This window comes from Lepidochelys kempii, chromosome 27 (genome assembly GCF_965140285.1).
Source record: "Lepidochelys kempii isolate rLepKem1 chromosome 27, rLepKem1.hap1, whole genome shotgun sequence".
Taxonomy (NCBI): domain Eukaryota; kingdom Metazoa; phylum Chordata; order Testudines; family Cheloniidae; genus Lepidochelys; species Lepidochelys kempii.
In genome coordinates this window covers 4,663,965-4,795,153 of record NC_136406.1, presented here as the reverse complement: position 1 = coordinate 4,795,153, position 131,189 = coordinate 4,663,965, and the positions used below count along the sequence as shown (strand labels likewise).

The 131,189-nt window shown below is 53.1% G+C and overlaps 4 protein-coding genes across 9 annotated transcripts; 2 read left to right on the top strand and 2 right to left on the bottom strand.

Annotated features, from left to right (window-relative positions):
* Nucleotides 1-12,067: 12,067 nt before the first annotated feature.
* HIGD1B (HIG1 hypoxia inducible domain family member 1B) lies at nucleotides 12,068-15,652 on the top strand. Of its 2 annotated transcripts, none has more exons than XM_073326085.1 (4): nucleotides 12,068-12,145; nucleotides 13,473-13,576; nucleotides 14,142-14,276; nucleotides 15,449-15,652. In XM_073326085.1, exons 2-4 carry the CDS (start codon nucleotides 13,480-13,482, stop codon nucleotides 15,511-15,513), a joined length of 297 nt encoding a protein of 98 aa, XP_073182186.1. In that variant the 5' UTR covers nucleotides 12,068-12,145; nucleotides 13,473-13,479; the 3' UTR covers nucleotides 15,514-15,652. The 2 variants fall into 2 exon arrangements, with proteins under 2 accessions (XP_073182186.1, XP_073182185.1); XM_073326084.1 differs by lacking the exon at nucleotides 12,068-12,145 and adding an exon at nucleotides 12,541-12,622.
* Nucleotides 15,653-18,061: 2,409 nt separating this feature from the next.
* Nucleotides 18,062-55,372, bottom strand: EFTUD2 (elongation factor Tu GTP binding domain containing 2). Of its 2 annotated transcripts, XM_073326246.2 has the most exons (28): nucleotides 55,272-55,372; nucleotides 52,249-52,357; nucleotides 50,413-50,578; nucleotides 49,915-49,993; nucleotides 45,438-45,513; nucleotides 41,090-41,155; nucleotides 40,774-40,809; nucleotides 39,193-39,283; nucleotides 37,597-37,679; nucleotides 36,921-37,087; nucleotides 35,768-35,892; nucleotides 34,149-34,212; nucleotides 33,406-33,496; nucleotides 32,742-32,877; nucleotides 31,873-32,000; nucleotides 30,334-30,527; nucleotides 29,220-29,331; nucleotides 28,718-28,858; nucleotides 28,036-28,137; nucleotides 26,305-26,387; nucleotides 25,453-25,539; nucleotides 24,105-24,231; nucleotides 23,483-23,570; nucleotides 21,870-21,988; nucleotides 21,143-21,237; nucleotides 20,589-20,742; nucleotides 19,115-19,222; nucleotides 18,062-18,838 (listed from the first exon to the last, which is right to left on the bottom strand). In XM_073326246.2, exons 2-28 carry the CDS (start codon nucleotides 52,351-52,353, stop codon nucleotides 18,743-18,745), a joined length of 2,919 nt encoding a protein of 972 aa, XP_073182347.1. In that variant the 5' UTR covers nucleotides 52,354-52,357; nucleotides 55,272-55,372; the 3' UTR covers nucleotides 18,062-18,742. The 2 variants fall into 2 exon arrangements, with proteins under 2 accessions (XP_073182347.1, XP_073182346.1); XM_073326245.2 differs by lacking the exons at nucleotides 45,438-45,513; nucleotides 49,915-49,993; nucleotides 50,413-50,578; nucleotides 52,249-52,357; nucleotides 55,272-55,372 and adding an exon at nucleotides 42,187-42,350.
* Nucleotides 55,373-55,455: 83 nt separating this feature from the next.
* On the top strand, nucleotides 55,456-81,815 carry LOC140904047 (Ig-like V-type domain-containing protein FAM187A). Of its 4 annotated transcripts, none has more exons than XM_073326250.2 (5): nucleotides 55,456-55,568; nucleotides 58,542-58,693; nucleotides 73,690-73,822; nucleotides 75,260-75,362; nucleotides 80,369-81,815. In XM_073326250.2, exons 2-5 carry the CDS (start codon nucleotides 58,551-58,553, stop codon nucleotides 81,691-81,693), a joined length of 1,704 nt encoding a protein of 567 aa, XP_073182351.1. In that variant the 5' UTR covers nucleotides 55,456-55,568; nucleotides 58,542-58,550; the 3' UTR covers nucleotides 81,694-81,815. The 4 variants fall into 4 exon arrangements, with proteins under 4 accessions (XP_073182351.1, XP_073182348.1, XP_073182349.1 ...); XM_073326247.1 differs by lacking the exon at nucleotides 55,456-55,568 and adding an exon at nucleotides 55,575-55,994; XM_073326248.1 differs by lacking the exons at nucleotides 55,456-55,568; nucleotides 58,542-58,693 and having other exon boundaries at nucleotides 73,735-73,822; nucleotides 80,343-81,815.
* Nucleotides 81,816-86,771: 4,956 nt separating this feature from the next.
* GFAP (glial fibrillary acidic protein) lies at nucleotides 86,772-115,518 on the bottom strand. The gene is made up of 9 exons (XM_073326252.2): nucleotides 114,985-115,518; nucleotides 107,833-107,893; nucleotides 103,094-103,189; nucleotides 101,283-101,444; nucleotides 100,483-100,608; nucleotides 99,128-99,348; nucleotides 98,360-98,403; nucleotides 96,390-96,475; nucleotides 86,772-90,420 (listed from the first exon to the last, which is right to left on the bottom strand). Exons 1-9 carry the CDS (start codon nucleotides 115,497-115,499, stop codon nucleotides 90,385-90,387), a joined length of 1,347 nt encoding a protein of 448 aa, XP_073182353.1. The 5' UTR covers nucleotides 115,500-115,518; the 3' UTR covers nucleotides 86,772-90,384.
* Nucleotides 115,519-131,189: the final 15,671 nt, after the last annotated feature.

The following is a 131,189-nucleotide window of genomic DNA, read 5'->3' as shown; positions in this document are numbered from 1 at the left end:
GCAGTGCCGGCCACCATGACACAGGCTGAAGCAACGCGGTCTCTTTGTTTACTTCCTCCACTGTGATTTCCTCGCGGTCTATATATAGCTCAGGGCCACAGCTTGCACGGCCAGCTCCAGACTGCCATCAGATCTGCTTCCATTGCTCCAGCCAGGCTGCAGGCGCAGGGTCAGCCAGGAACCCTCCCGGCTGACAGCATGGCCTGGAGAGCCAGTGGTTAAATAAAACAAAAGCAAAAGGAAATCGATTAAATCCTTGCGGGGGGCAGGTTTGGTGAGGGGACATGGGCAATGCTCCTCACCTGTGTGTGTCTGCGCCGGGGTGGCCTGGAACTCAGGGCCCACAGCACGGCTTCCTCCGACAGGCATCATGGCAGGACTTACCGGTGTCTCCATTGTCTAATTTTGTGCATCTTCTCTTCTCTTCTCTTCTCCTGCTCTGCGTTGCTGGAGGGGGATTCTAAAACAAGCCAAATCTCCGCTGTCACACACGCTCCACCCGGGGGTGCTTCCCTGCCGTGATCACAAGGCTCCAGCTGTTAGCTGCTGCAGAGCTGAGTGCAGTGAGGCGAGGAAGTGGGAGAGACGTGTGAGGGCCCTGGCCTCTCCCGACTCTTCTTTCCTCTTTGCAGGTGATGGCCATCCACGTGCCCCTTGCCCACAGGCCAGAGAGAAAATCCCCAGGATGCCGCCTGCTCTCCACAGGCCCCGCCCCGGCCCAGCTGCTGATCACATCTCAGGGTCTCTTGCTTTTGTGTGTCACTGGCTGACAGTGAGAGACTGACAGATGCTCCAAAGTTGTAGCCACAGCATCTTGCGCAACGTGGCTGAGTGGAAACATGGGGCGGCAGAGACAAGACAGGGATGCCAGGGCCTTGTGGTTTTCCGGGGGAAGGTTTCCGTGGAGGCCACAAGGAAGCTCTGATCAAGAGCAATGTGCACTCAAGGGCTGGCACCCTCAGCCCTTAAAGGAAATCTCCTGTCTCTGTGGGTGGGGGCCCTGAGCAGAGCCCCCTGCAGCCCTTCCCCGCAGCAGTGCCAGGCTCTGGCCACACCCCAGGCGCTGGCTCTGAGGGGAAGGGACATCACGTTGGGCCCTGGCAGATGTGCCTTTGTGGAGCTGAAGGTGGCACAGTGTGCTAGACTCCCACCGCCTTGCAAAGAGCCTCGCTCCCTGGACTCTGGAAGTCATAATTCTCCTCCCCACAGCCCCACAGGAAGGCCAAGGCTGTGAGGTTCCTGGGACGGCCTCCCTGCTTCCTCACACAAAGCTTGGGCGACCTCACGGCTTCCTGGTGGGCTGGCAGATGTGGGCAGAGTCCCTGGCGTGATGACCCAGGAACAGCAGAACCTGCGTTTATTACTGGCAGAGGGACAGAGCCAGCTCCCCGCATGGGGCTGACGCCAAAACACTGTCCCTGTCTCTGAGCAGGAAGCATCCCCTCCCCTGCTTCCTCTCAGGGCACGGCCGGGGGCCCTGCCCTTCCCCTCCAGGAAGACCCAGCCAGTGCAGTGACTCGATCACGATGCTGCCCCCTCCATCCAGGAACCTCCACGGCCCTTGGAAGCCCTGATGCCCTGAGGCTCACGCCCTGTGTAGTAGGTCCCATCCCCACTGGGCAGGTGGGTCACAGAGGGACCTGCTCAGTCACACAGGAGGGGGGAACAGAACCCAAGTCTAGCCCTCTGCCTTGGCCAGGAGACCATCCTTGCAGCTGCTGAGCCTGTGGCCCCGTCTCAGCTCTGCCCTGGAACCGGACTGGGGTAAAATGTTACCCCCCCCTTGGCTTCAGCCACGGCCTTGGCCCGGCCTCTCCCTTTCTCTCCATCCGCCCCGTGGCTGTGTCCCCGTTACTCTGCGCACTCTCCACAGCATCCTGATGAGTGCTGGCCAAGTGCCGGCCCTGCCTTCCTTCGAACCCCGCCCCAGCCGGACGATCCCAGGCCCCGCGGGGCTTCTTCCCAAGCGTACGGCGTGGTAGGGCCCGCACACTGTGACCATCTGGGGACGGGAATCTGTGGGCCAGGCACATTTGGTCCATGGCCCAGCACCATTCGCCCTACTCCTGCCTAGGGTTGGCAACTTTCCAATCGCACAAAACTGAACACCCCAGCCCCGCCCCTGCCCCGAGGCCCTGCCCCTTCCCACCCCTTCCCCAATGTACCGCCCCCCGCTCACTACATTCCCCCTCCCTCAGTGGTTCGCTTTCCCCCACCCTCACTCACTTTCACTGGGCTGGGGCAGGGAGTTGGGGTGCCGGAGAGGGTGAGGGCTCCAGCTGGGGGTGCGGGCCCTGGGGTGGGGCTGGGGATGAGGGGTTTGGGGTGCAGGAGGGGGCTCCAGGCTGGGGGGTGGGGCCATGGGATTCGGAGTGCAGGAGGGGGCTGCGGGTTGAGGCGGGGGTTGGGGTGCAGGAGGCAGTACAGGCCCTGGGGTGGGGCTGGGGATGAGGGGTTTGGGGTGCAGGAGGGGGCTGCGGGTTTGGAGGGGGGCTCAGGGTTGGGGTGCAGGCTTACCTCAGGCAGCTCCTAGTCAGCAGTGTTGCAGGACTACGGCAGGCTAGTCCCTACCTGTCCTGGCACCGCACTGTGCCCTGGAAGTGGCTGGCAGGTCTGGCTCTTAGGCGGGGGGAACGGGACAGGAGGCGCCATGTACTGCTCTCACCCACGGGCTCCGCCCCATCTCCCATTGGCTGCGGTTCCTGGCCAATGGGAGTGTGGAGCTGGTGCTTGGGGTGAGGGCAGCGCGCGGAGACCCGTGGTCCCCCCGCCTAGGAGCCAGATCTGCTGGATGCTTCCCGGGCGCAGCACTAGCCTGCCTTAGCTCTGCAGCACTGCTGACTGGTCTTTTAATGGCCCGGTTGGTGGTGCTGCCAGGAGCTGCCAGGGTCGCTTTTCGACCGGATGTTGCAGTTGAAAATCAGACACCTGGCGACCCTATTCCTGCCCTGGGATAACGCAGATGGGCTGAGCGTGGGGCTGTAGCAGCCCAGATCCTGGGCCCCAAAGCATTCTGCCTGCCCTGGGCAGAGCTGAGATCAGCCAGTAGGAGTGCAAGTCAGGAGAGCTGGGCTCTGCACTGACTTACTGCATGACCTTGAAAAACAACGGCCCCCGTCATATTCAAGGTGAATATTCATTAGCAGAGCCCCAAGTCAAATGCTGGAAACGGCACCATTAACAGGGAGGGTGACTAACTGCTGGACCAAACACCAAGGGAGTCTTCAGAGCCAGGCCGGAGGCTTTCGGGAAGATGCTTTGGCCAAACAAGCTACTGGACTCAGTACTGGGGTGACGGGGGGAAACTCTGAATTGCGATTTACCAGAGTTCCGACCAGGTGATCTAATGGGTCCGTCCGGCCTTAAACTCTGTGAATCTACAGCGTGGTGACTGCACTGTCCAACCGAGCAATCCTGGTGCCCTCAGCAAGTTCTTACACGCACAAGAGGGAAGGCTGGTCGGGTGACGGGTTCTCGATTCTCGAACCTCCACTTGGACAAACTCTGATCAGCACGCGTGGTTGTGCAGACACCTGGGCTGCAAGCGGGTGCTCACAGTGGCTTAGATGCCACCTTCTTCTTTCTGCTCACAAACCCACCCTGAGCTTTGCAGGTGGCTCTCTTCTTCGTAGCTATTTGCTGGCTGGTGTCAAGCCGCTCCCATCCCTGGAGCTGTTCAGTTGGCTCTTTGCGGTGTGTCATTCGTCACTTGGTATCACGTCTGCTTTCTGACTGGGTGGATGGAACTTTTTAAAGCAGGAGAATAGCCACCAATGACCATTCTTCTTCACCCCCCAAATTCCCGTCTCCACTCAAAGGGGAGTGTCAGAACAATGTACGGCCATTCCCCCTTGAGATGTTTGCAAGGCCGGGTCCCCAGGGGCACGGCTGTGGGTCAGGATCCAAGCAGGTATTGCCAAAGAATCTTGCACAAATCCACTAGCACTAGCTAGCGTCAAGGACATAGGTTCTGTGTTCAAGGTGCATTCACGCTCTGCGTTGGGAGGAGGAATACAAAGCCCCAGCACTCCGCTCCTGTTAACTTCAGAGTCCCAGTTGCCTCATTAGCGCCTTGTCGGGCTCGCTTTGGGGAAGCTGGAGGGCTTTCAAGTTTCCTCCGCGCCTTCTCTTTTTATTCAGAGCATCTCCCCGCTCCGAGGGTGGTTTATTTGCAGTGATGAATGCAGCTGGCAGGCCGAATGACACAAATGCTCGTTGGACCTTGTTAGTGACAAGTCACCAGTTTGGGTTTCTTTGAGACTAACAATGGCTCTGCGTCCTAGGGTTTGACCTCCGCTCTCCTTTCCCGTCCCAGCGATGCCACATCCTAACCAGACTTGGCAGCTAATATTAAGGCTTCCTGACACCCAGTTAACTTCCAAAGCCTTGCTCCTCTCTTTGCATTGCATTGTATTGCGGGCTCAGCACTGGGGGAAGCTCAAAGTCTCTCTGGAAAAAGGGCAGAGTATCTGGGGCCAGGTGTGAACTCCCAGCACCCTTCAGCACAAGGCTCGTCAGAGCCATCCCAGTCTGGCTCCAGTCAGCGAGGAAGGGGGTGGGCACCGCAGGGACCTGCATTGTCAGAGTGGCCCTGGGTTTGGTCACAGAACCACTTGCAGAGTTGCAAAGGCTCATTAAAGCCATTGTCATTCACTTCCTCAGACTAGACAAAACTCCCTGGACCTCAGGGAGTCAGGCACAGATCCCCAATGGGAGTTAGGTTCCTAAATACCTTCGGGCTCGGGCACCAACTCCCATGGGTTCAGAATGGCTAGCTTCCGTCAGCCCTTTGAAAATGGCAGTCTCCATGCTAATGGTGCCAAGCTCTTCATCCGACCCCTCCCACCTGGAATGAGGGCAAAGCACAGGCCTGTGAGTCAAGAGATGGGTAGCTCTGTCCCTGATGCTTCCCAAGTCTCTGCCCTGCTCCGTGCCTCAGTTTCCCCATCTGTCAAATGTCAATCACCATATTGCTCTTCTCCCCCCGGGGGGGCTGTGAGGTTTATTTCATTCTTGTATGTGAACTGCTTTCAGATCCGCACGCCCAAGACAAGTTGTATTGTTGTTATTATATCTCCCCCGTGCACTGTCCTCCCCGACACCAGTCTTTGAGGGATACAGCCAGCCCCAGCTGTCACCAGCAGATACATCCAGCTGTCACAGGAATCCAGCACCTGGGCACTTGTTCTGAGAGAGCAGGCATGGCCCCACTGGGCCCCTCGGCTCCGGCACCCCTGCACGGAGCCTCTCGGTGGACTCCACCCAGACCCAGCAGATGAGACGCTCCAGTGCCTCTTCCAAAACTTGCTTTTGCCCCTCTCCAGCCCATCGATGGGAGGGTCTCCCAAGTGCTTTCCAAAGCTGCCAGCCCCTGTGGGAGGCGTTTCTCCGTCTCTGGGCTCCCGTAGCGGCTCAGTGCACACAGGAGCCAAGGCTGAGGTTTCCCAAAGTGGCGAATCATTTTTGGGCTCCAAACGCAGACTCTTCTAAAGGGGCAAGTCAGTTTCCTAGGCCCAAGTAAGTGGCCACGCTGGAGGCCAGGTGTTGCAGTGTAGGGGTGGGGGCAAGAAACTCCCTCCCATCAGTATATGGCGCCCCCTTCAGTCTGCTTCCCGACATTGCTCTTTAGCCAAGCTAGCATTTCCTGGCCTTGTCCAGCTGAGCTGAGGAGTGGTATGGGGGTGGGGAGGGAGCAGGGAGCGAATTCCCCCTTGTGGGGAGCAGGCAGGGATGGTGTTTGAAGCTGCTCTGGGAGCAGGGAGGGAGACGGAGTCCCAGGATAAGGGTTAGTGGGATAAACACAAGGGGCCGTGCCCCGCCCCACCTGGCTAGCTCCCCCGGAGACACAGGCAGGGCAGAAACCAGGCAGTGTGGACAGGCTCCATTCGGGAAGTGGGAGGAATGGGGCTGTACAAAGCAAGTGTTACAACTGGAGGGAGGCTGGCTCAGTGGTCAGGGCTCTAGCCTGGGACTTGGGATAGCTGGGCTCAGTTCTCTGCTCTGCCACAGCCTGTGTGACCGTGGGCAAGTCAGTCAGTGCCTCAGTTTCCCATCTGAGGAGAAAGATGCTCTTGTTCTCCCATCCTGTGGAGCCCTGCGGGGCTGGGACCATTTCTTACTCTGTGTCCATGCAGCACCTAGCTGAGGAGGGCCCTGAACTGGGGCAGGGCCTCTCGCTGCTTCAAGTAAATAAGGACAATACTTCTCAATCGATCCCATTAAATGTTCCACTCCAGCCGGTGTCTCAGTGGCCCTTCACCTGCGTCTCCGTGGAGGGCTGGGAAGCCCTGATGTGCCCTGCCCTGGCACCCTGACGGAATGCGCTCGTTAACCTGGCTGCAAGCCGCCCGCCAACTGCAGTTGAGAGGCCTGCACAGCGTCTGTCCGAACCAGCCCCGCCACCCGGAGACCCAGCTGAGCCTGCAAACAAAGCTCCAGTTCCTTCCCGCTGCTTTCCCAGAGCCCGGCCAGCTGGTAGACAAAGGACACACGGGGGGCACTTACCAGACTGGTTTGCCATGCTTCAAAGGAAACGACAGGACCCCCCAGCAAAACAGTGTGAGGTCCTGGATGCATGAAAAGCCAATTAGCTTAATGAAGTGAACCATTACAAGCTCCCGAGCTGCCTCTCCAGCAGGAGAGTGAATTTGTGTGGGGGGGTGGAGGGTGAGAAAACCTGGATTTGTGCTGGAAATGGCCCACCTGATGATCACTTTAGATAAGCTATTACCAGCAGGACAGTGGGGTGGGAGGAGGTATTGTTTCATATTCTCTCTGTATATATAAAGTCTGCTGCAGTTTCCACGATATGCATCTGATGAAGTGAGCTGTAGCTCACAAAAGCTTATGCTCTAATAAATTGGTTAGTCTCTAAGGTGCCACAAGTCCTCCTTTTCTTTTTTCTCCCCACGCTCTGGCCCAGATACTCTCCTGCCCAAGCCTCAGCAGAGACGCTGCGTGGCCAGCCCTGGGCCGCTCGGTAGCGCACCCTCTCTTGCTGGGAAGGAGCAGGGGGACAGACGGCTGCGGACCAAGGAATCCACCTTTACAAATGCACTAACTGGCCCTCATGTGCCGGCGGCAGAGCGTGGGAGAGCCCCCCGCTCCCCTCCCCCGCCTCAGCCAGGGAGGCATGTGGGGGAAGCTGGCCCTCCTGCTGCCTGAGCTTTCCTGCTCTGTGGGTAAATAGGGGCTGCCAGGCCAGCACCATTTGCTAGTAGCTGAAGCAGCTTCAGGGAGGGAAGAGCTCGCTTTGGAGTGAGCCCAGCATTCCCCAGGCGGGTCAGTTGCCAGAAGGGGACCAGGAGAATAGCTCCAAACCATCCCAGGCCAGGGGCCTGCTTAGACAGCCCCACACGGCCCTGGCCACGCTGCCAGAGCGGTGCAGCTCCTGCTAGTCTCCTTGCTCTGGAGAGTGCCAGGCCCTGACCTGCCGGCTTTCCTGCAGCACCAGAGCCCACAGCAGCAGGGTGAGCTTGGCTCCCATTTTACACGTCCCCTTCCCTGCAGGGTGGGCCCCAGAGCTCACCCCCCGCCCCCGGCTGCTGGTCCCAGAATGGGAGCGTCCCCCTGGGGTTGTTATTTCGATGGGGACAGCTAGCGTGGCCGATCAGCCAGCCTGGGACCGCGTGTGGTCCGGGCTGCTGCCAGGGGCCCATGAGCAGGGTCCGTCCCCCGCCCAGGAGCTCTCCGCAGGAGGGAAGCAGCTGGGTGTTGGTGCCAGGAAAAGAGTGTGACAGCGGACGCGTGTGTCTGGGGAGGAGGGGGGCGTTGCCAGTGCAGGCTGCAGGGGTTGCCCTGACGGGTTCCTGCCCCCAGGCCGCTCAGAGGCAGCCTGACAGAGCCAAAGTGGCGGCGTGGCTGGAAGCAGCTCTGGGCTCCAGCGAGAGGAAGCAGCAGGGCCGTGCCGCCCTCCCTCCTGACCCCGCTGATGCACCCTGGGGGCACGTGGGAGCTCACACAGCCAGCTTGGGAAAGGGCTGTTTATCTCTCTCCCTTTCACCCCTGGAATTCACAGGGGCTGGGGCCCGGCTCCAGCCCTTTGATCTAAGGAGGGGTCAGTGTTTTCCACTCGAGCTCCCCGCAGTGAGGGAGGGAACAGGATGTTGGTGGCTGCAGCTGGGCCACCAGGCTCTGACCCGGGTCCCTCTGTAAACATCCCTCATGAGAAACAATCCCGTCCCCAGCCTGGTGGGAACGGGTGGGACACGTCTGTCGCACTCTCCCTCTGCTGGAACCTCCCTCCCCGCTGGCCCCGGCTCAGAGGCTGGCTCATGGCGCCTCACTTCTCATCCCTGTGAGTCCAGAGTAACTCAACTGACTTTGCTGGCTGAAATCAGTGGGCCAGATACCACGGTGACAGGGGCTAGAATAAGATCTCAAGAAGCAGTATAGCCCAGCACACAGACCTGGGACGCAGAAGACCTGGGGTTTATTCCTAGCTCTAGCTTGCTGGGTGACCTTGAACAAGTCATTTCCCTGCTCCGTGCCTCAGTTCCCCCAGTTAGAATGGGGACAGGACACCGACACTGACCTCCTTTGCACGGCTCTCTGAGATCCTCAGGGCAGCTCGAAGGGGAACTGCCTGATCTTGCCTATACTGGAGAATTCCTAAGGAACTGTGGAAGGGCACAGATCGGAGCCTCTGCCCTGTCGCTCCCCGTCACTCTGGCAAGACGGCCACATGCCCCGGAAGCAAGGAGCACATGGCAAACCTAATGGGGCTCTGAGCTCGGCACCCTGGGGAACATGTGCTGACAAGTTCGCCACCTTTGGCTGCATGCGGAACTGGGTCCTTAGTGCTGCACGGCAGGGTTGAGGGGCTGTTGCACCCCAGCTGGGGCTGCCCTCCCCCACCTCCCAGCTGGTTTATTACTGGTGGGGGATAAATCGCTGCAGCTGGGAAGCAGCAGCCAGGGTGCCAGTGTCCCAGGTGGGCACTCTGCTGCTAAGCCAAGGCAGGGGCTTGCCCCAGTGCATCCCAGTTTATCCCCTCTCACATTTCTGACACCCTCTCCCTCAACCATGGGCAAGCAGATATTGCCTGCCTCTCGCAGGGGGCTGTGGGAGCTGCACATGGGGCGATGGATCCGGGCTAGCAGGGGTCCCACGGGGTAGGGGGACTCAGCACATCCTGGGGGGCAGGCAGAACTAGATTAAGAGAGAGGGAAATGGGGCGGAAGAGCAGGGAAAGCTGCCTGGCTCCGAGATCCACTGGGACAGAATCCTTTCCCCGGGGAAGTGCTGGGAGCCCCAGCAGGATGGGGACTGGCTGCTCCCCAGATCTTCTCGGGCAGCTTAGCCCACTGATCAGGGTGTGTCACTGTCTGCCACAGCGGAGGTTAGCAACACCCTGGCCTCGGGCACGCCAGCTGTAGAGACTCCGGTGTTGAGCCCTGGATGGCCCCAGTGCAATCCCTTGTGTCTTGGTCAAGACGGCGATGGACTGGGCACTGGGCGACCAAGCTCAGGCCTTGGGCCTCCTCCGAGACCCCGCGTCCTCTAAAAGCTTGTCTGCTGCTTCAAAGGGCTGCTCCTAACCCACAAAGCCCTATGAACTGGCAACACCCTTTGCGTTGCCCACGTTCTGAAGCGATCCAGGGACCTGGCTTCCTCCCCACTCACCCCTCCCCCAAGCTGTGTGTCACCTGCAGAGTTTCCCGGAGATGATTTCTGATTTGCGTCTAGGTTATTAATCAAACTGTGAAATAGTGAAGGGCCAAGAGCCACTCCCTGCAGGACTCCACTGGAAACACACCTGCTCAATGATGATTCCCTGTAAACAGTTATATTTAGTCAGTTTTTAATCCATGTAATGTGGGCCAGGTTCATTTTATATTCTAGTTTTTTAATCAAAATATTGTGCAGTATCGACTCAAATGCCTTGCAGAAGTCTAATTATATTATACCTTTGTCAACCAAACATGGAATATCATCAAAAAGAGATATCAAGTTAGTTTGTCATGATCTATTTTCCACAAACCCATGTTGATTGATATTAATTATGTTACGCTCCTTTAATTCTTTATTAACTGACGAGTGGATCAGCTGTTCCATTATTTTGCCCGGGATTGATTTCAGGCTAACAGGCTGGTAACTACCCACATTGTTCCATTTCCCTTCTTAAATATTGGCACAACATTAGCTTTCTTCCAGTCCTCTGGATTTTCCCTAGTGTTCCAAAAGTTCTGGAAAAATCAACTTTAACATTCCAGATTGCTCCTCAGCTAGCTCTTTTTAAACTCTTGGTTGTAAGTTCTCCGAACCTACTGATTTAACAATCTCCAACTTTAGTAGCTGCTGTTTAACATCCTCCTGAGTTACTGTTGGAATGGAAAGTATTTCTTCATCATCTTATGATATACCTACATCATCTGTCTTTTTCCCAAATACAGAAGAGGAATATTTATTGAACACTTCTGCTTTGTCTGCAATTCTACCATTTCCATTTAGTAATGGACCAATACCATTTCTAGGATTCCTTTGGTTCCTAATATACTTAAAACCCCCTCTACTTATTGCCCTTAACTGTGCCGGCCATAGATGCCTCCTTGTGTCCTTTTGCTTCTCTTATCAATTTTCTATAATTCCTAGCTTCTAATTTATATTCATTGCTATCAACTGCCCCCTTTTTCCATTTGGTATCTATTGTTTTGGTTTTTTATATATATCTGCTTTTGCTTCAAATTAATGGCTTGAGACCTGGTTTATCAGAGATTGCCTTACACTTCATGATCATCCAAGACAGCTATTCTCCACATTAATGATGCAGCTGGACAGACCAGGCATGGACCACTCTCTGCAGCAGCCTTCCATTTATCAGCTCCATAGGGTGATGGAAGGTCTATGCCAAATCTATAAAGCCCTTGGAAAGAAAAGATGCTCTTGTGGCTAAAGCCCCTGCTAACGTGGAAGAGAAGCCCTGGAAAGCCTCTGCCATAGATTTCATAGAGAGCCCATACACCATTTGCTGCAGAATGGCTGCGCGGGAGCAGCACGCAGGCAATGCTCCATGGTGATGTTCTCTAGACTGGTCTAAATCCAGCAGAGAATGTGACAATTCGGAAGCCCTGCCTCCCAGCCTGAAGTTACTGATTTTCACAACGCACCGGTGCTGAAGCCTCTTCCCCAGGCTCACTGGGACACGGCCAGTGAGCAACATCAAACAATGCCATGGGCATGTTGGTGACACCGCCCACAAGAGGATCTCCAAGCATTTTACCAATGTCTGGTCACTTGGCTGCACAGCCCCCATGTCGGCAGATATTAGTGTCCTCGGTTTACACATGTTCAAACTGAGGCCCCAGGAGGGGAAATACTTGCCCAATGAATCAGTGCCAGACCTGGTGCAGAACCCAGGAGTCCTGACTCCCAGCCCCTGCTGTCTCTCCTAAGCAGACAACCCGGCCTTCCTCGTGTGGGGCGGGGGAGGCCGCTGGGCTCTTCCCTCCGTACTAACATTAGTGTGTGGGGTTGTGTAATTCCTGCCACCAGCCTGCCACTGCCCAGCACCACCTGCCCCCAGGGGATCTTCTAGCCCCACCACTTCCCCCATCCCTCAGGCATGAGGGGCCGGGCACGGCCGGGTGTCACTGCCTACCCATGGGGGGCCATGTAAGGGGGTCCAGGGGACGGGAGTCCCGTGGTTAACGGGGCTGGCAGCAAAGGCAGGGCAGGGAGCTCAAAGGCTTGTTAGCGGGAGGAAGGCAGAGCCCATCCTGGGGCGAGGGTGGGGAGTCTGGGGGCTGTGAGCTACGACTGCAGGGGTGGCTGGCAGACAGGGAGGGACAGGAGGCTGGTGGACACCCTGAGGTGCTGGTGGAGCTGGGACTTTTCCCGCCTGTTTCTCGTGGCTCAGGGAATCCTGGGCAAAGCTGGAGGCCTGGGTGCTCAGCCAGTGGGTGCGGTCTTGATTTCACCAGAGACCCTTTCCTCTGGGAGAGGAGCTGGAGTCCAGCAGACAAAGGGTTAAGGTCCCTGGAACTGGTGCCAAGTTACCAGCCCCCTCTCTGCTCTCTCCCCCTCCCCAGCCAGTGACTTTGCTGTAACCCTAACGTGAGGGGCTGGGAAATGTCCCTGGTGCGGACGGGGAGAGGAGATCCAGCCCGGGCAGCCTGCAGACCTAGCCCAGCAACACTGAGAGCAGGTAAGTGCCAGCAGGCCCCTGGCACATGGCTCTGGGTCCTTTGGATGGGGCCCGGTGAGTGCTGGACAGTGCCCAGGAGCCAGCAGCCTTGCCAGGGGCTCGGCACCCTGGCTGCCTGCGCAAGGAGGGAGGTTCAGTGTCTCAGGTCACGGCGCTTCGCTCGGCTCTCTGCTGGGTTGGGCCTGCAGCTTTCTCGGCCGCTTGGCAGAGCTGTTGGCGCTGGGCAAGCAGCCCAGGGATGAGGGGTTTGGAAATATCCCTCACTGGGAAGCCAGGCCATGCCATACTGGTGCCCAGCGGCCCTTGGCAGGTAATGGCTACAGAGCTGCTGAGCATTAGCAGCATGAAAGCTGCTCCAGCCCCATCCGCTGCGCACCTGGGCACGGACCAGGGGATGGCGGCTCCTGTACAGAGGGAGGCAGGTTCTCGAGCAGAGGGAAGTCAGGACCCCACCCCCTCAGAGGATACCAGCTACAGGTATTTTACTGCACCCCTGGGACCCTGACGCTTGCTCCCCACCGTGAACTCAGCCTGCCCTGCTTTAGGACAAACGTGGCCCTTCATGGTGTCATGCTCACAGGCCCGTCACTGACCGTAGCTACAGCTTATCCCTGGCCTGTGGCACACGAGCGCCATCCCGGTTACCTGGGAATTGTCCCGCTGGCTCAGGGGCTGACAGTGGCCTCGGGTTGGGGCTGGCACCGGGCAGGCCCCAGGCACAGCCTGGCCTTGGGCTGGCTGGTGCGAATGCCGCGTCCCCTGCGCTGCAGACCCAGTCGCACCCGTCCACGATGCCCAAAGCCCAGCAGAACGATGCAGGGGTGAGGCACTGGAGCCCTGCTGGCATCTCAGATGCTTGCTGCAGCCGCACGAGCCCATCGCTGGGGGCAGCAGGGCACAGCACGGACCGCGTGGGTTCTGTTCTGGGAACCTCCCCCCGCCCCAGGGGGAACAAGTGGCCAGCAGTGGCCCAGCCATTCACATGCCTTAGCTGGGCAGCCCCTGGACAGGCCCCAGGGAGGCAGGATTCCTGGGTTCTGCCCCTGGCCCTGCCACCGATTTGCTCTGTGACCATGGGTAACAGACACCCGCCCCTCTCCGGGCCCCAGGTGTAAAGTGGGGAGAGGGAGGAGGCGTGGGTTGTTCCTGTGGTAAGACACTAGGAAGCACAAGGAAGTTGTGATAGTGAAAAGCCCTGGCTGGGGGCACCAGGCAGACCCCAGGGTACAGCTCGTGGGGTGGGGTGGGGGCAAAGGGGACACTGGAGGAGGGGAGTCACTGACTGCTGGGGTTGCAAAGCTGGCTCACGGAGCCTGTTTGGCTGCAGGGGCAGGATGGTTATGGATGAAAGCCAGTGGGTCCCTGAGCGCGAAGGCACCGTCTCCACCAAGCTCCTGCAGAAGGCGGGTGCGGCCCCATTCGTGCCTGCTGGTGAGTGGGGGCGAAGGGGTGCTGCTGGGAGGGCAGCGTGCCCCGGGACCCAGCGAGGGGACGGCCTCAGGAGCTGCTCCCTGGAGGCTGGGTGGGGATGGACGGGGGTGGCAGGACCGGAATAGCAGGGCTGCGGCAGGTCAGATGGGAGCTGCGGGAGCTTTCATAGCATCTGCCCCACAAGCTGCGTGGCCACGAGAGGTGTGAAAAACCCTTCCCCAGCCGAGCCAGGGCAGCTCCTGGCTTCCCACAATCGCTGGGTGCAGAGCGCTGGCTGGCATGTGAAATGGACCCATCCTCCGAGCCCAAGGGAGGGGAAGAGCTAGTAACTACCGGGCCCATGTGCTGACCGGCCCCTGCAGGGGGAACCGTAGCATGGACGGTGCTACGGGCGGGGGCTGCCGACGGGAGCAGGGTAGCACAGAAGCCGGGAAGAACCAAACACACCAAAAGTACCAGGGAGGCCCTTGGCCAGCAGCTCACGCCGCAGCATCAGCCTCCTCAACGCCAGCTGTGTGCCCCGGAGAGCCTCCCAGTGACCCAGCTGCCATGTGCTCTCCCACAGGCATTGGGGGCTTTGCCCTTGTGGTCGCTTATGGCCTCTACAGACTGAAGGCCAGAGGAAAGATGAAGATGTCTGTGCACCTGATCCACACCCGCATGGCTGCCCAAGCCTGCGTGGTTGGAGCCATCACGCTGGGTAAGTGAGGGCTGGGGTATGCTGGGGCCAAGGTGTACATGGGCTGTAGCCTAGGCAAGCTGGGACCACAGACGGGGGCTGCATTCTGCTAGGCACCAAAACCCCCGCCAGGGTGGTGGATTCTGCAGCCGCTGGATGGTGCGTTGGCATTGGCCACCTCTTCTTGGGGCCGCGGCCTGAGTCACGCAGAGGAAAGGGGGGGGGTCACTCAATCGGAGGGGTTCACTTGAAATTGGTGCCAGATAGAAGGGACTCCTTTGTCACACACAGAATTGGGCCATGAAGTCCAAGGTCCCTGCCCTCACGTACAAAGGGAGAAGCTTTGTCCACACCCAGGGCTGCTGCTGAATATCACCTTGGGCACCTGAATCACCCATACAGTAACGGGGCTGCTTCTGCAAGCGGCGTCCCCTTTCCTCCACCCTGCTGGAGAAACCTGCCTTCCTCCCCTTCCCCACCATGGCTTGAGACAACGCAGCCCCTCTCTGCCAAGATGTGTGGAGGGGCCAGCAGGCAGGGGGGCCAGGCAGCTGGGGAACATCAGCCGGGCGAGGACAGCTGTGCGGAAAGCTGATGGGCCCCAGTGAGCTCTCTGGAGCGCGCAGTTAGCAGCTTCCAGCAGGCCGAGTGCGTCAGCCCAGGTGCAGGGCCGAGGCCACAGCCGCTTGGAAAAGCTCTCCTGATGCTAGGGCCCTGCCCCCTGGCCAGACTCCAGCTCGGCGATCCTGTAGCAGTTCGCTGGGCCTGAGTCTCGTTTATACTGCAAGCCCTTGCAGCGAGACTTGGGCAATGTGATTTGGGGGCCGGAAGGGAGTGTTGTGCCCATCCGGTCTGCCCTCCTGCATGGCCCAAGCCGGAGCGTTTCAGCCAGTGCCTCCTGCAGCGAGGCCAACTGGGGGCAGGTTTTAGAGACACCTGCGTGAGGCAAATCGCCCGCAGCCTGGGGGTAGCTGCGTTGGTGGCCAAGGGCCCTCGTGGTTCACACTTTACAAACTTCTGTTCCCAGTTGCCCCTACGGGTTCAGCTGCCAGCTCCTCGGGAGTGGGTGAAGTGACCCACAGCGCTCCAGAACAGACAACGCTCTAGAAATACAAGTTATTTGTGTGGCATGTTCCTGGTGCCACTGTCCCTTTCCCTTTCGGGCCTGCACGATGTCACGGTCTCTCTTGCAGGAGCAACCTACACGGTGTACAAAGACTACCTGCTGAAACGGGCTGCAGACAGAGCCCAGAAATAGCCCAGAGGAAGCTGCAGCGTCCGAGGGCCACAGCACAGCGATCTTCCCTTGGCGGAACCTAGGTCCCTGCAGCCCCGCGCTCCCTGGGGCTGCTGTTGTGTATGGAACCAATCCTGCTTTCACGGTTTATAAAGTTACAGGTAACGGGAGGCTCAGCCCCGTTCTTGGAACACACTTTCTGAGCTGGTCAGTAAGGCAGGCAGGCAGTGCAGGGCTCCAGGGGGCAGGACGCCTGGGTTCTAGTCCCAGCTTGGAGGGAGAGCAGCGTGGCAGCTAGGCAGAGGGGGGGGGCGAGGGCTCAGACTGCTGCATGATGGATGAATGGTGCTAAGGTGAAGGGAGAAATGATGCCCGTGTGGCGAAGGCCGGGGCCTGCGCTCCATGCCCTGCTCTACACCTGGGTGGCCTGGCACTAGTGTCTCTGAGCTGCAGTTCCCAGAGCCGGATTAACCTTTTGTGGGCCCCCATGGGGGCAATGGAGCAGGGTGCAGTGGGGTCAGTCCCTGGAGCGAGGGGCTGGCCAGGGGCATGGCATGGCAGGGATGGCTACGCTCCGCCCAGCCCAGTGCAGGGAACTATCTACAAACTGGCACCCACAGCTCTTCCCCACCCCCTCACAGCCCAGCACCCACTGCCCCCCAGACACCCCTTTCCCCATACCCTGCCTCCCGGCTGCACTCACTGGCTCTGCTGGGAGGTGACCGTCTGACGGGCTGAGCCGACAACACAGCCAGGGCTGGTCCTGGGGCGGGGAATTGCTCCAGCCCCTCGGGAGTGGTGCAATCAGCCAGGCCAGGGCCCACTTGCCTGGAGGGGCCCAGTCAAGCCCTCCCCCACCCAGCTGGCTGAGACTGGCCATGCTTCTGCACCAGTCCCAGGTGGCTCAGCTCCCGGGAGACAGGCGCAGAAACGGACTGCAGACAGAGCCCAGAAATACCATGGGTGGTGGGAAGCATAGACTGCCCGGAGCTGCACTGGGGTCTGGCCGGGGGGCAGGGCCAGGGGATGAAGAGGAACAAGTGGTGGGTGGGATGGGGTGGGGCAGGGAGGCTGGCAGGGTCTCAGCGCACAGGGCAAGCAGAGCAGGCTGGGGCCCCTTCTGAGCATGGGCCCGGCTCCATAGCGCCATTGTAAACCTGGCACGGGCAGTTCCCCCAGCTCTGAAACAGGGTAACCACCCCATCTCCTCTCCCTTGCCCCGGTTGTGGTCTGGGGCGGAGCTGTGCCAACAAAGGACTGCCGCAGGGCTGGGAGAGGTGCATGGCAGGGTCCTGGGCCAGAGCCACGCCATGGGACTGAGATCTCCATGGAGAGAGAACAGGGCTCAGGGCCCCCACAGGCTTGTTACCAACATGCACTGAAGCCAGGCCAAACTGGTCTCCTTGGAGCTGAGCCCCCTCATCCAGCCCTAGGTAGCCATAAGACAGAGACCTGCTCTGTTAGGCAGCCCTGCTCCCCGCTGCTAGCATAGAGCCAAGGGCCATGCTCACAGCCTGGCACAGGACACAGGTGCCTGCCCAGAGGACAGGAGCTCAGTGCTGCCGCCGGGGGCCTGACATCCCAAGGACTTTCCACCTTGCCTCAGCTCAGGCCAGCAAGACCCACATGAGTGAATAAAGCAGGTGCTCAGCTCCGGCTGGCTCCAGAAAGCCCTGGGAGCTGCAGACAGGGATGAGGATGGGACTCTGGAGGGGCCATGGCTAGGGCCAGCCCAGCAGGAGGTCGGGGCTCCAATATGAACGGACCCAGGGAAGTGCAGTCACATGGAGCTGGAAAGAGACCAGGGACCAGCACAGCATTTGCTCCACGAGACCAAACCCAGCAAGTTGGAGGGTGAACAGAGGCAGCCTCAAGCAAAGGCCCCAGGGTATGCGGAGAAGAGGTATGGCCTGAGCAGGGGCAGGGCCGGCTTCCCAACACTGACCTGGGGGGGCAGCACTAGGGCTGAGGGGAAACCGTCAGTGTCCACCATGGGCCATTCAGGGACTGGCCTCTTCAGAGACTGACAGGAGATGGGACCATTACTGTGCCCCTGCCTGCTAGCCCGGAGAGAGTGCGGGCTGGCTGGAAGCAGGAGACTGGAGTGTGATCTGGGGGAAGGCCTGTGACCGAAGGGGAAGGGGACATTATGATTTGCAGAGCTACGTTGGAAGGCAAACACGAGAGCACAGGCCCTGCACAGTACGTATGAGGCAACAGCCACAGGGCTGCCGAGAGAGTCTTAAGCCTAGCGCACCGGCGATCCCCCAGCCCATGAGCCACAAGCTGCAGAGATGGGAGCAGCGACCCTGCCAAGCCATGGCGGTGATTGACACTAGCGCATCCTGCTTGTTGGAGAATCCACAGGGGGGCTGCACTGAAACCTGCTGAACCCAGCACACACCTCCCCCCAGAGGCAGATGGGCCAGAGGACGGGTGCAGCTCACAGTACAGAAGCAAGGGTCAGTGGGTCCTTGCTCCTGTGCTGGCTACTGGCTCCAGTATGTGGGCTCTGAGCCAAGCATCTCTCCCCTCTGGGCAATGAGACCCCCCGGGACAGAGACACACGCCAGGGGAGAGGGGTTTTATTCAGTCTTTACAAAGCTCAAAAATAAACTTGTACAAAATAGAAATAAAAATCCAGACTGTCAGGAGGTCCAGACTCCCGCCACCCGTTCCCTGCAAGGTCACTAACAACCCCCCAGACACAGGCCATCCCCCTTCCTGGGCACCCCAGGAGAGGCTCTGTCTCCCCCCACCACGAGAAGCCTACGCACGTCACTGGCTGCAGGAGCTTGGCGGCAGCTCCCAGCTTTATCAGAGGCAGAGGGCTGAACCCAGCATGAAACCCCTGCACGAAACTTCAGTTTGTCCCTAACGCCATGTTCACTAGGGGAACACGAGTGTGGATTAACCCCTTTGGGCCTGGAACTGCCACGCACAGCTATAAAATTCATTTGTACACAGCAATGGAAGTGACAGGCTGCAGGGGACCAAGAGTGATATCAGCCATGTCCATATTCTGTCCGTCTCGAGTGCAGACTCCTGGCCTAGGGAGGCACTGAACACACACAGCCTGTAAGGTCGTAGGTAAGGGTACTTCTGAGGCCTTAGCAGAAGTGCCCAGCACATGCAGTACCAGGGCAGCCGGACTGCGAGGGAGGAGATGTTTGCAGGACGACGAGGAGGGGGAAAGAGCTGGGCCGGCAGACACTGGAGCAGTCTCTGGTTAGCCTCTGCAGCAACATGGTCACATGGGGTAGTTCAGAACAACATCCTGCTTGGCCAGCTCCAGCAACATAGGGTCGTCGAAGAACTTGCTGATGCTCACGTCCTCGCTCAGGCCCTGTGGAAGGAGAAGCAGCAGCGTGAGCTGGAGAGGTAAGAGCCAGCAGAGCTCCCAGAGAGCTGAGCAGCCCACCCTGGTGCGTTCAAAGCCCTGCTGAAAGACCCTGGGAAACAGCGCAGCCATTCCAGCAGCAGTGCAAGGGATGGCTCCATGCATAGGGCAGCATACGGAGTCCAAAGCACAGCTGTGGTGCGAGGGGCATGCTGGGCCCTGTGAACTGTGCAGATAGGGGAGAAGAGTCAGCAGAGTAGGCGAGGCTGCTGCGGGCCTTACCTTTCTGCGCCTGGTCTTGATCATGAACTCTCTGGCCAGGTGAGGTGCTGGCTGGGGCTCCAAGGGCCGGATGACGATACTCTTGTCCAAGGGGTCTCCAGGCACTATCTGAAACACAGGCCAGGAAGTCAGCATGGGAGAGAAGAGCCCCTGAAGGATCCTGAGAGCAACCCTCAACTAGAGCAAACTGGGTGAAAGCCTAGTAAATCCGAGTCCTGGTGACTGCAGTCACTGCCGCTGACAGCCAGTCTGCCTGTTCTCCGTGTGGGGCTAGGCAACTTAATCTTCCACAGCACCACTAACTGTGCCTATGAGTATGACAGCAACACGGCTGCAGGCCTGCTCAGTTATTGCCACCAACAGTCCCTGAAGGGTTAATCTCGGCTATAGTCAACCTCTTTCGGTTGGAGCATTGCCACAGTGACAGTCAGTGGAGAAGAGGTGTTTGCAGAATGCACTAAGCTGCGTATTGGTTCCCAAGTGTCACAATGAGCTTTAGGAAGGTATACACGGGCCGATTTGTTGCTGATTTAGTTGGGGTTGGTCCAGCTTTGAGCAGGGGGTTGGACTAGACGACCTCCTGAGGTCCCTTCCAACCCTGATATTCTATGATTCAGTCAAAACCAGGAAGGGTTTTGTTTTCTGAAACCCAAGGTGCGTAACCTGTCTCACAAGCGTGGAGGCCAGCTCCTGAGCCTAGGCCCCAGGACCTTCCGTAACGTGCATGCCAACCATCAAAGGAATTTACTCATCATTGCGGAGATACGGCTGCCTGCTGGCAGCTCCCATTTGAATGGAGGTGCTGGCTCAGGGTTCATTCTAATGGGAATTTCCAAGCTAAGGAGTTAACAGTCCAGCCTAGGAGTCTAATGTCTGAGGTGCCCGTTAGGAGGGAACTATTGCCTGCTCCTGCTGAGGGGGGACTTGCAGCCCCAGTGTTTTAGGCATCTCTACCGTGCCAGTACGGTCTGGGGCCCACAGCTCAGCCGGCACTTTCCCAGAGTAGAGAGGCACTGAAACAAGTTCTTTAATAGTTAACCGCTGAGGCGGAGCCTGTGCGCTCAAGGGCTAGTGCCCTGCACTGCAGAAACCGGGATCCCAGTTCCTGGCCCTGGTTTCTTGCTCCCTGAGTTGAAGGGCTGGGAGTGGCACTGAGGCAGCTTCCTGTGTCACCAGTGAAGGACCCATTAGTGCCCATTAAGCAGCGGTGAAAGGGATCCCATCCAGATCACATCATCCAGGGGGAAGCTGCAATATGGAGCCTCCTGGCCTAAGGCCTGGGACTGGTCATCTGGCTAGCAGCAGTAAATGTACAGCTAACATACAAAACGGGAAGGGAGCAGAGGCTCCTCCCAACCCCCGAGGGCCTGCAGTCATCCGTTCCCTTTGCTCGTGGTGCACAGCGAGGCTGGTGGGGCACAGGCCTTGAACACAAAATGCCCCCCCACATGGCTCAGATGGTGCAGGCACTCACCTGCCAATGGTGGAAGACGGAGAGAGAGAAAGCTTGTCCCTGCGTGTGAGTCCTCAAGTCAGTCTCAAACCCAAACGAGTCAATGGCTGGGATAAAGGCTTTGATGGTGTAAAGCGGGGACCCTGGGATTGGAGCGTCCTGAGTCACATGACCTCTGGCGAAGAGTCACAAAGAATTAACCTCCCACATCTGCCTTTGAGGCATCATCTGTTAAAACATCCCACTGACATTACCTCTGTTCACCCCTCCACTGTGAGCACTGCAGGAGAGAACCACATACACAAAGGACTGAATCTGATCTCGAGCACCCCCCTCTGGCTGAAGTGGGGGCTCCCCGAGACACCCTCGCCCCTGCATCAGGGGCAGTTGAGATCCGCCAGAGAAGGTTTCATGCAATGCCACTGGAAAATGAACACTGTGACTGCACATACTGCAACTCTGATTTCCTCACGTGGCCTGCCACCCCAAAGGGACATCGCTTCTGGGCAGAGTCGCCACCTCGCACACACATCCACGAGGGCATCCCGTGGAGCCATGGGCTCCCTGCAGCTTACCTCCGCCGGGCCAGCACAGTGTACACTGCAGACACACAATCAGCAGGGGCCTGGACCTCCACAAAGTAGTACGGTTCCATCAGCCGAGGAGTGGCCTGGGAAAAGGAATGGGAAATAAGAAGCCAGGCACACACCAAGCCCAGGCCCCAGGTGTTCCTATAGGCCAGGAGGGAGCACACATGTGTGAACTGGAGATGGACAGCACTGTGGGCACATACGGGAAGGACCAAGAGTTACTAGCGGAGGGATCCTGACCCCGCTGGCCAGGCTCCTGACCTGCTGAACGCCTTGCAGCGGATAAACAGAACCTCGTGGAGCTGCTGCAGGTGTCTGGTCTGTTCTACAACCATCCCAGAGCAAACCCACAGAGGGAGGATCTCATCTTGGCTCAAAGCATCCAGGCTGCTCCCTCCCGGTCTCAGCAGGCCAAACACAGTAATGGACCTGGAGATGGAGCAGATTCGTGCAGGTTCCCAAGCAGACTGGGTTTACTCTGTAGCACAGGAATGACACTGTTATCGCTGCGCCTGCCTCTTCCTCTGGGGACTGGGAAGATTAATTGATGAATGAGTTGATTTAGGCTGAAAACGTCTCAGGGCAGGAATTCACCACGCACCTCCGCGGTCCTTACCACCCACCCACACAAACCCCACAGTTCCACACTGCCCCTGAAGGAGACAGAAGCTGTGTTAGGCCCTGGCCTCACCATGCCCAGCACAGGCCTTACCATGAGGAAGGCGGAGTACACAACCCTCCTTGCTGTTGGGATAATTTGCCCTCCTCCCCGGTGCAGCGGCTCCTGAGCGATCACAGCGTCCAGGATCTTAAACTTCACATTGCGGATCACTGAGCATGGGAAGGAAGAGAGCAGGGAGTGACTGACGCCGTGGCTGGAGGAAGTCCCATTAAGAGCGGAAGGCTAACCCTTCCGCAAAGACCAGCCCAAACCGCACATTCTCAGGGATCATCACGCCCAGCGCAGACACATAGCTTGGGTGCACAGGAACAGGGGAAAGGCCAGTAGGGACCACTGTGATCATCTAGTCTGACTTCCTGTGTAACACAGGCCACAGAACATCTCTGCATTAATTCCTGTTTGAACTAGAGCGCATGTTTTAGGAAAACAGCCAATCTTGGTTTAAAAGTATCCAGTGATGAAGAATCCATTATTTCTAGTGTAAATTTGTCTAGCTTTAACTTCTAGCCATTGGATCTTGTTACACCTTTGTCTGATGGACTGATAATGCACTCTTCAAAGTTTTGTTCCCCATGTAGGTACTTACAGATAAGGCTGCAAGTCTGTCAGAGAGGTCACAGATTCTGTGACTTTCCGTGACGTCTGCAGTGGCCATTGCTGGCCACCCCCCAGCAGCCACAGGCGTTTGGGTGGGGGATTCAGGGCTGGGGCGCAGGAGGGGGTGAGGGTTCTGGATGGTGCTTACCTCAGGGCGGTTTCCCGGAAGCAGCGTAATCCCTCCGCTCCTAGGGGAGGCACGGCCAGGGGGCTCTGCACGCTGGCTCTGCTTGCAGGCACTGCACCTGCAGTTCCCATTGGCCGCAATTCCCGGCCAATGGGAGCTGCAGAGCTGGTGCTCGGGGAGGAGGCAGTGTGCAGAGACGCATGGCTGCGCTTCTGCCTAGGAATGTTGTTGTTTCCGGGAAGGCATGGAGCTGGGTAGGGAGCCTGCCAGCCCCGTCACCCAGCACCAGCATGGGTCCCAGGCCACATGCCGCTCCCACTCCCCTCCCCCCGAGCACCCGTGGTACCGCCCTGGGCCACCCCCCTCCCCAAGATTTAGTCAGGGGTATATAGTACAAATCATGGGCCGTGAATTTTTGTTTACTACCAGTGACCTGTCCATGACTTTTACTAAAATACCTATGACTAAAACATAGCCTTACTTATAGACTGTGATCAAGTCATCCCTTAACCTTTTCCTTGGCCAGCTCTTTTAAAACTCTTGGAGGCAAGTTCTTTGGATCTGCTGATTTAAAAATGTCTAGCTCTAGTAGCTGCTGTTTAACATCCTCCTTACTGTTGGAATGGAAAGTATTTCAGCAGCATATGACATCTGATTTTTCCCCAAACCCAAAACAGATATATTTATTGAATATTTCTGTCTTTTCTGCATTGCTAGACATCTAGTCCAACCTCCTGTATAACAGGCCACAGAGTTCACCCAGCAAGTCCTGTTTAGACAGCAACACACCTGGTGGTTAAACCAGAGCAGACCTTTTGCCCTGGGGCATATTATAGACAGATAATTTGGCTGCCAAAGGGGAGGAGAATTAATTCTTCTTGTTTTATTATTTGCATCTGCCTCAAGTTCTCTTACTTACACTCATCACAGAGGGGCCCTTCCCTTGTGCCCCATTGGAACCCCTGCACGATGCTGTCCTTCACAGAGCCCAGCAGGGCCTTATCCACCTACACAGAAACAGACACATTACAGATCAGCACTGCTGCATCCAGCTGCAGCAAGGGAAAGAGGGACCATTCTCAAGAGTGAATTCTTAGAGTAGCAGCATTGCTTTGCACTTCTAAGGGCACTCCAATCACGATGCAGATATTCTCTTCCTTTGACAGAGGGGTAACAATAAGGCAAAGAGCTCAGAGTCAACATTTCAAAATTTGGCACCTCGATCCATTAATCAAAGTGGCTTGACTTATGCGGGAGCTAAGCAACTCTGGATCACAGGGCACTTAAGCCACAAGTGGCTGGGCCCAAAGTCAAGGCAAGTCAGTGACAAAGCTGGGACTAGCCCATAGATGCCCTGTTAGCCCCCTGTTCTAACCAGTAAGACAGCACTCTTGCAAAATTACAGCTCCAGACCCCTCCTGCCAATGCCTGGGGAAAACATGTTGCCTCTGAACTACAGGGTAGACAAAGTTGCCCAAGTCCCTCCAGTGTGACTGCGCTCCTCACATCTAACTTCTTTCCCCAGGGCTGTGGTTCCTCACCTCCGAGGGCAGCGTGTCATCTACTAGAATGTTTGGGCCAGTAGCGTCTGGCCCAAAGGCCCAGATGGAACGGGCAGCCAGCAAATCCCAGTCATACTTGGTCTGGAAGAACTCGCCCAGCTTCTTCCTGATGGGAAGGGAACAAACAGGGAAAACGTTGGACAGCCCAGATCCTGACTCACTGGGTAGAGACATGCAGGCACATAGCTCATCCTCCTCTTACGGCGCGTCTACATTACACAGTTAGGTCGACATAAGGCAGCTGCAGCCTTCCTTCCACCGATGTACGTGCTCTGCTACACCGACATCATAACTCCACCTCCATAAGAGGCGAAAGGCTTATGTTGGTGTAGTTAACGCGACACAGTGTCTGTGTAGACAGGGTATCCCTTACATTGGCTGTCTTGTCAACTTCACTGAACTGTGAAATTGACAAGAAAGCCCCCACTCCTCTGGAGAGATGGGAGGCTGGACCCTGCTCCTTGCTGAGAGCCGGGGCAGCTTTGGACCCCAGTCCTAGCTGGGAGCCTGGGTGAGAAGTTGGGGCAGCCCCTGCCCACTCCTTGCATGGAGCCTGGCAGCCTTGTCAATTTCACAGCTGGGCGAGCCATGAAATTGACAAGGCTGCCCAGATCACAGCAGGGGGCGGGGCCGAGAAGGGGGGGCAGCTGGACCCCACTGTCCAGTGGGGAGGAGCCCCAGGCAGCTTCTCCCAGCTCCTGGAGGGGAACGGGTGGAGGGGGTGAAGAAGCCTCGACCGTTTCCCCCTGCTCCCAACCGGGAACGGGTAGGGGAGAAGCCCTGGGTGGCTTCCTTCACTTCCAGTAGGGAACGGGGGTGGGGTAGGGTATGAAGCCCCTGCTCCTGGTGGGGAACAAGGGTGGGCAGCTTTCCCCACTCCCTGAGAGGAACGGAGAGCGGGGGTAGCCCACCAGGAGTCTGGGAGCCTGTGGGGAAGCCAGGCTCCTGGCAGGGAGCTGCTAGCAGAGCTAAGAGACCGGGCTCTCAGCTCCCCAGACTGCCCCTTTTAGGTTGGTGGAAGCGCTCCTGGTGAGGCCACGCACCACTGACCCAAGGAGAATAGTGTGGCACGTGCCACCACAGTAATTACTGCGGTGGCTGTAAGTTGACCTAATGTAGGTTGACTTAGGTTTGTCCAGTGACATAGCCTTAGCCTCAGGGTGACCCACAGGCTGTATTAGGGCTGCTCATGGACTGGCAGGGTAGCACCGTCCCTATTAGGTTCCTCTTCCTATACACTGATGTTGTGTGACTTCCAGAGCTGTACATTTCCCTCCAGTTCTTCTACACACACCCACAAAGCCTCTGCTCTCCAAATTAGGCAGACCTGTTCCAGGTGATCTGGACCACCTCATTCTCAATGTCCTCCGCGAGTCCCTTCTCCAGCGGCTCAGCAATCATTGTGATCTTGTTCCTGTGCAGAGAGAGACGATGCCAATCAGCTAGTCACAGAGATGGGAGCTTTCCCAGAGGGCAAGCTGCACAGTTAGCGGCAACAGACTGACGTGAAAGGGGATGAGGAACCCAGAGAAAGTTACAGTGGAAAAATACGTTTCCCCTCTTGTTCTGTGGGAAACCACTGTGTTTTTACAACAGCTGCGTGCACAGTACAACACCTGGAACGTGGCTAGGGAGACAGAGCTAGCCGCACATGTGTCAGTTTACTGCCTGTTTATATTTCCAGGACTGACTCGCTCACAGCTCTTGGAAAGTCAGGAGACCCAGAGTTCTGCCATGGGAATGGCAGAACCGGGAGCTCAGCAGTCAGAAGGTTTGCAGATGATGATGTGCAGTGGAATCTGATTAGAATGAGCCCTGGACACTGGGAAGCAGCCCTTTTAACCAGCACATATCAAAACAGAAATTCCAGTTCACAGAAACTCCTGTTAGGTCCCTTCCTGAGGCCGGTGTAGGAGTGTGCCCTCTTGTACACTACAGAGTGCTGGAAACAGGGGTTGCCAGATCAGATCACATGCAAGGTACATCTAGCCCAGTACCCTACCTCCAACAGCTGCCAGTGCCAGGTGCTGCAGAGGAAAGTGCTGGTGTGGTATAATGTGGTTAGGAGGATGGGGGAAGGGACACAACAGAGACTGGCTTCAGTCCAGGGGAAGGGGTTCCCACTGTCTCCCATGGGGACACCATTTCAGAGTTGGACTATTGGGTCACTAAGCCATACTTCTTATTGGGTGTCTCGGCAAAACACTTCAGGGAGGAAGTTTCCACAACAGTCTCACAGAACGTCACAACCGGATCAGCAACCTTTAAAAAGAACAACAGCAGCAGTTTGTGCCTTTTCTTTGAACTTTTCAACTTCACAAACACACTTTACACAGGGACTGTCTGAAACCTTTTAACCCTCCCATTGTCCCCAGCAATGCCTGAGATCACTATAATCAAAAGCAACGCGAGAAATATTAGCTGCTTGTTTTGCTCAGTATTCCCTTTGGGCAACTGGCAGCACTGGGTGTCGAGTCAGTGTCCCCACTCCTCTCAGCTGGTTAGGCTGCCCTGGACAGTTGTGGGTCTTTCACAGCAGCAAGGGAGAGAAAAACATTGAAAAACCAAGGAAGTGTGACTGTGAGGCCACAAGGGGCTCTGGGCAGGGGTAGCTCTGAAAACAGTTCTCAGGGTTTGAAATTGACTGGATTTCAACTTGACAGTGTCCCTTTAAGGCACCTGGATCCAGGAGACTGACTCCCTAGGTTATACTCTGAGCCCCATGCACTCGGCAGCACCGTGGGACTGAATTCTTCAGCAAATATCCCTAATGTGAATGTACTGCAGTACCATGAAATACTCTTCATTCCCACTCCTGCCCCCAAACACCTGCCCCCAACAGGGCCTCAGGGCTGAAAGTGCTCAGTGACCTACTATGCAGTGGGGATTGTTTCCAACAATGGCTATTTCTGACAATGGATTTTTTCTCTGTGGGTCTCAGTTGTCATGGTGTCATCTGGACAGCCTGGCTCAGAACGGCCTTTCCCCCATGTATGTCAGAGGAAAGGGGAGCTTGTAGTGAGCTTCGGCGGTTCATGTCAGTTCTCAGGCCTTGGCTGCTGGCTGTTCCACAGGCAGCATAACTACCCAGCCGACACTTCTGGCTCTGCAGCTCCCACTCCCTGCTGCCCGGCTCCACGGAACAGAAGCTCGAGAGCTGCAGTAAGTCTCGGCAGGAAACAAAACGCCAGGTGCCTGCATCTGGCGAAACAGTAACTTCTGCAGCAAAAATGCTGGATTCTATGGCATCTTGGAAAAACCAAACAGCAAAGCTCAGGAACTGTGGTGATGACAGGATCAGGCTGTTCACTCCTCTCTGAGCCAGCCACTGAGGCTCTCTGCAGTCAGACCTGCACTGGTTACACTCCGTCCAGGTTTTCAAAGTTATCTTTGCAGCCATAAGGGCTAGAAGCTCAATTTTAAAAACATGAAGCTGAGATTCTGAGGCATGACTCTGTGCCAAGGGACGCGCAGGGCCTGGAGGGATGTATTTGCTTTCTTTGATATTAAGAAATAAAGGGAAACTTCTCCCCATGTCCTGAAACCCCGGAAAGGGAATAACAATTCTTCGCCCTTCTCTAGTGCCTGTCATGTGAGGATCTCAGACATCCCAAATCTCACCCCTCCTGCGAGGTACGGAAGTATGTTTCACAGAGGGATAAAGTGAAGCCTACAGAAGGTAAGTGGCTCGTCCAAGGTCACGCAGCAAGTCAGTGGCAGAGGTACGAATAGCACCGTGCTCTGTCTCAGCAGACAGCAGTCTCTCTACACCTCAGGAGCTGCAGTCATGAGACCTGCTGGAGCAATGGGCTGGGGGCAGCAGCTGATTGCCACACTCTCAAGGGGGAGGAAGTCCTGTTTTATTTACCCCCAGTAACGACCACAGGAAAGGTTCATTTTGCTTCCTCACCTTGATATCAATCTCTGAATACATCTTCCGTAAGTCATGCATCACACAGTCCAGGTACAGCTCCCCCGTCCCCAGGATCACGTGCTCCCCAGACTCTTCCACCTGAAACAGATGGCCCAAGCTACAGCACAGCATTCCTTCTGACCTAGCCCCTTCCAGCTTTGTCCACAAGGCCAAGGGAAACTTATTACAGTCAGAGAACCAAGAGGGAAAGGTCCCGGCTCCTGAGTCTAATCAACAAGGCAAGTGGGGCCAACTCCTGGCTTGCTGAGAAGGAAGAGCAGCCCGAGCCCTAGGTTCCCAGCATGGGACACTGCAGGACGTGCTGCAGAGCCGTTTGGCTGTGAGGGAGCACACAGTTACTCTGCTTCCAGCCTCTTCTTGCTGGAGATACAGGCTCTGTGGGAAACTTGTACCTTCATCTGGCCTAGCCCCCGCAGCAAAAGATGCTCTAGGGAATGACGTAGGGTTCAGCCCTTGGAGAATCATGGTCGGCTAGTCCATGCAGACTAATAGCAAGTGAGTTTCAGGGGAGAGAATGGCAAAGTCAAAAATGGGCTGGTTTTGACCATTTAAAGCGTTAAGTGAAGACAGCACAAGGGGGCCCAAAGAGCAGGGCAGGGCAGGGCCTAGGAGCAGCCTAACCAGGGGCACCTGGATCAGCCTCGCCTCAGCGACACACCTTGGTGGTGAGCGATGGGTAACTCTTGTTAACTTTCCGCAGGCCATCCAGCATTTTAGGGAGCTCCGAAGGGTTGACTGGCTCCACGGCTATTTTGATGACAGACGTGGTGTTGAACTTTAATGGACGGAAGATCTGAGCCTGAAACCAAATCAGAACCATCAGTAAGATTCTGGTGACAAGGGAAATCTCTACTTCGTAGGACAACCATCCCTTGGAGCCTGGAGTCAGCCACAGTACATGCCCATGTCATTGCTGGGCAGCACCATGGAGCAAGTGCAGGCTAGTAGGAGGCCACCTGCATTCATAGTGAGTGTTCTTGTATTGACAGACACAGCCAGGCACCCTGAAAACTGGTAATCCACAACGGGGCTGCCTTGCTCATGGGAGAAAGTAACATTCTGGTTGGAGGAAGTCACTGCCCCCAACCTGACCATCCTAGACAGCCAGCAGACTCCTTGACGCTCCCCTACTGGGAAGGATGCTGAGTCACGCACAGTACCTCCTCATTGCCTCTAGGCTCTGTGATGGTTGCAGTCTTCACAATTGGCTGGTCCACCCCCTCTATTAGGATCCAGTTGCCGGCAGGGACCCGGTTCACCTCTATATGGTATCTGACATACAGAACAGGATAGCACACCCATTAGTCACTGCTGTCCCCATGCTGTCTTCTGTTCATCCACCTTCTCGCCCCCTGGTTCTCAGACATACATGTCTGCACCTTCTTCCATGCTGCCTGTTCCCTGTGGAACAACGCCCCTGTGCTGAGCAGAAGATTGGCTGCCCTCTTCTTCTGCAAACCTCTCTTCTGCTGCAACTCCAAGCATGCAGACAATGCTGATAGGGCTCCAACAAGGTTCTAGATCGGTGGTTATGTCTAGGGCCGGATTAACCTAGGCAAACATATACTTCTCCTGGCTCGGAGGGGACGGAAAGGGCTGGAGAGCGAGCGTGCCTCACACTCACCTTGCGGAGGCAGCTCCTGTCCTGCAGGGGGCTGGGCCTGGCTCCCTGCTTCAGGTGTCACAATGTGGTGTACGGGGGTCACAGCACCACTCAGGTTTGGCCAGCCCTTCAAACCTGAGCGATGCGGTGACCAGTGCTGGGCCCAGCCCCACAAGATAGGACCCCCCTACATGCTCGGTCTCCAACCCTCCCGCACCCCACCAGGGCCGCCCCTCTGCACTTGGCCAGGATTAGTGTTGTGATGCTAGGGTGGAAGGTGCATATCTGTGATGATGGTAGCATGCAGTTGGCAGGTCACTTAGTAAAAAGTTTGGGACCCACTGGTCTATCAGATAATGGTAAAAGAGAATGCAAACGCATCTATAGCTGTACTGATCATATCCCTCTCTGCACCCTTTGAATGTCACTTATCCTCTCCCATTGTAAGATCTTTGGGGCTCACCGGGTATTTTGGCTCAATTTCGTAAACTCAATGTAGCCTCAATCCAGTTGGTCAACCTGGGACTTTTCACCACACTAAATGCACCCCTCCCCGCCTCCAAAACCCTGAGCTTTTCTCCCTCACACTGCAGCATCAAGAACAGCAGCAATGAGTGGGGACTCCTCTCCCAGACTGCCGAGGTTTGTCCTCTTCACTGATACCCTGGTACCTTGCCACTGAGATCCAGAGCCGTCCCACAGTGCAGATCTGGGAATCCTCTTCATCCTCCAACGTGTAGTTTTCTCCCAGTACCTTCACGGGCTGCCCTGCATGGATGGTCCCACTCAGCACCCTGCCAAAGGCGTGGAACTGAACCCCATCGTCTGTGCTGTACATTTTCGTGGTGTGACACATTAGTGGACCCTTGCCCCCAAAAAAGAAATCAAAGTAAGTCACTCCCAAGACACGAACTCATAAAGCAGCTATTAGACCCACGTGGGATTATCAGGAACTCTGTCTGAAAATCCACAAGGAACAGTTTTCGGGTCCTCAATTTTCTTCCTCTGCCTGGAATTCCCTCCCCATTGGCCAGATCCCTGGAAAGAGCATGGTTAAGTGCATTTCTCAAATGAACACTGCGGCAAATTGCTGCTTTCCTCACGTAAACACCACCACGTAAGCCTGTAACAGTGCTACCTCACAATATGATCCCAGAGATTGCAAACTGAGAAGTTTGGGCCAGGCCTCTACCTGGATGCACCACTTTAGAAAGGGGGCTTGGAGAGAAGAATGCCATTGCTGAACTGCCAAGTCACTCCTTAGCCTAAGACCCAGTGCTAGAATTTCTGTGCTGCTGGAGGTCCCATATTTCAGATGAGACACAAAACCCAGGTCGTGCCCAGGTCCCTTGACGGTTAGCACTGGTAAATCTGCTTGGGTAATTAATTTTTGCTAAAAGCGGCAAAGAGTCCTGTGGCACCTTATAGACTAACAGACGTATTAGAGCATAAGCTTTTGTGGGTGAATCCCCACTTCATCACATGCATCCGACAAAGGGGGTATTCACCCATGAAAGCTTATGCTCCAATACGTCTGTTAGTCTATCAGGTGCCACAGGACTCCTTGCCGCTTTTACAGATCCAGACTAACACAGCTACCCCCTCTGATAATTTTCGCTAGTTACACAGACCTTAAATGGGGCAAGGCACTCTCTTTCTCAACAGTTTGAAGGTGATGCTCTACTATTTACAGGTCAATTCTTCACTTCCTAAGCTGCTGTCTAGCATTGGTGGGACTGTTAAACAGCTGCCGAGTGCCACCCCAGAGGAAGCTACATTTGAAGAAGTGATCCCTTTAAGTACAAAAGACACTGTAAAGGCAGAAACTCTGCTCAGACTAGCTCAGACCAATTTTTCAGGTCAGACTTTCATGCAGAGATCTACCTTCATCTAAAATGGAAAATAATTGTCCACAAAAGGCCCCGAACATCCCACCATCACAGTGCAGTTCCCAACTGTTGGGAAGTTCAGTCCTGATCTCTGTCTTTCCCTGCACATTCTCCAATAACCCTCTCTCTCTACGGCTGCCCTGGCAGGCTTCTGAATTTCTCAGAGCGGAGAGATTTGCTTCAGTAGCAGATAAGAGATTGTGAAATGCTGCTGGATGCCTCTCTAGGAGGAGGCTGCCTTGGTGACCGCAGGAAAGGAGGACTTCTCTTCTACCCCATGCTGCTTTTAGAGAGGTAATGGTAAGTGAAAGGGGTCCTTACATCAGGGTCACACTCGCTCATGGCCTCCCCCAGGTCTGAGTCGACGCCGCCGGTGTAGGTGTGCTCGATTTTGGTCTTGGCTCCCACCTTTGGGGAGGGAATATGCTGCACACACATGTCCACGAAGCCTAGGAGAGCAGAGCTTCATGAGAATGCTGCTAAGTGGAGGAATCCAGAGTACAGCATTGAGGGGGCTTGAATAAAACACGACATCTTTAACCCAGAGGACTAGTCAGTCTACAGTCCTGGGTGACAACTCACTTGGGAGCGGACAGCTTATACTGGAACTGCCAACAGAGGACACTGTGCTGCTGGCGAAGGATCAGTGAACCCCCACAGGACGCCAGCCTACTGGTTTTAGGCTGCACATTGGGGCGTTCAGGGGCAGCCTTTCAGGAGAACATGCTGAAGGCAGAGTTGAGGGCATGTGTGCGCAAATGAATTATTTTCAGGGAGTTCCTGGCATACTGAACCCAGTGCAAATCAATGTCATGTATAACGTGTGGCCTGGAAACTATACTAGAGCTTCTGGGCACCTACGTCTCACTTCCTCCAACTCAGTCAACTGAGTTTAGGTGCAAAGGCCAAGACCGTTAAAAGCCAGGAACCTACAATTTGTCTCTAAATCCAAATGTAGGCACCAAAATAAGCAGCCTGACTCGTGGAGCAATGGGCACCACCAGCACCAGCTGAGAAGTGAGGGGAACCTGCAACATGGGGACATCACCACTGAAAACAGAGCCCTAATGCTCTGCCCGCAGCAGGTTAAACTGGCAGCCGAGGCATCCAGCTACTGGCCCAGAGTGCTGGCAGAGCACTGCACAGCTACAGGAGCCCAGCAGCTAGGGCAGGGGAGAAACAGGACCTACCTGTGAACTCCCCAAAGAACTTCTTGCAGACAAGCCTTAGCAGGGGTCGAATGTTTAGCTTCAGCTCCTCTTTGGTCAGGTGGATGCCCAGCTCATCCAGAGTGCGGGGGAGAGTGGTGTCCACATCACCAACCACCTGTGGGATGGCACACATCACTGCCACAGTTACTGAGAGATTCACTGCCATTGACTCCCGTGTGCAGACAACGGTACATCTGAGCCATTCAAATGGCGATGGGACAGGACATCAGTGTGAAAGGACTAGGGGGCCTGCAGGCTAACATCGGGCCTTTTACCCTGGGAGAGCTGGGTTCAGATCAGTTTAGTTCCTGCAGTGAAACTGGTTGGGTAATTTAAAGTTAGTACTTGGTGGCCACTGGGACACATCCCAGATCCAACGCACCTGGTGCAGGTCCTGCTGAGGAGAGCACCATGAACAGAGGGCGTATTTGGAACGAGGAGCAGAACAGGTGCCGGAAGAGAAGGGGCTGCCCCTCAGACACAAACATTTGTGATTGTGGAATTTTCCTAACAGGACAGCAGACAGATTTCATGTGTAGCGCCATCTAGTGTTCAGTCTTTAAACACTCAGCAACAGATACTACAGGCTTCCATCACTTGGCACTGCACTCACGTCAAAGGGAAGGGGAAAGAAAGCATGTACCTGAGCCAGGATCTTGTACAGGGGTTCTAGGACAAACTCCACAAAGCTCCGCTGGGAACTGCTGGTCGGGGCCTTTTTAGTGAACTTTCGTCTGTGCAGGAAAGCCAAGAGGAAAGATGTGAATGGAAAGTGCTCTGCCACCCAAAAGCACCATGACCTCTGTGATATGTACACTAGCCCCTGCATGCCTGGATATTCATATTTCCCCCTTCCCCCTACGCAGAGTGTAAGATCTGCTGGGCAGGGACTCTGACCTGACCTGTCCTGGGGAGCTCTGTGCACTCCTATGGAGCTATACACATTATTAAAAAAAACAGACCCCAATGCACCCTCATGGGCATTTAGTAGGAATGCTAGTAGGGCATTTAGGTCCCTAGGAATTGAACCTGCAACCCCTCCAAGGTATCCACTACCACTCAGAAAAACAGGAAGTTTAGCCACATGCCATCCTGCATCCCCTTTCAAAATCCCTCTGCATAATCCCGGTGAGTTAGAGCAGGCATGTCTATGCCCCAGGGTAAGCCCAGCAATGACAACTAACCATGCCTGCAGAGGAACATGATCGCTGTGCCACCAACAGGCAGGACACACAGCAATGTGGATTCACACTTAGTAGAGGAGAGGCTCAACTCAGCCTCTTCCAACTCCTCTGTTGTTCTACAGGATGGGGTCGGGGAGGGCAAGAGATGCTGCTTGCACAGTAATAAAGCTGGTGAACAAAGATAATTAAAAACACTACGTACGTCTTGGGGTTGAAGTAGATGTCACCCCAAAGCCGCTTTGCAAACTCCTGGTAATTGATGTCTCCTACAAGGGAATAAAGAAATAACCTCAGCTATCACACGATGAAATACCTCTCTCCACTGTTTTCTTTGTAAATGATCAAGGGAGTTCAGAGCTGCAGAAGGGCGCTGGCTCGACAGCTCTGAGGCTGAAATTCAGGCAGCTGCAGAGCAAGATTCCCTGACACCAATCCTCAGCACTAACTTGGAAAACCACGCAGCGGTGAGAAGGGAGTGCAGTGTCTGTGACCTGACTGCTGACAAGGGGATCAGTCAGGGCCCAAGGAGTCTGTTCAGTTCCAAGGGACACTGGAACTCTTTCCAAAAAATTATGACTGAAAAGAGCCGACCTACGGGATCCACTCGCTTCTCCAACTCACTTCTCAAGCTAAGCACTGGAGGGCAGCTGGCATAGCATGATCTCCACCTTCCACCCAGGCTCATTACAATATTTTCTGCCTACGAGTATCTCTCAGCATCCCCTCTCCCTCCCTTCCCTAGCTTTTAGATCGTGTACTAAGTCCATACATGAATATCCCTCCTCAAATGCCCAGGGAATAGGCGGGACCGTAGTTCTAGATTTCAAGTCATGCTGAGTTTACAAGTGATAAGACATCAGCACCCACTCACACCACTTCCACTAAATGCAGAGTCCATTAGCGTGCCTCACCAACTGCTGCCCGCACGCTAAATTAGCCTGAGAGTCGGGAAAACCTCAGGCCGGGCACCAAAGGATGCCACAATGAAAGAGGATCTTGTTTATTCCTTCTTATGGTGCATGAGCGCGTCAGCCCCCTGATCTCTGAACAAAGGCTGCTTTTCATGCCCACCCCCAAAGTTGGGCCAGCTGCCTGGCAGCATCTCCTAGATCCCAACTTCACCACAACTGCAGCCCCGTTCTGAACCTGGGACTTGCCAAGTTCCAGCTGGCCAGGCTAAGCACATGGCTATTCTTTTACTGCCTGCTCTTTCACACCAGGCAGATTGCCTCAGGCTGGCATCGAGGCAGCAGAGATTCAAACCACAGCCAGGACAGTTACATAAAAAAGATCCAGGGGGCAGGAAGAGGGCAAGACCCCCCAGGGGCAAACTTCAGCCTGGATACAGTGGAGTCTCAACTCCAGAGAACCAGGCTTTCCTCATGGCTATGCTGAAAGATTCTTAACCCTTTCAGCTCTGAACCATTTTGTTACCCCATGCAGAGGGCAACACATATGTAACCCTTTATCTAGAACAGCGACAGTGGGTTTTCTCCATTATAGATGTACGTACCATACAGTGGCTTCCACCCATTCCGATATTTACAAGATAAAGAATTACAAGAGAAAATATTTATCCAACAACGTTCCTCACTGGTATTCCTGTTTCCTCAACAGCCAGAAAGTGGCAGGTGAGAAATACCCCAACTGGGCTCTGCAATAACTCTCAGCTCCCTAAATGTTTCTGACTGCATGTGCTAGCATATAAGTGCATACACGAGCCAGCGAAGACCTGAGCTGCTGTAAGTACTTGAAGGGGCTCCACAGAAGTTAACAGGACTTGAGATGTTGATGTGTGCATGGTTTTTGGCTGAGTCTTACCAAATGTGTCTGCATAAATCTTTGCAAAGGAGCCAAGCGTGAAGCAAATGCTATACTGGGAACTGGAGAAGCAGACGTTCCCCAGAAGAGGGGAGAGGATCAGGTTCTCGTCGGTGGAATACATGCTGAAACAGAAAAAGCTTTTATGTATGGCATAACTCTATAGAGTGATGGAGATATAAACAGAGGAAGACACTGTCAATGAACCTAAACCCAGAAACAAGAGCCACTCCACTGAAGGAACTCTGCACTGCCCCCAGGGGCCTACAAGAGGGCTCCAGCACTAAGGAGCTGTGTTTTAGGGTTGGTTGTTGTACACACACACACACACACACTTCATCTAAAGGTATTTTGCAGTTTAATTAACTATTGTTTACTCTTTTCAAAACACATGAAAGAAATGGAGAAGGAAAAAAAAACCTTTTGGACAATTGAGGGGAAGAGACCAACAGAGGACAAACAAAGCCGGGATGGAATAAAATGAAAACGTGAATTTGCAACATGCCACCATCCCAACTGCCAGTGCTGTTCTGTAGGGCGCCTGATAAAGCAGCGGGCAGTAACACATGGTGTGTATGGACAGCAGTGAAATGCTGCCTTCCTCCCCTCTGCCCTGTTCAGGAAGGGTCCCACTGCACTAGGGGCACAGCAGTACGCAGGGATGCTTGAGAGACAGCAGTACTTCACAGGGGATTTAGCAGATTGGGATGCCCAAGTCCCATTACCTTTTAATGGAAATTGGAAACTCAAATCCCTTGGTCAGCTTTGAAAAAATCTCAGCCCAGGCTCTAAAAAAAAATTATCTACAGCTTCATACCATTTTGAGGACATCCACCATGGGACAGGCTGGCCCTGCCAAAACACCAGATAATGACCAGGGCCAGGGCTCCCCCACCCCCCCAAAATGTACATGCACACACTGTAGAACAGTGAAGTCCTCTCCACCAAATGTGTGTTAAGTGAACAAATCCATTCCAAGTTACGTATCTAGTGCGTGCACTTGCCATGGGTGGAGAACGGTTCCATGACATGCAACTGTAATGACATATACTTTTGATTTTAGCATGAGTGATGCTCAAACACAGACTCCAAGATGGACTCAGTGGGCCAAGGATACCATGCTCCAATGACCACCCCCCTCACAAATCTTTACCTGATCAAGCCATTGACCTCATCTACTATGTGTCGGAGTTTGTAATAGGCATCAGTGGGTGGAAGCTTCAGCTCCAGGATCAGCCGATCTATCTTATTAATGCACACGGTCACTGCCAGCCTCTCCTGCACTGCGTGCTTGATCAGCCTCTCTGTGTTCAGCATAACCTGTGGAAAACAAGGAGCATTACCAGACGAGCTAAAGCCCTTGATAACATGCTCTATGGGGCGTGACAGACAAAGCAGTGACCCTTATCCACTAGGCCAGCAGCCTGGAGAAAAGTCTAAGCTCACCCACCAGTGACCTGCTAATAATATGAATTTTAGAAGTATGTATTTGACCCAAGAGCATTCCTTTAAGCCACCCCTTCTGACACCTCTGATATAAATAATCATCTTTATTTCAGATGTGGGGGGAAATGGAGGTACAAAGTAGTTAAGCGAGTAGTCCAAAGTCACAGTGGATCAGTGTCAGACCTGGAAATAGAACCCAGGAGCCATAACTCTCTGCTTCAATACCTAGAAAATGCTACCCATTCTAAATCAGCCTCCAAAGAGCCCCATCACTAATGCAAATGAACTCTACACAGATTGCTTCAGCTAGATTGAAGTCAGGATCAAGGAGCTCAAGAGATTCTGAAATACATCCACAGGAGGTAAAAGAGACTAACACTTACCCCCTCGGCCGCATCAATGAAAAGCACAACTCCGTCGGAAATTCGAAGACCGGCAGTAACCTCATCAGAAAAGTTCACATGGCCTTCAAAACAAAAGCAGTTAAAGCTCAGTGAGCCCAGTTCACAGAAATGACTCACTGGAGTGGGGAAAGCTGCCTGCACCTCTGATAACCTGTCATTGGTCACAAGCTTGCACTCCAGAGGGCAGGGGTGAGAAGAATAGTGTTCCTTTGCCTTCCAGAAAGCACCTCAGTTAATCTAGCCAGGGCACTGTTGCCAGCATTGTGTATAAAGACCTTCCAGACTGTCTTATGCTGATTTTTGAGACTACAGCATGCTACTAATGTTGTTTCTAATAGTCATCTGTTTGCAACTGTAACTCTATCCCCAGATCTTTGTACAAATGCCTGTGGAAAGGTGGTAATTAAAGTAGTACTTTCAGAGAGGTGAATGAACTAAGTTAAGGAGCAGAGTTGGGCAGCAACCAGTATAATCCCTGCAAAACCCTCCTGCCTCTTCTGGTGTCTTCTGTGCTTGTCTCTCCTTGGCTTCGACTGAAAGCTCTTTGGACACAACAGGGGTGTTATTTTGTAATGCACTGTATCAGTCTCCAGTCCCAGGCTGTTTTGTAACTCCATACATAGCAAGCAGAAGTGTGGCTCTGATTAGAGCAGGAATGAATGCATTTCACTTTCTTGCCCAAATGGACCACGTGTTCAAAAGAGCTCAGTACGGCAGGCACCAAGTTCTTCTGAAAACCTAAGCGTAAGTCTCACAATCGCACTTTGGAAGAATCTGGCCCAAACGTGGGTGCTGAGACTTTGAAAATCTGGCCACACATCTACTTCCCATATATTTAAGTCACCTCTGCTGATTCAGCTCATACACAAACAAGATTCATAGGTTCCAAGGCCAATAAGGGACCATTCTGATCATCTTGTCTGACCTCGAAAAAGTGAGAGAGCAATGTTCTCAGTCCTGTTAGTCATGAAGGAACTAGTCCAGCTAAGAGAGCACGAGCTGAAGCCTATGCTGCCTTAAGCATCAGAAACAAAAAACTGCCGGCTAAATTCCAGCTGCAAAATCTCTCTATAGCTGGTAGTGTCTTCAGAAGCAGAGAGCAGCCAGCTGGAAGGTCAGATCTGAAGCTCTGTTAGGGCTGAAATGGAATTACTAAGAGTAAACATGAAACCCCAGGAGGTCATCTTTGAAGGGAAACTTTTTAGAGTGTTGTTGCACTTTATAAAGTCTAAACTGAATAACTGGTCTATGAGATTTAAATAGACAGACACTGGATTTGAGAAAATGTAAACTGGTTTGGCGCAAAACTCCATTATGCCCTAGCACCAAAGCCCCCCTCAGACCCTCCTTTGTCAGACAGTGGTTTATATTTTTAATATTCCATTCATGTCTATGCACCTTCTTTCAGAAGACCTATAGGTTTTATGAACTGGGGCCCATTTGTGGAAGCCTTTACTGAAACGTGCATTTCTTACTCACACCAATAGCACCACTGGCTTTATTGAGACTAACTCACAAGCAGGACTGCCAGGATTAAACCCACAAATTGTTAGTGTCTGGATCAGCTCAACACACCTGGCGTGTCCATGATGTTGAAGAGAAATGATTTCCCCTTGGTGTCCGGTAGAACAACAGTTACCGGGGTGCTCTTGATTCCAACACCCCTCTGAAAGAAATGAAGCCAGGATTAGCAGATAAATTACAGTGCAACATGACTGAAGGAAGTGGCAGTCAACCATGGAAGGAGAATTCATCAGACAAGACACAGGAAATCGCCCATCCATCCCAAGGTCCCATTCTCCTGCCATACTGGATTGGGCTGCTGATCCAGACACCCAGTAAACCTGCTCGAGCAGTAGCTAACACCCAGGTCATCTGAGGAAAGAGAAATCTCCTGAATACTGCACTCAGCTAATGGGAGAATGAATTCCTTCTGCCTCCCTTCTCGCTGCTGCCACCAGGTCATGCCCTGGCACGAGCTCTGCCCATACGCAGTGTAAAGAAACAGTGAAGGGATGGAAATACAAAGTTGACAGAACAGACCCAGACATGACTCTGCACCAACAACGTGTAATCAGTATGACCCAGTTTGTTTTTAAATATAATCAAAGACCCCAGTCTAAAGGTTGTAAGTATCAGAGGGTAGCTGTGTTAGTCTGTATTCACAAAAACAACACAGAATCCAGTGGCACCTTAAAGACTAACAGATTTATTTGGGCATAAGCCATCTGAAGAAGTGGGGTTTTTACCCACGAAAGCTAATGCCCAAATAAATCTGTTAGTCTTTAAGGTGCCACCGGACACCTTGTTGTTTCAGTCTAAAGGTTCAAATCCCAGAAAGCCCAGGATTTATGAAAAATGGAATCTGTTTATTCTGATCTCTGAGTTTACCCTCCACTGCCACAGCAGCGAATAACCCCTGCCCTGCGCCTTCCCTTCACAGACCGAACCCATACGTGCCACTGGGACAGCCTCGGAAATTAAAGAGTTTAACTTTATAACCGTTATCATCACGGCAAATCCCCCTTGCAGATCAAGTGCCACCCGGATTCTTAAGGTGATCTGGCTGGCTGGCCAGTCTGTGTCTATCTGACCTTATTGTGCCACTGAAGCTTTTGGTTCCCAAGTGATTGCCAAATGCATAGTGGCCTTTCTTGGTATACACACTTCAGCATTCGCTGGTCTTCCATCCAAATAATACATCCATCACCAATTTTACATTTACCTCCAACATGCAGGATATTAAATAGCCCTTTCATAATACTACATTGGTCAGTTAGCCTCAGCATCAGAGAAACTCTTGGCAGTTTCAACTACAAGGACAACTGACCAGATTGCCACAGGTGGTCAGCTTCAGTATATCTTTTTTATTTAATTAAACGTGACTATTAAGGTTATATATAAGGAGGCAAGAGTAATGGAAGGAACATAAGGTTTGGTCTGCTTGTCATTGCTTGAAGCAATAAGATCCTTGGTTTACAGATCAACTGGTGTGATTAATCAAAATGAACCTTCCTCCCAACATACAGGGCAAAAGAGGTCACACTTGGAAACATTACGAGTGAAGAATTAATTTTTTCATGACTTTCTGCAGCTTGAGCGCAGTTTGCCAGAGTTAGTTGCTATCTCAAGCTTGCTATCTCAAGGTGCACTTACCTCTTGCTCCGTGAACAGTATGTCAGTGTAGCAAAGCTGCAGAAACAGACAGTTCTCAGGGTCAGATCATGAAACAAGATGTCTTTATATCAAACATTTTGAAGTCTGAACTAGGAAGTGATGGCTGTCTACATATAAACAACACAGTAAATAAATGGCAGAGCTAAGAACAGAACCCAGATGCCTGACTTCCAGTTCTCGGCTCTAACCTTTAGATTGTATTCTCCCTCATGCACAGAATCTCTCTATTTGAATGTGAGCACCCTCTGCCTTCCTGTCATCCCAAACGATCAGAACATATTGAAAAGCCACTTACATCCTGGTCGTAGCGCTTCCTGATCTCTGGGTGCGTCTGCTCTATCAGGCAATCCACAAAACAAGTCTGAAAGTATGAAAAAGGCAAGAAAAAGCAAGGTGACCGTATGGCTGATAAGCAGATATAGATGGGCCACCAAATCTTTGCTATTTTAGTCAGAGAGGTGGGAGGGAGCGGAGCTGGTGGCTAACTGTATGTTACCTGAAGTGGACTCTCTGTGATAGCAATCTCTCAAGGGACTAAAACTATCAGAGTAGTGATGAAGTAACTGACAGATCATTAATACTACTACAATTTTACTATGGGCCCACTCAGGATGGGGGCCCCACTGTTTGGGCACCAGTACAAACATAAATAGATGTAATCTGAGCCCTGAAGGGCTTCCAATCTAAAGCACACACAAGAGATGAAGGGTCAGGAACAACCCTTAACCATGGAGTGGGGATACTCAGGAAGACCAGGGCTTTAAAGAGCCCGCTCCTAAGCAACAAGAGGAACTAGTGAACAGGAGCAGCTAACAGGGGAGTTTTGTGAGGGATTTTACAGGGGGCACTACATACACTTAACATTTCTTAAACTTCTTTAAACTTAAGCTACAAAACATCCCCTGATAAAAACAAAACGACAACAAAGGAACCAGTGGCAGGAGTAAAAAGAGAATGCAGGCAGAAGTTCAGCAACAGAGTGGGGGGCTACCCAGTGTATTGCACCCAATGCAGCATGTAGGCAGGTAGCATATGGCCCTGAGAGAGCATGTATGGGTTTTGGAGGCCAAGGTGGCTGAGCTAGAAGAGCTAAGGGAGACAGAGAGATACACAGACGAGACTTTCCAGGACACAATAGTATGATCCCACCCCCAGTCTAATAGCCTCTGTGCTGTTGAGGAGGGTGAAAGTCTCAGGGAAGGAGAACATCCAACTGGAGCAGAAGGAAACGATCCCATAGCTGGGACCCTCCTTCCAGATGATGTTGTGGTATCCTCTCGCACTGAGGATACCTCTCCGGAGGAGGGAACTCCAGTTATTAGGAAGAGACAGGTATTAGTAATGGGCAATTCGATCATTAGAAACATAGATAGCTGGGTTTGTGATGATCACCTTATTGTGCCACTGAAGCTTTCGGTTACCAAGTGATTGCCAAATGCGTAGTGGCCTTTCTTGGTACACACGCTTCAGCATTCACTGGTGCTGAGATAAAGTTTCTTGACACCTTAAATGACTGCTTCTTGGAGCAGCTAGTCCTGGAACCCACAAGAGGAGAGGCAATTCTTGATTTGGTCCTAAGTGGAGCACAGGATTTGGTTCAAGAGGTGAATATAGCTAGACTGCTTGGTAATAGTGACCATAATATAATTCAATTTAACATCTCTGTGGTGGGGAAAACACCACAGCAGCCCAGCACTGTAGCATTTAATTTCAGAAAGGGGAACTACACAAAAATGAGGAGATTAGTTAAACAAAAATTAAAAGGTACAGCACCAAAAGTGAAATCTCTGCAAGCTGCATGGAAACTTTTTAAAGAAACCATAATAGAGGCTCAACTTAAATGTATACCCCAAATTAAAAAACATAGGAAAAGAACCAAAAAAGAGCCACCTTGGCTAAACAACAAAGTAAAAGAAGCAGTGAGGCAAAAAGGCATCCTTTAAAAAGTGGAAGTTAAATCCTAGTGAGGAAAATAGAAAGGAGCATAAACTCTGTCAAATGAAGTATAAAAATATAACTAGGAAGGCCAAAATTTTTTTCTGGAAGAACAGCTAGCCAAAGACTCAGAAAGTAATAGCAAATTTTCCATTTTTAAGTCCATCAGAAGCAAGAAGCTGCTGAACAACCAGTTGGGCCACTGGACGATGGAGATGCTAAAGGAGCACTCGTGGACGATAAGGCCATTGCGGAGAAACTAAATGAATTCTTTGCATCAGTCTTCACAGCTGAGAACGTGAGGGAGATTCCCAAACCTGAGCCATTCTTTTTAGGTGACAAATCTGAGGAACTGTCCCCGATTGAGGTGTCATTAGAGGAGGTTTTGGAACAAACTGATAAACTAAACAGTCATAAGTCACCAGGACCAGACGGTATTCCCCCAAGAGTTCTGGAGGAACTCAAATGTGAAATTGCAGGACTAACAACTGTCGTCTGTAACTATCATTTAAATCAGCTTCTGTACCAAATGACTGAAGGATAGCTAATATGACACCAATTTTTAAAAAGGGCTCCAGAGGAGACCCCAGGAATTACAGGACCCCAGGTAAACCTGACTTCAGTACCTGGTAAACTGGTTGAAACTATAGTGAAGGACAAAATTGTCAGACACATAGATGAACATAATTTCTTGGAGAATAATCAAAATGGTTTTTGTAAAGGGCAATCATGCCTCACCAATCTACTAGAATTCTTTGAGGGGGTCAACAAGCATGTGGACAAGAGGGATCCAGTGGATATAGTGTATTTAGATTTTCAGAAAGCCTTTGACAAGGTCCCTCACCAAAGGCTCTTAAGCAAAGTAAGCAGTCATGGGATAAGAAGGAAGGTTCTCTCATGGATTGGTAACTGGTTAAAAGATAGGAAACAAAGCATAGGAATAAATGATCAGTTTTCAGAATGGAGAGAGGTAAATAGTGGTGTCCTCCTGGGGTCTGTACTGGGCCCAGTCCTATTCAACATATTTATACATGATCTGAAAAAAGGAGTAAACAGTGAGGTGACAAAATTTGCAGATGATACAAAACTACTCAAGATAGTTAAGTCCCAGGCAGACTGTGAAGAGCTACAAAAGGATCTCTCAAAACTGGGTGACTTGGCAACAAAATGGCAGATGAAATTCCATGTTGATAAATGCAAACTAATGCCCATTAGAAAACATAATCCCAACTATACATACAAAATGATGTGGGTTAAATTGGCTGTTACCACTCCAGAAAGAGATCCTGGAGTCATTGTGGATAGTTCTCTGAAAATATCCACTCAATGTGAAGTGGCAGTCAAAAAAGCGAACAGAATGTTGGGAATCATTAAGACAGGGATAGATAATAAGATAGAACGTATCACATTGCCTCTATATAAATTCATGGTACATCCACATCTTGAATACTGGGTGTAGATGTGGTCGCCTTATCTCAAAAAAGATATATTGGACTTGGAAAAGGTTCAGAAAAGGGCAACAAAAATGATTAAGGGTATGGAACGGCTGCCGTAAGAGGCAAGATTAATAAGACTGGGACTTGCCAGCTTGGAAAAGAGACAACTAAAGGGCGATATGATAGAGGTCTATAAAATCATGACTGGTGTGGAGAAAGTAAATAAGGAAGCGTTGTTTACTCCTCATAAACACAAGAACTAGGGGCCACCAAATGAAATTAACAGGCAGCAGGTTTAAAACAAACAAAAGGAAGTATTTTTTCCACACAATGCACAGTCAACCTGTGGAACTCTTTGCCAGAGGATGTTGTGAAGGCCAAGACTCTACCAGGGTTCAAAAAAGAACTAGATAAATTTATGGAGGACAGGTCCATCAATGGCTATTAGCCAGGATGGGCAGGGAAGGTGTCCCTAGTCTCTGTTTGCCAGAAGCTAGGAATGGGCGACAGGAGGTGGATCACTTGATGATTCCCTATTCTGTTCATTTGCTCTGGGGCACCTGGCACTGGACACTGTCAGAAGACAGGACACTGGGTTAGACGGACCTTTGGTCTGACTCAGTATGGCCGTTCTGATGTTTAACAGGGAAAGAACATACAAGTAGATGAACACTGTGAAAAATGTACACAGCATGACTAGTTACATTTGGGGTTTTTTCCCTTTCTTTATTCATTGGGAGTAGAGGGAAAAATGTGGGAGTTAGTAAGAGCAAAGGAGGGAAGGAAAGAGGGACTGTCACACTCTGTCAGCTCCCTAGCCATGAGGAGCAGGCCTGGTTTTGTAGGCATCACAGCAGAAGGCAGCCTTGACAAGGCCACGGTAAGGGTATTGCTCCCCTCTCCCCCAATTGGTTAGATCTACCTACATATTGTACTGATATATACTATCAAACACTCCCAAGCTGATGCGTACACATCACTTCTTAAAGCAGAGTTAGATAACTACACATGCATTAGCTAGAGAACACAGAACTGAATGCATAACTGGCTTCTGGCTTACTACTTTAACCACTGAGAGACTATCAACAATCGGCTTGGCCTCCTAATTAAAAAAACAGTCACTACTGTGAACCAGTGAGCTCTTACATAGGTGCTATTAGCAAGGCATGTCCCTGCACAAGTGTGCTGTTATCCTTCAACAGCACCAACTGATTCATTAACACAGAAGACACCCTCTGTCCTCAGCTAGGCACAGCCCTGTATTCATTCTACCTTGCCATGGTGGAGATGCCCGCACAGGGTCACATTCCGAATCAGCTCAGAGTTGTCCATCAGATCTGCCAGGAAACTAGAGGAAGGGAAGAAACAAATGACAGTTAGCTGCTTCTATTCTGCCCACAGTACGATCCCCCAGTAAGACCTGGCACTTCAGCTGCACCTTTCAACCCAGGGTCTTGAAGTGCTTTAGAACGTTCATTCTCCTAGCTCCCTGCCAGGTACATAAACATCCTCAATTCACAGACTGGGAAGCTGACCCACAGAGATTAAGTATTGGACCAATGGTATTGATCCATTACTTGATGAAATAGTAGAACTGCCAATAACAGTGCTGAAAAGATGGAAGTGTTCAATAAATATTTCTGTTCTGTACTTTGGGAAAAACAGACGATGTATTTATATCATATGATGATGATAATACACCTTCCATTCCAACAGTAACTATGGAGGATGCTAAACAGCAGCTACTAAAGCTAGACATTTTTAATTCAGAAGGTCCAGAGAACTTGGATCCAAGAGTTTTAAAAGAGCTGGCCAAGAAGTTTGCTGGACCATTAATGTTGATTTTCAGTAACTCTTGGAACACTGGGGAAGTTCTAAAAGACTGAAAAAAAGCTACTGTTGTGCCAACATTTAAAAAGGGGATGACCCAGTTAATTATAGAGACCTGTCACCTTGACAAGATAATGGAATGGCTGATATAGGGCTCAAGAAGCATTAAAGGAGATTAAATTAATTTGATGATATTTTCCATAAATCCATGTTACTTGGCATTAATTATATTATAGTCCCTTCAACTACTGCTGGAATACTGTGTCCAGTTCTGGACAATTCAAGAAGGATGTTGATAAATTGGAGAGGGTTCAGAGAGGAGCCATGACAACGATTAAAGGATTTGACAAAATACTGTATAGTGATAGATTTGAGGAGCGAACTCTATTTAGTTTATCCAACAGAAGGTTAAGGGATAACTTGATCATAGTCTATAAAGACCTATGTGAGGAACAGAAATGTAATAACGGACTCTTTGATCGAGCAGACAGATATAACAAAATCCAATGGCTGGAAATTGAAGCTACACAAATTCAGACTAGAAATAAGGCACACATTTTTAACAGTGAGGGTAATTAACCACTGTAACAACTTTAACATAAGAACATAAAAATGGACAATGGCCCTTCTAGCCCAATATGTTGGTCTTCTGACAGTGGCTAGTGCTAGATGCTTCAGAGGGAGTAACAGATCAGGGCAATTTATTGAGTGATCCGTTCCTTGTCATTCATTCCCAGATTCTAGTAGTCAGAGGTTTAGGGACACCTGAAGCATGGCGTTACACCCCTGCCCATTTTGGCTAATAGCCACTGATGGACCTATCCTCCAGGAACTTATCTAATCTTTTTTTAACCCAGTTATACTTTTGGCCTTCACAAAATCCCCTGGCAACAAGTTCCCCAGGTTGACTATATGTTGTGTGAAGAAGTTACTTCCTTATGTTTGTTTTAAACCTGCTGCATACTAATTTCGTAGGGTGACCCCTGGTTTGACTGTTATGTGAAGGGGTAAATAATACTCCCCTATTTACTTTCTCCACCCCAGTCATGATTTTATAGACCTCTGTCCTATCCCCCCCAGTCGTCTCTTTTCCAAGCTGAACAGTCTCAACCTTTTAATCTCTCCTCATATGGAAGCTGTTCCATCCCCCTGATCATTTTTGTTGCCCTTCTCTGTACTTTTTCAACTCTAATTTTATTTTACTTTATTTTATTTATTTATTTTTGACATTGAAGGACCAGAACTCCATGCAGTATTCAAGGTGTGGGGTACCAGGCATTTACATAGTGGCATGATGATATTTTCTATCTTCTTAATGGTTCCTAACATTCTGCTAGCTTGTTTGAGTACTGCCGCACACTGAGCAGGTGTTTTCAGAGAACTATCTAAAATGACTCCAAGATCTCTTTCTTGAGTAGTAACAAATAATTTAGACCTCATCATTTTGTATGTATAGTTGGGATTACGTTTTCTAATGGGCATTAGTTTGCATTTATCAACATTGAATTTCATCTGCTATTTTGTTGCCCAGTCACCGAGTTTAATGAGATCCCTTTATAGCTCTTCACAATCTGCTTTGGATTTAACTCTCTGGAGTAGTTTAGTATCATCTGCACACTTTGCCTCCTCACTGTTTACCCATTTTTCCACAGCAGCTAAAATTTAGTCAGGGGCATTTATAGTAGAAGTTATGGACAGGTCAGGGGCTGTGAATTTTTCTGTTTATTGCCGTGACCCATCCATGACTTTTTACTAAAAATACCCATGACTAAATCTGAGCCTTATTTATGAATATGTTGAACAGCACAGTTCCCAGTACAGATCCTTGGGGAACCCTCCTATTCACCTCCTCTATTGACACTTCAATCTGGTACAGTTCCTAAGATCTACCACCTAAAAAGAACAACTCAGGAGTTTGAATCTCCCCTCAGATCCTCTGCAGTGAAGACGGATGCAAAAAATTCATTTAGCTTCATTTAGCTTCTCCACAATTGCCTTGTCTTCCTTGAGTGCTCCTTTAGCACCTCAATTGTCCAGTGGCTCCACTGATTGTTACGTTTTTGCATCTTTTGCTAGTTACTCTTCAAATTCTTTTTTTTGCCTGCCTAATTATACTTTTACACTTGGCTTGCTAGAGTTTATGTTCCTTTCCATTTTCCTCACTAGGATTTGACTTCCGATTTTTAAAGAATGCCTTTTGTCTCTGCCTTTTTTATTCTGTTGTTTAGCCATGGTGGCTTTTTTTGGTCTTCTGTTTTTTTCCTTTTTTTTATTTGAGGCATAGAAGCTGAAACTATATCTATTATAGATTGCAGAGTAGCAGCTGTGTTAGTCTGTATTCGCAAAAAGAGAAGGAGTACTAGTGGCACCTTAGAGACTAACCAATTTATTTGAGCATAAGCTTTCATGAGCTACAGCTCACTTCATTGGGTGTTTTAAAAAAGTTTCCAAGTAATGTGCAGGCATTTCACTCTTGTGACCATTCCTTTTAATTTCTGTTTAATTAGCCTCCTCATGTTTGTGGAGTCCCCTTTTTTGAAGTTAAATGCTACTGTGGTGGGTTTCTTTGGTATTTTCCCCCCTACAAGGATGTTCAATTTCATTACATTATGGTCACTATTACTGAGTGGTTCAGCTATATTCACCTCTTGGACAGATCCTGTGCTCCACTTCGGACTAAATCAAAATAGCCTCTCCCCTTGAAGACTCCAGGACTAACTCCTCCAAGAAGCAGGATTAATGGTGTCTAGAAATTTTATCTCTGCATCCCGGCCTGAGATGACATGTACCCAGTCAATATGGGGATAGTCACCATCTCCATCCTGGTCATGTGGTCAGTAGTATATTCCTACAGCTGTATTATTATTCAAGCATGGAATTTCTATCCATCGAGATTCTATGGTACAGTTTGATCCATTTAAGATTTTTATATGTTTGACTCTATGTTTTCTTTCATATATAGTGCGAGTCCCCTACCAGTGCGACCTACTTTGTTATTCCAGTATATTTTGTACCTGGTATTACCATGTCCCATTGGTTATCATTCCACCAAGCTTCTGTGATGCCTACTAAAGCAATATCCTCATTTAATACCAGGCACTCAAGTTCACCCATCTTAGTATTTAGACTTCTTGCATTTGTATACAAGCTCTTATAAAATTTGTCAATATTTAGTCGTCTGCCTTTATGTGATGTAACTGAATGGGACTCTTTCCTTTGACTGTTTCTCTTCAGTTATTTTTCAGGGGCTTTGATGGATTCTCCATCACTGGACATTTTTTAATTGAGATTGGATGTTTTTCTAAAAGATCTGCTTAATGCCTCATACTGCATTATATAGGATGTCAAAGACCACAATGGTCCTTTCTGGCCTCACAATCTACAAAGTGCCTCATACAGTCAGTAGGACAGCTGTAACTAGCACCCAGGATTCTGGACTCTCTCTGCACTTTTTCTGAGTCACTCAAGAAAATAGCTATGTTTTAAGTGAATTCAAGGTGTGGGTTTCTGACTGACAAACTCCACATTAACCGGTGAAAACTAGGGTTCTGAAGTTAGTGAAGTAACGACACTATGTGTGCTGTGCAGTGCAGTGAGTGGAATGCATTTTTAAGCTTCAGTTCCTTTTGTACCTTCTTCCTTCTCCCCTCTAGCTAGAAAAAGGGAAACCAGCTGCTCTTGCAGTTCTGCTGATGGTATCCCTATGCCAATGAAAGGCCAAACTGCTGCTGTTTTGGAAAGCTGGAAGACAAGACGTTTTCACCTCCACTCTAGAGCAGCTTTTTCCTCCGAGTGGTACATACCAATCCCTCTTACCTCCCCTCAGCCTGTGAACATGGGAAAGCAAAGGGTACACTGTATGAATGACTTGAACCAAATACGAACTTTTGAAAGAAAAAGAAAGCCACACAGTACTCACTCCATCTCATACACGGTGACAGGCAACGTCTGTTCCATCAGGGAGAATTTCTTGGTTTTCACAGGTTTAATAATAGGCTCTGGAAACAAACCAAAGAAAAATTGAAAGGTATTCCCTAGTACCCCTCAGCTCCAGCATTCTCTCTAATTTTAGAAATTAACTGTAATAAATAGTAGACAAAACTTTAAGCTGGCACTGTGATTTTCAAGTTGATGGCATCCCTTCAACTCTTGTACGTGCAGAGGATCAGAAACTAAACTGAAATAAGTTTTTATTTGCCATCTTTAAATTAACTCATGAACAAAATTCTTCTTTGTTAACTGTCTCAATAGAACTTCTGTTAAAACGACAAACCAAATGCTAACCAGAGAGAATTCTGAAGTGAGGAAACTAACGATACTGCCAGCAGCAAGACTTTGTTTTCCTTCTCCCTTACAAGTTTGTTTTAAGAAACCCTCCCTGATCGCACCCACGATTTACTAACCTCTCATTACTCACCAGTGAGAGGCTGTGTATCTTCCTCCTGCACTATGGTCTCTACCTCAGGCCCGTAAACCTCTTCTGCAGTCGGATAGTATTTCTTATCCTCATGCAGTACCACTTCCATTCCAGGATGATCTTCATCATGATCTCCTATATCATCGTCGTCGTCATCATCATCAAGCTGAAACCAAGAACAATACTTTGCTATTCTTTAGAGCTTTACATCCAAGGATCTCAAAGCACTATACAAACATTAAACTCCTATTTTACAGTTAGGAAACTGGAGGCAGTAAGTGGGTAGGTGATTAGCTGATGGTCACACTTCAAGTCATTGACGCAGCTGGAAAAGAATCTGGCCATCATAACTACAACTAGAATCTAGATCATATGCAACTGCAGTGCAGGTCCCAGTCTTGCTGTATCAGGCACCGATCAAAGTCAGGTCCTGAAAAACGTTCTGATGGGCTCCCCCACTTTCAGTTTGGAGGTCATTTTTCCACCTTGAATCCATTCCAGATAGCCACAATGAACAGCAGGTCATCTTTAAATCAGATACCAATGTCACATGCAAGTGATGCTTGCACAGCAAGCAATTGATACCAGTACCCTTTATCCATGTGCACAACATACCCAAGGCTGGCAGTACAAGTAGTGAGACACAGTGGACCCCTTCTGCATCAAAGTGCAGCTACCAAACCCTGTGCATTAAACCCCAAAACCCCACGTGTGTGAGTTATGATTTCACTAGTACAATAATGATTATTTTGCATATACATATAAATACTGGCACCATTAGGAGCTCTACTTCTTTAAAGGAACAATCCAGTGATTAGTTCCAATTTCTTAGATCACTAAAGATCTACCAAAGAACTCACAGTGAAAGAGCAATTTTCAGCACCATTCCTAAACATATCAGTGGCTGTTTCTGTTTTCATAAATATAAATACTACTCATATTCCCCTATTCTATGTTCTTACACCAAGCTCATCATCATAATCTCTGAACACCTTCCAGTCATGCATTAAACATGACTAATAGTGTCATGTGTTGGTGTTAACATCTCTTAATGGGAGACACCGGAAAGTATGAGTAAAATAATGAGGGACTCAGTGTAAGGATCTTGTTTAAAACACAAGATATGGAGCTCCTATTTGAATGCGTACAACAGCAAGGAAACTCACTTAAAACAGAGAAAGTTTCTTATTTTTTTTTCACACATTCAAGTGGAAGCTGAATTTCCTTGTCTCTTTCTGACTATCAAGAGGGCAGCTTCCTATTAGATTTTTAATTTTTATTATATTTTTAGATACTTTGTTTTTAGAAATCTACTAAATCAGAATATTTAATAGTACATCAAAGTTTTCCTTGAAAACATTAAGTAAGTTTGCTGTGGTGTGGAGTTTTGTTTTGTTTTTGAGAGAGAGAGAGAGAAAAAATCATTTTCTGGGGACAGGAGACACTGACACAGAAGGAACAGTTACTTTTCAGCTTGCACCAGAGATCGGTTGATAACTGTAGTCAGGATTAAAATTCAGGAGAAACAGGTTAGAGCAGGAGTAGGAAAACTTAAGACATGAATAACCTTCATTTCAGTTTTCAGAGTAACAGCCGTGTTAGTCTGTATTCGCAAAAAGAAAAGGAGTACTTGTGGCACCTTAGAGACTAACCAATTTATTTGAGCATAAGCTTTTGTGAGCTATAGCCCACTTCATTGGATGCAAGCTTATGCTCAAATAAATTGGTTAGTCTCTAAGGTGCCACAAGTACTCCTTTTCTTTATGCTTCATTTCAGTATTACGTTATTCTGGTGAAAATACAAATTAAGATCTTTTTGCGCAAGTTTCATTGCACCTCATCAAGATCCTTGGTCTCTCTGCCCAGTTCATCATCATCATCATCGGAGTCGAGCTCTGGCCCGATGTAGTTCCCAAACTCATCATACAGGTCTGTGTCCATGATGCTAAGTACCAAGAGAGACAAAGCCATGTGTAACTAGAATAATCGGGGCAACTGTTTTCCTGCACCATGGATGAAGGTGCATCCCGCCCCCCCCCCACCCTGTCATTTAAGTTTATTTATTAAACACATTTGATAACTGACTCTCTCTGCCATCACCCAGTGCTCCCCCATGACCCCCCTCTTCACCAGCACCCATCCCACATCACCCACCCTAGAGCCCCTGGTTAATCAGCAACCAGAGCCCATCCTACATTGCACCCCTGCCACGCCCAGCATATCATCCTCCCTAGAGTCCCTTCTGCCAGCACCCAGCATCGCTGGCAAATGTCATCCTCCCCAAAGCCCCCAGCACAAGCACCCAGTGTGCCCTCAGATAACCCCTCTCTGCCAAGTCCTTCACATCACCCCCTCCAGAACCCCTTCCATCAGACCCCAGCACTCCAACACCCTTCCGAGCCCCAATCACCAGCACCCCCTACATTACCAAGCCCCAGCACACCACCCTCTCCAGAGCCCCTCTGCCAGTCCCGCACATCACCCCGTCCAGAGCCCCCTGCCTTCCCCCACATCACCACAGCCCCCAACTTCCCAGCACATCACCCTCAGCAAGTCCCCCACATCCCCCCTCTCAGAACCCCCTGCGTCTCATCACATCCCCCAACTTCCCCCACATCACCTCGTCCAGAGCCCCCTGCATCCCCCCTCCACATCACCTCGTCCAGAGGCCCCTGCATCCCCCCTCCACATCACCTCGTCCACAGCCCCCTGCATCCCCCCTCCACATCACCTCGTCCACAGCCCCCTACATCCCCCCTCCACATCACCTCGTCCAGAGGCCCCTGCATCCCCCCTCCACATCACCTCGTCCAGAGGACCCTGCATCCCCCCCACCACATCACCTCGTCCAGAGCCCCAGCGTCCCCCCTCCACATCACCTCGTCCAGAGCCCCCTGCATCCCCCCTCCACATCAACTCGTCCAGAGGCCCCTGCATCCCCCCCACCACATCACCTCGTCCAGAGCCCCAGCGTCCCCCCTCCACATCACCTCGTCCAGAGCCCCCTGCATCCCCCCTCCACATCACCTCGTCCAGAGCCCCAGCGTCCCCCCCTCCACATCACCTCGTCCAGAGGCCCCTGCATCCCCCCTCCACATCACCTCGTCCAGAGGCCCCTGCATCCCCCCCTCCACATCACCTCGTCCAGAGGCCCCTGCATCCCCCCTCCACATCACCTCGTCCACAGCCCCCTGCATCCCCCCTCCACATCACCTCGTCCACAGCCCCCTGCATCCCCCCTCCACATCACCTCGTCCACAGCCCCCTGCATCCCCCCTCCACATCACCTCGTCCACAGCCCCCTGCATCCCCCCCTCCACATCACCTCGTCCACAGCCCCCTGCATCCCCCCCTCCACATCACCTCGTCCAGAGGCCCCTGCATCCCCCCTCCACATCACCTCGTCCACAGCCCCCTGCATCCCCCCTCCACATCACCTCGTCCAGAGGCCCCTGCATCCCCCCTCCACATCAACTCGTCCACAGCCCCCTGCATCCCCCCTCCACATCACCTCGTCCAGAGGCCCCTGCATCCCCCCTCCACATCACCTCGTCCAGAGGCCCCTGCATCCCCCCTCCACATCAACTCGTCCACAGCCCCCTGCATCCCCCCTCCACATCACCTCGTCCAGAGGCCCCTGCATCCCCCCCTCCACATCACCTCGTCCAGAGGCCCCTGCATCCCCCCTCCACATCACCTCGTCCACAGCCCCCTGCATCCCCCCTCCACATCACCTCGTCCAGAGGCCCCTGCATCCCCCCCTCCACATCACCTCGTCCAGAGGACCCTGCATCCCCCCCACCACATCACCTCGTCCAGAGCCCCAGCGTCCCCCCCTCCACATCACCTCATCCACAGCCCCCTACATCCCCCCTCCACATCACCTCGTCCAGAGGCCCCTGCATCCCCCCTCCACATCACCTCGTCCAGAGGCCCCTGCATCCCCCCTCCACATCACCTCGTCCAGAGCCCCCTGCATCCCCCCTCCACATCAACTCGTCCACAGCCCCCTGCATCCCCCCTCCACATCACCTCGTCCACAGCCCCCTACATCCCCCCTCCACATCACCTCGTCCACAGCCCCCTACATCCCCCCTCCACATCACCTCGTCCACAGCCCCCTACATCCCCCCTCCACATCACCTCGTCCAGAGGCCCCTGCATCCCCCCTCCACATCACCTCGTCCAGAGGCCCCTGCATCCCCCCTCCACATCACCTCGTCCAGAGCCCCCTGCATCCCCCCTCCACATCAACTCGTCCACAGCCCCCTGCATCCCCCCTCCACATCACCTCGTCCACAGCCCCCTACATCCCCCCTCCACATCACCTCGTCCACAGCCCCCTACATCCCCCCTCCACATCACCTCGTCCACAGCCCCCTACATCCCCCCTCCACATCACCTCGTCCAGAGGCCCCTGCATCCCCCCTCCACATCACCTCGTCCAGAGGCCCCTGCATCCCCCCTCCACATCACCTCGTCCACAGCCCCCTGCATCCCCCCTCCACATCACCTCGTCCACAGCCCCCTGCATCCCCCCTCCACATCACCTCGTCCAGAGGCCCCTGCATCCCCCCCTCCACATCAACTCGTCCAGAGGCCCCTGCATCCCCCCTCCACATCACCTCGTCCAGAGGCCCCTGCATCCCCCCTCCACATTACCTCGTCCACAGCCCCCTACATCCCCCCTCCACATCACCTCGTCCAGAGCCCCCTGCATCCCCCCCTCCACATCACCTCGTCCAGAGCCCCAGCGTCCCCCCCACACCCACACCAACGTCCCATCAGCAGCGCGCAGCCCCCCATCCCCTCCCAAGAGGCGCCGTGGCCCCAGCTCAGGCCGGGCCCGCACGCCTCACCCAACGCTCGCGCTCCGCGCCTTCCGTTCCGGCGGCCGCTGCCTGCGACTGTGCGACACCAGCGCGGAAGGACCCGGGGGGCGAGCGGTACGATTGCCTAATGGGCCGCTTCAAACCCCGTTGCAGCCAGCGCCGCGGCCGGAGCGGGGAGTTCGGAGGTGTAGGCCCAGCTGGGTCCGCGGCCCCTGGGGCCGGACCGTCTCGGCTGTGCAGTCGGTTCTGATCAGGCGTTTGGCAGGGACACCTCTAGCCGGGGGCCTCGGCCCCGCGGCGCGGCCGTTGCTATGGAGACGGCAGGTGAGGCCGGGGGCGGAGCAGGGGTCCCCGGGGCTCGGTGGGCTCAGCTCCCTGGGGGCCCGGCCCCGAGCCGCCCCCTGCACTGACCGGTCCCGGCGGGAACAGTCCCGCCCAGCTCTGCGCCCCCTTGGCGGGGCTAGCCCAGGGTCCCCCGCAGGCCCGGAGCGAAGCCGGGACTCGCCCCAGCGTGGCCAGGGCCCCTGCTCCCTTCGCTGGGCCGCTGTGATCCCGCGGGGGCGGGGGGCCCCGTCACCGCAACCGTCCCCTGGCTGCTCCCTGGCAACCCTGGGGCGGGGGGCCCCGTCACCGCAACCGTCCCCTGGCTGCTCCCTGGCAACCCTGGGGCGGGGGGCACCGTTGGAATCGTAGAGCCGGAGCTAATGGGGGGACTTTTTGGCCCGAGGGCCACATCTGGGACTAGAAATTGTATGGCGGGCCATGAATGCGTAGACAATTGGGGTTGGGACGAGGGCTCTGTTCGAGGGTGCGGGCTCCGGGGTGGGGCCAGCGATGAGGAGTTCAAGGTGTGGGAGGGGGCGCTGGGCTGGGCTGGGCTGGGGAAGAGGGCTGGGCGGTGCGGGCGGGCTCTGGGGTGGGGCTGCGGATGAGGAGTTTGGGGTGTAGGAGGGTGCTCCGGGCTGGGACTGAGGGATTCGGAGGGCGGGAGGAGGATTAGGGCAGGGTCTTGGGGTAGGGGAAGGGGGGTCTGGGGATGAGGGGTTTGGAGGGTGGGAAGGGGATCAGGGCTGGGGCAGGGGGTTGGGGCTTGGGGAAAGGCTCAGGGGTGCAGGCTCTTGGCGGCACTTACCTCAAGTGGTTCCTGGAAGCAGCAGCATGCCCCGTCCGCAGGCACCACCCCTGCAGCTCCCATTGGAGCACCGGAGGGGGCCATTGGAGCATGTAGGAGCCGGAGGGGGTCATGCCGCAGCTTCTGGGAGCCTTGTGGAGCGGCCCCCAACCCTGCTCCCCGGTTGGTGCACTGTAGGGAGGCCATGCTGTGGTTTCCAGGAGCCACATGGAGCGGCCCCTGACCCTGCGCCCTGGGTGGAGCGCCAGAGTGGGACGTGGAGCGGCCCCAGACCCCGCTACCCAGTGGGAGCTCGAGGGCCAGCTTAAAACGGCTGGAGGGCCGGATCCTGCTTGCGGGCAGTAGTTTGCCCACCCTTGGTCTAGAGCCCCTGCCGGGACCATCCCAGCTATAGTTATTGTGTGGGAAGCCTACACGCAGGGGCTAACAAATTTATTAGAGCATAAGCTTTCGTGGGCTACAGCCCACTTCATCGGGCTGTAGCCCACGAAAGCTTATGCTCTAATAAATTTGTTAGTCTCTAAGGTGCCACAAGTACTCCTGTTCTTTTTGTGGATACAGACTAACTAGGCTGTTACTCTGAAACCCTACACAAAGGGGGTGTCCTAAGGCACAGGGATGTTAATGGACCACTTTACCTTTAACGGCCCCTTAGAATATGTGCTGTTTAGCATAATGACAGGTTTCAGAGGGGTAGCCCTGTGAGTCTGTATCAGCAAAAACAATGAGGAGTCCTTGTGGCACCTTAGAGACTAACACATTTATTTGGGCATAAGCTTTCGTGGGCTAAAACCCACTTCATCAGATGCATGAAGTGAAAAATAGAGTAAGAAGAATATATATTATAGCATATGAAAAGATGGGAGTTTCCTTACGAAGTGGGGGGTCAGTGCTAATGAGCCAATTCAATTAAGGTGGAAGTGGCCGATTCTCAACAGTTTACAAGAAGGGGTGAATACCAAGAGAGGTAAAATTACTTTTATAGTGCTAATGAGGCCAATGCAATTAAGATGGCCCATTTCCAGCAGTCGACCAGAAGGTGTGAGTATCAGCAGAGGGAAAATTACTTTTTGTAGTGACCCATCCACTCCCAGTCTTTATTCAGGCCTAACTGTTAGTCTCTAAGGTGCCACAAGGACTCCTCGTTATTTAGCATAAGTAATCTGTTCGATCTTTTATTTAGCTGTGACACTCTGAGTACCTCGCGACCCCCGACCTGAGGAAGAGCTCTGTGTAGCTTGAAAGCTTGTCTCTCAGCAACAGAAGCTGGTCCAATAAAAGATATTACCTTACCCACCTTGTCTCTCTAGCTTCTGCTAGTGAAAGAGACAAGCTTTTGAGCTACATGGAGCTTTTCTTCAGCACTTTGAAAATAAAACACAGGGTGTCACACCCTTATGCACTTTGAAAAGTACCTTACTCCATGAGTATTGCCATTGAAATAAAGTAACATGCTACTCAGCATGAGGAAGCGTGCCTGACTGGCACATAGTGTTTTTATTTTCAGTGTCTGTATCTGACCCTGAATATTGTTAAGAGTATGTGTGAGCTGTAAATTTTTTTATACTCTCTGGCAACATGACCCTTGCCGTTCTTTTTGACCCTTAGGCTTTATTAACTGTAACATTCTTAGTCTGTATTTTTAGCAACGTTTATATCCTGGCAGTCTTAAGTCAACGTTTAGGGTGTCTGATGATAGTGATATATAATGATGCCTGTTTTCAGTGACTAAATGGGAGTCCAGAATAAAAGCATTTGTGTAGTAGAGGGTGGTCTTTAACTACAGGTTAAACAAAATTGCACTGGAAAATTTGGGCATACTTCAGGGGTGCTGGAACAATTTATATAGTGGGGGTGCTGAGACCCATTGATACAAACTGTAAACCCTGTATATAATGGAAATCACTTCAAGTCGGGGTGCTGCAGCACCCCCAGACCCTTAGTTCCAGCACCTATGGCATACTTTGAAGTGATTATTTAAGACAGGAGTTTGCCTGGCTGAGGTGGGATCATTAACGCATGACACGCTGTACTATTAGTTACTTATAGTGAGTCTAACAAAATCTCTAGTGATGAAATGGATAGATGGGAAAGAGTGAGGAGTATCTCTTGTCTGATGCTTATGCACCTGAAGTCACTCTCGTGGTTATATGTGTGGCTCTCAGGTTTTTGAAATGGAGGAAACTGGAGCAATAGATTTTTGTGCTTTGGAGAGAGAACTGCAGGCTGCTGTTGCTGCTGATGAAAAGTATCAAAGAGAAAACGATGCCAAGTTCCGAGCCGTTCACCAGAAGGTGGCATCCTATGAAGAATTCAGGTTTGCAGGATTTTGTTTTCTATGGTGAATCACAGAATTGGGAATATAACAATCAAATGTTTCTTTCATCAGGATGAAAGTTTCATGTTAGTTAATCAGAGAATCAGAGAAATGTAGGCCTGGACGGTAGCTTGATAGGTCATCTAGTATAGTAGTCCCCTGTGCTGAGGCAGGAGTTAGTTTTATCTAGATCAGGGGTGGCCAGGCTGGGGCTCCGGAGCGCCATGCGGCTCTTCCGAAGTTACTATGCGGCTCCTTGTCTAGGCACCGACTCCGGAGCTGGAGCTACAGGTGCCAACTTTCCAGTGTGCCGGGGGGTGCTCACTGCTCAACCCCTGGCTCTGCCCCAGGCCCTGCCCCCACTCCACCCCTTCCTGCCCCCTCCCTTGAGCCTGCCATGCCCTCGCTCCTCCCCGTCTCCCTCCCAGAGCCTCCTGCACACCATGAACCAGCTGATCGGGAGGTGTGGGGAGGGAGGGGGAGGTGCTGATTGGCAGAGTTGCCAGTGGGCAGGAGGCGCTGGGAGCGGGGGCGTGGAGCTGATGTGGGGCTGCTGACGTATTACTGTGGCTCTTTGGCAATGTACATTGGTAAATTCTGGCTCCTCCTCAGGCTGGCTACCCCGGTCTAGATCATCCCTGACAGGTGTTTGTCTGACCTGTTCTTAAAAACTTCCAGTGACAGAGATTCCACAACCTCCCTATGTAATTTGTTCCAGTGCTTAACTACCTATATACGTAGGCAGTTTTTCCTAATGTCTACTCTTCTCCCTTCCTACAATTTAAGACCATTACTTTTTGTCTTGTCCTCCGTGGTTGAGAACAATTTATCCTCTTTAAAGCAGCCTCCTCTTTGAAACAACCTTTTACGTACTTGAAGACTGTTATCGTGTCCCCCATCAGTCTTCTCTTCTCCAGACTACACGAACCCAATTTTTTCTATCTTTCCTTGTAGGCCTTATTTTCTAGACTTTTAATCATTTTTTGTTCCTCTCCTCTGGACTTTCTCCAATTTCTCAACATCTTTTCTGAAGTGCATTGCCCAGAACTGGACACAGTACTTCAGTTGGGGCCTTATCAGTGCTGACTAGACTGGAAGAATTACTTTTTGTGTCTTGTTGCAATGCTCCTGCTAATATATCCCAGAATGATGTTCACTTTTTTTGCAATGGTATTACATTATTTACTAATATTTAGTTTGTAATCCACTATAACCCCCAGATTCTTTTCTGCAATACTCCTTCCAAGGCAGTCATTTCCCATTTTGTATTTGTGCAACTGATTATTCCTTCCTAAGTGTAGTACTTTGCATTTGTCCTTACTGAATTTCATCCTGTTTATTTCAGACCATTTCTTCAGTTTGTCAAAATTATTTTGAATTCTAAACCTGTCCTCCAAAGCACTTGCAACTGCTCCCAGCTTGGCATCATATGCAAATTGTATAAGTGTACTCACTATGCCATTATTCAAATAATTTGTGAAGATATTGAACAGAACCAGAACCAGACCCAGGACAGATCCCTGTGAGACCCCATTCGATATGCCATTCCAGCTTGACTGTGACTACTCTCTGAGTACCTTTTTCCAACCAGTTATCATCCATCTTATATAGGTTTGTCTAGGCCAGAGGTGGGCAAACTACGACCTGCGGGCCACATGCGGCCCACGGGACTGTCCTGCCCGGCTCTTGAGCTCCTGGCCGGGGAGGCTAGCCACCAGCCCCACCCCTGCTGCCCCTCCCATCCCCCCCATAGTTACGCCGCTGCATGGGCAGCGCATCTGGCTCCATCTGGGCAGCAGGGCTGTGAGTTCCTGCCACTCTGAGCGGCATGGAAAGGGGGCAGTGGCGGGGGTTGGGTAGGGAGTCCCGGGGGGCAGTCAGGGGACAGGGAGCAGTTGGATGGGGCAGAGGTTCTGGGGGGGGAGAGTGGTCAGGGGTCGGGGAACAGGGCAGGTTGGGTAGGGCATGGGAGTTCCGGGGGACCTGTCAGAGGGCGGGGGTGTGGATAGGGGTTGGGGCATTCTGGGGACAGGGAGCAGGGGGGTTGGATAGGTGTGGGAGACCTGGGGGGGCCTGTCAGGGGGCGGGGGTGTAGATAGGGGTCGGGACAGTCAGGGGACAGAGAGCGGGGGGGGGTTGGATGGGGGTGGGATCCTGGGGGGCTGGTTAGGGGCAGGGGGTGCCGGGAGGGGGCGGTCAGGGGACAAGGAGCGGGGGGGTTGGATGGGTCGGAGGTTCTGAGGGGGGCAGTCAGGGGGCAGGCAGTGGGTGAGGGCGGATAGGGGGCGAGGGCCAGGCTGTTTGGGGAGCACAGCCTTCCCTATCCAGCCCTCCATATAGTTTCGCACCCCGATGTGGCCCTCGGGCCAAAAAGTTTGCCCACCCCTGGTCTAGGCTATATTTCCATACTTTATTTATGAGAAGGTCATGTGAGACAGTATCAAAAGTCTCACTAAAGTTGAGATATATCACATCTGCTGCATCCCCTCATCCACAAGGCTTGTTACTCTGTCAAAGAAGGATACTAGGTTGGTTTTACATGATTTGTTCTTGACAAATGCATTTTGACTGTTACATATCTCCTTATTAACTTCTAGGTGCTTACAAATGGATTGATTGATTATTTTTGCTCCATTAGCTTCCTGGATAACAAAGTTAAGCTGACTTTGTTACTCCTGAGGGCATTCTGCGCCAAAAAATTAAAAATTCTGCGCACAATATTTTAAAATTCTGCAAGTGTTATTTGTCATTAAATAAATGCAGAGGCTCCAGCATGGCAGTGGGGAACATGGACCACTGGCTGCACGAAGGTGGGAGATTGCCTAGCAGCTCCCCCACTCCCGGGACATGGACTCAGCAGTGAGGCTGCATCCGACCCAGACACAGCACAAGGTCTGGGCCTGCCCCAGAAACACCCTGGGATCTTGCCCCGCTGTGCCAGGTGTACCAGATGTGGGGCAGGCAGGCTCAACCAGGCAGGATTCAAGTGTGGAGGGGCTCAGTATGGAGGGATCCAGGTGTGGGGTGAGAGGGTTCTGTGTGGGACAATCTAGGTGCAGGCAGCTCAGTGGAGGGTCTAGCTGGGGGGTGGGGTTGGATGCACAGAGGCTCACTGGGGGGGCAGGTTCCAGGTGCAGAGGTAATGGGACTCTGCAGGGGCTTCCAGGTGAAGGTGGTTGGGGCTCAGCGAAGGGGTCTGTGTGCTGGGGAGTGGGGCTTGGTGGAGTGGGGGTCTGGGTGCAGCTAGTTGGAGGTCAATGGCGTGGGGGTCTGGATGTGGGGGCTCAGGGTGGTGCAGGAGGCGGGGCATCAGGGTGGGTGTTTGAGTGCATGGAGCTCAGTGGGAGATGGTCTGAGTGCAGGGGTGGGGGGAGCCGGAGGCAGGGGATCTGGGTGCAGGGAGGCTCCTGATGCAGGGGTTGAGGTTCAGTGGGGTGGGGTTTGGGTATGGAGGGCTGAGAAGTTCTGGGAGTACCAGGTGAGGCTTGGCAGGGGTGTCTGAGTAGGGGAGGTCCAGATGCACAAGGGTTGGGTGGATGGGGGAGCAGCTGCCCCCATAGCTGAGGAACTATGTGAGGAGGAAGCAGGGGAGGATGCTGAGCTTCCTGCAGCTGGGAGAGATTTCTGGGGGTGGTTCTGACACAGCCCCAGCCACTGCTTGCAGGGGAAGAGGAAGTCCCGTCCTCTCCTGCCTCCAGCTCAGCCGGGACTAGCAGCTGATCCCGGCTCAGGGTAGGAGCCACTGGCAGGGGTGTCCCCAGCCCTGCAGTGATTTACCTCTCTGCTGGCTGCCTGAAACAATGTATCTGTGCAGCTAGGGCGTGGTGCGTGACTGCTCTTGCAGCTTCCCTTTGCTTCCCTGTCAGAAAGTCATTTTCTGTGGGGGACATGAATTCTGCGCATGCACAGTGGCAGGGAATTCTCCCAGGAGTAAAAACTTGTCTATAATTCCCTGGATTGTCCTTAATTCTCCTTTTTATAGCTAGATACTATATTTGCCCTTTTCCAGTTCTCTGGGATCTCTCCTGTCTTCCATGAGTTTTCAGAGATAATTGCTAATGTCTCAGATATCTTCTCAGTCAGCTCCTTGAGTCTTCTAGGATGTATTTCATCAGGCTCTGCTGACATAAAGACATCTGCCTTGTCTAAGGCTTTGTCTACCCTGGGAAGTGAAAGACAAAACTTTTGTCGTTCGGAGGTGTTAAAAAAACAGCCCCCAAAAGACAAAAGTTGTGCTGATGACAAGCACCGGTGTGGACAGAGCGTTGTCAGCAGAAGCGCTCTCCTGCCAACAACGCTAATGTTGCTAGCTGGGGTGGAAGTTTTTTGTTGGCGGGAGAGCTCTCTCCTGCTGACAAACATCGGCTACACTGTGCGCCTTTTAGCAGCATGGCTGTAGAGGCGCAGCCATGTCGCTAAAAGCTGCATAGTGTAGACATAGCCTGAGCCCTTTTCAACTTGTTCTTTCCCTATGTTAGCCTCCGATCCTACCTCGTTTACACTGATTTTCACTGTTAGTTGCACAATCGCTGCTAACCTTTCTGGTGAAAATTGAAGCAAAAAAGGCATTTAAAACTTTGGCTGTTGCTGCCTTTTCTGTTATTGTCTCTCCCGCTTCATTGAGTAATGGGCCTACCCAGTCCTTGGTCTTCCTCTTATTTCTACTGTATTTGTAAAATGTTTTCTTAATACCCTCTATGTCTGTAGCCAGTTTAATCTTGTTTTGTGCCTTGGCCTTTCTAATTTTGTCCCTACATGTTTGTCCCTACATGTTCCTTCGTAATTTGACCTAGTTGCCACTTTTTCTGTGATTCTTTTTTGAATTTCAGGACGGAGATCTCCAGGTTAAGCCAGGGTGGTCTCCTACCATACTTCCTGTCTTTCCTATGCATTGGGCTAGTTTGCTCTTGTGTCTTTAATAATGCCTCTTAAAAACTGCCAGCTCTCCTGAACTCTTTTTTCCCCTTAAGCTTGCTTGTAACAGGATGTTTTCTTTATTCCATTGTCTTTATTCTGCATGTCTCCCTCCTATCATTCATTAGAATCATGAACTCTTATCGTTTCACGATCACTTTCATCCAAGCTGCCAACCACCTTCAAATTTCTCCCTATTTGTCAGAATCAAATCTAGAACACCCTCTCCTCTAGTTGCTTTCTCTACCTCCTGCAATAAAAACGAGTCTCCAATGCACTCCAAGGACTTGTTGGATAATCTTTGCCCTGCTATGCTATTTTCCCAACAGATATATGGGAAGTTGAAGTGTCCCATCCCCATCAAGTCCTGTGTTTTGAATTATTTTGTTAATTTAAAAAAAGCCTCATCCACCTCTTCTTCCTGGTTAGGGGTCTGTAGTAGACCCGACCATGACAGCACCCTTGGTTTTTACCCCTTTAATCATTATCCAGAGACTATCAACAAGTCTGCTTCCCACTTCTATCTCAACTTCAGTGCAAGTGTGTATACCTTTGACATACAAGGCAACACCTCCTCCTTTCTTTTCCCTGCCTGTCTTTCCTGAACAAGCTGTACCCTTCTATGACAATATTGCAGTCATGTGAATTATCCCACCAACTCTCTGTGATGCCAGTTATGTCATAAATGTGATTATTCGCTAGTATTTCTAGTTCTTCCTGTTTATTCCCGTACATCTTGCGTTAGTATACATGCCCACATTCCCCTAAGATTCTGACCCTTCACACAGGTTCTTGTTTTGGACTTACATGTGGGCTTTTGTCTCCTGCCCCCATCAAACCTAATTTAAAGCCCATCTCACTAGGTTAGCTAGTCTGTATCCAAAGATATACTTCCCCTTGATAGATGGACTCTATCTCTGCTCAGCAGTCCTTCTTCTCAGAGCAGCATCTCATGGTCTAGGAAACCGAAGCCCTCCTGGCGACACCATCAGTGCAGCCATGTATTTATTTCCAGGATATCTATCTCTGCCTGGGCCCCTACCCTTGACGAGAAGGAATGATGAGAACACCACCTGTGCCCCCAACCAGTTCACCCTCACTCTCAGAACCCTGTAGTCACTTCTGATCTGCTCAGGGTGAGACTTTGCATTATCATTATTGCCCACGTGGATGACCAGCATAGGGTAGTAGTCAGAGGGCTGGATAATCCTTGGCAGTCCTTCCATAATGTCTTGGATATGGGCCCCAGGATGCCATGTCAGGCCAGCAGATGGATGCCTCCATCATCCTTAGAAGGGAATTACCGACCACCACTACCCTTAGTTTCTTCCTGGAAGTGGTGGCTGCGATCCTCCCAACCTTTGGGATACATGGCTTCTCCCCCTCCACCCTTGGGGAAATTCCTCATCCCTTGTTGCCAGGGTAGCATACCAGTTTTTTATCTTTCTAGATAGTGGTTTGGGAGTGGGGCAGGGGTGGGGAGCACTGCCTGCTGCCAGAAGTAACCAGCAGCCAGCTTCCTCCCTGTGAAGGAGCCATTTTCTCCTCCCCTGGTGACGCTCCTTCAGTCCTGACCAGCTGGATTGCTGCCTCAAGCTTGGATGTTTCCATATGAATATTTTCAATTAATTCCTCATATGCATGGATGCTCCTCAACCTAGGCTCCTCCTCCTGTAGCTCTCCCTCCTGCTTCCTGAGAGATTGTACCAGTAGGCCCCTCTCACACTGGATGGTCCCCCCAGCCTGGCTTTCTGTGATGGGGAAATGCAGGCCACAGTTTCTGCAATTCCACATCAGGACCTGGTAGAGACATCCATGGCTGGGTTGTCTTGTCTGGACGCAGGAGCAGGTGGAGGAGCCAGGAGCAGTGTCGGCCTTGGCGATGTAGCCTTTCTGAACCATGCTGAGTTTACTCTTTCTCCCTCCTACAAACTCCCCTGTTTGCTAGCTCCCTTTGGTCACTTTGCATCTGGCTTTTAAGCCCTTCTTTCCTACAAGGGAAGAGTGATCAAATGAATGTCCTGCAGTGACACAATTGCATCTTTCACTGGCATCCTGTCGGTTTTGGGAAATGAAGTAGGGGTTTGGTGGGTCAGTATTTAGATGAGAGACCTCAAGGAGATTCTTTGGGTGCAGAAGGAGGTAGAGATGGCACTCTTATTGGTACTATGAGACTACTGCTCCAGCATTGTGTCAGAGGTCACTGGGCTGTTAGAGGTGCTACCTTTTCAGAAGACATAAAACTGAGACCCTGGCCACCTAGGGTGATTAAAGATCCTGTGACACTTTCACAGTAACAGTGCTAACTCATGCCTTGATCAAATTACGTTTTGGGTAATTAAATTCAATCTCCCTAAATTGTTCCTGAAGCTTCAGTTGAATAAGGTAAGTCTTTGCTTCCCTTTAGGGCATGTCTACACAGCAGGTCTGACACATGTTTAAGCCCAACCCCCTTCTCCCCAACCATCCACATATAAATCCCCAGACAAGTTCCTGTATGTCATCAGAACTTGAGCTTGCTAGCTTGTCTGGGGGCATAGGTACAAGCCTGTGGCCCACTGTAGTGCATGTCTCTGCCCACCCACTATAGAGTGAGGATGTAGCTAAAGTACATGTTGCCCGCCAATGCTATCCAACAATTCCCAAGCTGTTAAACATATGCCATGTTAGACCCCAGAAGTGTTTGTATGTCCTCCTTCCTTTCCATTTATTCATCCATCTGTATCCAGCTATGTCATAACCATACAGCTAAGCATAGCCTAGAATTCCTCCTTATCTGTAAGGGGTTAAGAAGCTCAGATAACCTGGTTGACACCTGACCAAAAGGACCAATGGGGAAAGAAGATACTTTCAAATCGGGGGTGGGAGCGGGCGGGACGGGGGCGGGGGAGGGAGAGGAAGGCTTTATTTGTGCTCTTTTTTTGTGTGTGTTCTCTGGGGAAGCAGAGAAGCATCAGGTCAGAAAACTCTTTCTCCTAAAATCATCCTAAAATGAGTCTTAATATTGCAAAAAGAGTAAGTAAATAAGGCAAGGCGCGTTAGATTATCTTTTGTTTTTTAGCTTGTGAATTTTCCCTGTGTTGAGAGGGAGGTTTATCCTTGTTTTTTTGTAACTTTAAAATTTTGCCTAGCGGGTAATCTTCTGTGTTTTGAATCTGATTACCCTGTAAAGTTACCTTCCATCCTGATTTTACAGAGGTGCTGCTTTTACTTTTTTTTCTTTATAATAAAGTTCTGTTTTTTAAGAATCTGGTTTACCTATTTGGTTGGTATATTATTCTCAAGCCTCCCCAGGAAAGGGGGTGAAGGGGCTTGGGGGGATATTTTAGGGAACCAGGAACTCCAAGTGGCCCTTTTCCTGAATCTTTGTCTAACTCACTTGGGGGTGGCAGCAGTACCCATCCAAGGATAAGGAAGGATTTGTGTCTTGGGGAAGTTTTTAACCTAAGCTGGTAGAAATAAGCTTAGGGGTCTTTCATGCGAGTCCCCACATCTGTACCCTAGAGTTCAGAGTGGGGAGGGAACCCTGACAAGCTACATTGTAGTTTTTCTCTTTTTAATCTTTCTCAGAATCACTTCCATGAGTTCCCATCACATCCAGTTCTCAGCCTTTGCTATGCTACTGTCCAAAGCTTCCTCTAGCAGTCAGCAGTTGCCCTGTACTCTGATTCCAGCACCACTGTTGAAGTCCCTGTTGTCATGGGAGAGACAGGCTTGGTCTACACTACAGAGTTAGGTCGACATAAGGCAGTTTACGTTCGCCTAAGTCTGGAAGCAGCTACACTAAAATGTTGCTTCAACTGAGTAGATCGCTCAGTACACGACTTAATAACTCCACCTCTGCAAGAGGCCTAGTGCTTAGGTCAATGTAGTTAGGTGGACACAGTGTCAGTGTAGACACTGCATTACTTATGTCGACTTTAATGGTCTCCAAGAGATGTCCCACAATGCCCCACCATGACTGCTCTGGTCACCCTTTTGAACTCCACTGCCCAGTGCCCACGTACACAGGTATATGCCTCCCCCCCCCTCTAAATCCCTGCAAATTTTTGAAATTCCATTTCCTGTTTGCTCGGCATGGAGAGCTTACCTAGCAGCTGACCATGCTGCAGCTGCCCTCCTGCCTGGAGTAACCAGGAGGTGGTGGATCTCCCAGGACTGTGGGGAGAAGAGGCTGTGCAGCACAGCTCTGATCCAGCCATGAAAACATAGATATCTATGAGCAGATCGCTCCGGGCATGGTGAAGAAGGGCTAAGAGAGGGACCCTCAGTAGAGGCACATGAAAGCCAAGGAAGTGCGGCAGGTGTACCAGAAGGCAAGAGAGGCCAACAGTCACTCTGGTGTGGAGCTGCAGCCATACCTCTTTTACAAAGAGCTGCATGGCATTTTTGGCAGAGACCCCCCACCCCCAAGAGCCATAACTGGCCATCAGGAAGTTTAGACTTGAAATTAGACAAAGGTTTCTAACCATCAGAGGAGTGAAGTTCTGGAACAGCCTTCCAAGGGGAGCAGTGGGGGCAAAAGACATATCTGGCTGATAAGTTTGTGGAGGGGATGGTATGATGGGATAGCCTAATTTTGGCAATTAATTGGTCTTTGACTATAGGCGGTAAATGTGCCCAATGGCCTGTGATGGGATGTTAGATGGGGTGGGATCTGAGTTACTACAGAGAATTCTTTCCTGGGTGTCTGGCTGGTGAGTCTTGCCCACATGGTCAGGGTTTAGCTGATCACCATATTTGGGGTTGGGAAGGAATTTTCCTCCAGGGCAGATTGGCAGAGGCCCTGGGGGTTTTCACCTTCTTCTGCAGTGTGGGGCACAGGTCACTTGCTGGAGGACTCTCTGCACCTTGAAGTCTTTAAACCATGATTTGAGGACTTCAGTAGAATCATAGAATATCAGGGTTGGAAGGGACCTCAGGAGGTCATCCAGTACAACCCCCTGCTCAAAGCAGGACCAATCCCCAACTAAATCATCCCAGCCAGGGCTTTGTCAAGCCTGACCTTAAAAACCTCTAAGGAAGGAGATTCCACCACCTCCTTAGGTAACGCATTCCAATGTTTCACCACCCTCCTAGTGAAAAAGTTTTTCCTAATATCCAACCTAAACCTCCCCCACTGCAACTTGAGACCATTACTCCTTGTTCTGTCATCAGCTACCACTGAGAACAGTCTAGATCCATCCTCTTTGGAACCCCCTTCCAGGTAGTTGAAAGCAGCTATCAAATCCCCCCTCATTCTTCTCTTCAGCAGACTAAACAATCCCAGTTCCCTCAGCCTCTCCTCATAAGTCATATGTTCCAGTCCCCTAATCATTTTTGTTGCCCTTCGCTGGACGTTTTCCAATTTTTCCACATGCTTCTTGTAGTGTGGGGCCCAAAACTGGACAGAGTACTCCAGATGAGACCTCACCAATGTCAAATAGAGGGGAACGATCACATCCCTCAATCTGCTGGCAGTGCCCCTACATATACATCCCAAAATGCCATTGGCCTTCTTGGCAACAAGGGCACACTGTTGACTCATATCCAGTTTATTGTCCACTGTAACCCTTAGGTCCTTTTCTGCTGAACTGCTGCCTAGCCATTCGGTCCCTAGTCTGTAGCGGTGCATTGGATTCTTCCGTCCTAAGTGCAGGACTCTGCACTTGTCCTTGTTGAACCTCATCAGATTTCTTTTGGCCCAATCCTCTAATTTGTCTAGGTCCCTCTGTATCCTATCCCTACCCTCCAGCGTATCTACCTCTCTTCCCAGTTTAGTGTCAGACATAGGTTAGGGGTTTGTTACAGGAGTGGGTGGGTGAGATTCTGTGGCCTGCGTTGTGCAGGAGGTCAGATTAGATTATCATAATGGTCCCTTCTGACCTTAAAATCTATGACTAGTTACCAAGGCCATTCTGTGTCTGGAGATTTTTATTATCAATAGTCTCCATCTGTACCAGCTGGCATACCTGCATACACCTCCCCTGATCTTGGGCACCCACCCCTGTTCTCCGAATCAGTTTTCTCCAGTTACCTAGGCCATGTCTACACTACAGAGTTAAGTTGACTTAAGTTACATTGATGATCATAAACCGCTTTGGTTGTGCGTGTCCACACAACGCTCCTTGTGTCAGCAGAGTGTGTCCACAGTCAGTGCTCTTGCATCAACAGAGAAAGTGTTGCATTGTTGGTAGGCTATCCCACTGTGCAACTCACCCCTCTCTGCCTCTGGGAGCTCTGGGAACGGATTGCAGTGCATCATGGGGACGTGCTTACCATCCCATGATGCAGTTCTTTCTGTCCTATCATTCCATGGGCTTCCAACTTTGTTTCATGATGTTTTTCAACAGCCCTTGTTAACTGTGTGCCCTTCATCTCTGCCTGAAAGCATGGATCCTGAACTGCTCACCCGTCTGGTAATGAGTGTTATGAACACAATGCAGCTGGTCCTGCAGTATTTCATAAGCTGTGAATCAGAAAGTGAATTGGTGGTACCTGCCCTGCTGTGTGCCATGGAAAGAAATAATTCAAGATTGCTGCTGGCATTCATGGAGCAGCTGCACATGGACCTTCGGTACTGGGCTCAGGAAACAAGCACTGAGTGGTGGGATAGCATTGTTATGTAGGTCTGGGATGATAAGCAGTGGCTGCAGAGCTTTTGGATGCACAAATCTACCTTCCTGGAATTGTGTGTGGAGCTTGCCCCAGCACTCCAGTGCAAGGGCACCAAAACGAGAGCTGCTTTCACTGTGGAAAAGCGAGTGGTGATCACTGTGTGGAAGCTGGCAACTCCAGACTGCTACCTTTCAGTCGTGAATCAGTTTAGAGTTGGAAAGTCCACCGTGAGGGTTGTGATGATGCAAGTGTGCAGGGCCATTAATTACCTTCTGCTGCAAAGGACTGTGACTCTCAGTAATGTGCATGCAGGAAATACTTGATGGCTTTGAGGCAATGAGATTCCTTAACTGTGGTGGAGTGATAGATGGAACGTATGTACCAGTTTTGGCCCTAGACCATCTTGTGACAGAGTATATGAACCGGAAGGGCTACTTCTCCAGGGTCTTGCAGGTGCTGGTGGATCACCGAGGCTGTTTCACTGACATCAATGCAGGGTGGTCAGGGAAGGTGCATGATGCTCAAATCTTTAGAAACACTGAACTGTATAGAAAGCTACATTCTGGGACTTTCCAGACCAGAAGATTCAATCGGGGGATGTGGAAATTCCCATAGGGATCTTGGGAGACCCGGCCTGCCCCTTGGTCCCATGGCTCACAAAGCCTTACACTGAGAACCTAAACAGCAGCAAGGAGTGCTTCAATAACAAGTTCAGCAGGTGCTGAATGATTGTTGAATGTGCCTTTGGCTGATTAAAAGGTCGCTGGTGCTGCCTTTTTGTCAGGTTAGACCTCAATGAGGAAAATATTCCAATAGTTATCGCAGCCTGTTTTGCGCTGCATAACATTTGCAAAGGGAAGGGGGAAAAGTTTCCTCAGGGGTGGAGCACTGAGGTAGATCATCTGGCTGCTGATTTTGAGCAGCCAGATACCAGGGTAATAAGAGGGGTACAGCAGGGGGAGTATTCAAATTAGGGAGGCTTTGAAGGAGCATTTTGACAATTATTCCCAGTAATGTGGCTTTAAGTGATGCATTCGGCCAGGCAATGTTTACTTGCTGCCTTGAATGATCCCTGTGGTGCTTGCTTTCTGAACATTAATCATACTAGATATCAAAGTTCCTATGCTGGAGCAAAGCTGCCACGGCACAGCCTCCTCTCCCCACAGATCCAGCAGATCCAACAGTTCTGGTGTATTCCATGCAGGAGCGCGTTTACTGTGGAAAGCCGGCATGGTCAGCTGGGAAGATGCTGTGTGAACTGTCCCCGCTGAGCAAACAGGAAGAGGAATTTCAAAAATTCCAGGGCCTTTAAACGCAGGAGGGGTGCACACATGTGTACCTTCAGGGCAGTGGAGTTCAAACTGCTGACGAGAGTGGTCATAATGGATATTGTGGGACACCTCCTGGAGGCCAATTAGGGCAACGCAAGCAAGCACAGGACCTACACTGACGCTGTGTCACTCTAACCATGTTGCAAACAGCCCTATGCCTCTCTTTGAGTTGGTTTTATTATGTTGGTGTAGCAAGGGAGTTACATCGGCAGGAGGAACATTGCAGTATGTACACCTCCACTGTTTTGTCGATGAAAGCTGACTTTTGTTGACAAAACTGTGGAGTGTAGACAAGGCTCTATACATGCAATAAGGGCTCAAGCTTCCTGCTTTCTCTAAGGCCATATCTGCACTACAAATTTAAGTGGGCCTAACTTATGTCCGCATACAGCTGTTGCAGTAATTACATCACTTGTGCATGTCTACACTTTGCTTCTTGTGTCGGCAATGTGCATCCTCACCAGGAGTGCTTGAATCGATTATACTGTCAGTGTGAGACATTGTGGGACAGTGTTTCACAGCCAGTAACAGTTCACGTAAGCAGTACAGTGTCTACTAAATTGTATCTAAATTTATGTGAGCACAAGCTTTCGTGAGCTACAGCTCACTTCATCGGATGCACGTATCTCACGAAGGCTCATGCTCAAATAAATTGGTTAGTCTCTAAAGTGCCACAAGTCCTCCTTTTCTTTTTGCGGATACAGACTAACACGGCTGCTACTCTGAAAAGTGTCTACACTGACACTGCATCGACCTAACTACATCGACCTTGACTCTATGCCACTCACAGAGGTGGAGTTATTAAGTTGGTGGACCTGGGCTGTTAAATCAGCAGGAGTGAAATTTAAGTGTAGACACTTCCGTAGTGAGGTTGATGTAAACTGCCTTGCATCGACTTAACTCTGTAGTGTATACCAGACCTTAGAGATAGCCCAATGAGGATACAAAGATCTGTAAGGATGAGTAATAGCTTCCTTTCCAAAGGCTTAACTACCACTTTGAAACCTCATTTCACAGACCAGTATGCAGGTCTCTGACACACACTCGCTCTCTCCCTCTCTGTCGTTAGTGTGACGAAGTGGGCCTGTTCTTAATGTTTCCTCCGAATATTGTGGGGGTGCCTCAGTTTCCCCTATGCAGTTCTTAAGTATCTAGGGGGTGGGGTAAGGGTGTATGATCATTGCAAAGCCCTAGAGGGCAGGTGTGTGCAGGGGTCTGGACACAGAGAATGGCCAACACCCTGTTTCCTGGCAACTGATGGCCTGGGCCCTTTCCCCCCTGCAAGGTGAGAGCTGAAGGGTTGGAGAACAAAGGAATCAGGTGACCTCCTGGCCCGGGAAAGGAACAAAGCCCAGAGGAGGAGGGGCTGGAGGGAGTTTCAGTTTGGGGCTGGCTGGGACATGGAGTGAAGTGCAGACGTGGTTGTCTGGCTCACTGCCCCCCAAAATGGACCCAGCTGAGGGGTCCCGTTCTCTGCACCTGCAAGCTCTGTTTTAGACCATGTTCCTGTCGTCTAATAAACCTTCTGTTTTACTGGCTGGCTGAGAGTCCCGTCTGACTGCGAAGTTGGGGTGCAGGACCCTCTGGCTTCCCCAGGAGCCCCACCTGAGTGGACTCACTGGGGGGAAGCGCACGGAGGGGCAGAGGATGCTGAATGCTCTGAGGTCAGACCCAGGAAGGTGGAAGCTGTGTGAGCTGTGTGTCCTGAAGACAGGCTGCTCACAGGAAGGCGACTACCCCAGAGCCCTGACTGGCTTCATGGGGAGCAGTTCCAGAGCATCGCCCAGGGACTCCGTGACAGTTAGGAACTATCAGTTAGGGACAGAGGTCCAAACTCTCTGTCACAGTGCCCTTAGCCCCTTTTCATTCTGGGATGACAGGTTTCAGAGTATGAGAGATCAGACTTGAGAAGTGGAATTAGATCTCTTGCATGTTAGTCTGTGTAGTAGTAAGCAGTAACTGGGAACATATAATCTGGCCACAAGAGATTTTGTGATCTTGATTTGAACCCAGATCTTTTACATGGTAGAACTTTGCACTACAAACTCAGTGACTGTGCCAGTCTCACAGAGAGGAATCAAACTGGAAATGGCGCTAATTTCAAGAGGATATTTGCTCTTGCTGGGTTTACTGCTCCCTCTATATTTCCTGCAGGGATATTGTGCTAGCATCACACCTGAAACCTCTAGAGAAAAAGGACAAAATGGGAAAAAAGAAAAACCTTCTTTGGAATTCCTATGCTACCCAAGCTAATGGCAAGCAGGACAGAGAGATGGAGCTAGCCCAGGTGAGGAGGAAAACTCCATTAGTGTTTGTCTACACACAAAAGTTAATTCAAATTAAGGTAGGGTGTGAATTTAAAATGCAATAGCTATTCCAGAATAATTCCATGTATGAACACTTATTCCAGAATATGAGTACCTTGTTCTGCTTTAGTTTAATCTACTTCCAAAGTGGATTGAGCTGATGAGGGCTTGTCTACACTTAAAAGTTAATTTGGTTGGCGGGGGTGAATTTTAAAGCACAATAGCTTTAGCACAATGTGTAGACAAGCAGTAAAAGAAATCTCCAGAATCACCACAGTAGATCAGACCAACGGTCCATCTAGTCCTACATCTTATCTCTGACAATGGCCAGGACCAGCTGCATCAGAGGAAAGTGCAAAGCAGCCCCTAGGGAACAATCTATATAATAATATTCCAGGATTCATCTGGGTGTCACTCTGAAGCATAGAATGTCTTCTGAGTCAGTGTGAAATGGTGGAAACAGCCACAAGCATGGCTGAAAGCTCTTTTTGTTTAGAATATCAGCTTGTTCAGTCATCCCTCGGATTGCTGGTCTGTTACTCTCCAGTTTTTTAGTCCTCAGCCATTCTGATGCTATGAATTACACCCATGTGACAGCAAGGCATGCATTTGTCTATGCCATGCCAAGAGTTCTAGCCATTGTGATATGAGAGCTAACTCAACCAATCAGTATCTTTATGCTACATGTAATTTGTATACAACAGTTTCATTGGTTGTAATGAGTGATATAAGGGAGACTGCACAGATGGTGAATTACTTGGACCAGTTGCCACAGTTCTTCAAAGGTTGAATTGCCACCCATATAACTTTACATAAACTCCCCCAACAAATCTGTGCAAACTCCCCACCATAACACACATACCCAGACAAATCAACACAAATCTCCCAGCATCATCCACACACAAATCAACACAACAAGCCCAAACACATAGCACCACACTCACCACAGCATACAACCCCTCATTTGCTACATACACAAATCGACACACATCTCCCAGCATTCCCTCAGACGCTGTTCAACACAAATCTCCCTGCACCACCCCTCAAATACAAATCAACACAAATTCCCAGCACAACTCCTCCAGACACAACCACACACAACATCACAACCAGCACACACAATAACCCCTAACACACATAGCCCCTCACCACAGCCCATACCTCTCATTCACCTACTGCACAAATCAAAAAAATCTACCAGCACAACACACACCCTCACCCACTCTCACTCATACTTACCATAAACTTGAGTGGCAAAGCCATTTTGACTTTACGAATTAAACTCAGTGATAGCACAGCCTTTCAGTTACCAGTTATGGAATGACCTGTCCAGAGGGAATTCTGCTCCCAACCCCCACCAGCTGGTGGGATTCTGCACCTGTTTTATGTAACTGTTATTGACCATCTTTTTCATCCAGGGATGGGATGGACTCCCTGAAACGTCTGCAGACTTTTACAGATATTGGCGCAGATGCTTGAAAAGTGGACAGGAAAGATACCAGTTCCTGTTTCAGCTCGGCGGTAAGGACCTGGGCAGAATCTTTCAAGCTGATGTTGGCTTTGGCCTCCTGGGTGAATTTCTTGTGGTGCTGGCCGAGCATGCCTGTAGGGAAGACAGAGAAGCTGTCCTTCAGATATTACAGAGCCTTTCTGGGACCAAGCGCTTTGGACTAAATGTGGCTCTCCTGAGCCAGGTGGAGAAGGATAGCTGCAGGGACTTGTTCGGGAAACTACAGCGCATGGGCAGGAATTGTGGTGCTGATGGCCTTCCCGAGGGCACAGTTGAAGCAGGTACAGCTGCTTTGCAGGAAGAGCAGAATGAGGCTGAGAGAGAAACCCATCTGGGGGGGGCTGGCCAGCGAAAGGAGGCAGATGACAGACTAATTAAAGAGCTGGTGAAATGTTACTGCGTTAGCTGAAGGAGCACAGGCTCCCGCTACAGCTCACGCTCCACCAGGATTATAGGAGCTGAGGGCCAGGAGGGACCTTTCCTGTACTGCTCTATCAAAGATGGAGGGACAGTGAGAGACCCGTTTTCTACAGAAAGTTGTTGATTGAGTTTTACTTTGTACCTGCTTCACCTACTTAGAAGAATGGCCTGGTACAAATAAATATTAGTCACCAGAAGGATTATCTTGGGGAAGGGGCCATCACACAGGAGACAACACTTGCTGTGAATCAGTAGTACTGTATTGAATATATTGTTTGGGGATGGGAAATATCACTCTAGTATTAGTGGGAGAAGATGAATCCCCCTCTATTCTTTTCTCTGGCCACGCGTTTTTGGTCAACAGGGGATTTTAGAAACATAAGCAGCTGTATTATAATAGTTAAACAGTAACCGCCAAGTGTGGAATGGGTTCATGTGTACAGCCATATCTAGGACTGATCTGACGCCCTGCTTAAACAGAACCTGGAATAAATATATGGAATGTACATTGCTAATTTCCACAGTCATACTCCTGAGGGCATTCTGCACCAAAAAATTAAAAATTCTGCAAATTTTATTTGTCAGATAAATGTGGAGGCTCCAGCATGGAATTGGGGAGCACAGGCCACTGGCTGCACAGAGGTGGGAGATCACTCTGCAGCTCCCCCCAGGACACAGTGTCAGGACTGGGCCTGCCCAAGAAACACCCCAGGGCCCTGCCTCTCCATGCCAGGTGCACCAGGTGTGGGCAGGCAGGCTCAGCCCAGCAGAATCCAAGTGTGGAGGGGCTCAGTGAGGGGGGATCCCGGTGTGGATTGAGAGGGTTCTGTATGGGGCAATCTGGGTGTGGGGAGCTCAGTGGGGGATCTGGGTGTGGGGGGGATCTGGAGGCACAGGGGTTTGTTGGGGGTTCTGGGTGCAACGGTAATGGGACTCTACAGGGGGGTCCAGATGAAGGTGGTTGGGGCTCAGCGGGGGGGGGGGAGGGTTCTGGGTGTGGGCGGGATAAAGCTTGGCATGTGGATCTGGTGTGGGGGTCCAGATGCTGGGGGGAGTGGAGCTCAGTGGCGTGGGGATCCAGGTGCAGCTGGTTGGGGCTCGGTGGGGTGGGGATCTGGCTTTGGGTGACTCATTGGGGTGGTCCATGTTCAGGGGGAGTGGGGCTTGGCAGGTGGGGTTCTGGGGGCGTGTGATGTGTTAGGTCACGGAAACCCCCTTTGGACTGCCACCTGATGTGCTGGGACTACCTCTGAGCCCATTTTCCCTGGCAGCTTGGGACTTCAGTACCCTGTCTTGTTGAGCCAGACACACTAGCCTGCTGTAAACACAGACCCAGGTCTGAACCATGTCCCCCACAAGCTGCAGACTTAACTGAAAACAGCTTAAGAAATGCTCCTGTCTTCACCACCCAGATACCCAGCTCCTAATGGGGTCCAAACCCCAGATAAATCCATTTTACTCTATATAAAGCTTATACAGGGCAAACTCATAAATTGTTCACCCTCTATAACACTGATAGAGAGATATGCACAGCTGTTTGCGCCCCCAGGTATTAATTAGTTGCTCTGGGTTAATTAATAAGCAAAAAGTGATTTTATTAAATATAAAAAAGTAGGATTTAAGTGGTTCCAAGTAATAACAGACAGAACAAAGTAAATTACCAAGCAAAATAAAACAAAAACACGCAAGTCTAAGCCTAATACAGTAGGAAACTAAATGCAGGTAAATCTCGCCCTCAGAGATGTTCCAATAAGCTTCTTTCACAGACTAGATTCCTTCCTAGTCTGGGTCCAGCAGTCACTCACACCTCCATAGTTACTGTCCTTTGTTCCAGTTTCTTTCAGGCATCTCTTTGCGGTGGAGAGGCTATCTTCTGAGCCAGCTAAAGACAAAATGGAGGGGTTTCCAGGGCCTTTTATATTCTCTCTCTTGTGGGTGGAAACCCCTCTGTTCTCCTGTGCAAAATCACAACAAGATGGAGCCTGTAGCCACTTGGGCAAGTCAGATGTTCATGCATGACTCAGTTTTTTGCAGGCCAGTGCCACTGTTTACATGTTAGTTTGAACAGGAAAGCTCAGATGTGGATTGGCATCTCCCAAAGTCCATTGTCTGTTAAATGTTTCTTGATTGGGCACTTACTGAGAATAGTCCTTTCTCAAGAAGCTGAGAAAATGCTTCACTGAGACTACTTAGAATCAAACAAGTTCATAGCCAATACTCATAACTTTGAATACAAAAATGATGCACAAATACAGACAGCATAATCATAACCAGCAAACTATAACCTTTCCATGGACACCCCACTGAACCTCCTCTGTACAAGACCTGGTGCAACCATAGGACCCTGGTTGCAACAATGATCTGTACGGTCACAGTTCCTGTCAATAACATCACAGGGGGTGAGGCTCGGCGCAGGTGGGGAGTCTGGGTATGAGGGGGTCTGGATGCATAGGGGTGGGGTGGATGGGGGAGAAGCTCCCCATACAGTGATCTCTCCCCCTGCAGCTGAGGTGTGATGTGTACAGGAAGCAGGGAGTTGTGGGGAGGGGAGTTTGCAGAGCTTCCTGGAGCTGGGGTGGAAATCTGGGGGTGGGTCTGACCTCGCCCTGGGTGCTGTGCAGAGGAAGAGGAAGTCCCATCCTAACCAGACCAGCCGGGGCAAGCAGCTGAGCTCTGCTCAGGGTGGGAGCCACCAGCCCGGTCTTCCCAAGTCCCATACCCTGTATGTGAATAGCATATTGGGTTGCATTAGTAGAAACATTGCCAGCAGATTGTGGGAAGTGATTATTCCCCTCTATTTGGCACATCTGGAGTATTGCGTCTAGTTTTGGGCCCCCCACTACAGAAAGGATGTGGACAAATTGGAGAGAGTCCAGCAGAGGGCAACAAAAATGATCAGGGGGATGGGGCACATGACTTAGGAGGAGAGGCTGAAGGAAGTGGGCTTGTTTAGTCTGCGGAAGAGAAGAATGAGGGGGGATTTGATAGCAGCCTTCAACTACGTGAAGGGGGGTTCCAGAGAGGATGGAGCTCAGCTGTTCTCAGTGGTGGCAGATGACAGAACAAGGAGCAATGGTCTCAAGTTGCAGTGAGGGAGGTCTAGGTTGAATATTAGGAAAAACTATTTCACTGGGAAGGTGGTGAAGCACTGGAATGCGTTACCTAGGGAAGTGGTGGAATCTCCTTCCTGTGAGGTTTTTAAGGTCAGGCTTGACAAAGCCCTGGTTGGGATGATTTAGTTGGGGATTGGTCCTGCTTTGAGCAGGGGTTGGACTAGATGACTTCCTGAGGTCCCTTCTAACCCTAATCTATGACTCTATGAAATCCAGTGCCCCCAGCTCTAGCTTTTGGAAAGCTGAAGGCAGGGAGGGCTTAATGGCCTAAGTGTCTGGTTTGAAATCCCAAGACCCCCTGGAACCATGGGGTCAAATCCAGACAGTGCTGAGCCCTCCCCATCCATCTCTCCCAGAGGGGTACATGGGATCCAATGTCAACCAAAACATTAAACAATGGAGGTCTTGTCTGCTCTGCATCAGTGTTCACAACCAATGTTTGCCCTGATATTCTGGGCAGGATAGAGTGGTGGAGGGCAGATCTATCAGCCCTAAAATGATGAAGGCCCTGTTCCCTACGAGCTGAAAAAGGGTGACCTCAAGTTAACTAGAGACACCTGGGCCCAGTTAAGGGCTCCAGTGACCTTTAAAACCCCCTTTTCTGGTGAGAGAGGGGAGGGGAGAGATGAGAGACAGGCTGCAGCCAGGGCAAGGGCGGGGGGAAGGAGGAAGGAAAAGCTTCCTCTGGCTGGAAAGCAGTCTCCCCTCCCTATAGGGAAAGAAACAAAGATAACGCTGCTTGGGGAAACCCTGGCTAGTAGGATCCTGTGTAGTACGGTAGCACCCGGGAAGAAGAGGCAGGGAAAGCTTTTCTGTTTGCACTGGGGGACTCTGTTGTTTTGCTGAAAGGGACTTCTTGGGCCTACCGTGAGGCCCACCGTATAAGAAGGGAAAATAGAACAGGAGTGAAGAGGAAAACCTTCCAGAGTCAGACTGGTTTATTCCAGCCCCCATTGCCTGGGAGTAACGCAGAGGCCGGTGAGGCATGGGAGGTGCCCTGCCACATCCCACAGTTGTGCTGTGTGCCAATGATTTATATGGCTGTTGCCTTCCACTCAGAGGTGGCTGCGTTTCCATGGTACCTTTGTGTACATGCCTGTAACATGCTTTGGGCTGCGAGGGCTTGTTTCTTTCCTGAGACGCCCATTCTCAGGGCGGTGTTCACATTCTAGAACCGACGTGAGACAAAAATAGAAGGTTCTAGAGTTAATGTCTCTGAACACCCAGTCGATAGCCTTGAACCTTCAGCACAGGACAAACACGAAGTTCTTTCAAACAGTACACTCACCTTTTACAATAGCTTCCCCAGCAAGCATTTGGCCGTGATGAGATAATCCCAACTGCTATCTACCTTCTCCCATCAACCAAAGCAGTTCCAGAGGGGAGAGTCTACTGCCAAACTCGACTACAAAACCCATACTTATATAGTGAAACATATTAAAATCATCTTTGTCCCAGCGCTGTTCTCTGGCTGTTAACCTTAGTGACAAGAGGATCAGTAAGGATCTTGAGATGTTTTGATGCCGTTCCATCACACTGCTTGATTGAGGATCTAGACTGGTTAATGGAGATGAGGCTGGTTGGAATTGCCATTCTCCTTGGGATGGCAGATGTTCTCCATGCCTTTGCAATCATGGAGAAGGAAGATGTATTCAAGAAAACACCCTGCCCAGCCTTCCTGATGTTTGACAATGCTGCCTACTTGGCTGACATGAGTTTTGAGCTCTCTTGTAAGTGCAAGCCAGAGGAAGTCACCTCAGTCGTGTGGTACTTCCAGAAGAGCATGGGCAGCCGGCAGACCAAGGTCTTAACCGACTTCGATGGAACCATGTTCTTGGACTCAGGCCACATCCGTGTGGGCAGCCACATGCTGAAGCGCTTCAGCATTAGGATGTTCAGTCTCATCGTCTTCCGGGCCCAGGTGGAGGATTCAGGCCACTATCTCTGTGGTACCAAGGAAGGGGACTTCTTCTATGGCTATGATGTGGATGTGCAGTCCTCCAAGGCCATCACTGTGGCCTTTGAGGACAGGAACCAGCACCCACAGAAGGATCATACAGAAGAGCATTTCAGCGTGTTCACCACCTTCTGGGACTGGACCAAGTGTGACCGCTGTGGAGTGAGAGGTGAGCAATGGAGAATTGGTCTCTGCTACGTGAAAAGCGCCTACCTCTACCCCAGGTACCGCACAGTCCCGACAGACGTGGTGTCCTGTGGCTCAAGATCTGTCCCTAGGCGCTTCCAGGGCACCATCCGGCTCAGGAAGCCTGAGGTTGTCATCCGAAGCTGCCTGACGCCTTGTGTAAAGAGAAAGGGCCCCGAGGAAGGAGTGCTGTCCATCTCCAATCTCATTGCAAAGGTTGGCCAGAAACCCTGGCTGCCCAAAGTCCCCATTCAGTTCCACAAGCAACACCTCGGCAGCGGTCTGATAATTGCTTGCCCCGGGGCCAGGCCAGAGCATGCAGTGGCGTGGGACAAAGATTCAACTCGACTGTACCGCACCAGCTTCCTCATTGGGGTCAACAAAAGCATGCGGGTCTTCATTGACCATGGCAACCACCTGCACATTCGATTTACCCAGCTGGACGACAGGGGCACTTACTACTGCTGGCGTGAGGGGCAAATGGTTGCTGGCTTCCGGCTCTCCGTGCGGTTCCAAGGTGACCGTAAGCGAACCCTCGATGACCCTGAGACGAGATATGCCATCAAGGCCATCCTCACAAGCTATGTCCTCATCACCATGGTGTTCGTCGGCATCCACATCAGCCGCTGCTGCTATTATGCGTTCAGATGCACTCTCTTGGGGTAGCCTCGCTGACGAGCGCTGCCTGCAGGCCAGGGAAATTATTTCTCTTGTTTGTTCATGATTATGTCTTGGAACATTTTCGCTTGGGCTATTGGGAATTTTTCTAATGCACGTTAGCAATAAATACAAGCAAAATGCTACCCGTGCATGTTCATTCATTTCCTTTCATTGTGGAGAAAGAGAGAACTGAACCCTAATGAGAACGGCATTCAGCTTGTTAGAGACAGAGTCTGGGAACCAGGACTTCTGGGGACTGTTCCTGGCTGTGCCATTGACCTGCTGTGTGACTTTGGGCAAGTCACTCAGTAAAATAATACGAATATTTTGCACTTACTTAGGGCTAGTCTACACTAGAAGTGCTACATCAGCACAGCTACGCCGCTGTGGCATGTCTGGTGAAGATGCTGTATGCCCCTGGGGGAGCTCTCCCATCAGCATAATTCCACCTCCGCCGAAAGTGGTAGCTATGTTGGTGGGAGAAGCGCTGTCCACACCGGCACTTAGGTCATTGCAACTTTCGTCGCTCGGGGGGTGGCTTATTTACACTCCTGAGAGACATAAGTTACGCCAAAGTAAGTGGTAATGTAGACAAGGCTTTATTTTTCCTAGCCAAGGGTCTCAAAGCATTGTATGAAGACGGTTAAGTACCTTACTATTATCCCCATTGTACAGGTGGGAAACTGAGGCACAAGGGGCCAGCTTTTCAAGGGCTCAGCAGCCAACATGCACCACAGTGCGCTGGGCTCTTCTGAAAGTCCAACCATTTATCTTGGCATCTAAAGGGGAGCTGAGCTCTTTGGAATGCTGCCCCCAATTGCAGGTGTTGAGCCCTTGGAAATTCTGGCTCTAGTCTGATGGCTCCAGCAGCAAGTCAGTTCAGCCCCTCCCCAGAGCACCTGTTTGTAGGCTCCTCATGAAGGGTTCCTGCTGCTCAGCTCCCCCATCCTCATTGTCTCCCCTGTGCTTGGAAAAAGTTACCCTCGGTTCTTCTCTCTCACGTACACACCCAGAACCATAGGGTGCCCTGCGGGGAGAATCTCCAGCCTAAACCCCCAAGCCTCAGGGTGGGGCACAGGTAGGGTGGCCAGATGTCCCGATTTTATAGGGACTGTCCCGATATTTGGGGCTTTGTCTTATATAGACACCTATTATCCCCCACCCCCATCCATATTTTTCACACTTGCTGACTGGTCACCCTAGGCACAGGTAGGTTCCTTATCTCTCTCCAACCTCAGTGGGCTCCCTTATCTGGGGCCTGCAATGCATTCTGGGGCATGCCTTGGTGATGCCAATGCCATCCAAAGGAGGCAGCTGCTGAGTCCCCAGGAGAGCACCCAGTCTGTGCAGCTGAGACCAGGAGCCTCCTGCAGCATGGCCAACCCCACAGGTTCAAACGTCATGAGTCAGACTCCAGACTCAGGAGACTGGCCCAAAATCATGTGATTTAAAAGACCATGATATTGTGGGTTTGGTCTGTCTTTGACTGAGGATGGCCCGCCCCACACACGGGTGTGGGTGATGATCAGTGCAGCCAGCACTCATTTTACAGCCCTGATATTTCAGTGATTCTGGCCCCTGTTTCAGCAGCAACCACCCCTATGTCTGCCCACCCTGGTCCAGCAACTGATCTGCCCCACATCAGTTCTGCCCTGCACCCTCTCAGCTCTGTTCCTTGAGGGGCTCTTCACCTCCCTCTCCCATGCTTGGGGGGGCTGCAGTAGGGTCCCCTCTGCCCATTCCAGGCTTGGTGTGTGTGACTCCAGGGGCTCTTCAGCCCCCTTCCCAGGTGTGTCCTGCTGAGGGAAGGGCAATGGGGCAGAGGTCCCGTCCTGTCCCCATTGCTCACAGGAGGAGGTGAACGGAGGGAGCAGGGCTGCCCTGAGCTGCTGACTCTCTGCTCCTTTTCCCTCCCTTCCTGTCAGAACTGGGTTCTTGGCTCCTGAGGGAAGGGGGTAGAGTGCTGCCAGTTTCCTGCAGCACCCATGATTGGCTGTTCTTCCCCAGTAGGCAGGGCAGTGGGGAAGACAGCCAATCAGAGGGGGTTTCCCCCACGCAGGGCTGGCATTGGCAGCAAACCCACGTGGTGGTGAAGAAGTTGCAAGGGCTGGTGACGCTGCTCGTGGGAGATGGCCAGTGCCTGGGCGAGGGGCCTGCGCTCTGACCATCTGCCCAGCTCAGGGTTGTTCGCTGTCAGAGCACAGCATGAGGGTCACCGCTGCTGCCCTCCAGGCTGCATCTAGATGAGGACTGAAAGGGTGGATTAGCACACGGAGACCAGCAGTGGGACTTTAACCCAAGGCAGCTGGTGGAGTTAAAGCCGAAGTTTTAACCAAACCAGCCAAGGCCCTGGTAAGGTCAGGGTGCCTTGTCCACAGGAGCAGCAGCTGCCACCTTCCAGCAGCAGCCCTTTAAATCCTGAGGCCCTAGGCCAGATGGGGGCGCTGTCCATCTCGCTCCCCTTTTCCTTTGTAAGGGGTAAGGCAGGTGTTAGTGTGGTGATGCTGGCTGAGCTGCTAAACCTGCCTAAATACTGTGCCAAGCTCAGGCTGTGCGCCAGGCCCTGTAACCCACGTGCACCAGCGTGTCACGTTACGCCCCAGGTCTTTGGGGCAGGGCCTGTCTCTCATGTGTCTGTGCAGCACCCAGCAGGACAGCCCCCTGACCTTAGCTGGGGCCTCTAGGGGTGCTGCTGCCATAGAGCTAATGAATTATAAAATAAAATTAATTGACGGGGATGAGAGCGCTCTCTGGAGAGGATCCCGGGGCACAGAGGGCACTGCAGGCCCTGCCATCTGTGGTGCCTCTCTTCCAGCTGCCAGCCTTGTCAGTGCCCGATTGCTCTCCCCTGGGTGCTAACTCCCTCCACCCACTTCTCTTTGGGAGCCTGCCCGGAGTTTGGCAAGGCCAGGGTAACCAGTGCGTAGGTACTGGGGTGCTACACTGGAATGTGTCAAATGCCTTGAGCACTGCAGCACCGGGTGTTGCAAACTGTGCCTAGTGGAGAAAGATGCTTGTGTCTGTAGGAGACTGGCCACATGGGGTATCATGCCAGTTCAGGCAAAGAGTCCAGTCATCCAGCTGGCCCAGTCTCCAGCCATGGTCAGCACCAGCTGCTTCAGAGGAAGGTGCAAGAATCCCCTACTGGACAATAGTGGAATAACCGGGCCTTAAGGGAAGTGTCTGCGTAGCCCTGTCAGTGGTTGGTTAATTCTCTGAAGCAGGAGGTTTTACATACACTTTTTTGCCTCTCTCATGTAACTGTGGATGGTCTCACGCATTAGCCATTGACATTCCACCAAGCTCCTGTCTCAGTGGCAGGCTGTGGCAATGAGTTCCACAAGCTAAACCATATTGTGTGAAAAACAACCTCTCAAGGAGCTGCCTTTGAGTTTCTCTGGATGTCCCCTGAGACAAGGTCGAGAGAAGCAGTTGGTTTACCTTAGTTTGGATCTCACTGTCATGTTCCCTAAATTAAAGAGGACTGGTCTTTTCAAACTCTCCTCATATAGAAATCGCTCTAGGCCTCTGCTCTCTTTTGTCACCTGTCTCTGAACCTCACTTGTGCTGCTATGTCCTTTCTGAGACAGGGTTACCGACACTGGACACATTAGTCCAGGTGAGGGTGAACCACTGATCTATATAAAAGTATTAGAAGATTTGCAGTGCTACTTACCATACCTGTCTGTGCATCTTAACACTGTCTGCCAGACCCTCCAGGGTGTGTGTTGGTTCACACCAGTCTCACTGGCGTGTGTGTCTTTTCACACCAAACCCTCCGAGGGTATGTGTCAGTTCACACCAGTCCCACCAGTGGTGTGGATCGGTTCACACCAGTCCCACCCATGGTGTGTGTCGGTTCACGCCAGTCCCACCCATGGTGTGTGTCGGTTCACACCAGTCCCAGCTGTGGTGTGTGTCGGTTCACACCAGTCCCAGCTGTGGTGTGTGTCGGTTCATACCAGTCCCACCTGTGGTGTGTGTCGGTTCATACCAGTCCCACCTGTGGTGTGTGTCGGTTCACACCAGTCAGTGATCTGGGTCCTTGTTTGCTTTTCTGCCTACTCCCTGCACTTTGAGCACGTGGCTCTTTCCTGAGGGACTGCGATTAATTTGGAACCTGAACAATGGGCATCAGTAGGTCGGATTATTCCTTCCAATGGGCTTTTCCTTGCAATCGACAACACTGAGTTTCATTTGCCATTGTGTTACCAGTTCACCCTGATTGGTTGGGTGCCTCTGACTTTCCTGACCTTTTTCTCAAGTCAAGGGAACTTGGTGTCAGCTGCAGATGTTACCACCTCCCTGCTCACTCCCTTTTCTAGGCCTGGGACACTGGGGCAATATGCTGAAAATTGGCTTTGTCCCAGCTCCTCCCTGCAGCTCAAGCCTGTGCTTTTGCTGCTAAAGTACCCAGGTTCAATCCTTCTTCCTCTCTCCTGAGGCATGACGGGATCTCTTCCCTGCTCTGTCCAGATAATGCTGCCTGGCTGCTGTATTCCACACGAGGGTCACACCTACAGCACTCGTGTGCCTGTCCTGCCATTTGGGAAAGTTGCCATATTATCTTGGAGCCAATTGGTATCCGCTGCCTATTTCCCCTTCTGCGTCTGAGTTCCTCTCACAAGCCCCATGGCACCACAGCATGGCTGGGTGTTGGCAGCTCAGAAGTAGAACATCTGGAGTGTTACGGATGGGGCTGAAGTGCATTGGCAGAACTGTCATGGGAGGACTGTAGCAGGGAGTGCTGAGCTCCCCATGGAGACGCTCAGCAAAGACACTGGGGCTGGGAGCTGGACCTGCCATAGGGCAAGTTTCAGGTCAGGATTGAGCTGCTTTGGCAAAAGCTGGGTGGGACCGCAGGCCTGGAATAGCAGGGGGCCTCCAGGCTGGGTGTGAGGGGCACTGGTGGAGCAGAGGGTTGGGGGGATGCCAGCTGGGACTGGTAGAGCTAAGCTTGCCCAGGAGCTGCCCACTCTAGTTTCTTGCAGATACAACCAACTGCTCATTTTTCTGAGCGCTGAACGCAGCCTCCCCTGGTGCGGCGCAGGGAGATTTATCCAACCAGCACAAAAGCAGTGCTTGCTTTAGCTTTATTTCTCGACTCAGGCTGCTGCTATTAGCATATGAATTCAGTAGCCCCACGCAATGCAGAGCGCAGAGCGAGGGTTCTATGCAAACGACACACAACACACCTGCTCCCTGGCGCGCCTCAGGCCACCTCCTACCTAGGCCCCCCACACACCCCCAGCCTTCCAGGAACAGCCCAGGGCAGGCAATTCCTGCAGCTCTGGGGACTCTGTCTCTGGTTTGACCCTGGCCCTCCCTGCGGCTGGATTAGGGTCTGGGCTCTGGAAACAGAGGTTCTGAGGCCAAAGGTCCCTGCTCCATAAATGACGAATGAGTTGGGGCAGGGCTCCATTCTGGGGGCCCATGTGGAGACACTTTGAAGGGTTCTGGTTTCAAGAAATGCTGGGCACCCACCTCTGAAAATCCCCCAGATCCCCAAAACCTGAGCTGCCCAGAATCTCTGATCTCTTCTGAACAGGTTGGCACCCAGCTGGGAGAGTCACTCCAGGGCCCAGCACAGCTGCTGCAGGTGCCTTGCAGGGCCACGTCAGTGCCACCATCCCCTCAATGCTCTTGTGGAGACTCTACAAGGAGAGTGTTGTCTAGTGGGTAGGGCACAGGCGTGGGAGCTAGGGTAGCCAGGGGCTACGCTGGCTCTGCCACCGCCTTGCTGGGTGAGCTTGGGCACGTCACACCTCTCTCTGCCTAAGCTGGCACAGCTGCACGTACGGGATGATAATACGCCCCTGCCTCTGGGGAGCTGCAAGGTTGCGTGGATTCATGGTGATAACCTGCACTCAGAGCCTGCGAGCAGTGGAGCTAGCGGCCATTAGATCTTCGCTCCTCAACCAACCATGCACAAGGGAAATGGGGCGGAGGGCTCCTAGCACCGGGATGCAGCTAGATACGGCAGCCCTGGGTCAGGAGCGGGCAGGCCCAGTCTAGCAGGCTGAGCACTGGGGAGGTCATTCTGATGAGTTATGACCGTCCTGCCCTGCGGGGTGGCTGGCTCACATTGGCTTGGCTCCGTGTATAGCGGAGGCCCGCAGGTTCAGGGCAGTGGAGCAGGGCTGACCTTTCCACCCCACACACGGGTGCGCTCGCAGGATTCGCTGCCCACGTGTGATGGCTGGCAGGGTCTTTGCCAGGCAGTCCCAGCTGACTGGGCTCCTATGGGACACAGAATATGTAAACTCTGGGCCTGCTGCCGCCCCCCCTCTCCCGCTGCCCATCTCCGTGTGAGGCTGCAGGGTGGCAGGCACTGGGGGCGTGTTGGCATGCAGATCACAGGCAGAGCATGGCCCATAGGGGGCTGCAGCGCAGCTGGGGCTGGAGTGACAATGGAGCCTCCTTCCTCCCCAACGCGGCTATGGTCACTAGGAGCATCTCCTGCCCCTGAACACACAATGGGGCTCCCAGACAGGCCGGCCCCATCCGGCTCCTCTCTCACCCTCCAGTCCCTTTCTCTCCACCCTCTCCATTTTCACATGCATTAGAAATGTCCAACTGGGGGAAGAAGCACTGGCTGGTTGAGATCAGCCACCTTGCTGGCTCTACACCCATAGTCACATCCCTGCACTGTATTCACCCCGGCTGCAATGCAGCCACCTCTGGGGCAGAAGGTGGCAGCTGTTCACCGGCACACACCACTGTCCAACAGTTCAGGACACACGGAGAACAATCCATAGAGAGAGTTCGACATAGAGCCAGATTCTGCCACCCTCCCGAGCCAGAGCGGTACCTCCCTGAGCCAGGCACCCTCTGCTGGCACTGCTCCACAGAGTGAGCGTTTCAGAGCAACCCCGTAGGAAACTGGGAGACAAGGGGCCCCGCTAACAAACCCTTCGCACTGGGAGGGCGCAGGGACCCTCCTGGGCTTTAACTCATGCTGCCAGCCCCTCCTGCCGTAGGGCCTGCTCTGTAATGGCTCTGCCCCCTCCCAAACACCAGTGAGCTTCCCTCAGCCTGTCTGGGAGCGAGGAAAATACCCCCCCCACACACACACAGATGGGGGAGCTAGCGGCCTGCTCTGCTCCCAGGGGAGCCAATGGCAGGGAGCGCCTGACCCAGTCCCGAGCCCCTGAGCCCCTGACCTGGCTGGTCTTGGCCCAGGCTGTAGCCAAGCAAGGCACAGTCAGCTCACCAGCTCCCTGGCTCTGCAGTGCCGCTTGGAGGGGCCGTGACAGCGAGGGCTGGACACCGCCATCACCAAGCAGGGCAAACCTGCGCCTCACTGCTCAGCAGGGCCCCGCCGCTCACGCCCCTCGCAGCTGGCCAGCCCGGGGTCTGGGAACAGGCCTGGATTAAACCACGAAGCTGCCAGGAGGCTGCGGCCCGCAGCCCTCCCCTCATGATGGGTCTGATGTCCTCTGTGCAGCCTGAAGAGGCTTCGTGGCCTCCTGCCAGCAGCAGGGAGCTGTTTCCCTGTGAGGCTCTGTCCCTCCCGTCCCCTCAGCTCCTCTGGCTAATCTGCCTGGTGCTCAGTGAGCAGGAAACATCCGTTCCAAGCCCTCAGCACAAAGGGGGGACATCAGCCAGCCCAGCCCCCCCGTGTCCAGGGCTCTTGCCTCCAGTTCCAATCAGCTCTCCTCCACATTAGCCCAGCCGCAGCTCCTGGGCCGGCCAGGGCCTTCGGTGCAGCGCGGCTGCCTAGTGCCTTTGCCTCCCCCAGGCCCACCGCTGGTGCACTGGGCGGCAGGTGCTGCTGCACCATCCCATTGCAGGGGCCAGGAAGCAGAAACCCTGCTCCTTTGGGCCCAAGCCCATCACAGGGAGGGCAGCAGCATCTCCCGCCCTGGAAGTCTTTCAGCCTGATCTCCAAGAAGCTGGTGGGGGGGCGTGAGGGGCTGTGCTGAAGGAGAGCTGCTCTCCACAGCATCACCCCCCCTTGCAACTCCATGGGGGTCTCCCTGGGCCAGATCATGGGCGCTGTCAGCATTAACCCTGGGCAGACTCACACTCAGGGCCCCTCCTACCTCTCCTGGGGGTGCCTGGGCCTGAGCCAGGGTCAGGGCCTCAGCCATCCTTGGGGCTTTGAGATCTGGGGCAGGTGGTGGGGTGCAGCCAAATCCCACCCCTTGGCTCCAGCAGGCCGTGGAAACTCTGCAGCCGCTGGGCCAGGGATTTGGCCCTTTCTGTGGGCATGAGCTGGGCCTTCCATTGCTTTGCCTTCCCTGCGCAGACGGCCTCCTACAGAGCCCCCCAAGGGAGCCGGCGTTCATGGGTTTCTGGGTGGGCCCAGCACAGCCCTATCCCTAGGTGAGCTCTGGCAGCCTCAGCAGGGCCTCAAACACCACCAGGCTCTGGAGCAGCTCAGCAGGCGTCTCCCAGAGGGGTGCGACTGCCGCGGACCAAGGCAGATGGGAGACTGGGCAGGGGCAGCGGGAGGGAGGGAGAGACGGGGCTCGGAACAGTGTGCAGCGGTTCTAAGGGGCGCTGGTTACTCTAGCTCCTCGGTTAGGCTCGTTAGCGCCACTCTCCGGCAAGCGAAACACGCTCCCTCCATGTGGGTCCCTCGCAGCAGCTGAGCCCTCCTGGTTCCACATCAGAGGGGCTGAGTGTCAGGCAGGATCTACGCTGCTAGAGATCTACAGCTACAGGCTAGCCGACCCTCGCGCTCCACCCGCCTTAGTCCTTGTGCTCCTGGGTGGATTCCTTGGTCACCTGTGGGCAGACAGAGGGCAAATGTTACCATCATGGCCAGTCACTGCCCCCCTCCACTGGCGGGATTTCCTTGGCTTGGAGCCAGCCGAGGGGCCCCCAACCCCTGGGAGGCCAGGAGGCAAGTCCCTAGCAAGCCCCACTCTCCTGTCGGGGATTTGTCCCTGTGAGGAACCAGGGCTGCACGTGGGTGGGGCGGCGGGTTAGCACGTACACCTCGGGGCTCCCTGAACCCGGCCCCGCCATGGCACCCGGGGGCTAGTGGCTGTGCAGAATCGCTGTGCACAGCACCGCCTGCTCTAGGGTCACTCCCTGTCTCCCTGGCCTGCCCCCAGAGCTACTGTGTGGGCAGTGCAAAGCTGGTCGAGAGGCCCCTGTGCTGGTGAACTCCCTCGGTGGGGTCCTTCCACCAGCCCCATGGTCCATCTGCACCTGCTACGCCACAGACCAAGGGTGGGTCTGGCCTGTGGGGCTTGAAAATTCCTCCTGTCCTGCAGTGAGGCTCGCTGAGTGTCTGGGAAGCAAAGCGCAGCCCCAGGCTGCCGGGTGTGGCATTGTAGGGCTCCAAGACACCGGCTCTGGGGGGCCTGTGTGGGGCAGTTATCTGGCAAGCTGGAATGTGCCTGTGTCCTACAGGGTAGAGTGGGCTCACTGTAACCAGAGACAGTTCACACCCCCAGCAGGCGCCCCCCGGACGTACTCTCTCTGCCCCAAGGTCTCCTGGCACGGAGCAGGAGAGAGGCAGCCAGTCTCTGTTAGCACAGAGGAGTCCGGACCCCTGGGTTCTTTTCCCCGCACGGTCACTGGAAGCTGGCACCCCAGTCTAGCTGTGCGGATAATGCTAGTGACCCCCCTGGCAGGGCTCAGTCCACCCAGGTTAGCAAAGTGCTTGGCTGGAGTCCCTGGGATGCCAGAGGCTTGGAAAGGGTGTTACCGTGCCCACTGCAGCTGCCTGCACCTGACCCAGTGTGTTTCTACTGAGCCAGCCTGCTGCTCCCCACCCCAGTGCTCCTGCGGGCTGACACAGCTTGCTGGGACTTGCAGCTCCTCAGTGTGCCAAGGCACCGAGGGAGCATGTGGGCTGCTCACACCCTGGGGCTGGGTCACTAACATGCCAGCTTTGCCCCTCCGTGCCAGGTGTCAGGAAGGGTCATGGCCCAGCCTGGGACCTCCGAGAGCCAACATTCAAAGTCACGGACATCAGTGGGGAAAGCCACATGCTGCCAGCTGGAGCCAGTGAGCACAAGCCAGGAGCAGTCCAGTGCTCCGCCCAGCAGAGGGGACTCCTTGTAACGGCAGCGAAAGAGCCTTCACGGGAGGGCTGTCTCTCCTGGCAGGTGCATGGCGCATGTGGGGAACCTCCCCCTCATCACGGGCCAGCAGAGTCGACTGGCCAGGCCAGGACTCCACATGCCTGGCTCCCAGTTCCCTCCCCTGCCTCCTCCAGAGCGTGAGCCACCCCCAGAGCTGTGTCAAAGCGGAGCGCAGAGTGGTGCATTCTTTGCTCTGTGGTGGCACGGCAGTTTTTATGTGTGACCTGATCAAACTGTCTCTTGCTTCCCCGGGGTGATCTAAAATGCCCTGTATCAGAGGAGTAGCCCTCTCAGTCTGTATCCGCAAACACAGCGAGGAGAAGTGGGGTTTTTACCCACGAAAGCTTATGCCCAAATAAAGCTGTTAGTCTTTAAGGTGCCACCATTGTTAAAATGCCCTGCAGAGGCTGTGTTGAGTTTTGCCTGATCCTCTAGTATAACCCCACCAAAAGTTTGTCTTTTCAGCCCCTCTCCCCTTTGTTCCCAGGGTGTGAATACTCCAGGAGAGACAGCCCCTGCCCCAAGGTTTACAGTCTAAACAAGAGAGACCAGAGGGGAGGGGATATCTTTTACTGGACCAGCTTCTGCCGGGGGGAAGGGACAAGCTTTTGAGTGACACGGAGCTCTTCTCCAGTGTGGGGCAGGAAGCCAAATGCAAATTGGGCTGGATTGTTAAGCAGAAGGGGTACCTGGAGTTGGAGGGTGTCACTTGAAATGAAGTGGGTGTAACACACACACCTCTTGGGTGTGGTGTTCTGTCCCATCTAGTGGCAGTTAGAGAGAGATTAATGAGCCTGCTACAGCCTTAGATAAAGGGCCATGGGAGCTTTTAGCTCACGCAGCGAGCAGTGGTTCTCAAACTTTTGTACTGGTGACTTCTTTTACACAGCAAGCCTCCGGGTGCGACCCCCCCCCCCACTTTATGAATTAAAAACACTTTAAAAATATTTAACACTGTTATAAATGCTGGAGGTGAAGTGGGGTTTGGGGTGGAGGCTGACAGCTCGCGACCCCCCACGTAATAACCTCATGACTCCCAGTTTGAGAACCCCTGCAGTAGAGGCTCATGCACGAAGATTCAGAGGTCCCTGGTTCGATCCCGACGAGTGGGGTCTGTTGGGGTTACATGGGCAGTTGTGGGTTAGATTGTTATGCATAAAGGGTTTGAAGTAGGTGTGACGCTGGCAAGACAGGTGCCAGCTCATGCCAAGGCCCAGGGCCTCACTGAACACTGACAAATGCAGAGCTGGAAACCAGTCTGGCTCGGCTGTGGGTCAACATAGAGTTAAAACAGGGTTCAGTGTTATAAGGATGTGTTTCCTGTTTAGACTTCATGGAATGCTTGTAGGATGCTGCATGTATGAATCCTGCTTATAATAGCTGCATCCCCTGGTACAAAGCGATATCGAGTGTTTGCACCGCAAACCTCTGTGATTGTGTAACAGGAAAAAGAATGAATTAAGGGGAAGTAACTGTCCTGCACACTAGGGGGCCCATTGGAGGCAAATGAGGCTTTGTGCAGCATCAAAGGCCAGACACTTCTCTGGCTGCACTCCTCACTCCCTCCAGGAAGGGGAGGCCTGCGCATGAACTCATCCCACCAGCTTGGCATCTGGGGTGAAAGGGATACAAAGGAGAAACTGGGTTGCTTTTTATGTCTGGTCGCAGAAGGGCAAAGATTCCTAAGCATGAGCAAGAGATCCCCATGCTGTTTGGCATGGGTCAGCCCCAAAAGACATAGAGAGCCGCTTACTGTGGAGGCTTATATTAAATCAAAGACTGGAACTCATTTGTGTGTGTATGTTTGTGTTTTAACCTTGTAAATAATTCTCATTTCTTAGTTAATACATATTTAGCCAGGATTGGCTACAGGAGTTGTCTCTGGTTTGAGATCTGAATACAATTGACCTGGGGTAAGTGACTGGTCCTTTGGGACTGGGAATAGCCTGAATATTGCTGTGATTTTTGGTGTAATGTGACCATCTATTGCATTGTCCAGCTTGCCTGGGTGGCAAGACAGACTGGAATGCCCAAGGGGACTGTCTGAGTCCACGGTCAGCCTGTTATAGTGCTTTAGGAGGTCACTCTCATTACTGGGTTGGTGAAATCTAATTATGGAACATACCACCTGATTGGGGTCTCTGTCCTGCTTTTTGACAGTCTGCCCTGAGGCTGGCATGCATGGTTGTGAGCTGCTCCAGACAGTGAGCAAGTAAAGGTAGCAGGCAGTGTGGTGTGTTATGAATTGTTGTAATGAGCCATAAAGTGTCCATGTTAAGTCCATGTTTTTTGGTGTCTAGCAGAGTTATGAATTTAAGTTCCCAGGCTCATCAATTTGTAACACCACACTGCCTGCTATCCTTAATTACCCACTTCAACCCCTTTATGCATAATAATCTAACCTAGAACTGCCTGCTTCATTTCAAGCCACTGCCTCCAACATACCTTAACGCTTCTGCTTAACAAGCCATCCCCATTCGTGTTTAGCTGGGATGCTCAAAGTACCTTTCCCAGACCTGAAGAAGAGCTCCGTGTGGCCCGAAAGCTTGTCTCTCTCCCCAACAGAAGTTGGACCAATAAAAGATATTCCCTTCCCCACCTTGTCTTTCTCATATCTTGGGACTGACCTGGCTACACCAGCACTACAAACAGTCTAAGGACAGAGGACAGACGAAGGGTGGGAGAAGGGAAGGATCATTCACCCCAAGTTACAGATGGGGAACGGAGGCTCAGATTCATTAAAAGCCTTGCCCAGCATCACACAGTCTGGGGCGGAGGTGGGACTTGAGCCAAGATCTCCAGAGTCCCATGTGGTGCCGTAACCACACAGTGGAAACGGCTGGAAATCAGAATTTCTATTTAGCTGGAAATTCTGATTTTCAGAGACTAATGAGTTCAGAGTCAGAACAAAGAGCCGACATTTCCTGTGCCGCACAAACTCCAAAACACAGGGCATTTTGGGACCATCAAGTCATTGCATTCTGATAATGTTAAAACATGGCCCTTTGATAAGGCGAAAACATGTTGTTCTTACTCAATAGTTCTGATTCATTTTGTTTAGACTTTGATATTACATTAAATATTAATTACAATAAATAGTGACTAGTGAACATAATATAACATTAAATCAATGTTTTAACATAACACACAAGTCCAAGTGAAATGCCTCGAAACACATCAGAATGAAATGGCTTTACCATATCCAAACGCTTCAGTGTTATCAAAACGCCACATTATCGATCTAGTTGAAAAGAAACGAGAAAGCCAAAACATTCATTTCAACTTTCTTCTGTCAAAAATGGCACCAGAATTGACACTGAGGCCTCGTCTACACTACGAAGTTTTGTTGGCAAAAGTTATGCTGCTTGAATTAAAACCGCTGTTGCATGTCACACTAGCTCCTTGTGCCGGCAGAGTGCATCCATGCTAGCAGCTCTTGTATCGACACAGTGCCGGTGGTAGCTATCCCACAATGCAACTGGCCGCAGGGTGCTTTGGGAAGGGTTTGCAGTGCCTATTGGGGCAGATACAATATCACATGATGCAGGTTTCTTAATCCCATCCAATTGTCAGCCGCTTTTCAGCGGACGTGTGGCGGGGGAGAGAGAGGACGGGGTGGGTCTGGGGTGGGAAGACAGCAGGCTGACCAGCCTATCCTGAGAAGGGGGAAGGGGACACCCCCCACATCAGCTCCCTCTCTGCTCGGCACAGCAGTCTCTCCCGAAGCAGCCCGCTCTGCCTGCCTGCCTACGGTTCCCTCCGAGTTCTCCCACAGCTGGGAGCAGCATCCTGAGCAGCTCTGTGAGCTCTCCCTGCTGAGGAATGTCAAGGCAGCATGGCTGTCCCCTGTCCCCCGCCCACCCCGTGCTCCCCGCCGCAGCAGTCTGCCTGCCCCTGTGTTCCTAGGGCAGGGCAGAGCAGGAGCCTTCCAGCTAATGATTTGCTCTTGGTTCCCCAAAGGGAGCAGCAGGCTCAGCTGTCAGACACGTCCCGGAGCTTTGAAAGGGGAGGGCGCATGCCTGCCTCAAACAGTGAGCAGCGCGGCCACGGCGGGCATTGTGGGATACTGGCGGAACCCCGTTCTGTCGACAAAGCAAACAGCAGTGTCGACCCTGACGCTTTGTGCCTCTCCTTGAGGTGGTTTTATTTGGTCAGCAAAACAGCAGAGTTTTGCCGCCAAAAGTCGCTTTGCAGCGTGTACACCTCCCCTGTAGTGTAGACAAGGCCTGATTTCGATGACACCGCATTGTCCAACAGAACCGGTTCCACTGAATTGTCTTGCCCAGCATTCCCGCACAGCAGTACGTCCTTCCCCAGCGCCTGGCCTGCCATACACCCCAGCCTTGCTGCACACCTCACCAAACACACAAGGGGGGTCACTGACTCGGCAGGCAGTCGACTAATGGTGAGATCCACCAAGAGAACAACCCCCCTGCTTCTCCCCAGGAGAATGCTGCCCCTGCTAGGCCGTTACAGCTGTACAGCTCAGCAAGTGAGGCACATGCCCATCACCCCCCAGGACCAGGCCCATTCAAGGCCCATTACTTGGAAGCCCCAGACAACAGGGAACTGCAGCATGGCAAGGTCAGGTGGTCTCCAGCAGGCAGGGGAGGGGTGGGGATGGATGGTGGGGCAGGGGCAGGGGAGACCATCTCCTACCTCTGCATCTCTGGTCTCCACAGTTTTGACCACGATGTTCCTCTTCAGGTGAGCCTCAGACACTGACTTGGTATCCAGGCTGGTTTCTGTGGAGAAGAGCACGTGTGGTCGTTGTCTCCACTCTGAGAAAGCCCAACCAAGCAGAACAAGGCAGAACGAAGCACCTAGGGCCACACAGGCTGCCAGGTCGGGCTAGCTCTGGGCCTGAGCTGAGATTCCCTGCACATGGCACAGGAGCCATGAAACCTGTCCCCGCGACAGCTAACAGCCCTTCCACATTCACAGGGCTCCAAGATCTGTTAGCAAAGGGCTCTGTGCTCCCCTCCCTGACTCAGACCGGGAGCGGAGCGGCCCACACAGCAAGTGGACCTACAAGCCCACGCAGTACCCTGCATAGGTGCTGGAACAAGGGGTGCTGCAGCACCCCCTGGCTTAAAGTGGTTTCCATCATATCCAGGGTTTACAGTTTGGTTCAATGGCTCTCAGCGCCCCACTATACACATTGTTCCATCACCTCTGGTACCCTGTGGACTATCTGGGGCTGTCCCCTGGCATGCCCCTGGCTGGGCTGCCCCTGACATGATACTGTTTGTTCAGATGGATCGGTGGAGTTCGTGGGCTGCACCCTAGCCCCCTCTCTGTGGGGACTGCCCCGGGATGGGAGCAGCCGCGTATTATCGCCTAGGCCGACAAGGCCTAAGCCTACGGCGGCAAATTTGCAGGGGTGGCAAATTTATAATAGCCACAGGCATCAACTTTATCCAGCACCGGTGGGTGCTCGTGCCCCCCCGGCCCCGACCCCACCCCAACTCCACCCCTTCCCTGCCCCCATAGCAACCCCTTCCCCAAATCCCCAGCCCTGCCTCCTCCCCCGGGCGCGCTGCGTTTCCCTCCTTCCCAGGCTTGCCGCGCCAGAGCACCGGGAGGGAGAGGGGGGAGAAGCGGAGCAGCGGTGCGCTCAGGGGAGGAGGCGGAGCGGAGGTGAGCTGGGGGGCGCCGTGGGGAGCTGCCGGTGGGTTCAAATGAATTTGTAAAAAAACTAAAACAAGTTCATATGGGGCAATTATTTCAGGGCCTAGGGCTGGCAAAATCATTAATCCACCACTGAGTGGGAGAGTCACCATGGGTCTGCCCTGTCTGAATTCCTACTTGGAAAGGTACATGGCCCGGAGTGAGGCACCGCTGCTCCGAATCTGCACCTCCTCCTGCCCCCCAACACACCCCGAAGCTCTGGGTTCCCTGGGGCTCCCCCATCCCACATTGCAGGGTCCCCCGGCACAGCAGAGCAGACTGCAGAGAGAAGTGGCTTCAGGGACACTCTCAGGGCTCCTGCACCTGTTACAGGGTCCCCATGTCACCGGGCTGGGTCCCAAAGGAGGCCACGGCGCAGGCTTCCCTTCACCTGTACCTCCTGGAGTCTGGCCTGGCTGGAGACAGGGAGCATCAATGTGCTGGATGAGTGGGCCCAGATCAGACCAGTGGGGCCCCAAGCCTGGGAACCTGCCAGTGACAATACTCAGACTTTACAGGCCACTGAAATCCCCAGGCTCTGGTTATCCCTGTTTGGCACACAGTGGGGAAGGTCGCCCACGCTCACGTAGCAGGTTAGTGAGAGGAGCAGAGCCAGGTCTCCTGGCTCCCGGTCCACTGAACCAGCCCTGATGCGTCAGAGGAAGATGGGGAAAAACCCACAATGCAGCTGGCCAATTGCACAACTCTGTGCATTATGGAGACGTTCCCCACAGTGCTCAGCGTATGCCCTGAAGCATGAGATTTGATGGCCCCCATCTTAGTGCCTCTAGCTGCTATCACATTACCCAGCCCTTCCTCCAGTCCTGGCCAAGAGTCAGAGCCTGCACGTGGCGGGGGCAGTACCATGGGAAAGTGATTCCACACCCAGACGTGAAGGCGCGATGTAGCCATGACCACCCATCCCATCCCTCCTCCCTTGGGGCGCGCAGCGTCCTGACCTCGGATCTGCAGGTTGGAGAAGGTCTGCACGGGGATCGTGATCCTGCAGAAACAAGGCAATCGGAGAAGCACAGGTGTGAGACGGGCCACACAAGAGGCACTTCCCAGGCAAGGCTGCCTCTGAGTGACTGGGAGAAGGGAGGCCTTTGCTGGGAAACCCACGTGACAGGTCCAGCTCATCAGGGAGCTCGAGAACAGCCAGGTGACTATAGGGTTGCCAACCCTCCAGGAGTGTCCAGGAATTAAAGATTAATCTTTAATTAAATATTATGTCCTGTGATGAAACCTCTAGGAATCCATCCAACCAAAATCGGCAGCCCTAGATGACAACTGGCCCATTCCCACCACGTACCTAACCCAGCCATATACCCTCAGCGTCTGGCTGTCTAGACACTTCTGCTTGCAATGATGCTGTTGAGGTCAATGGGTTGCAGGGGGACAATTGAAAGTCATTCGTTTCCAACAGCATATGGAAGAGATGGGCCCATGCTGCCAGGCTTGGATCCGGTCCTAGCTTTCCTCCAAAGGTTAGGAGAGTTTGGATCCAGAGTTTTGGTTCAGGCCCTTCTCTAAGTGACAGAGCATGAGACCCTAGCCATTCAATCCAGCGGTGGCCTGGAGCACCTGTTAGCTAAAACAAGGGGTGCTGGGTTGGCAGCCCTGGGCACTGGTGTCCCTCTGGGTATCCACGGAACAGGTTCCTCAGAGTCCCCCTGAAAGAATGAATTCCCCTTCCTCATCCTGCAATTTGTCTGCAGGAGGCTCACCTGCTTTCCTCTCCCTCCAGGAGCTTGCGGTAGGTGGTAATCTCAATGTCCAAGGCCAGCTTGACGTTGAGCAGGTCCTGGTATTCCTGGAGGTGCCGAGCCATCTCCTCCTTGAGGTTCCGGATGTCCTCCTCCAGCTGGATGACGGTGTCCTGGTAACTGACTGTCTCAGTGGCATAGCGGTCCTCCATCTCCCGCAGCTGCCTCTCCAGGGATTCATTCTGGGAGGGGCGGGGGTGAAGGGCTGTTACTGATCTGCCTTCCGTTGTCTGCCCCCAGGGATCATGTCAGAGTTGGTGACATGGCACCAGGAGGCCAGGGTCATGTGATCCTAACAGGGATCATCACGCTCCAGGGCTGCTACAGAGAGGCCAGTGTGGGCTGCCCCACTGGAGCAGATGGTCCAGTCCCCCACCTCCTGCCTGCACCAGACCAGACCACTTCGCTTCAGCTGCTATCCTTTCTTCTCGCCCTACGGGAGCAGACCCCGTCCCCTAGCCCCTGCGGGAGCAGACCCCATCCCCTAGCCCCGTCTCCTGTCTCTGCCCTACGGGAGCAGACCCCAGGCCCCAGCCCCGTCTCCTGTCTCTGCCCTACGGGAGCAGACCTCGGGCCCCAGCCCCGTCTCCTGTCTCTGCCCTAAGGGAGCAGACCCCATCCCCTAGCCCCGTCTCCTGTCTCTGCTCTACGGGAGCAGACCCCAGGCCCCAGCCCCGTCTCCTGTCTCTGCCCTAAGGGAGCAGACCCCATCCCCTAGCCCCATCTCCTGTCTCTGCTCTACGGGAGCAGACCTCGGGCCCCAGCCCCGTCTCCTGTCTCTGCCCTACGGGAGCAGACCCCATCCCCCAGCCCAGTCTCCTGTCTCTGCCCTATGGGAGCAGACCCCAGACCCCAGCCCCATCAGCAGTCTCTGCCCTATGGGAGCAGACCCCAGGCCCCAGCCCCGTCTCCTGTCTCTGCCCTATGAAAGGAGACCCCCAGGCCCCAGCCCCGTCTCCTGTCTCTGCCCGATGAGAGGAGACCCCAGGCCCCAGCCCCATCTCCTGTCTCTGCTCTATGGGAGCAGACGCCTGGCCCATCTTGTCTGGCCGCCTTCCTCTTTGCACATTACAGGAACACAAGGGAGCCCAGCATTGTTTGATATCTGTTGAGTCCTCATTTCCCAGCTTGGCATGTTTGATTCTGAGCCGAGGTTTATTTGACAAGGTTAACTGGAGATGAGGGGAATTTGGAGCCCAAAGCAGGGCTCAGTGATGGGGTGATGTTCATTGGGAGGCCTGTGCTAATGGAGGGCACCCAAGGGCCCATGCGCTGTCTCACTGCAGCCTGCCCCTGCCCCCAGCACCCACACCTACCATTCCCCGCAGGGACTCCAGGTCGCAGGTGAGTGCCTGGAGCTGGCGCCGGTACTCATTGGCTTCTTGCTTGGCCAGGCGCAAGGCTTCGATGTTCCGAGCTGCCGCATCCGTCAGGTCTGCGAACTGAGGAAGAGGAGTTAGTGCACCTGGCCCGGAGAGGTAGGGACGTCCCTCCCCAGGGAGAGCGCTCAGCAGGGGCTTGGTGCCCCGGGGAACAGGAAACTGGGAGAGAACAGGGTAAGATGACGATGGTGATACCAGCTGATTGAACAAAGTACTCCAGTGGCTGGAGCAGGGGCTTGGTAGCCAGGATGCCTGGGTTCTAGGCCCTGCACTGACAAGTGGTTAGAGCTCAGGAGTCAGGGCTCCTGGTCTATATTTCCATCCTGCCACTAACTGGCTGTGTGACCTTAGGAAAGTCTCTTAACTGCTGTTTCTGATCTTCCCCCATGTGTCAAAGGGGGAGAATAATCCCCCGCGGCTCCTAGGATGCGGGGGGTACAACTAGTGAAGAGCTTTGAGATCCTGGTGTGAAAGGTGCTAGTCAAAGACAAACATCTAAGTATTATTATTCCCACAGCCTTCATGAAGCCAGGAGACACTGCAGGGGAAAGTCCCATGAACCAGCCCTTCCAACCTGTCTGGTAACTCCCCTGGGTGGCATATAGCACATGGGGCATCATGCAGGGGCGAGCCACAATCCAGTGCCAGTCAGTAAGAGACAGAAACTGCATGTGCGACCCACAGGGCGCTTCACTGGCAGCCCCGGTCTGAGGGCCTGTCTCAGGCCCCGTTACCTTGGACTTGTACCACTCCTCGGTCTCGTGCATGTTGCTGGAGGCCATGGACTCGTACTGAATGCGGATCTCCCGCAGCGCAGCCGTCAGGTCCGGTTTCGACATGTCCATCTCAATGTGGACCTGCTGCTGCGCCAGCTGCTCCTGCAGCTCTCTCAGCTCCTGCAAAGATGCAAGTGAGGCGGGTGGGCGGCACGGAGACAGGGCTGTGCCACACCCAGGCCGCAGAGCCGCGCGCCGGGCACAGGACTGAACATGCCACGGTGGCCACTGCGGATCCCGGCGTGGCGGGGATAGCCCGCTAGCTCCCAAGGGATGGAAAGGGCTGACCATGTGGGAGATTGGGTCAGCCACATCCCTTCTGCAGTGCCCACTGCTGGCCACTCTGTGGTCTGACATTCCATTGCTGTGGCTGCTACAGAAGACCTCCATCCAGCCGTCCTTCTCTGGGTCTCTGGACAAGCTGGTGGAAATTACCAGTCCCTGCCTGGGTTCACGGGAAGGGACTCCCATAACTCACACACCCAAAGGCTGACAGAAAAGGGTGGAGTTGACAGGACAGCAGAAGAAGGTGTAGGCCCTCCTCATGTGACTGTGGGGTGTAAATTACACCGGCTAAGATCCCCTGACACCCCTTCACAGATGCAGAATTTACACATCACCCTTTGAGTTTGGGCCAAAGATTTCTCCCTCCTTGTCTCTCCTGGCTGGCAGGAATAATGGGCCAGGTGATGGGAACCCAGCACGCAGGTGCACAATGGAACTCAAGGGAGGGCCTGGGGGAGAGGTGAAACCGCCCAAAGGAGAATGATGAGCCATTTGCACTGTAAGGTCCCTGCCTCTCTGGATAGCTGGGCCCAGGCTGCAGTGCTTGGCAAGGCAAGGACAGAGGTCATAAGAACATAAGAACTTAAGGACAGCCATACTGGGTCAGACCAAAGGTCCATCCAGCCCAGTATCCTGTCTACCGACAATGGCCAGTGCCAGGTGCCCCAGAGGGAGTGAACCTAACAGGTAATGATCCAGTGATCTCTCTCCTGCCATCCATCTCCACCCTCTGACAAACAGAGGCTAGACACCATTCCTTACCCATCCTGGCTAATAGCCATTAATGGACTTAACCTCCATGAATTTATCCAGTTCTCTTTTAAACCCTGTTATAGTCCTTGCATTCACAACCTCCTCAGGCAAGGAGTTCCACAGGTTGACTGTGCGCTGAGTGAAGAAGAACTTCCTTTTATTTGTTTTAAACCTGCCCGTTAATGTCATTTGGTGGCCCCTAGTTCTTGTGTTATGAGAAGGCGTAAATAACACTTCCTTATTTACTTTCTCCACACCAGTCATGATTTTATAGACCTCTATCATATCCCCCCTTTAGTCTCCTCTTTTCCAAGCTGAAAAGTCCTAGCCTCTTTAATCTCTCCTCATGTGGGACCCGTTCCAAACCCCTAATCATTTTAGTTGCCCTTTTCTGAACCTTTTCTAATGCCAGTATATCTTTTTTGAGATGAGGGGACCACATCTGTATGCAGTATTCAAGATGTGGGCGTACCATGGATTTATATAAGGGCAATAAGATATTCTCCATCTTATTCTCTATCCCTTTTGTAATGATTCCTAACATCCTGTTTGCTTTTTTGCCTGCCGCTGCACACTGCATGGACGTCTTCAGAGAACTGTCTACGATGACTCCAAGAACTTTCTCCTGATTAGTTGTAGCTAAATTAGCCCCCATCATCGGCCCTCTCTCTCTGCCATCCCATCCCCAGCCAGGCACCCTATGGGCTAGGAGGGTGGGTCACACACGATACCTCCTCATGGACTTTCCTCAGGAAGTTGATCTCCTCCTGCAGGGACTCGACTTTCCGCTCCAGGTCCAGGCGCACGAGTGCTGCACTGTCAACATCCTGCCATGTGGGCGAGAGAAGGGGAGGCGAAGTCACAGTGCCGCTCCGAGTGCGCTGGGCTGAGGACCCGGCCTGACACCAGGGCCAGCCATGCTTTTGGGCACAATGGGTTAGGGGCTGAGCCGCTCTTGTGGGCTCAGTTACCTGGGCCAACCAAGGGCTCAGCCTGCTTCCTGGGCCTGTTCAGCAGCTGAGTCATGGAGAAGAGTTTGCTCTTCATCCGCCCGTTTGCGTCTTCCCTGCTATAAAACGTGGGGTAAAATCACCCCTTGCACCCAGTTCACTGGCCTGGGACTCTCAGTCATCCCTCCCTCCCTCCCAGCCACTGCCTCCTTCTCTGGAGGTCCATCAACAGAGAGAGCTGTGACGAAGTGGGACTGTTCTTAATGTTTCCTCTGAATAGTGTGGGGGTGCCTCAGTTTCCCCTATGTAGTTCTTAAGTCTCTAGGGGGTGGGATAAGGGTGTATGATCACTGCAGAGCCCTAGTGGTCAGGTGTGTGCAGGGGTCTGGACAGAGAGAATGGCTGACACCCTGTTTCCTGGCAACTAATGGCCTGGGCCCTTCCCCCCTGCGAGCTAAAGGGTTGGAGAACAAAGGAATCAGGTGACCTCCTGGCCTGGGAAAGGGACAAAGCCCAGAGGAGGAGGGGCTGGAGGGAGTGTCAGTTTGGGGCTGGCTGGGACATGGAGTGAAGTGCAGACGTGGCTGTCTGGCTCACTGTCCCCAAAATGGACCCAGTTGAGGGGTCCTGTTCTCTGCACCTGCAAGCTCTGTTTTAGACCATGTTCCTGTCGTCTAATAAACCTTCTGTTTCACTGGCTGGCTGAGAGTCACGTCTGGCTGCGGAGTTGGGGGGCAGGACCCTCGGGCTTCCCCAGGAGTCCACCTGGGCAGACTGGCTGTGGGAAGCGCACGGAGGGGCAGAGGCTGCTGAATGCTCCGAGGTCAGACCCAGGAAGGTGGAAGCCGGGTGAGCTGTGTGTCCTGCAGACAGGCTGCTCACAGAGAGGAGACTTCCCCAGAGTCCTGCCTGGCTTCACAGGGAGCAGTTCCAGAGCATCGCCGGGGGACTCCGTGACAAGGGCCAAATGCTTTGCCCCGGCAACACTCTCACTGGAGCAATACCCCAGCTGCCTAGACTGCGCAGCCCAGAGCCCGGGGCCGCCAGCCCCAGAGGGGCAGGGCTGGCCCTCACACCCAGGCAGGCTGAAGACACAGCTATATGCATCGAGCAGGACTCAGAGTCTTTCTAGCAGGCAGCCGTGCGCCCTGTGCGCTACATGGCACAGGCCTAAACTTCGACCCCAGCCTCCAAATGGCAGCACATTGCACCACTACCCACACTCACACAGTGCGTGCGTGTGTCTGTGAGGGAACGGGGTGGGTGTTGGTGTCAGGGGGATCAGGATGAGTGTGAGACGTTGGGTCCATGTGATGGGGATTGTGGTGAGTGTGAGACATTGTGATGGTGTGATGGGGATTGGGATGAGTGTGAGACATTCATAGAATCATAGAATATCAGGGTTGGAAGGGACCTCAGGAGGTCATCTAGTCAAACCCCCTGCTCAAAGCAGGACCAATCCCCAACTAAATCATTGTGTTGATGTGATGGGAATCGGGGTGAGTGTGAGAAGTATCCATATGAGAGGGATCAGGGTGAGTGTGAGACGTGTCTGTATGAGAGGGTTCGGGGTGAGTGTGAGACGTGTCCGTGTGAGGGGGATCGGGGTGAGTGTGAGACAGGTCGATGTGAGGGGGATCAGGGTGAGTGTGAGACATTGTGTCCGTGTGAGAGGGATCATGGTGAGTATGAGATGTGTCCGTTTGAGGAGGATCGGGATGAGTGTGAGACATTGTGTCCGTGTGAGGGGGATCAGAGTTACAGAGTTGAAGGCAGCAGGGACCCCCAGCTCACCAAGTCTGACCTCCTGTGTAGCCCAGGGCATCAGCCCCACCCAGCACCCGCACACTGAACCCAACTGAAATGAGCCCAAAGGGTCACAGCCCTTAGGACACTGAACTATGCCGAGCGGCAAGGGGTGCCAGGCCCTCGCAATGGCAGGGGAATGAAGTGAGAGATACCCAGATAATCCTGGCCAGTGACCCACCCCCCATGCTGCAGGGGAAACCCCTAAGCTCACCACCAACCCCTAAGCTCACCACCAACCTGACCTGGGGGGAAATTCCTGCCCTACCCCACATTCGGTGCTTGGTTAGACCCTGAGCTTGTGAGCTAGACCCACCAGCCAAGGACCTGAGAGAGAAAATGCCCAGGGCCACCTCAGAGCCCTGGTGCTCCTCATCCTGAGGCTTCAGAGGAGGGAGGCAAAAAACAACAACACAGAATACTTTGGGGGAAACCATAGCCCTTCCTGACCCCTGCAGGTGAGTGGCCAAAACCCTGACTCCTGAGTCATAGGAAGAAAATGGGAAGGGACCCCAGAACTGCTGAGCTCTGCCCCCACCATCACAAGCAACCCTGTCACCCAGCCACACACCTCAATGTGTCCACTCTCATCAAACTCATTCCATTGTTTACCCCCTACAGCTATTGGGAGGCTGTTTCAAAACCTCCGTGGTTAGAAGCCTCCCTCTAGCATCCAGCCTGAGTGTGTTCATGGCCAAGTTATCCCACGTGTGTGGGGACCAGGAGTGTGAGGGGCCATGTCTGTGTACAGGGATTGTCTGTGCGCGGGGACTGCCTGTTTGTGGGATTGAAGTGAATGTGAGATATTGTGTCTGTGTGTGGGGGATTAGGCATGTGGGGGGTTGTGTCTGTGTGATGGGGATTAGGGGTTAGTGGGGTCATGTCAGCATGGTGGGGATTTGGGGTGTGTGGGGACTGTGCCCTATAGGTCCACTGAGAAAGATCACATCCAGTACTGCCAACCTCAAGAGACCATCAAGGTTTGAGAGACCATCAAATCATGGTTTTCAGTCTCTCTTTTGCCCTTTTAAGTTCCCCTCTGTTCCACTGCCCGTGTGTGTGAGAATTGCAGACTGAAAAGTCGACTTGTCACGCCCACAGACACATGGCTCTCCCTGGCTACTCCGAGGACACACCACTTGTTCTCTCCTCACCCCCAGGACAGGGGCCTACCATCCACTGCCTATTACTGGCTTGACTCTCCCTGTCCTGGTTTATATCCTTTTAGAAGAGAAGGGCTGGTTGGTAAATAGGGATGTAATTCAATAGTGCAAAGGGCAAGTTCGTGCATTTAGGGACTAAGAAGAACTTCTGATATAAACTGCATGCTAATCAGTTGGAAGCAACCAAGGAGAAAGACCTGAGTGTGTGGGTCGATCACAGGATGGCCACTAATGGGATGCGGCCATGGAAAAGGCAAATGAGACCCTAGGCTGTCTCAGGCGAGGTATTTCCAGGAGAGAGAGAGCAGTGTTAATGCCATGGTACAAGGCACCAGTGAGACCTCATCTGGAACGCTGTGTGCAAGTCTGGTCTCCCACATTCAAGAAAGGGGGTGCTGTGAAGGACTGCTAGGCTGGTCAGGGGTATGGAGCTGGACACATTCATGGGTACATTATGTGACAGGATGGCTTGTGATCATAGGGGGCAGGGCTTGGCAAGTCTGGGGGTCCTTTCTGGTTTGCTGTATGTTCCTAAAATCCCATGCTTCCGAGCTTCAGCTGCTCACCTGCAGGGGTCAGGAAGGGATTTCCCCCCGCCCCCCCAGTGTATTCTGTTCCCCCCCTTCCTCTGCAGCATCAGGAGTAGCCACAGCTGGAGATGGGACACAGGCCAGGGGTCTGAGGCGGCACTGGCTGGTCCTTGCTCACAGTTCAGGTGTTCCAGTTGGTGCTGCAGTGGCTCAGGGAAATGCCTGGTCCTCCAGTCTCCTCCCAGCCCGCACCACCAGGACTCTGGCAGGGGGTCTCCCATTGGGAGGGGATTGGGTGCCCCGCACCCAGGGCGGGGTGGGGAGGGCGACTCACCGCTGCACACGCAGCACACTGACCGCAGTGAGGCCACGGCCAGGGGCTCCTCCCCGAGTCAGGAGGCCAGGGCATGCGGCTCACTTGACCGATCTCGGGTGGGCCCTGCCTGGCTCAGCTCTGAAGTTCAAGTGAGAGCTGAGCTAGTCCCGTCTTTCACTCCGTTCTATCATCTCCTGACCCCGACATGCCTCAGTGGCTAACCCCAGCCGCAGGGTCTGAGGCTAGAGGAATGATGGCTCTGGACGTGGCCTGCAGAGGTGCCTCGGCCTCAAAACTGGCATCTTGCCCTCAGCGTTGAAATGGTTGGGCCCCCTGGGCAGGAATTTCCTCCCAGGTCAGAGTGCCAGGGCCATGGGTTGTTTTGCCCTCCCCAGCAGTGTGGGGGGCCGGTCACTGGCCCAGATTAGCTGGGTGTATCTCACGTAACCCTTTCCCTGCCCTTGCAGGGGCCGCGAGCACTGGTGACCCTCGGCCCCGCCTCATCTCTCCCCGACACTGGGCTGCCCGTCCACCCGAGTCCCACCCTCTCCCTGTTCCCCTGCCACAGCGGCCTGGGCTTGTCAAGCCAGGGCTCTGGGGTTCAGTGCTCTGGTGTCCAGCTTGAGGGGCCTGACCCCACAAGGAGCTGAGGGCCCCCGGCTTGCAGGGCAGGGCCTGGCGGGCCGCAAGCAGCGCACGCCTCACCTGTCTGTAGGAAGACAAATTGTTTTCGGCTTCAAGCCGTAGATTAGTCTCTTCCTGTAACCTGAAACAAGAAGCAAACAGGCAGTTGGCAGGATTTTATATAATTATCGGCTTTTCTGAGCTAAATCCAAACAAACAAACCCTCAAGGTCAAAACAACCAGGGAGCGAGCAGAGCCCTTATAATTCCCTTTCATTGATGTATGTCCACACGCTCCCACTCCTCTTCACAGACACCCACACCCGACCCTCCTCTGTCACACACGCACCCCACCGAGTATCCTTCTTCACACAGACACCCACACCCGACCCTCCTCTGTCACACACGCACCCCACCGAGTATCCCTCTTCACACAGACACCCACACCCGACCCTCCTCTGTCACACACGCACCCCACCGAGTATCCTTCTTCACACAGACACCCACACCTGACCCTCCTCTGTCACACACGCACCCCACCGAGTATCCTTCTTCACACAGACACCCACACCCGACCCTCCTCTGTCACACACACACACGCACCCCACCGAGTATCCCTCTTCACACAGACACCCACACCCGACCCTCCTCTGTCACACACACACACGCATCCCGAGTATCCTTCTTCACACAGACACCCACACCCTACCCTCCTCTGTCACACACGCACCCCACCGAGTATCCCTCTTCACACAGACACCCACACCCGACCCTCCTCTGTCACACACACACACGCATCCTGAGTATCCTTCTTCACACAGACACCCACACCCGACCCTCCTCTGTCACACACACACGCGCATCCTGAGTATCCTTCTTCACACAGACACCCACACCCGACCCTCCTCTGTCACACACGCACCCCACCGAGTATCCCTCTTCACACAGACACCCACACCCGACCCTCCTCTGTCACACACGCACCCCACCGAGTATCCCTCTTCACACAGACACCCACACCCGACCCTCCTCTGTCACACACGCACCCCACCGAGTATCCCTCTTCACACAGACACCCACACCCGACCCTCCTCTGTCACACACGCACCCCACCGAGTATCCTTCTTCACACAGACACCCACACCTGACCCTCCTCTGTCACACACGCACCCCACCGAGTATCCTTCTTCACACAGACACCCACACCCGACCCTCCTCTGTCACACACGCACCCCACCGAGTATCCCTCTTCACACAGACACCCACACCCGACCCTCCTCTGTCACACACGCACCCCACCGAGTATCCTTCTTCACACAGACACCCACACCTGACCCTCCTCTGTCACACACGCACCCCACCGAGTATCCTTCTTCACACAGACACCCACACCCGACCCTCCTCTGTCACACACACACACGCACCCCACCGAGTATCCCTCTTCACACAGACACCCACACCCGACCCTCCTCTGTCACACACACACACGCATCCCGAGTATCCTTCTTCACACAGACACCCACACCCTACCCTCCTCTGTCACACACGCACCCCACCGAGTATCCCTCTTCACACAGACACCCACACCCGACCCTCCTCTGTCACACACGCACCCCACCGAGTATCCCTCTTCACACAGACACCCACACCCGACCCTCCTCTGTCACACACACACACGCACCCCGAGTATCCCTCTTCACACAGACACCCACACCCGACCGTCCTCTGTCACACACACACACGCACCCCACCGAGTATCCTTCTTCACACAGACACCCACACCCGACCCTCCTCTGTCACACACACACGCACCCCACCGAGTATCCCTCTTCACACAGACACCCACACCCGACCCTCCTCTGTCACACACACACACGCACCCCACCGAGTATCCCTCTTCACACAGACACCCACACCCGACCCTCCTCTGTCACACACACACGCACCCCACCGAGTATCCTTCTTCACACAGACACCCACACCCGACCCTCCTCTGTCACACACACACGCACCCCACCGAGTATCCCTCTTCACACAGACACCCACACCCGACCCTCCTCTGTCACACACACACACGCACCCCACCGAGTATCCCTTTTCACACAGACACCCACACCCAATCCTCACCTGTCACACCCACATACACTGTCCACCTCAAAGAGACACCCACACCTGACCCTTCTCTGTCACACACACAGTCCCGCTCCTCACACAGACACCCACACCCAATCCTCCTCTATCGCACACACATACACACAGCCCCCATTTTACACAGACTCCCACACATGATCCTGCTCTGTCGCACACAAAACCACTCAGTCCCCTTCACACAGACACCCACACACAATCCTCCTCTGTTGCACACACATACACACAGTCTCCTTCTTCACACAGACACTCATACCTGACTCTTCTCGGTCACACACATACACACAGTCCCCCTCACACAGACACCCACACACGATCCTCCTCTATCACTCACACCTGGCCCACCTCTGTCACACACACATACACACACACCCGGCCCTCCTCTCTTGCGCGCGCGCACACACAAACACACATGTACTGTCACGCACACACAATCCTCCTCTATGGCACACACATACACACAATCCCATCACACAGAAAAACACAACCGACTCACACACACATATACAGTTCCCCTCTTCACACAGACAGCCACACCCGATCCTCCTCTGTCGCACACACATACACCCAGTCCCCCTCACACAGACACGCACATTGATCCTCCTCTGTCGGGGACACACACACACACACACACACAGAGTCCCCCTCACACAGACACCCACAAACCATCTTCCTCTATCACGCACATGCTCCTCTGTCACACACACATACATGTACACCCAACTCTCCTCTCTTGCACACATACGCACACACACAAACACACACATGATCCTCCTCTATTGCACATATATACACACAGTCCCCTCACCCAGACACACACACCCAACCCTTCTCTGTCTCACACACATACAGTCCCCTGCACACACCCACACCCAACCCTCCTCTGTCTCACACACATACGCACAGTCCCCTGCACACAGACACCCACACCCAACTATCCTCTCTTGCACACACATACACACAGTGTCCCTCTTTACACAGACATCCTCACCCGACCATCCTCTCTTGCACACATGTACACACCGTCCCCTTCTTCACACAGACACCAACACCCAATCCTCCTCTGTCATTTTCACATACAGACAGTCCCACCTCTTCACACAGACACTCACACCCTATCTTCCTCCATTGCACACACATACACACAGTCCCCGTCACACAGACAGCCACACCCGACCGTCCTCTGTCAAACACATACACACAGTCACCCTCACACATACACCCACTCCCGACACTCTCTCTTGCACACACATATACACAGTCCTCCTCTTCATGGAGACACCCACACCCGACCCTTCTCTGTCACACACACATACATAGGCACCCCTCGCACAGACACGCACACCTGATCCTCCTCTCTCGCACACATGTACACACAGTCCCCCTCACACAGACAGCCATGCTCCCCCCAATGTACACACACTCCTCCTCAGCCAGAGAGCCCATTCCCCTCTCACTGTCACCAGCACAGACACCCCATCCCCTCTCACATGCACACCCCATCATTTTCCCACCCTCACTAACACCCACTGATACCCACCCAGATCCCCCCTCCAGCCATGTTCACTCCCACGCTGGTGCAGTGCAGGCAGTGGCAGGGAACAACTCCCTCATAGCTCCCTGCCAGGAGGTGTCACCCTGCTTCGTGGCTAAGAGTGGAACCAGGAGCCTTGAGGTTCAGGGCTCCATATTGCCAGTCCCCTGAGCCACTCAGCCCCTAGTCGCTTCTCTTGCCTGGGCTCGTTTTCCCTGCCTCTGACAGGGGGATATTGTTCATACACTGCTCACGGTGGAGAGTGTGTAGGGTGACCAGATGTCCCGATTTTATCGGGACAGTCCCGATTTTGGGTCTTTTTCTTATATAGACTCCTATTACCCCCAACTCCCGTCCTGATTTTTCACACTTGCTGTCTGGTCACCCTAAGCGTGTGTGAGGTTGGATGTGCTGGTATTGTGCAGATCGTGGAGACAGGCAAAGGGTCTTATTGCCAAGTGTATCAGGACTTCATTCCTTTGATCCCTGCTCCATGTGATCTGTGACAGGGCATCCCCAAAGGTCATTGTCTGAATGTGTCCCAGCCTTCTGGGTAGCAAATTCTGCCAAACACAAGATCTTTTGGAGACAGAAACATTGCTTGCCCTCCAATCTCTGTCCGGCTCTTGGATTATAGGTGGGATGTGTGTGTGTGGAGTGTTCAGCTTCCTAGGGATCTAAACTGGGAGGAGTGGTAGATATCCCGGAGGGTAGGGATAGGATACAGAGGGACCTAGACAAATTAGAGGATTGGGCCAAAAGAAATCGGATGAGGTTCAACAAGGACAAGTGCAGAGTCCTGCCCTTAGGACGGAAGAATCCCATGCACCGCTACAGACTAGGGACTGAATGGCTCGACAGCAGTTCTGCAGAAAAGGACCTAGGGGTGACAGTGGACAAGAAGCTGGATATGAGTCAACAGTGTGCCCTTGTTGCCAAGAAGGCCAATGGCATTTTGGGGTGTATAAATAGGGGCATTGCCAGCAGATCGAGGGACGTGATCGTTCCCTTCTATTCGATATTGGTGAGGCCTCATCTGGAGTACTGTGTCCAGTTTTGGGCCCCACACTACAAGAAGGATGTGGATAAATTGGAAAGAGTCCAGCGGAGGGCAACAAAAATGATTAGGGGACTGGAACACATGACTTATGAGGAGAGGCTGAGGGAACTGGGATTGTTTAGTCTGCAGAAGAGAAGAATGAGGGGGGATTTGATAGCTGCTTTCAACTATCTGAAAGGGGGTTCCAAAGAGGATGGATCTGGACTGTTCTCAGTGGTAGAAGAGGACAGGACAAGGAGTAATGGTCTCAAGTTGCAGTGGGGGAGATTTAGGTTGGATATTAGGAAAAACTTTTTCACTAGGAGGGTGGTGAAGCACTGGAATGTGTTACCTAGGGAGGTGGTGGAATCTCCTTCCTTAGAAGTTTTTAAGGTCAGACTTGACATAGCCCTGGCTGGGATGATTTATTTGGGCATTGGTGCTGCTTTGAGCAGGGGGTTGGACTCGCTGACCTCCTGAGGTCCGTTGCAACCCTGATATTCTATGATTCTATTATCTCGCCCCTTACCTTTTTAACTGCTGGTTTTATCCCCTACATCTGTCATTGTCCTCAGCCCAGTGTTGTCGTAACTATTGAGTGTTTTACTATGCTAGAGGCCCAGCATTCCCCGTGCTGCAGAGATGCAGAGTAAGAGATGGTCCCTGCCCAGAAAACTCACATTCAGAAGAGACAAGAGGAGGCCGGGGAGAAAGGAAGGAGCCTCATCCTCACCTTGCACACAAGGAGCTGAGATCCAGAGAGGTTCAGGGCCAGATTTTCAAGGGCTCAGCAGACACAACTGGGGCCAGATTTTCTAAAGAGCTGAACTCAACACAAGCTGAACTCTCTGAAAATCCGGCCCCAGTTGTGGGTGCTTGCCAAAGTCACACAGAGAACCTCTCGCTGCCCCACCCCCATGCTTCGCTCAGTGACAGCTGGGTGGGGAATGCTGTCCCAGAGCAGGAGAGTTTTACATAGATCAATATTTTTCCCATCCTGAGTCAGGATACAAAAGTAGAAATGTGAAAACTTTTCATGACCCAATCATCTGAGAAACTTTTCAGATGGCGTCAACTGAAACTCTTCAGTTTGATCAGTTTGTTACATTTTTAACCTTTTAAAAGCATATATTATGTAAAACTTAAACCCAAAGTCATAGCTAGCAGAAAAGTGAAACTTTTCCTTTTGAAAATGTCAAAATGGGAAGTTTCAACAATTTCAAACCGTTTCGAATCCAGAGATTCATCCAAACTGCCCCTTCTCGGGAAGTTCTGCTTCAATGGATCAGCATTTTCTGATGAACCACGCTTTCACTGGAAACCTCCCGACGAGCTCTTGCCAGCAGCAATAATCCTGTGCCCTTCTTCAGCACAGACATAAACTAACCCTGTTTCTAACTCCCTGTGGTGCTAAGACACTATTATTATCCCCTTCGACACAGAGAAGTAAACACCTTGCCCTGGTCAATGGTGAGGACCCAGGAGTTATGACTCCAAGACCCTTCTACCAACTACTAGACCACCTTTCTCTCTCCAAGCAGGGGACAGAATTTAGGAGTCTAGGTTTTCCATATGCTAACTGCTAGACCACGCTCCTCTTCCAGGGCTGGAGCTAGGGCACTGATTCCATTGCACTAACCATTAGATAACAGTTCCTCTAGAAAGCAACTGACGGTTGGTGTAGAACCAGTAAAATACAAGAGCAAACCTCTATCTGAGGCTGGTAAACATTCGCCTCCTTCTGCTGCCCTCCCCGTGCGTTCAGTCAGATGGAGGTTTTATTACATGTGTAGAGTGAGCAGCCTGGCTCCCAGGGCAAGGTCTTTTCGGCTGAGTCTCAGCCCAGAGCACATTGTGCCAGGAATGTTGCACATTTCTGAACATCGGCTCAGCAAGAGAAGCGCCCCGATTGAGTCAGGGTGATCAGGTCCCTCTGCAGTACACGTTCTCAGCTGAGGCCTGGGCCAGCTGCCATCCCTGAGATCCAGCTGTTTGTGCGTGCATGTGTGTGTTTTGTGCAGGTACACAGGGGTTTGTGTGTAGCTGCTCACCTAGCTAGAGGTGTGTGGTTTACGAGCGCGCAGGTTTACAGGCGCAGACATTTGGGTGCGGATTTTTGTACATTGAAAACTGGAGGCCGCTCTGCAGCTGTGGAATAACCCTTCACTCTTCCCACCCGCAGAGCCCTTCCAGGGACCAGTGCATCACCCCATTGTGCAGCTGGGGCACAGAGCAAGGACGGGACTTGCCGGCAGGGGCGCGGCAGAGCTGGGAACCAGGAATTCTAGCACCCAGCCCCGGGCATTAGCAGTGCACCTCCCTGCCTTCGCAGCCACACACAGATTCCCCACCAGCTTTAAAGGGCAGCTACTTGGCCTTAGTGACTGCTCTCTCTCTGGGTGTAACCTGTCCACGCCACTCTCCTTGGTTAGGTGACCTGCTCTGGCTGCGTGGCCACCAGACGCTACTCTGGCTGCTCTCCAGCCCTGCGCCTGGCAAAGGAGGCTCCTTACTTTTGCCGGAGGCCGTTGACGTCGTCCAGCAGGTTGTCCCTCTCGATCTCCAGCCTGGTCTTGGCATTAGACAGCTGGTCCACCTGCCGGCGGAGCTCTCGCAGCTCCTCATGATAGATGTCGCCCAGCTTGGTGGGCTCCTTGTCTCTGATCTGGTTGAGCTCTGCCACCAGCACCTTGTTCTGCTGCTCCAGGAAGCGCACCTTCTCGATGTAGCTGGCGAAGCGGTCGTTCAGCTCCATCATCTCCACCTTCTCGTTGGTGCGTGTCTCCTTGAACTCCGTGTTGAGGGCGTCGGCCAGGGAGAAATCTGCCTTGTCCTGGGAGAACCTGGGGCTGGCACGGATGCTCAGGCTCGAGGTCCTCTTCTTGGTCATGGAGACTCTGGTGCTGGGGCTGGGGGACAGGAGCCAGAAGAGGGGTGAGGATCTCAGGGGCTGGTGGACAGCGGTGGCTTGGGGGCCAAACCGCCGCCGATAAGAGGACTGTCGCTGGCTCTCCATGCTCAGGCTCATCCTGCAGGCTGTGCTGAGTCCCGAGTGCAGCCCTTAGATGGAATTCTCTGTGCGGCCTGGGGTTTATATACAGGACCAGCCCTCTGGGGGTGGGGGGGGTGACAGAGGCAGAAGGAGGGGGAGGCCAGGAGGAGGTGGGGACTGTGCCTGGTCCTAATGTCTGCCATGTACCAAGCCAACCACCCAGGCCCCTGGCAACGAAACAAAGAGTGACAGAACAAGCAGAAACTCTCCGCTATTGCCTTGTGCAGAGGAGAAACAAATGCAAATCGACATGCGCCATGGTGATGTGCGTGGCACCATTCCAGGCACCCCATGCCCCTCTGGCACCGCTTTCCGCGAACTCGTTTCATGGCTGCATGTACTTGGGAGGCGGCGGCAGCAGGAGGGGACAGCCTGGTCTGCAAGTGCCCCTTTCCCAGTATCCTAGAGACTCGTAAGAGTCAATGTGGCCTTTTCCTCTGAAGCACAGGTCGAGCCCCAGTCCCCAGGGACGCAGCAGGGCCTTCCTGGGTGAAAGGAGTTCTGCTCAACAAGGGATGGGTGTGCAAGAGGGGGGCATGTGGCTGTGTGTGTTTTGTGAGAAGGGTGTGCATGGTTTTCTATGGGGGGTGAGAAGGGTGAACAAATGTCTGGGGTGTGCGCATGTGAGGGCTGTGTGTTTGTGTGTATATGTGCAAAGGGTGTGCATGTGTGTATGTTGTGATAGGGTTGTGTATGGGATATGCACCTGTGTGCAAAGGGTGTGTGTTTTGGGAGTGCATGTGTGTGTGCAAAGGGTGTGTGTTTTGTGTGTGTGTGTGGGGGGGGTTGTGCATGGATGTGTGTGGATTGTCTTCAGGATGCTTTTGCTTCTGGGAACCAATCTGCACAGAGCTGGTTTCCCAGACGATGATGTTGTGCAGCTAAGGCCCTCTGGAGACATGGAGGAACTCCAAACCAGGGACAGCTCTGAGACCAGGCGGTGTGATTACCCTTGTCAGAACTCTCTGCTTTGGCTGGAGATGGAGCCAAGCCATGTGCACGCACTGGCTTTGGGACCCAGCCCCTACTCTGAGCTGCTGAAATACTTGGAGGAGTTGGGGTGGGAAAGATTTCCTTTCGGGTAAGGAAAGATTCGGTATAGCAAGGGAGCTGGCTGGTTTAAAGGAAAATACCTTTTCAAAAATAACACCAGTGATGCTTGAAGGAGTCCCGGCAACCGGGGCATGTCGTGTATTTCATTGCACAGTACACATCTGCTGGCTGCAGTTTACTTTCCTCCTTAGCGAAGAGACAACACATGCTTGGGACCATGCCAGTCTTTTCTTTTCTCTCAGCTTGCACACACTGGAAAAACCTGCCTGCAAGTCCTTCGCCAAGGCTGGGACCCATTCTGCGTGCAGCTCTCTTGATTCACAGGACATGGCTGGAGAAATGGTCATGTAACATGTTTAACACAATGGGCCCTGTCAACACCAGGTGCAAAGGCCTGTCTAAAATTGTGTCCATTCAAATGTGTTAGCTAACACAGTTGAAAACATTTTTTCGAGCGTAGACATGCCTTCACACCCCCTGCTTGCCTCCCCCCTCCAAAAAATTAGGCTATTAACATGTTTATGATTAGTTCCAATCGGCTGTTTAAAAGTTTGAATTAAGCTGTTTGAATCATTTCTTGAATTATCATATGACTTCAGACATGGGCTGTGGGTCAGGAGACCTGGGCTCTGTTCCCAGCTCTGCCCCGACCTGCTGGGTGGCCTTTGGTAAGTCCCTGCCCAGCTCTGTGCCTCAGTTTCCCCTCCCAACCTTTCTCTTTCTTGTCTCTTCAGACTATATGCTGGCAGGGCCGGGCCTGTCTCTTGTGCTGTGTATGTGGTGAATCCAGCACTGCAGTGCCCAGATCTCAGTCAGGCTCTCTAAGCACTCCTGTGATAGAAATTAATAAATAATCATTTCAATTATAATTAATGAGCCTCTTTTGAAATTTTGAGCGAAGTGTTCTGGGGATTCTCTGTGTCCCTAGAGCACTTTGAAGCATCTGCACTTTAATCTGACTTACAAACACAGACACAACTGCCCCCTTGATAACGTATAGCAATCCCACACCATGTCACTGGCTCCCGTTCTCATCTCTCCAGTATGGAGGCTGCCATTGAAACCTTTGGCTTCCAAGAACCCGAGTGTGTGTGATCCTGCCAGCAGGTCTCTGTGTGGGTGGAGGCTGAGCACAGGGGCATTTTACAGTTGACATTCAGGGCCCCACTTAGCAAAGCACGTGCCTAACTATAACCAAACCCTTAAGTCCCATTCAAGTCTTGTTATCCGAGGGTCCGTCTACGCGGGCGCTGGCCACGTAACTTCCTGCGCGGTAGATGTGCGTGCTCTTGCTTTGACGGAGCCAGGGCACTCAAACTAGCCGTGCAGCTGTGGTGGGGCGAGTGGCGGCAGGGCCAAGCCGCCCTGCGTACGTACTGGGGGTTTCGGACAGGATCGTGCTCGGGACAGCTCCCCGCCAGGAGCACACTGCAGCTACACGGCTAGTTTTAGTGTACCGGCGCAGTCCATCGAGCTCCGGTGTGTCCACGTGAGCTGGAAAGGATGCCTCCAGCACCAGTGTAGACGTACCCTGGTTCTCCTCCAGCCCATTCCCAGCACTCCACACATGGCGTCTTCTCCAGTCAGTGATGGCCAGCTGTATTCGCTGCCATCCTGGATGGTTACCATCAAAGTCAGCTGGACGGCAGACCCTTGTTCTATCTTGAACTGAGAATTTCTTTTAAAAGGAAAGCTTAGCCAGACCGCTGAGAAGCTAATTAAGAAAGACTTAAATTAAGTGTCTGTTTGAAAGCTCTGGACTTGGTTTCCAGCCCAGCGGTTCTGTAAAAGCTGTGGAAACTTACGGACCGTTTTTTGTATTTTTATTGTGATTTTTCTCAGGGAAGCTTCTAATGCTACTGAGTCTAGCTGAGAGAGCAGGGCGCTGGAATTCAGGCCCACTGGGGTCTGTTCCCACGTCTGGAAGAGAGTTATCCAGGGTCTAAAGCAGGGACCTGGGAGTCAGGACCTCTGGGAGACACCAGTAGTTAGAGTAGGTACCGGTGATTGACACAGGACTCCGGGGTGATCACGCTGATTTTGAGAGTCGCACAAGCTAAGCAGAAGGCCCCAGAAGCTGTATGTGAAGCTGAAGGCAGCCGGCCAAGGACTCCAATTCAATGAGGAGCAGGAAGGGGGGGCCCTGGGCAGGCCCAGGCTGGGCTCCCTCTGCTATAACCTTTCGTCTCAGGACTGATCTGCAGCTGTGTTAATTAAGAATGAATTTGGGAGGGCAGCGAAACAGAGGGACCTGAAAAGCTCTGCCCATTTGCAAGGCCTGTCTCCTTCTTCCCTTCCTTCATGGGCTCCCCCTGGTCCAAGGGCCTGGGGGGTTGGTGCTCTCTGGGCAGCCCAGGACCTGGGACACACCCACTGCCAAGGGCCAGCATCGCCTGGTTCCTGGCCCAGCAGAGACATGCTGCTTGGGGAGCTGGCCTCCAATAAGCTCTCTTAGGACCCCAGGGATGGGGAGCTCCTTCAGTCGAAGCCCTGAGACTCGAGAGGGAGGGCGAGAGGGGAATGGGGATGGGCTTCAGTGCCCTCAAGGATTGCCCCTAACTTGAGCCCCTTCGCTCAAGAGCGGTGGTGCTACCCTCTGGGCTGGCAGGCTGAGAGGGGAGCAGGCTGGCACCCGAGTGACTCCAGCTCCCCAGCTACTAACAGCCACTCCGCAGTGCGGACACAAGCTAGCTCCGCCTGAGTGCGGCTCGTCCTCCAGAGCCTTCCCACAGTTCCCCCCGTGGGCCCAGAAAGGACAGACAGGCTCTCCCTCAATTCACTGGGAAAGAATTCGTAGAGTGACAGCTCACAGCAGTGCAGGGAACCTGGGGGTGTGCCCCCAAAAGCCTGGGCACCTCACATTGGTGAGGACAGCAGCTGGCCATACAGTCCAAGGCCAGAAGGGACCAACATGATCCTCTAGTCTGCCCTCCTGCACATCGCAGGTCACAGAACCTCACCCACCCCCTCCAGTAACAGACCCAGAAACTCTGGCTGAGTTACTGAAATTCTCAAATCATGGTTACATCAAGGTTACAGAGAACCCTGCATTTACCCTACTTCAAACCAGCAAGTGACCGTGCCCCAGGCTGCAGAGGAAGGTGAAAACCCCCCAGGGTCTCTGCCAATCTGACCTGGGGGGAAATTCCTTCCCAGCCGGATATGGTGATCAGTTAGACCCTGAGCATGTGGGCAAGACTCACCAGCCAGACACCGGGGAAAGAATTCTCCGTAGTAACTCAGAGCTCTCCCCATCTAGTGTCCCATCTTCAGTCATTGGAGATATTTGCTAATAACAGGTGTGAGTGGGCCACGTGCCTCTGTCAGCAGTTTCATCATCCCATCCCCTCCATAAACTCGTCAAGCTCAGTCTTGAAGCCAGTTAGGGTTTTTGCCCCCGTTGCTCCCCTTGGGAGGCTGCTCCAGAACTTCACTCCTCTGATGGGCAGAAACCTTGGCCTAGTTTCAAGCCTAAACATGTTGTTGGCCAGTTTACAGCCCTTTGTTCTTGTGCCAACATGGGCCCTTAATGTAAATAACTCCTCTCTCTGCCTGGTGTGTAGCCCCCTGATGTATGTACAGATTGCTCTCATCTCTCCCTACACCATCGCCTGGTTCCCTGCTCCTTGAGCCTAGTCGCCCGTCCCTGCACCGAGTCCAGTTCAAATTCATCTTCTGAAGTGGGAGACTGGAACTGCACCCATGAGGCCTCATCCCCTCACCTCTACTGGAAACACCTTGCCTGAGGCGTGCCCTCCCCCCGCCGTGCCCCCCTGCCATCCCCTCTGCTGACTTTGGCTCCTGCACCCCAGGGCCTCACTATGGAGAGACTGAGGCAGGCTCAGCTATGCCCTGCCATGGGACAGCGCATCCATCGGGCTTCTCTGGGGCCAGGAGCCAACAGCTCCACAAAGGCCTTATTAATGGGGCAGGGGCCACGGCATGACTCTCCCCCACAGGGCCGGCACAGAAGGTGCTTTGTGCTCCAAGGTGTCGTCCAGCCAGCGCTCAGCGCCAGGGATTGATTCCTTCTGGCTGCCCCACAGAGCCCCGGGGCCCCATCCTGGCACGGGAACAGACCGACCCTATGGCTGGGCTGGGAACTCACCGAACGGTGCCCTCACCCCCGGAGACAGGCTGAGGGCTTGTGGGAACCACAGCACATGGCCTGGCTCTGAATGAGGGTCCCTGCCTGTTCCCCACCCCAAGCCCCCTCCATGCACAGGCTACAGCCAAAGCCGGCGGTGTCCAAAAAACCAGGGGCAGGAGCCGAGGGCAGACACATCCTCCTCCCCCACCTCAGCTAAAGAGCTAACACCACCTCTGCCCCACATGGGAGAGGCTGTCTCTGCCCCCTCCCCTCTGCCCCACTCCAGAAGCTGCTATCTCACAGTGGGAGGGGGATGTGCATTAAACCAGCCTCACTCCAGCAAGCTGTCCCCCCAGTGCTCTGGGCAAGGGATGGATCCCTTCCCAGGCTGGGGTTGGGGGTGGGAATTTTTGCAGTCAGTGTGTAGCTCAGAATTGACCCAGGGATGGCAGCCAAAGCACAGGAGGCCAGGCTGGGGGCTGCGCTGAGCAGGGCCCCCCAGCGGCGTTGCCAGCTCTCCCATTTTGGGGCAGTAAGATGGAGGGACAGACCTATCCCCACCCTGCAATGTAGGGGAGGGGCACCCAGCCCAGGGCCCATGAGCTCTAGCCCAGCCGATGGCTGACCCCTTCTGAGGAGCCAAGGGGCACGGGGCACACTGGCCATCCGAGGGTCTAGCACTCCCAGGCCAGAGAGCTGAGATCCTGCACGAACGTCCTGCACGAACGTCACTAAAACCCTGGCCTCCACCATAACAGGGCCAGGCATCGGCGCTTTGCCACACACCCTGTGACGCTGCACTCCATATGTTTATGGAAATATGGTTATAGGTGTAAATAGAATGTAACTGGAATATGCTTTATGCAAAGGTCTCTTGCAAGGTGTCGTTACAAAGCTTATAATCTACTGAGTGCGGTCATCCTATTTCTATGAAGGAAGCGAGCTGTAGCTCACGAAAGCTTATGCTCAAATAACTTTTTTAGTCTCTAAGGTGCCACAAGTCCTCCTTTTCTTTTTACTCTTGTATCTGAAGCTAGAAATATGAAGTATTACTCTGAAGTCCTACTGTAAATATGCAAAGTGTGGGCCATTAATGGTGGCTTGAAATCTTGATGGGTCCCATTAACTAGGACAATTGGTTGTAAATGGCTCTGTTTACTTGTAAGCCTTCCTGTATACCTGAGTGCCAGCCACTGGGTAATGAAGTCTCACAGGACATGTGAACATGCCACATGATACTGGAATCCATCTTAAACCTGGTGCTTTTCCATTTAGAAGGAAGGGTGGGAACCCAGAGAGAGACAAAGGATTCCCGCTTTGTGCCAAAGCTATAAAAGGGGGTGAAACAGAACAAAGGGGGCTGCCAGTCATGAGAAATCCCCTAGTTACCACCTGAGCTGGAACTAACAAAAACTGTACTGGGAAAAGGATTGGGCCCAGAATAGGAAGGAGTCTAGTCTGTGAAAGAAGCTTATTGGAACATCTCTGAGGGTGAGATTTACCTATATTCAGTTTCTTAATGTATTAGGCTTAGACTTGCATGTTCTGTTTTATTCTGCTCGGTAACTTACTTTGTTCTGTTTGTTATTACTTGACACTACTTAAATCCTACTTTTTATACTGAATAAAATCACTTTTGTTTATTAATTAACCCAGAGTAAGTGATTCATTCCTGGGGGAGCAAATATCTGTGCATCTCTCTATCAGTGTTATAGAGGGTGGACAATTTATGAGTTTACCCTGTATAAGCTTTATACAGAGTAAAACGGATTTATTTGGGGTTTGGATCCCATTGGGAGCTGGGTGTCTGGGTGCTGGAGATAAGTGACCTGTTGAGTGTTTTCAGTTAAAGCATGCAGCTTTGGTGGCGTGGTTCAGACCCTGGGTCTGGGTTGCAGCAGTGTAACGTGTCTGGCTCAACAAGGCAGGGTTCTGGAGTCCCAAGCTGGCAAAGAAAACAGGCTCAGAGGTAGTTTCAGCACATCAGGTGACAATCCCAAGGGGGTCTCTGTGACTGAACCCGTCACACACCCCTTCAAAGGAGTTATTCAAACATAGAGCCTCTGTGACGCGCGGGCACCGAGTGGTGTGTCACCCCCTCGCGGCCAGGCCACAGAGCATTTAGTGATCTGCCACCCTCTCAGAGCTGCCTCCCTCGTGGGCCCAGCTTGGGCTTTGCCCCGCGGAGGTTGTGGGGCCGGGCCCCGCGTTCGGCTCGGCTGTCTGCTCCCCGAGCCAGCAATGGAACCCACTGCCCAGCCCACTGCCCAGCACCCTGCTGCTTTCTCACAAGCACCGGTGCAGCCCACGGGCTAGAGGCTGCGGGTCCCTGCATGGGGCGGTCCACGCACAGAGGAGCAGCCAGCTTCCTTCGGCCACTGGCTCCTGTCGCTGACGGGAGGACGAGGCCTGTGCTGTGGCTCTCCAGGCCCGTGTGTTCAAACCCGGCTGATGGTGCATGTGCAAATGACACAACCTCCAGCTGGGTGTAAAAGAGAGCGTCGGGTCCCTGGAGTGACTTGGAATTATCCCGAGTGCAAAGCAGGGTGCTTAGAAGTGAGCTCAGGGCTGGTACTGGTGGCTGTTGGTGTTTATGGTCTGTATCTGGTTATGGGAGTGGTCCCTTTAAGGCCAGGGTGTGGTGTCTGAGTGGGAGTGCAGTGTGGGGGAGAATTTGCAGGGAGTGGAGGGGAGACCGGGCCTGTGTGGGCTCCCACCAGCTCCCAACGTGATTTAGCAGACGGATCTGTCTAGAGTGCTGCCGTGCTCGTAGGACAATGCTGGCCCTGCTGGGCCGGGCTGCCTCCAGGTGCTGCTCTGCAGCCTTTCTCCTGTTGGCCCCAGTGCAAATCCTGCCCAGCGCAGCAGGGCTGGGAAGCTTGGCCTGGCTCCTGGCAGTTTGGGGGCCCCTGTAGATGGGTGGAATCCCAATTCCTGCTCCCATGGCACTGACTTGCTCACCCTGCCAGCCTCCAATGTTCAAAACCCTCAGTCTCGTCTCTGGCGACACCTCAGGCTTGGGGCCAGGCTCAGGGAATCTTGGGGGCTGGCTCCTGAGTTTGATCTTGCAGGTTGGTGACCCAGCCCAACGAGACTTGTGGCGACATGCACCCTGTGCAGGGCCACAGAGCAACGCGCTCCCCAGGAGCCTGTCCCATGCTTCCACCTGGGCAGGGAGGGGACCCCGAATCCTGCCTCAGCCTGCAGCGCCTGCCTTCACCCTAGGCCCTGAGTGCACATGGCAGGGAGCGGGTGTGATGGGAACTCTGCTGATGGCTCCTGGGAACCAGGAACCTCTTCCACCTAAACACACCCAAACACCCACACTCTCCTATGGGATTCCCAGGCCAGAGGGGACCCTTATGTTCAGCTGGTCTGACCTCCTGTGTAGCACAGGCCAGAGATCTGCCCCAAATATTCCCTAGAGCAGGCAGGCTGCTTGGAAAAACAGCCAGTCTGGGTCTAAGAATTATCAGGGATGGAGACTCCCCCACCCCCGCCTGGGTAAGACGGTCCAACGGTTAATTACTCTCCCCATTAAAACCCAGCGTGAATTAGTCTAGCTTCTATTTCCAGCCATTGGATACACACACTGGCCTATGGGGAGACATATCACTCAAACACACAGTTGGATGGAGACATGCAGTCTCATCGAATCATAGACAATCAGGACTGGAAGGGACCTCAGGAGGTCATCTAGCCCAACCCCCTGCTCAAAGCAGGACCAATCCCCAGCTAAATCATCCCAGCCAGGGCTTTGTCAAGCCGGCCTTAAAAGCCTCAAAGGAAGGAGATTCCACCACCTCCCTAGGTAACCCATTCCAGTGCTTCACCACCCTCCTAGTGAAAAAGCTTTTCGTAATATCCAACCTAAATCTCCCCCACTGCAACTTGAGACCATTACTCCTCGTTCTGTCATCTGCTACCACTGAGAACAGTCTAGATCCATCCTCTTTGGAACCCCCTTTCAGGTAGTTGAAAGCAGCTATCAAATCCCCCATCATTCTTCTCTTCCGCAGACTAAACAATCCCAGTTCCCTCAGCCTTTCCTCATCACTCATGTGTTCCAGTCCCCTAATCATTTTTGTTGCCCTCCGCTGGACACTTTCCAATTTTTCCACATCCTTCTTGTAGTGTGGGGCCCAAAACTAGACACAGTACTCCAGATGAGGCCTCACCAATGTCTAATAGAGGGGAACGATCACGTCCCTCGATCTGCTGGCAATGCCCCTACATATACATCCCAAAATGCCATTGGCCTTCTTGGCAACAAGGGCACACTGTTGACTCGTATCCAGCTTCTCGTCCACTGTAACGCCCAGGTCCTTTTCTGCAGAACTGCTGCCGAGCCATTCGGTCCCTAGTCTGTAGCGGTGCATGGGATTCTTCCGTCCTAAGTGCAGGACTTTGCACTTGTCCTTGTTGAACCTCATCAGATTTCTTTTGGCCCAATCCTCTAATTTGTCTAGGGCCCTCTGTATCCTATCCCTACCCTCCAGCGTATCTACGTCTCCTCTCAGTTTAGTGTCATCTTCAAACTTGCTGAGGGTGCAATCCACACCATCCTCCAGATCATTAATGAAGATATTTAACAAAACCGGCCGCAGGACTGACCCTTGGGGCACTCCACTTGATACCGGCTGCAAACTAGACATGGAGCCATTGATCACTACCCGTTGAGCCCGACAATCTATCCACCTTTCAGTCCATTCTTCCAGCCCATACTTCTTTAACTTGCTGGCAAGAATACTGTGGGAGACCGTATCCAAAGCTTTGCTAAAGTCAAGGAATAACACATCCACTGCTTTCCCCTCATCCACAGAGCCAGTTATCTCGTCATAGAAGGCAATCAGGTTAGTCAGGCATGTCTTGCCCTTGGTGAATCCATGTTGACTGTTCCTGATCACCTTCCTCTCCTCCAAATGCTTCAAAATGTATTCCTTGAGGACCTGCTCCATGATTTTTCCAGGGACTGAGGTGAGGCTGACTGGCCTGTAGTTCCCAGGATCCTCCTTCTTCCCTTTTTTAATGATGGACACTACATTTGCTTTTTTTCAATCGTCCGGGACCTTGCCCAATCGCCATGAGTTTTCAAAGATAATGGCCAATGGCTCTGCAATCACACCCGCCAACTCCTTTAGCACTCTCGGATGCAGCGCATCCGGCCCCATGGACTTGTGCTCGTCCGGCTTTTCTAAATAGTCCCGAACCACTTCTTTCTCCACAGAGGGCTGGTCACCTCCTCCCCATGCTGTGCTGCCCAGTGCAGTAGTCTGGGAGCTGACCTTGTTCGTGAAGACAGAGGCAAAAAAAAATATTGAGTACATTAGCTTTTTCCACATCCTCGGTCACTAGGTTGCCTCCCTCATTCAGTAAGGGGCCCACACTTTCCTTGACTTTCTTCTTGTTGCTAACATCGCTGAAGAAACCCTTCTTGTTACTCTTGACATCTCTTGCTAGCTCACATGGAGACACACACACACCCATCATACCCTGACACAAGTTCACAAAGACCGAAGTGCACCGATGCAGAGGTGGACGCACAGTCATATCACCTTGCCCTACCTACCTGCTCCCCCCCACCACACCAAGCCCTTGGTAGTTGACTATTTGTTCTGTTGCTTTTGACAAGCCCAGCATCATTGGGAGGGGCCTGGGACCCCCGTGGCCCTGGCCCAGCTCCCATGCCTGTGGACAGTGGCCAGTTTGGGAGCCTTTTAAAGCATGTCGCCTATTGGAGCGGCATGAAAGGAGCGTTGTTCATTGTGGCGCGGCTGCTGGGAATGATTTGTCCCTGTGAATGTGGGGAGCTGGCCCCTGAGCATAGCAATGAGGCTGCCTTTGTCTCCCGGCTTGCACTGAGCTGGCCTGCGGGGAAAGCACATGTAACCCGGCTCCCTGGTTCAGCGCCACTTGGTTCTGGGAACCCTCAAGACTTGAAAGAGTCACAAACAGGCCAGATCAGGAAATGTCTAGCTCCCTGCTGCTGCTTTTTGACACCAGCAGCAATGAAGCGAACAAGGGAAGCTGCAGCAGGTACTTCCCCCTTTGAGAGGCGAGGGGCAGAGACCCACAAAACATCCGGGCCGACTGAGATGAGCGAGCCACAAACAACCTAGGCCCACACTATGTTTGGTGTGACTCTACATTGTGCAACACAGCGTAATAGCCACCATTTTGGTGTAACAACCAAAAACTGCGTGAGCGCCCCCCGCTGGCCAGGCAGGGCAGAGACACCGACACGCTGCGTGAGCGCCCCCCGCTGGCCGGGCCGGGCAGAGACACAGACACAGGCTGCGTGAGCGCCCCCCGCTGGCCGGGCCGAGACACTGACACGGGCTGTGTGAGCGCCCCCCGCTGGCCGGGCTGGGCAGAGACACCGACACAGGCTGCGTGAGCGCCCCCCGCTGGCCAGGCAGGGCAGAGACAATGCCATGCCAGGAGGGATGATCTTGCTGATAAAACATGGGGCTGGAGGTGCAGACCTCTGGGTTTTAGCCGTGAGCCTTTCCCCTGTTACTCACACACCCTGGACACACACATCCTTCCTCACCCACTTTTGTGACATTTATACACTTCCTGCTCCGCAGTCACACACTCCCTCCCCCGGCCCACACCCCTCAGCCCCTGGGGCTGTCCACCTTGCTGCCCCCTCCTCCTTCGCCACAAGGCCAAGCTGAAGACTTAGGGATGTCGCGTGCTCAGATCTCTCAGGTGGGAGCTCTTGTGCTCTGGGTTGATTCACTGACGTGCTGGCTCAAGCCCGGGGCCTGCTGGCACCCCCCGGAGATGGTGGGATGTTCCTTCCCCCTGAGCTACGACACTGATTAAAGGAAGAAACGCTGGAGAAGGCTCCCATTGACCCCATCAGGAATTCCCCCCGCTCCCTTGGGCAAGGCCCCGTCTTGCTGAGCCCCAGAACAGAGCAGCCATTCACGGCTCCTGAATGGCTGCAGGAACACACCGGGTCCTTGGCAAAGCCTGCAGAGCCAGGGCCATTTGGCTGGAGGTGGACGGTGGAGAATGGGCCATTGTCATGGGGTGATTTGTATGCAGCTGCTGTGCTGCGTAGGGCTGGCTGGCTGTGGGGTGGACAGGGGTGCACATTCATCACAGTATGGGGAACACACCTCAGTCATGCGAGCCAGAAGGGAAGCAGGCTGGCTGCTTTGGGGTGGGGGGGAGGCCGGTGCTGAGCTGGGGCCTCTCCCGAGTCCCAGGGGTCGTGCCAGAGGCAGGGGAGGGGAGGGATAGGGGAGTGTGTCACCAGCAGGGATGGGGAAGGCTGCATGGGGCTGGGTCTAGGCAAGCACCAACTCCTTCCCTCCATGCACCTGCCTCTTCCCCTCCAGCAGCCTACCAGGCCCTGGCTGTGATCACTGGCGCCTGCTCCAGCTACGCACTCCCTGCAGCATCCAGGGTCCTCTGAGCCTGTGTCCTGGTGCCACTCTCCTGCTCCACGTCCCGGTCTCCCTGGCTGTTCCCGTCGCGGCGTGAAGGGCAGTGGCTGGGAAGAAACACGAGGCCCACTGTGAGCTGCCAGAGCTGCCGGCGTTACTCGACGCAAGGGCATGTTCCACATGGTGCAAGCGAGGCCCGTGACCGTCCTGGGGCGCAGGTGACAAGCGTGGACAGAACAGCATGAGTGGCAATTTCCAGCAAAGCCAGACACCAGCTTTCACCACCCTGGGAGGATGCCGGGTGGCTGCACACAACTGGGGGAGCTCACCGCAGTCAGAGTAGCGGATGGGGGCTGCCTTGGGTTCTGAAGACCCACTGAGTCACTCCCAACTCAGGAGTAACTGGGACACCTGGACACCTCCCCACCCCCTCATTTGGTGGCTCCACTGTTGGCTTCTCGCAAGATCCCTGGAGTTTTTCAAACCCTCGTCCCACCAACCCCGGCCAGCCCCGGTGTCTGGCTCGGGGGACGTCCTGTCTCTCGCGATGTCAGTGGTGCTGAGCTCTCATGGGGCAGGCTGCCGTACAATGGGGTGTAACCCCTCTGCCCGGGGTGGGGGGGATCAGCAACCACAGGGGCCGGGTACCTCGTAACAATACGGAACAGAACCAACTGGAGCCCCTACCCAGTAATCTGGGAAAACTCAATGCCACCTTGGGTGCCTCGCAGGGTGTGCCCCACTTGCAAGCAGAGCCTGCCTAACAAGCAAGGGGAAGGGGACCCAGCGCCCTTTGGGAGAACACCAGAGCCACATTCAAAAGCAGGCAACCGTAAGCAACTCCAACCCCACAGCGCGCGGGGCAGTGCCCTGGGCCTCAGCTTCTCACCGCGCGGGGGGACGGTCGGAGGAATGATTGTCCCTTTACCACCCCTGTCTGCTGCCCCCACTCACAGTGGCCTGGCCTTGGCCAGGAAGCACCAGAGTTCAGAGGGGCGCTCGCAGGGGGCACCTCCCACCCCGGGGGGCACCAGGCGGTGCCCCCTCCCACCGGCACCGGCAGCAGCTTCACTAAGCCCTGCCACGGCCCAGCTGCAGCGCGGGAGTGCGGCCGAGGCCTGGCGCACAGAGCTGCTCATCGCCCGAGGAACGAGGCGTAATCGGCTCCGGCTCTGAACCCTGGAGAGGGAGAGGTCAAAGAGGGTCGAAGGCACTGGAGGCAGAAACCTCCCCTCAGGCAGAAATACCAACCCCCTCACCCCTCTTCTGTGCACTGGTATCCTCCCTACCCCCGCTTGGCAAGTGAGGCTCAGCTGAGGGCCACTGGCCCCCGAACCATGGCCCCCCTGTGCTGCCCTTCCCCCCAAGGCCCTCCCCCCATCACCCCTCCCCCCAAGGTCCCCACCTACCCCTTCTCCCTGAGTCCCTGTGCTGCCCCTTCCCCCCAAGGCCCTCCCCCATCACCCCTCCCCCCAAGGTCCCCTGCTCCCTGAGCTGCCCCTTCCCTTGCCCCGAAGGCCCCATCCCACCCCTCCCGCTGAGGCCTGGCCTGCCACCTTCTCCCTGAGCCCCCACACCACCCACTCCCCCCGAGGCTCTGTCCTCCCGCGCCCTCTTCTCCCCCAGATCCCCCCCCCCCCACCCTTACAGCTAGTAAAAAGAGCAGAGTCATTTTGGAAAGTGATGGGGCCATGCTGGCCCCCTGGCTGAGGGTGACCCCCGTCACTCAGGCAGGCTGGGCACAGCGCTGTTGCCCTTCCCGCCTACAGTCAGGATAACAACGCTCCGCCCGCCCTGCACTCAGCGCTCGGTGATTTGTGACCCACGCCAGCCCAAAGTGGTCTCTTTGCTGAAGCAGCTGCACCGTGCGCCTCGGCAGAGTGGGGGTGTCTATGCAAACGCAGCCTGTCCTCCAACCCCCTCCCTCCGGCCAGTGCGTCGCTAGATGGCAGGGAGACTTCCAGGGGCACCCTGCTGGCCAGGTTTGGGGGCCGTGCTCCCCGGCTGCCGCAGGACGCAGGGACGGTTCACCGCAGGAGCCTAAGGGATTGAGATCGGCCCTGGAGAGACGTGAGGCAGGGGGAGCAGCTGGCAGGGGCCAGTGCCAACCTTGGGGGTTCTGTGCTTTGACGTTTGCTGCCCTGGGGTTTCCTGTGACGCCCAGGCTCAGACTGGCTGAAACGCGGGTGTGTGGTTCTCATTTCGGGTCAGTCACCAGGCCCGTGGTCTCTAGCCCAGCTCACAGCTGGCTATGACCTTCCCAGCCCTGGCCCAAGGCTGGAGTCGTTATGGCCCAGCCGGGGCAGCCCCCGGCTCAGGGTGTGGGGGACACTGTGCTCATCCCAAGTCACCTCCTGGAGCCTCCGGCATTTCCCACCGGCCGGGAAAGCTGCAGGAGTCAGCGGGTGCTCAGGAGTAAAGCACCTGCCCTTGCCAGCTCCACTGGGGAGCAAGGGAACAGCCTTCACTCAGGCCCAGCGTGAGCCAGTGCTCCGGGAAGGCCTGGCGTCCCTCAGCCCCGCACCAGCGCCTGGGGCCAGCCCAGCAGGGCCCTGAGTGGGAAGGGGGCCCAGGCAGCTGGGGGGCTGGCTCTGAGCTCAGCCCCCCAGAGGGGACGGCTGGGCTGTGGGGATAGGATTCATCGCTGGGGGAAGCCAAGCTCCCTCCCAAAGATCCCCATGCTCCAGGCTCACGCCAGCAACTGCTGCTGGCGGCTCATGCGTGGAGCCAGTGGGCAGGTGGCTCGTGGCAGGGGAGAACAGCCAGGGGCCAGTTAGCATCAGCGCTAAGGACCCTGCACCAGAGCCCACCCAGCAGCTGCCAGCCATTTCCACACGCTGCTGCTTCAGGCAAGCACCAGCGCCCCGAGCCCCGGAGCCAGCCTCACTCCCGAGGCGGAAAGGGCTGGGTGGAGCAGCTCGTGCTCATCCAGCGGCCAGGATGGCGCCGGCATTACCTGTGGGAAGCCCTGGGGCCTGCCAGTGCAGGGCGGCTGCAGGGACCCCACAGAGGCTCTGGGGTTCCAGTCAGGGTGCTGGGAATGGCCAGGTCTCCTCATGGACGGTAGGAGCTTTCTGAGCTTGCTTTGCTCCCAGGCTGGGTGAGATGCCAATTCCATTGCCC

Coding starts and splice junctions, on each gene's coding strand:
- EFTUD2 (XM_073326246.2), bottom strand. CDS start 52,353: ATGGACACAGACCTGTATGATGAGTTTGGGAACTACATCGGGCCAGAG. Junction 49,994..50,412: donor AGATACACAGCCTCTCACTG/GTGAGTAATGAG, acceptor GTTTGTTTCCAG/AGCCTATTATTAAACCTGTG. Junction 37,088..37,596: donor TCATTGATGCGGCCGAGGGG/GTAAGTGTTAGT, acceptor TGTTTTCCACAG/GTTATGCTGAACACAGAGAG.
- GFAP (XM_073326252.2), bottom strand. CDS start 115,499: ATGAGCCTGAGCATGGAGAGCCAGCGACAGTCCTCTTATCGGCGGCGG. Junction 101,445..103,093: donor TGAGGAAAGTCCATGAGGAG/GTATCGTGTGTG, acceptor GCATCTTTGCAG/GAGCTGAGAGAGCTGCAGGA. Junction 96,476..98,359: donor CTCCAACCTGCAGATCCGAG/GTCAGGACGCTG, acceptor TCTTCTCCACAG/AAACCAGCCTGGATACCAAG.
- LOC140904047 (XM_073326250.2), top strand. CDS start 58,551: ATGGAGGAAACTGGAGCAATAGATTTTTGTGCTTTGGAGAGAGAACTG. Junction 73,823..75,259: donor GAGAGATGGAGCTAGCCCAG/GTGAGGAGGAAA, acceptor TTTTTCATCCAG/GGATGGGATGGACTCCCTGA. Junction 75,363..80,368: donor GTTCCTGTTTCAGCTCGGCG/GTAAGGACCTGG, acceptor TGTTAACCTTAG/TGACAAGAGGATCAGTAAGG.
- HIGD1B (XM_073326085.1), top strand. CDS start 13,480: ATGGTTATGGATGAAAGCCAGTGGGTCCCTGAGCGCGAAGGCACCGTC. Junction 13,577..14,141: donor GGCCCCATTCGTGCCTGCTG/GTGAGTGGGGGC, acceptor GCTCTCCCACAG/GCATTGGGGGCTTTGCCCTT. Junction 14,277..15,448: donor GGTTGGAGCCATCACGCTGG/GTAAGTGAGGGC, acceptor TCTCTCTTGCAG/GAGCAACCTACACGGTGTAC.